Source organism: Physcomitrium patens, chromosome 18, assembly GCF_059467195.1.
Source record: "Physcomitrium patens ecotype Gransden chromosome 18, ASM5946719v1, whole genome shotgun sequence".
NCBI classification, from domain to species: Eukaryota; Viridiplantae; Streptophyta; class Bryopsida; order Funariales; family Funariaceae; genus Physcomitrium; species Physcomitrium patens.
In genome coordinates this window covers 4,054,262-4,198,440 of record NC_143427.1, presented here as the reverse complement: position 1 = coordinate 4,198,440, position 144,179 = coordinate 4,054,262, and the positions used below count along the sequence as shown (strand labels likewise).

General features: G+C 34.0%; 10 protein-coding genes and 1 long non-coding RNA gene across 34 annotated transcripts; 6 read left to right on the top strand and 5 right to left on the bottom strand.

Annotated features, from left to right (window-relative positions):
- Nucleotides 1-47,261: 47,261 nt before the first annotated feature.
- Nucleotides 47,262-51,033, top strand: LOC112295347 (uncharacterized protein At5g02240). The gene is made up of 8 exons (XM_024546796.3): nt 47,262-47,716; nt 48,641-48,753; nt 49,018-49,156; nt 49,373-49,478; nt 49,906-49,992; nt 50,159-50,256; nt 50,457-50,566; nt 50,780-51,033. Exons 1-8 carry the CDS (start codon nt 47,398-47,400, stop codon nt 50,843-50,845), a joined length of 1,038 nt encoding a protein of 345 aa, XP_024402564.1. The 5' UTR covers nt 47,262-47,397; the 3' UTR covers nt 50,846-51,033.
- A 697-nt stretch (nt 51,034-51,730) lies between these two features.
- Nucleotides 51,731-56,818, top strand: LOC112295346 (amino acid transporter AVT1B). Of its 4 annotated transcripts, XM_024546793.3 has the most exons (14): nt 51,825-52,288; nt 52,515-52,631; nt 52,920-53,137; nt 53,319-53,390; nt 53,545-53,685; nt 53,980-54,107; nt 54,219-54,337; nt 54,418-54,546; nt 54,759-54,852; nt 55,030-55,216; nt 55,493-55,574; nt 55,818-55,881; nt 55,995-56,084; nt 56,396-56,818. In XM_024546793.3, the coding sequence occupies exons 3-14, from the start codon at nt 52,922-52,924 to the stop codon at nt 56,529-56,531; spliced, it is 1,458 nt and encodes a 485-aa protein (XP_024402561.1). In that variant the 5' UTR covers nt 51,825-52,288; nt 52,515-52,631; nt 52,920-52,921; the 3' UTR covers nt 56,532-56,818. The 4 variants fall into 4 exon arrangements, with proteins under 4 accessions (XP_024402559.1, XP_024402561.1, XP_024402562.1 ...); XM_024546791.3 differs by lacking the exon at nt 52,515-52,631 and having other exon boundaries at nt 51,731-52,288; XM_024546794.3 differs by lacking the exon at nt 52,515-52,631 and having other exon boundaries at nt 51,966-52,288; nt 52,905-53,137.
- Nucleotides 56,819-66,274: 9,456 nt separating this feature from the next.
- Nucleotides 66,275-69,558, top strand: LOC112295414 (DELLA protein RGL2). The gene has a single exon (XM_024546954.3). It carries the CDS (start codon nt 67,255-67,257, stop codon nt 69,220-69,222), a length of 1,968 nt encoding a protein of 655 aa, XP_024402722.1. The 5' UTR covers nt 66,275-67,254; the 3' UTR covers nt 69,223-69,558.
- Nucleotides 69,559-78,949: 9,391 nt separating this feature from the next.
- Nucleotides 78,950-85,102, bottom strand: LOC112295504 (actin-related protein 2/3 complex subunit 1A). 5 transcript variants are annotated; one of them, XM_090244211.1, is made up of 19 exons: nt 84,960-85,101; nt 84,671-84,832; nt 84,129-84,228; nt 83,849-83,920; nt 83,521-83,615; nt 83,061-83,137; nt 82,701-82,795; nt 82,456-82,525; nt 82,040-82,109; nt 81,850-81,923; nt 81,567-81,609; nt 81,222-81,303; nt 80,825-80,913; nt 80,394-80,479; nt 80,167-80,227; nt 79,914-80,002; nt 79,716-79,786; nt 79,520-79,596; nt 78,950-79,324 (listed from the first exon to the last, which is right to left on the bottom strand). In XM_090244211.1, exons 4-18 carry the CDS (start codon nt 83,916-83,918, stop codon nt 79,526-79,528), a joined length of 1,143 nt encoding a protein of 380 aa, XP_090100337.1. In that variant the 5' UTR covers nt 83,919-83,920; nt 84,129-84,228; nt 84,671-84,832; nt 84,960-85,101; the 3' UTR covers nt 78,950-79,324; nt 79,520-79,525. The 5 variants fall into 5 exon arrangements, with proteins under 5 accessions (XP_090100337.1, XP_073396612.1, XP_090100338.1 ...); XM_073540511.2 differs by lacking the exon at nt 84,671-84,832 and having other exon boundaries at nt 84,960-85,102; XM_090244212.1 differs by lacking the exon at nt 84,129-84,228.
- LOC112295503 (uncharacterized) lies at nt 85,096-87,305 on the top strand. 3 transcript variants are annotated; one of them, XM_024547204.3, is made up of 2 exons: nt 85,096-85,237; nt 85,690-87,305. In XM_024547204.3, exon 2 carries the CDS (start codon nt 85,767-85,769, stop codon nt 87,123-87,125), a length of 1,359 nt encoding a protein of 452 aa, XP_024402972.1. In that variant the 5' UTR covers nt 85,096-85,237; nt 85,690-85,766; the 3' UTR covers nt 87,126-87,305. The 3 variants fall into 3 exon arrangements, with proteins under 3 accessions (XP_024402972.1, XP_024402973.1, XP_024402974.1); XM_024547205.3 differs by having other exon boundaries at nt 85,100-85,237; nt 85,644-87,305; XM_024547206.3 differs by lacking the exon at nt 85,096-85,237 and adding an exon at nt 85,287-85,418.
- A 162-nt stretch (nt 87,306-87,467) lies between these two features.
- Nucleotides 87,468-93,168, bottom strand: LOC112295502 (uncharacterized). 2 transcript variants are annotated; one of them, XM_090244210.1, is made up of 5 exons: nt 92,691-93,168; nt 91,538-91,597; nt 89,154-91,419; nt 88,614-89,046; nt 87,468-88,501 (listed from the first exon to the last, which is right to left on the bottom strand). In XM_090244210.1, the coding sequence occupies exons 3-5, from the start codon at nt 91,211-91,213 to the stop codon at nt 87,611-87,613; spliced, it is 3,384 nt and encodes a 1,127-aa protein (XP_090100336.1). In that variant the 5' UTR covers nt 91,214-91,419; nt 91,538-91,597; nt 92,691-93,168; the 3' UTR covers nt 87,468-87,610. The 2 variants fall into 2 exon arrangements, with proteins under 2 accessions (XP_090100336.1, XP_024402968.1); XM_024547200.3 differs by lacking the exon at nt 92,691-93,168 and adding an exon at nt 92,335-92,612.
- Nucleotides 93,169-97,528: 4,360 nt separating this feature from the next.
- Nucleotides 97,529-102,052, bottom strand: LOC112295490 (cysteine synthase). The gene is made up of 10 exons (XM_024547183.2): nt 101,730-102,052; nt 100,684-100,793; nt 100,133-100,190; nt 99,650-99,913; nt 99,351-99,488; nt 99,118-99,169; nt 98,699-98,778; nt 98,408-98,467; nt 98,088-98,168; nt 97,529-97,924 (listed from the first exon to the last, which is right to left on the bottom strand). Exons 1-10 carry the CDS (start codon nt 101,979-101,981, stop codon nt 97,832-97,834), a joined length of 1,188 nt encoding a protein of 395 aa, XP_024402951.1. The 5' UTR covers nt 101,982-102,052; the 3' UTR covers nt 97,529-97,831.
- An 830-nt stretch (nt 102,053-102,882) lies between these two features.
- On the bottom strand, nt 102,883-104,720 carry LOC112295491 (uncharacterized). Of its 3 annotated transcripts, none has more exons than XM_024547187.3 (3): nt 104,515-104,720; nt 104,099-104,192; nt 102,883-103,557 (listed from the first exon to the last, which is right to left on the bottom strand). In XM_024547187.3, exons 2-3 carry the CDS (start codon nt 104,138-104,140, stop codon nt 103,291-103,293), a joined length of 309 nt encoding a protein of 102 aa, XP_024402955.1. In that variant the 5' UTR covers nt 104,141-104,192; nt 104,515-104,720; the 3' UTR covers nt 102,883-103,290. The 3 variants fall into 3 exon arrangements, with proteins under 3 accessions (XP_024402955.1, XP_024402954.1, XP_024402953.1); XM_024547186.3 differs by having other exon boundaries at nt 104,099-104,276; nt 104,515-104,719; XM_024547185.2 differs by having other exon boundaries at nt 104,099-104,719.
- A 1,556-nt stretch (nt 104,721-106,276) lies between these two features.
- On the top strand, nt 106,277-110,225 carry LOC112295489 (tRNase Z TRZ1). Of its 5 annotated transcripts, none has more exons than XM_090244207.1 (10): nt 106,501-106,754; nt 106,877-106,945; nt 107,182-107,688; nt 107,884-108,042; nt 108,157-108,231; nt 108,389-108,484; nt 108,596-108,709; nt 108,966-109,034; nt 109,333-109,407; nt 109,643-110,225. In XM_090244207.1, exons 3-10 carry the CDS (start codon nt 107,587-107,589, stop codon nt 109,715-109,717), a joined length of 765 nt encoding a protein of 254 aa, XP_090100333.1. In that variant the 5' UTR covers nt 106,501-106,754; nt 106,877-106,945; nt 107,182-107,586; the 3' UTR covers nt 109,718-110,225. The 5 variants fall into 5 exon arrangements, with proteins under 5 accessions (XP_024402946.1, XP_024402948.1, XP_090100334.1 ...); XM_024547181.3 differs by having other exon boundaries at nt 106,617-106,754; nt 107,459-107,688; XM_024547178.3 differs by lacking the exon at nt 106,877-106,945 and having other exon boundaries at nt 106,277-106,754; nt 107,459-107,688.
- Nucleotides 110,226-111,137: 912 nt separating this feature from the next.
- Nucleotides 111,138-118,870, bottom strand: LOC112294985 (uncharacterized). Of its 8 annotated transcripts, none has more exons than XM_073540826.2 (7): nt 115,438-118,870; nt 115,162-115,317; nt 113,964-114,443; nt 112,633-113,037; nt 112,469-112,522; nt 111,906-112,285; nt 111,138-111,705 (listed from the first exon to the last, which is right to left on the bottom strand). In XM_073540826.2, exons 2-7 carry the CDS (start codon nt 115,213-115,215, stop codon nt 111,423-111,425), a joined length of 1,656 nt encoding a protein of 551 aa, XP_073396927.1. In that variant the 5' UTR covers nt 115,216-115,317; nt 115,438-118,870; the 3' UTR covers nt 111,138-111,422. The 8 variants fall into 8 exon arrangements, with proteins under 8 accessions (XP_073396927.1, XP_090100329.1, XP_024401794.1 ...); XM_090244203.1 differs by having other exon boundaries at nt 115,767-118,870; XM_024546026.3 differs by having other exon boundaries at nt 116,133-118,870.
- Nucleotides 118,871-121,891: 3,021 nt separating this feature from the next.
- LOC149987435 (uncharacterized) lies at nt 121,892-122,893 on the top strand. Its single transcript, XR_016498178.1, has 3 exons — nt 121,892-121,995; nt 122,193-122,257; nt 122,350-122,893. It is a non-coding gene; the product is annotated as an uncharacterized LOC149987435 (long non-coding RNA).
- Nucleotides 122,894-144,179: the final 21,286 nt, after the last annotated feature.

The window sequence follows — 144,179 nt, the reverse complement described above, 5'->3', positions numbered from 1 at the left end:
GGTTGTTTTCTATGCAAGTTTTAGCTTTTAAAAGTAAAGAAATTATAGAATAAGTTCCAATGGCCACATGGTATATTTAAAGAAATCTTAAGATCTAATTTATGTAAAGAATTTCTTTTGTTTTGTTTTTGTTTTTGTTTTTTTTTTGTTAGTTGATAAAGATATTATCTATTAAATAGAAATTTAGTTACTTCTAAATAGCCAAGAATATAACCATTATTATTTTCTGGCGGATAATGTTTATCCTCTATAGGATTGCTTTATTCAATCATTCACCAATTTGGTGATGAGAAACAAAAGTACTTTGCAAAAAAACAAAAAGCATGTTGCAAAGATATAAGACAATACTTTAGATTATTGCAAGTTCATTCCAAAATTATTTGCCACTTATATTATCAATAGAATATGGATACCATTATCAACATTATATTTGTATGATGCATCTTTTGCAACATAATTTTGAAGGATAAAAATGACGAGCTAGGCTTTGAAAATATCATTGTAGGGCTAATTGATAAGAATGTGCTATTATATAGGAGTTTATTTTATTTTATTTTATTTTATTTTTAAGAGGTCATGACATATATACTTAAGATAGAACATAAAGATATCTATTAAAGTTTAACATGTGACATCATTGAATACTTGTAAGCTTTAAAAGGCATAAGCACATATGCTTAAACTTTATTATTAATAATAATGCTTATAGAGGCTTAATCCTACATTAACAATTTTTATATATCCATCTAGATCAATTGTTTGTGAATTATGAAGAGCTTCTAAAGCATATTAAGTTTATAAATTCTATTAATTCTTATTTAATATATTTCAAGTTGTTGGCTACTATAAGTCAATATATATTATATTTTCTTATTCTACTCTCTTCTTTACATGCTTCTATTATCCATAATTCACTATAAAGAACTTTTATAAATTTTTTTCATTGTTCCAACTTTCTATATGTTTATATTATCTATTCCAACTCTCTCAACTTTCTAGCCATCTTTTACCATCCATCAAATGCATACCTACAATCCTACCAATGGAATATCCTTTGTCATGACTATGGTCTAGCTCATTATCTTAATCTTGGTCTTTATTTCTAAACTATTGCCTCTCTTACTCCTTTGTTGCAACCAAAGGGCTTTTCTCCCTTTGTTCTTCTACCACAATGGTTTCTTCTTTATTGCACCTTCTAGCTCAATTTGCATTAAGTAGCTTCTTATCCTCTTCTTCAATCTATCATTTTTGAAACTTCTTTAATTTCTTTGATTTTTTCAATTAAAAATATAGTAGTACCTACAGATCTTTTAAGGTAGCATCATCCATAAACATAAAAAAGATAAACTTTTTTTTGATTATAATTATTATCTTCAAAATTTGTACTTTTTTATCTTATATGTGGCATGCACTTCTTTGTAAAACGCCCATTTTTTCTACTTTCATTGTAGTTGGTAGACTTTGGTTGCTTTAGTATTTTTTTAGTCGGCCCTTAAATATCCTCTATATGTTTACAATCTCTATATTATCTTACTTCAATCCCATTTTATTATCATGTGCTAATACAACTATGTGGTGAAAAATAAAATAAAAATAGATGTTATAATAGAAGAGCCTAATAAAAAGATGTAGTAGAAAAAAATAATAAATTATAGAAAGATAATAAAAAATTTAGTCTTAATGGTACTTTTTGTAGAAAAGACTTCTATTTAATTTGTACACACATAAATGAACCAAATCAAAGTAAATCAGATAAGAAATTAATATAGTCATATTTAGAAGATAATTAAAAATAAGTTAAAGTAAAACTTACCTCAAATTATTAAAAATTAATATCTAAAGAGGATTAGTTGTCAACTTGGATCAAAATCAGTTCCTAAGGCACAAAATTGTTCATCTATAATGATTTTAGGATTCTTTTGCAAATTAAAGAAAAGGATTTGAGAGAAGACTTTATAGAATTTCTTTGAGAATTATTTTTGGACAAATTGAGATTATAATAACTTTGTAAGAACTTAGCAAAGTCAAGATTGTTTTTGGTGAATTTGATTTTTTGAAATAAATAAAGGATTTACATTTAAGAGACAATTGTGAGTTTGGTATTAGATCTATGGATGAAAATTTGTGGATTTGTGATTACAATTATTTTTATTGTGTGTTATAAATTTGAGTATGATCAAATGGTTAGATTAAAGAATATTGAAGTTGAAGTAGATTGGAGTCTCAAAAATGGGATTTTGAGGGTTAGTGAAGGTTTCTAAGATCTTTAGCAATTTGCTAATTGGATTGAGATAAAATTTGTGTATGTGGGTAGTAGACTTGATTTCCAATATATATGTGAATTTTGAAAGGTATTCAATAGTGTAATTAAAAGATTTTGGCCTGAAGAGATTGGAATCAAGATTGGAAAAAGAGGCTAGTCAACACCTAAGCAAATTTTAGGATTTATCATCTATTTGGTATATGAGATCTTCTTCAAAAAATTTTTACTTGTTGTCAATTTAGTTTTTATAAAATATGAAAATTTTAGATCAAAATCAATAGTTTAATTATTTATTATTTAATTTTTAAGCTGCTATAGGATTATTAAGAATTTTTTTTAAGATTTAGGATTTGATTAAATTTTGATTAGTATTGATTTAGGATTTAAGATTTTATTAGGATTTTATTAGAATTTAGGAGTTTTTTACGATTTAATTAAGATTTGGGATTTTATTTGGATTTGAATTTAATTAGGATTTGATTAAGATTTGACTAAAAATTATTTAAGATTTCATTGGGATTTATTAGGATTAATCTAAGGTTCAGTATTTTATTTTAGTTTAATTAGAAATTATTTAAATTGATCTAAGATTTAGAATTTTATTATAAATTTATTAGGATTTGATCTAGGATTTGATTAAGATCCATTAAGATTTTAATGAGGATTTGATCTAAGATTATATTATGATTTATTAGGATTTCAATCAAGATTAAATTAGAATTTTATTAGTATATATTTAGGATTTATTTAAGATTTTTATTTTTAATATTTCTTTAAGATATTTTTATTTTTTAAAAGTTTTTATTTTTATTATTTTAAAGATTATTATTATTTCTTTAAAGGTTTATTATTATATTTCTATAAGAGTTCTTTTTATTTTTAAAAAAAATTAATTTAAGATTTCTTTGTATTTCTTTTGTAACTTCTTTTAAATTTATTTTGGATTTGTTAAAGTTTGATTAGAGTTATTAAGATTTATTTAAATTTTATTTAAGATTCTATTAGGCTTGGTAGAATTGTTGTTGTATTTCTATTTACCTTCCACAGCTAGGTATCTAGTACATTCTCAAGCAAGAATACATATAATACAACATTTCTTGTTTAGCTTTCATTTCTCTTCATCTTATCAATGCAATGAAGCTTTGAGGCACATTATATAGGTACATTCACCTTCAAAGTTGAAGGCTTTATTTGTGACCACCTATTAATCTATTTTGGATGCTCCTTCACTAAAATCCATCAATGCTTGTATCCAAAATTTGTCTTCTCTTTTTTGTATACAACTCATATATAAGTCTTAATGTATCAGCTATATTTGTACCACATTTGCATAATTTTTGCACTCATGCATAGATACAAATCTACATACTCCCGTTGTATTTCATGTTGCTCCATTTCTTCTCCAAAGAATATAATAGTCTTATACCTACTCACCTATACTCATCAAAGTGATCTCAAATGTGTTTCCAAAATATCCCAACTATTTGTTGATTGTCAATAATCCTATGCTACATCACATATAATACATTGCAATATAATTGATCTTCTTTTTTATAGAAATATATCACATTCTTCTTGTTGTTATCTACAATACATTGAGTGCTACAAACTAATTATAAAGTATGTAATCTAAACCAAATACAAATACACAACCAACAAACTTTCAAAGAAAGATTAAAAATCTATGCTAAATTACATCAAGGTATCTTTCACACCACAAAGAGAGAATCAAAGAGTGCAAGTGTGGAAATAGAAAAAAATCCTAAGCTTTATCAAAAGGACTAAATCACCATAGCCAAGTAAAATCTTATAATAAATTTTCTCTGTATCAAAAATCACTCACAAGACTTGACTAAAAAAAGATACCAAGTCAAAGATTTTTTTTCCACCTAAGTATTCAAATCTTAGTTGATATTAACAAAGTCAATTAATGAAAAAATATTAATAGATAAAAAACTACTAACCAAACTAAATTACATACATTCAACAAGATTTGGCATCCAATGCTATATTACATGACAACTATTTTGTAAACAAAGATTATTACATACAACACATTGAATACTAAAAATAAATTACAAAATATATAATTTAAACAAAATACAAATATACAACCAACATACTCTCAAGTATTTGTCCTAGTTGATTAGAAACCCCTTTAATTAGCTAGAATCATAAAACACACATTATTGAAGATGAACACTTCAATGATGTTGTTGCCAAAATATACTTATCCAAATTAGTATTGTATTAGTTAGACCACCGAAGTGTATAACAAATACAATAGAAAAAATCTCAGATCCTTATCCATAGATGAAGACTTCTTACAACAAAGACAAATCCAATCTCTTAAAGAGAGAATTGAAAGAGGTGGCATTAAATATGCCACATGCCATCCATGTTGGCATTTATCACACAATAGCATGGTAGCAATTTCTTTCTTCTCACTATATACAAAACAAAGAAGACCAATTGGCAATTGTTAATTTAAGATGTATAGAATTATTCATAGGAAGATGACAAGGAATGCAATTCTTTGAATGCTTCTACTACTCTTGTCCATCCTTGCCTTTCAACAATAAATTATCACTAGAAAATACATCTTTTACACATAGAATTGTGCGCCTTACCTTAACATCAAGTCTTATAGGCACTTCATATTACAAATACATATAATTTTTTGTAGAATATTTTTTCAACTCATGTCAATAAATTCAACTACAAATATAATCATATTGTAAAGTATCACAATATTGAATAATAGATAAGTTTTTTAAAGAATGTTAATTATATTATTTCTTATGATTTATATAAAATAAAAATATATATATTTATAGCTAATCTATAATAAAAAATATTACTTAATATTTTATAAATCTATATTTTTCTTAATTACCTTAACTATCTAAGGCGGCTTAGCCACCTTATCTTATTAATACATAGGCAACTATCTACCTCATTTATTTATACTATTTATTTATATTATTTATTTATAAAAATTTTAAATTTTTTTATACTAAGTCTACTTCTTTTTATTTTAATTTTTTTACACCAAGTTTTTTTTTATTTTAACTTCTTATATACCAATTTTTTTTCTTTATTTTTCATAAGAAATGTAGATTTAATAATTATTTTTTAGAATTTAGATTTAATGATTAAGATTTTTAAAAATTATATTAGATTAATAATAAGCAAGCTATTTTATGTCTCAAGGTCTAATTTATATTCTGATTTACAATCAATGTTGTATTATAATACAACTACATAATAAATAAATAAATATATTGGTTCTATTATAGAGGAGCCTAATTAAAAAAATATAGTAGAAAAATATAGATAAAAGATAAAGACGTAGTAAAAATATTTAATATTAATGGAAAATATTGGTATAAAGGTATTAAAATTTGATTGGATTAGAATCTTTATTATTTTATTTTTAGTATTAGTAAAAGTTTCTATGATCTTAAGCAATTTACCAATTGGATTGAAGAAAAAATACTTGAATATGTAGTGAACTTAGTTTCTAACAATTTTCTTAACTTAAAGAGCAAGTGAACAATTAAACAAGGATTTACTACTATTAGAAGATTAATATTAAGATTAGAAAAAGAGGACAACCAACACCCAAGCAAGTTAAGATATTTTTTTTCAATTGGTAAGTTTAATTTTTTAAAACTTTGTGTGCTTATTTTTTTGTTTAAAGATTAAAATTTGTGAAAAGTTTTAATTAAGATCAAAAATTTAATTAATATTTATTGAGGTTTTAAGACTACTATAGAAATTTGATTAGAATTTACTTAGGATTTTTTAAAGATTTGGTTAGAATTTACTTAAGATTTATTTAAGGTTTTTTTTAGTATTTTTTCTTAATCATTATTTTTTTAGGATTTTTAATATTTTAGTATTTCTTTAAGATTTATATATAATTCTTTAGGATTGCTGTAAAATATCTTCATAATTCTTTATGATTCATTTAAATGTTTTTCAAGAATTATTTAAAATTTGATTAAGATTTAATTAGAATTATTAAGGTCCAATTGAGATTTTATTTAGGACTCTATTAAGATTGTTAAGTTCTCTGTTGTTACAAATTCTAATTTATCTTCTACATCCAAAAGCCTAGAGCACTCTTAAGCAAGAAAATATGTAATACAACACCGATCTACTTTAGATATCAATCTAAGAATTTCTTAGGTAATTTTTGTTGAAAGCTATTCTTCATTTTTTTCTAAAGATGCCAATAATATTATTTTTTTAATTAATAAAATTTTTCTTTGGAAAAAATTATAAAAATAATATCTGTTCTATTTTTATTTTAAAAAAATATCAATTACTCAAATTAAGTATAATATTAATAATATACAACTTAATATTATAGATTTACTTTAAAAATGCCATTTTTACCTAAAAGAAGCTTTAAATTAAGTCTTATTTGGTATTAATAACAAAAAAGTTGAATATTTTAAATTAGAATGTAATTTATATTTATTACTAAGAAAATTTAAGAATATCATTGTTATATTTTTATTTAATATTATACATTATTTTAAAAAATAACAAGGCTTATTAAATTTTTTTTTTTCTAAAATTCCTATCTTATATTTTTAAAAGATACTATATTTAATCAAAAAATGGTAATATTTTTAAAACCTAGGCAATCGTATCTTTCAGTTGTAAAGTTAATGAATCCAATTAACACAATTTTTTTGATAAATTTTATTCAAATATATCAATAGACCTTATTTTAGATATTAGAAATAATCTTTACAGTGACTGTAGTAAATTTTATTTCAAAGACAAGTTTTTTTATTATAAAATATATTTATGTGTTTTTATTAAATCAAGAAAAATTATCAAAAATAACATGACTTTAAAATAGTATGATATATTAGATACAACAAAATTGTGAAACTTATTTAGAGAGATCTTTGATAGCCTCAAATATATAAAGTTGTCAAATTATTTCTTTGGCCTTCTATAACTTATTTCTAAGCAAAGACTTTGAACCATTCATCATATAAAATTCTTCAACCTTTGCTTCTTACAAAATATATATTTTATTTTATATTTTAAAATATTTTATTTTTTAAATTTAAAGAATTTTATTTTCTATTATTAAATCATCTAATTAAAATTTAAATTTTTTTATCTTATAAAAAAACTATAATTGATAAAGAAAAAAATTATTTTTTGATATTTATTGATATGTATCGATGTTTTTAAATTGAAAGTAGCATTATTTTTTAACATACTAAAAATTTATATTAAGTTATCTTCAAATTTTTATTTTCTAATTAATAGAAAAATGGAATATTTCAACTAGGTATTGAAACAATATTTGAAATGTACTACCAATTATCACTATAAAAATCACACAAATTTTGAGCCATTAGTAGAAATTTTATATAATAATATAATACATTCTTCTATTTAATAACTATAATTTTTGCCAATTATAATTAACACCCATAAATTGGTATTTTAAATTTTTAGAAGTAAAAAATCTAATAAAAAAAGATTTTGTAAGTAGAAAAATTAAATCTTATACAAAAATAAAGATATTTCTAAGAAAAATTCAAGAACAATAATATGTTAATGTAAGTATATTTTTTAAAAGAAACATATATTTAAAGTTGGTAATAGGATATGGTTATTTAGTTGTAATATTAAGACTAATTTATCTTGTAATATGTTAGAATATCAATGACTTGGCTGATTTATCATTTATAAAAAAATAAATTAAATTACACATTAATTGCAATTACCATAATTAATAAAGATTCACCACATATTCTATGTGTATTTGATAAAGCCATATACTATAGTTAATGTATTAGGAAAAAAAAATTAATACTATCTCTTATAAAGATAAATAATAATTAAAAAAAAATAAAGTAGAAATAATAGATTTATAGAGTTGCTAAAATCAAATAACGTATCTTGCATAGTAGTACAAATATGATATTTATAAAAGCATATAGGAGTCATTTGAAAATCTAAAAATAAATAAAAAATTATAGTTCATATTATTCAACAACGTCTATTAAAGAAAAGAACCAATCTTTTACTATAAGATAATATAATTAAAATAATAATAAGTTCAAAGATAAATTTTTATAATTAATTTTTTAGATGAAGAACCATTAGATAGCATACTTATTTCAAATATTGTCCTTTATGAAATTTCTAAATAAAACACTTAGATTTTCTTAACCCTCACAATATTATAATTAAGATAAAGATCTTCATAAGAAACATGTCTTTTCTTAAATAGATAGTATAATATAATGTATATAATATTACAACCTTAAAAGAAACTCTTATTAGTTAATGATACTATTAAAGGTGGATACTATACTTGATAATATTTAAAATATATGGTTTGAATGTAGTTATAAAGACCTTAGTAATAATTAAATAATTAGATTTTTTTTTACCTCGATATAAAATATTATGAATAGCTTAAGGACCTATCAACCTCTTTTGTGTAGATCATAGATTAAAATTTGTAACAAACACCTTTATAATAAATCTTGGATTTAATCAACTTATAAATTAAATTAACTACTCTTTGTAAAAATTTATTTTAGCAAGGAGAAGAATGTAACAAATTTTTTTATTACTCAAATAAACCAAAATATTTAGAAGTAACTAAATTTCTATTTAATAGATAATATCTTTATCAACGAACAAAAAACAAAAACAAAAACAAAAACAAACAAACAAACAAAATAAAACAAAAGAAAAGAAATTCTTTACATAAATTAGATCTTAAGATTTCTTTAAATATACCATGTGGCCATTGGAACTTATTCTATATTTTTTTTACTTTTAAAAGCTAAAACTTGCATAGAAAACAACCTACAACTTAGTTGTTTAAACCACAAGCATTATGGTTCTTAAAAGCCTTCTTAGTAAGTAATATATATATATATATATATATATATATATAAATAGAAATTTGATTTTATAACTTCTTATTTAGTTTTGTTCTGTTTTATTTATATTTGCTTAGTTTTGTCATTTGTATTTGATTTTTTTTAATTTTATTAAATTTTATTTTGGTCTAATTTTTTATATTATGTAATGAAGTTTTATATTGATATGAATTAGAAGGATCTTAAATTCTCAAAATAGACTAATTCTCTTTTATTGATATCAAAGCAAATGTTAGATTGTTCTTTGGTAGTGTATTGTTAGTCATCATATAATTTGAGGTTAATTGTTATGGTCACACTAGATATTATATTGAGGCTACTATAAGCTACTCTTTAAAAATCAATTGAAAGATGAAAAGACATTACAATAGTGGAGTCTAATGGAGAAGTACAATATAGAAGATATGGCAGAGCAATCTCAGATGGAGGTTCAAATACAATACTTTTTAGGCTAGATAGCTACTTTGCAAGAGCAAATAGAGGTCTCTAAGACAAGGAAGTCGACATCTGTTAGACTAAAATTAAATAAGCCTAGTACATACTCTAAGACTTCAAGGCCAAAAGATGTATGTCAATGGCTCTTTAACATACAACAAAACTTCTAAGTATTTGGGACAAATACCACTGAAATAATTATATATGCAATTAGCTATTTGAGAGATGGAGCATGTATTTGGTAGCAATATTGAGTTCAAAGCTATAGAGTTCAAGGTGGATTTTATCATTGAAAGGAGTTTGAGACCAAATTTAGGAATCAATTTTGGCCCATCAATGCAAAGAATATAGCATGCAATCAGTTGATAAATCTTACACAATCTAGGTCAATGCAAGATTATGTCTCATAATTCAAATTCTTATATTTTTAAATTGATAATATTTTAAAGATAGATATGATGGATCAATTTTTATAAGGTCTAAAACTTAGAATCCAATAAGAGATAAAACTAAAGAATCCACAAATATTTGAAGAGACAATTAGAATTGTAGAGAAGTTCGATGCTATAGATTTCAAAAATCATAGAGCACGACCTATAGCACAAAGTCCTCTACCGCTATGACTATGGTATAACAACCAACGTTAATGGAGATTGATGCCTTGTAAGGAATATTGACACCACAAAGATGACAAATATTGGTACAAAAAAAATTGTATTTCTATTGTCAAGAGCCATGCCATCAGTTTGGAAGTTGTTTAAAACATCAAAATTTAAGCACCAACAAAACAAGGTGGGTTCATAGTCTTGAGATTCATCAAGTTGATAATGAGATAAAGTATAAAAATGAGGCTCTCCTATAAAGGTGTCAAAGGCTAGTATTGAGAATAGCTATTGTCTCTCAGAGACAAATGGCATGGCCTTAGACAACTATATATATATATATATATATATATATATAGTGGTTCCAAATCTTGTATCAATGGTAGAAAAGATAGCCAAAAGAGTAGAAGGGACAAAACAATTTATACAAAAATATCAAGATATCTTTCTAATTGACCTACTTAATAGCATGCCTCTTAATCAAAGTACCTCATTTCAAATAAAACTATTGCTTGGAGCCAAAGCAACAAGTTGATCAATTTATTACCTAACATTAAATGAACTTAAAGAACTGTAGAAGATCTTGGACAAACTCTTAGAAAAGGGCCTCATTTGAAAAAGCACATCACCAAAAGGAATACTTGTATTCTTTGCCCTCAAAAAAGATGGTGGACTTTAGCTTTGCATCAACTATATAATCTTTAATAAGCAGACTATTAAGAACGTATATCCACTTCCATGTGTGGATGATCTTCTTGATCAACTTTGAAGTGTGACCATCTTTAGAAAATTAGATCTTTGGAGTGATTATTAGAAAACACATATTATAAGAGAGGATATAAAAAAGATAGCATTTCATATGCACTATAGACATTTCGAATGGCTTATTTTACCTTGTAGCCTTAGCAATGCTTAAACCTCTTTCATGAATCATATAAACAGATTGTTTTGAAATCTTTTAGATAAGTATATAGTTGACTTCATAGATGATATCTTTGTATATAATAAAATTCCTAAGAAGCATGAGTAACATCTATAAGAAGTGATGCGTTGATTATAAGATAACCACTTCTATTACAAGCAATCAAAATGTGAACTTTGGAAGTCAAAATTTATCTTTTTGGGACATATGGTATCCATCAAAGGCATGTATGTTAATTTACTGAATATTATTAATATTTTACTAAATATTATTATTATTTTTTTTAGCAATTTGCATACATTGCTGCCTCATTGACAAATCTATTAGAGAAGGGTGCTCGACTTGAATAAAAATTGGAGTAAAAAAGTGCCTTTGATAGGTTGAAGGAAGCACTGATTACTGCTCCAATATTACAACCATATAATCTCAACCTCCTTTGTATACTTGATATTGATACTTCCAACTTTGCTATTGGAATAGTCATTCAACAAGATTTTGGTAGGAGCCTTCAACCTTTGGTATATGAATTATGGAAGCTCAAAAGGGTAAAATATAATTACTCTGCATGTAATCAAGAGTAATTAGCGACTATACATACTACAAAGATATGGTGATACTAACTCTTAGAAAAACGAGTAGTTATTTGAATTGACCATCCACATTTTCTATATGATTTGCATCTAAAAAATATGAAATCATAACATCATTGGTGAGAAGAATAATTGCAATTTTTTGATATTCAGCTTGAGTATAAGCAAAGATGACAACATATTATGCTAAATAGCTTATCACAAAAACTAGACTTGAAGGTAAAATAGGAGACAAGGCAAAAGTCATTACGATTATTAGTGTCATTTCAAATATAACCAAAGAGGTAGAATAAAAAGAAGCTATGCATTAGGATGTTTATTTCAAGAGAGTTAATGATTGGCTAAAGATGAGTAATATTCAATATCAAAATTATAATGTTAGTAATAGCTTGTTCTATTTTAAGAAGTATATTTATGTATTTGACAATGCTATACTCCAGATTCGTATACTTCAAAGACATGGCATCTCAATATCTAGACATTTTGGGCAAGAAAAGACTCTAGAATGAATCTCAAGGATATGATTTTTGGCAAGTTTGGATTATAATGTTAGAACTTTTATACACTCTTGTAAGTCATGTTAACGTAATATAGCATGTAATACAACAATTCTTGCACTATTGTAGCCAATTCCGCTACCTACAATACGTTGAGAGTAGATGACTATGGATTTCATTATGTGTTTGCCGCAGATGCTTTATAATTACACTCTGGTTGCTGTCTTTGTAAATCAGCTCTTAAAGCAACTTCACTTAGTTGATGTGTGCTTAAATATTGATGCGTCAATACTTGTACGGGTCTTCTTTGATACTATCTTTTATCACCATGGATTACTTTGTGTCATCATTTTAGATCAAAATCCACACTTTATGGGAAGTTTTTTGTAAGCCTTATTCATGATATTAGGTACATGATTTAATATATTTAGAGCCTTTTATCTCCAAACAGATGGACAAACAAAGCATGCAAATTAGACCTTGGAAGATATGCTACGAGTATTTGTAGTAGTTCATTATAATAATTGGAATGAATATTTGATATCTTTGGAGTTTGCTTACAATGATAGTATTTGAGCAAGTATTGATCATTTTCCATTTTTTCTTGATATCAGTCAATATTTGATTATATTAATAATTTTTTATCATCTATTGATACCAAGAATTTGACAATGGAAGAGTTTATATAATAGCTTACAATGACCTTACAAGAGATACAATATTACATCTATACTGCATAAAATTGACAGAAGTAGTATGCGGATAACCATCGATAATTCAAGACCTTTCGAGAAGGTAATCAGGTGTTACTTTTTAATGCCAACTTATTACTTGCTACATCAATCCAAATCCATAAATTGATACCTTGGTGGCTTGGATCTTTCTGCAATTCTATAGTAATTTCTGATGTCGTATATTTCCTTGAGCTTCTATTACATATTTAGGTCCATCTAGTCTTCTATGTTTCACAACTGAAGGAATTTCATACTGAGCCAAAGTTCTTTTTGGATCGATACCAACTACCACCACCACCAGTTGTAATTGATGACCAACAAGAATATAAAGTAGATAATATTATGGAGCATTGCTACTTTTGTTATGGTAGTAGATGTCCACAACTTCAATACAAAGTTCTTTAAAAAGCTTATTCCATCCACAATGTAACATGAAAACTTGCACAAAATCTCATCTATTATCAAGAGATAATTTAGAAATATCATTAGGAGCAAAACAAGGATGTTTCGCATTAGTAAAAAGAAAATAACTATAACAAGATATAAATAAGATATTGGTGACATATAGCGATAGATAGTTGAAACCATGTTTGAGAAGTTATGGAAGTTTTTATAATTAAGGCTATGTTAATGGACTATATAGGACCTATCATAGAATATTTTAAAAAAAACTTAGGACCATTATCTTGATGGGATCCACTATGAAACCTTCTAAAAAGGATTTAGACGAATTACTTAGATAAGGCCTAGCATAAAATCTTCTAAAAAGAAATTAAGGTAGTTATTTAAGTGGAGTACATCATCTAGAAACATTCTAGAAATTCTAAGGTGATAGAATAAAGTATAAATAAGATTGGCTAGGGCCTTTTGGAGCATCTAATTACATATGGCTTTGGATCTTTTTTCTTAGTTAAATTTAATTTTGGAACTTCTTATTTAGTTTTGTTTTATTTTATTTCTATTTATTTAGTTTTTTCTTGTGTATCTTATTTTGTTTAGTTGTGTTCAATTTTATTTTGATCCAATTTGTCCTATTTTGTGATGAAGTTTTATATTGATGTGGATTAGAAAGATCTTAGACTCTCAAGATAGACCAGTCCTATTTTAAGACTTCTCTATTTATTGCCCATATTCAAACAACTATGGTTTTTTATTTCTATGGATTTTATTAAGGATCTTCCACTCTTAGATTTATATGATTCTATATCTATCATAATAGATTATTTTATTAAGATAGTATATTTTATACCATATATAAAATCTATCACAGGTAAAAAAATAGGTTAGTTTTTTCTTAAAAATATCTATTGCTATCAAAGGATTCTTTAAAGATATTATATTAAATAAGAAGATTCAATTTATATCAAGATTTTGAAAAATAATTTTTAAGATTTTAAAGATATATATAAAGTTATCTTTGGCCTTTCATCCTCAAATCAATAGATAAATAAATCATATTAATTAACTTTTGGAGTAGTATTTGATGTGTACTATCAACTATCAATAACATGATTGAATGACTCTTTTTCCATTGGCAAAGTTTGTTTATAATAATATAATATACTCTTCTACTTATCAAATATATCTCTTTGCTAATTATGGTTATCATCTATGACTTCATCTTTTTGACTTTTCAAGAATGAATAATCCTATAACAAAAGTTTTGAAAAATTACTTATCAAAGCTATGTATAACAATGAAGACGCAATTAAAAGAAGCTCAAGAATAAGAAAAGATAAACATAGATGCTTATTACAAGAAATAACTACAATTCAACATAAGTGACAAGATACGATTACTTTATTATAATATTAAGATTAATTGCCCGTGTCATAAGTTGGACTATTGTAACTTTGAATCTTTTTATATTTATAAAAAAATCAATCTATTTGCTTATCAATTGTACCTATAAAAATTAATAAAGATCCATCTTATATTCTATATATCTCTTTTTGAATCATATAAGACAATAAATATATTAAGAAAAAAATAAGTGCCACCTTCTTCTATAGAAGTGGACAATAGGAGGAGGTGGCATTTGCAGCACCAAAATAGGTTGAAACATCTTGTTCATTGGCGTAGATATGATATAAGTGAATGCACATGAGAGCCAATAAAGAAAACAAGTGTCACCTCCTCCTATAGTCCACTTCTATAGAAGTGAATAACAATAAAGAATTTGAGGTGGAAGAAGATAATATTTTAACTTTTATCTTTGTTTGTAGCTTCTATATATATTGTGGTGCTGAAAAGATGGACAACCAATAACTAGCGGATTCAACTTAAAAGCTATTATTTACTAACTTGCTAGATTAGACATTGTAATTATCTCAACTTTCAAGATGACGTAACTGAAATAAAGATCATCAAGAATGATATGTTCTTCTTCAAATAAATGGCAAGATATAATGTGTTTGGTATCACAATCTTAAAAGAGACTCTTGATGTTTGATATCATGACCTTCAAAGAAACTCTCAATATTTTATTACTTTATAAGAGATATGAACAACTCTTGATGGTATTTCAAATGTTTTATTTGAAGAAAGTTATAAAGGCCTCAATAATGATTAAATAATAGGATAATCTTTTTACTTTGATATGAGATATTATCAAGGTTAAAAAGACCTATCAACCATCTTTAAAGAAAAAAAATCTTATAGTATGTGGCAAATATTATTTTTTGTATTTTAGATTTTTTCAATATATGATGATTGCACCTTATAGAACTTGTATCTAAAAGGGGAAATAATGTCATGGATATATTATCACAAACATACATACTTACTTTAATAATTACCTATTTGATTAGATAAAAGTATATAAAAATAGATAAAAATAGATTATTTTCATAATATCTTTTATTGAAGTTTTTTAGAAGCTATATATATATATATATATATATATATATATATTTGGCTTTTAGATTAAAAACTTTGTCAATAAGTTAGCCATATGTCATACATATTGATAGCTTGTGAAATAAGCTAATTATGTGGCACATACATAAAAAACTTGTCTTGCAAGTTAAGACATGTGGCTTATAAAGTCAACACATGTTGGAGGTCCTATAGAACATTGCCATGTAGTTCTTATATAGATAGTATATAAAAGCAAGAAAGAAGTCTTCTTCACTCTTGTCATTTCTTTTTTTGCTCTAGTCTAGATTCAAGAGTCTTTAGTTTTTTTGTCTTTTGGAAATAGCCATTCTAGTTTCTTTTTAATATACATGTTTTTTTACTTCTATTTTTTCATACTTCTTAGAGAAAAGTCTCACTTAGTTATTTACTTTCATTGGATGTTTATCCTTGACATAGGCTAGGATTTATACCATCAAAAGTTGTAACCTTCAAAACTCTACAAAAATAGATTTTATTTATATAAATCATTATCTAAATTCTTTAATTATTATTATTATTATTATATATATATATATATATATATATATATATATATATAATTGAGAATTCACAATAACCTTGTCAATCTGAAGTGATTATTTAAATGAAGTACTATCAAAAAAGAAAGATTTTCCAATTTATTTGGCAAGCTTATCAAGCTTAAGCAATCACTCAAATCAAGTATTTTCAAAGAAGAAAGATCTGTCCATTATTTAGCAAGCTTGTAAAGCTTAAGAAATGACCCAAAAGAAATATTTTCAAAGAAAAGAAATTTGTAAATTCATTTGGCAAGCTTGAAAATTTCAAGCAACTAGTTATATTAAGTCTTTTCAAAGAAGAAAGATTTATCAATTCATTTGGCAAGCTTATTAAGGTTAAACAATCTCTCAAATCAAATCTTTTTTAAAAAGAAAGATTTATAAATTTATTTTGTAGGATTATGAAGCTTCAGCATAAATTCAAATTAAATGTTGTCAAAGAAGAAAGTTTTGTCAATTCATTTTATAAGCTTAACAACCTTAAAAAACCATTTCAATCAAGTGTTGTCAAAGAGGAAAGATTTTCCAATTTGTTTGGCAACCTTATTAAGCTTGAGCAAAAACTTAAATCAAATGTTGTTAAAAAAATAAATTTACAAATTTATTTGGCAAGCTTAACAACCTTAATCAACCACTTAAATTAAGTCTTTTTAAAGAAAAAATATTTGCTAATTCATTTAGTAGGATTAACAAGCTTAATCAAGGACTCAAATCAAAAGAATTCAAAGAAGAAAGATTTGCTAATTTATTTAGTAAGCTTATCAAGCTTGAAAATCCTATTAAAATTAATATTATTAATTCTTTGAATACTTTTTAAAACTCTTTGTTCCACATTATAAGAGCTAGTTTTATTTGGTTTTAATTATAAAAAGAAGTATAACCTAAGTTATTTTTTAATAACAAAATTTTTAACTTGTTTACATTTTTTATCAAAAACATAAATATTTTAAAGTAATATTTATTTGGCTTTGCATCAATATTATATATAAGTACATATAGAAAAAAAATTAAAATCTTTTGATAATGAATCTTTTAAAGGTATTTTTTATATTATGATTAAAAATTATACCTTCTAATTAATCAACAACTTGACAAAAGAATAATTAGAAATCAAAATCTATAGCTTTATTAATTATATAGAAATTTCTAATTATTTCATATTGCAACATACAAAAAATATAAAAATATTCTTAAAAGATATAAAATTATCTTATATTTTATTTTTTAAAATATTAATTTTATATCAATAATTTTATTTAAATTATTTTATTACTATCTGAAAGTATTACCTTTGTTATTATTCTATCCATTGGAATCACATTTGCATTCTAAATTCTTGTGTCTTTATATTTTTTTTTCTTTTTCAATAATCTTTCAATTCATATCTTATAATTGATCATGATTTTTATTATTCTATCATTTTCTATTTTAATCATTGATTGATAGACCAATGTATCTAAAACAATACTTGTATCTTATTTTTTGACTCTCTTTTTTGTATTGGTCCATATTTATAATATAGTTTTTTTTTTATTGTATTACCTTATTTTTTTATTATTACTAAAAAAATAATGTATATCTAAAAATACATTCTTTTTTAACTTTTAAGGCATCAAAACTTATCTTCAAAATAATCCATAACTTGTGATTACTATCTTATTCATCTCCATCTAAATCTCTTCTTTTCTTTAACTTTTGTAACACTCTTTTTTAACATCTCAACCTCTTTTGTACTACTAAAAATAATCCCACAACTTTTAAATTTAAATATAGTCCATTACAAGATCTTACAATTTATTTGCCAACCTCAACAAGTTCTTTAAGCAATTCATCATCATCATACAAGAATAAGCCATAAACAACTTTAAACTTGCATCTTTATTAAATTCTTCAATATCAAATTTATGAATCTTTGTAAGATAGTCTTTTACCACCTTCCAATTATGTTTTGTTACAATTAATAATCTACCTATGCTAGAATATAAAACATCTATAAGTACAATATCATTAATATGACTCTTATTTTTTACACCATCCAAGACTAATATGAATTTTTTGTTCATCAATAATTCTTTCATCATAGCTTATATTTCTTCTAAATTCTTTGATTTTGATTGAAAATTTAATTAGTCCAAGATTTGGCAAATTATTGAAAAGATATTTTCTTTATTTTGAATACTTTCAAAAAAACATGATACATTATATATATATATATATATATATATATATATGTTGTATATTATCAAATTTAATCTTTGCTAACATAGTCTTTTTAATTCCATCTATACCAACAAAATAAAATGATTTTATTTCTTCTTTATATAGTTATTTGATGTTTGAAAAATATTTTTTTATACATATTGACTTGTCTTCATAATCATGTTCCTGTTCAAATAATCAAATCATGATATTAACAAAACATAAATTTTTTTCTATAGTTTCAAACAAAATAATCTAACCATATATTTATAATTAACAAAACATCATTAAAGATTGTTTATTTAAATGTATAGATCTTGAAATCAAATAAATCAATTTAATACATATATCACAAAAAATCTCAAATATAAGATTTACCAATGTATCATCAAAATGCACATCTTTCAATTTAATTTTTATATGATCTTCTTTCTTAAATACTAAAAAATAAGGTGTTTTGGCTACATCAATTTCTACCAAGTGTTTTTTTTCCTTCAATGTTGTGGGTCTCTTGCAAATATCTATGAAAATTAGTCTTTGTAAAGAATTCAAAATCCAACATCCTTAGATCAATTTATTAAGATGATTACAATTTGAAGATAACTTTGGTCTTTTGTCATTTTTTATCTTTTTTAATAATTATTTTATATTATTTATACCATTAAATGGATCTTTTTCAAAAAGAATCTTGAATAATTTCATTGCAAAAAAATACAGATTTGTTTCAAAAGCTTACATATTTATTGATTCTATTTTATTTTTTAATATCTCTAGAATTAAATATCTTCAAGTTTCATATATGTATTTATTTTCTTTAATTTTTGGATTCCTTCTTATATTGACTTTTGAACAATCAAAATCAATTAACTTCATAATAACATATTGAAAACCATTATTGGATTCACCATCCTCTATAATATTGAATAGCACATTATTTGGCTATAAATCTTGATGTGTAATTTGCATGTCATATAAATAATATATCCCACTTACATTTGATAAATAACATCAATAAGAAAATAGTATGGCATTGATATTTTTGCCTCCAATATATTATTCAAATTTCTTTGCATCAATTCCATCTTCAAGTATATTTTTTTCTTAAGTTATTCATTATTGAAGATTCACTATTCTTATTTGTATTAATTTTTGTAGTATAGTAATATTTGATGAAGTTTAAATGGCTTGAGCTTGCTAAGATATCCACTTCTTTCATGAATATGTCATTCAAATCAACATCTATTATTTCTTTTGCACTTAAAAGTCTAAACCACATTGATTCAAAGAACTTTCAAAAAGAACTCTTATTTAATTTTTTTACAAGTTTTAAACTTTTGATATTACTTGATACTTCCAAAGAATCCATTTCTCCACCTTCTATGTGCAATAAGTCCTTCATGCTTAATAATGAATAGTTTATCAATCCATGATCTTTAAATTGAATTCCTTTGCTTATATAATCCAATCTTTTGTAAAGTTCTTTACCATCATGTTTAACTTCTTTATAGGTAGAAACATCAAATAATATTGATGTCATATCTTTCATCTTTTCTAGGTACTTATTAAAAAATAGATCAATTTCTACATTAAAACAAGTCTTCAAGTTCTACAATAATTTTCTAAATATTTCTTTATTTTCTATCTAAAAGATATTTGCTTCACACCACTATTTTTGTCCACAATCTTTTATTAATATATATATTGAAGTTCATAAAATAAAATTTTATATTTACTTCTTTCATTACTCTAAGCTCTCAAGCTTTCAAATACTTTAATAGTATATAGCCAAAAGATTTATCAATGTTTGCATATTGATTTCTATTCAATATGACTTTAGTTTTTAGTAATAGTTCCATTTCTTGATTGTAATTATAGCATTGAGTAAATACATCTCTTATATCAAACTTGTTATAAACTTGTTACAAAATTCCATAAAAATTATAAATCATAATATATAACAATCAAATAAAAACTTTTATATTATTAAAACATACTTTGTAAAAATCTTCAAAAGATAAATTATAATAAATATTTGAAAAATATGTATAAATTACCTTCAATGACATAAAATCTTATTATATATTTTATAACATTTTAATAAATTTTAATCACCTAAAAAAGTCTTCAACATAACATAAATATTACTAATAAACTTCATGTAGACTAAATGAATCTCTAATTACATTTGTAATTCTTTCTAATAATTTTTTATCAACTCTCATTATTTTATATATAGTAAATATTCATACATATATATAAGATAATACATAAATTTTTATTTAAAACGTCTCATAATCTATACAAACTTATTATGATTGATATTCATATCTCAAAATAAAATTAACATGTGATTCTTAAATATATCCTTTGATTATTTATATAACTATAGATTCTTTAAATATTATTTGATTGCCACAAAACCTTCACATAAACACAATATAAATGTCAAAAAAAATAATTTACATGTAAATTCTTAAACATGGTTCATACAAACAAAATTGATTTATATCTTTGATAAATATTAAATTAGAATACTTTCTCATTGCGCCATCTATCTTTCAATGATTATCTAGTAAGACCAACTATTGAAAATTTATTATAAATTTGATATGCCATAAAATATCATATATTTTTTAAATCAATCATTATATAAATGATACAAATAAAATACTTAATTTGTGAAAAGTCCACCCTATGCAAAAAATGGCTATATGCTTATTATGAATTAAATTTTTAATAAAAAGAAAGAAACTATGATGCATGCTATCCATGAATTAAATCTCTAATAAATTAAAAGAAATGATGGTGCATACTTGCCATAAATTAAATTTCTAATAAAAAAAGAAATAAACAATAATGCTTCTATATTGCTCATAATTATAATCGTTCTATCAAGTAAACTAAATATGAATATTTCATCTTGTGCTAATCAACCTAAACCAAGTAAATGGCATAAGGAATCCTAATGCCAAGGTAAACTGATATATGAATAGTATAATAGGACTTTCATTTATCTATATGAAGAACACTTTCAATACATACTACATTTTAGTTTATAATATTCTTTAAGCATCTTTGGTGATGAAAAATACATATGACTTAATAAGATTTTAATGAGAGTTTAATTTGCTTTCTACATTGTTGAAATATGTTGTCATATACTATATCAAAATGAATACTAGCCCTTTCAAGATTGATGATAAAGTAAATGTGATCTGCAACTAAAGTTTAGTATTACTTATACTAAAATCACTCCATGTCAAATCTTCTATTGAAAACATAGAGTTTTTTAAGATATATGACACAATGAAAATAGTGTGTCAACTATGAGTCAAAGAAAGTTCAATCTTCAAAACGGACTAAGAATCTTTATAAACAAATAAGTTTGAAGATGTTCTCATCATATTTCTAGGTTGAAGAAGTCTTTTTTTTTTTAAATGATTTAGATTAGCTCCTATTTTGCAATTAGAATGTATACAAGTCAAGTTAGGATACAATTGTGATATTGTGTTCAATATGTTGCCATCTTCTTGTCAATCTTCATTCTTGAAGCAAGAATTTTAAAAATAAAAAATAGACAAATAAATATTAAGTACAAATTAATACAAGAATTTCAAACAACCCGAGTCCATGGAAAAAAAATTAGACTTCAATTAGATTGACATCATAAATTATAGTATCTACAAAATATAATCTTTTTAAAAATCCAAAACCTTTTAGTTGCTAACGTGCATGCATAGGATATAGCAAATACGAGCTTATGATTAAGCCTAGTATTTGGTTACCAAGTATCACCTTATGTACCATATTTGAAATATAGAAATCCATCATAATAATCTTGGTTTTTTATTTTTTATTTTCTTTGAATAACAACTATTTTTTTATTATGGATCGAATAAAAAAAAAAAAAAAGGTATCATTGTTTGCACCTTTCAAAAAATAAATTAGATTACTTTCTACATTAAAATAGGCCAATATGTACATCGATGAAAGTATCAATGTAACTAAATCAAGTGTCTAATGTTTTGTTTATCTAACAATTTTTTTTTGAAGAAGTAAAATTATTATTAAATATTTTTATATTAATTGTGTCAAAATTAAAGAATACATTTCTTTTGTAAAAAGATTTTATTCTAAAGCTTGATAAAACTTACCATCTCTTCTATATTAATGAAGTTTCTCTTATAGGGGTGAAACCTTCTTTTGATGTAAGTACAACAGTTTATATCATTAATAGAAATAAAAAATTAATCATAGATCTATGCAAAGCTTTTTAAAGATGGTGGCATGTCTTCTTCGAGTGCATTTGGTAACTTTCTACTTTTCAATCAAAATCTTTTTGAGTGAATTACAACCAATAGAAATTGTCGCCATGCCAGTTGAGATTAGACATGGACAGTACACTATAGGACATGATACTATAGTTTGGTAATTTGACACCAATTGGTCTAAGCCTATGTCACTAATTTTTTGACATTATAAAATAATGACCTCCTTAAGAAGACAACATTCCATTCCTAAAGCTATAAGGTTTATATGACAAGAGATATGATTTCAAGGGTTGTAATACATTTCTACATGACAAGAAGGCACCATTTCAAGGATTGCAATGCATTTCAAGAAATCATGGAGATGATAATAATGTCAAATACTATTCATGTATATTATATTGTGACAATGAAGTTAAGAATTCAAGGCCGTGATATATTGAAGTTCAGTTTTAGATGTACCTAGTTGTAGACACTGACATCAAGGTGCATGAGAAAAGGGCATCTTTGAGCAACGTTGATTAATCCCACATTATCCACTCGATGGCATCTACTTTCATTTTGTAGTCCCAATTTATTACATTTTTTACTTATTATAATTAACGCATCATTTCTTATTCTGTTAAGTCAATATCTAGTAACATAAATGAGTCAAGTAAATTAGTTGAATATGAATTCTTTGGTGATGGGATGAATCTTTAAAACAAATATATTCATCAAGTAGATTACAATCATGAATGTCTAAAACAGATTGAAAGATATTTGTCATAGAAATAAAAACTAAGATTTTTTAGCTTCTCGTAATGAATTCTAAATACCACTATACCTCGATTACCAATCTGAATATTATAAATGAACAAAAAAATCATACAAGTGCAATACATAAAATAATATCCCACAGATTCTATACTTATGATTTTAAGATGTTGGAAGTAAGAATGACAATATCCACCTTATAATAGCACCAAATATGTAACCATTACAATTGTTCACAATCTAGAGCAATATTATAGATTGCAACATCACCAATCAATGATCAATCAACCAAATGTAAGGCTTGGAGCTGACTACAGTCTTTTCCAACTTCTACAAGTCTTTCATCACTCAGTTTTGACAATACTTCAATATGAGCTTTTGAAGTTCCATATAACAAAGTATATGAAGTTGGAAGAGAAAACCCCTCAAAAAAAAAATAATGAACAAAAGTGTCTACTAAACCACAAAATATAACTAACAAATAAAAAAGATCCTTCATCAATTGTAAAACATCTCGTAGAAGTATCAATGACTAATAATCATGACTTTATTTCAAATTTATGTAAGTTTGAATATCTTTATATGGCATGAGGAATTAAAGAATATTGACATTTCATTGTGATGTAAAAGAAGTTTTTCTTATTAGCAAGAATGGTCTATAACTTAAAGATGTGCAGTTCTAATATTATGACAACAGTTTATTTTAAGTTCTTCAAATTGGAGAGAACTTCTAGCAATGGCAACTAAGTTGTAGCCACTTATGTAATGTGAGTCACTCAATGTGATTTTTTAACTTTTTGCATCCTCTTCCAATAGCCTTTAGACTTCTATGCATGAAAAATATGTGAGTCAATAAAATATATTATGATTATATAAATAGGCCTTGTTCATGAATATAGTAATGAAAAAAAGAAGTCTAAAAGCTACAAATACTTAGTATCAACAAGAATTGTAGTCTAAGAAAAGTGTGGAAAAAGATGATTCTTACTTCCAACACTCTTTACTTATAGATAGTGGTTTGCTGACGAATGAGGCAACTTCCATCCTTTTGATATTACATCCATTTCTACCTCATCTAACTAAATCCTTGATGCCACCATAATAACTTACTTTAACTCTTTATTGCTTTTTTACTATTAGCAACATACTATGCTTAATCTCTATGTGGTTGTAACGAAGCAAGTACTTATTCATCTTCAACACTCCCACTTTGTTAATATTCAAAAGGCTTTTAATCCTAATCTCTAAATTAATTCATGATGTCTATCCTTCACTAATACCTTTATAAGTACATCAGCAAGCATATCATTTGTAGTACAATACCTATTATTCCATCTTCAATCTTCTCTCATATGAAATGATGTTGAATATCAATGTGCTTAGTCCTTGAGTGGTATTTTGGATTCTTGGTAAATGCAAGATATCCTTGATTGTCACACATAATTAAAGTTGCTTTTAATTGCACTAGACCAATGTCTTCTAAGAGTTGCCTTATTTAACACGCCTCCATTGTACAATGACTTGGTGCCATGTACTCTGCCTCCATCATTGATCTTGCAATGGTAGGTTGTCTCTTGTAATTCCATGAAATGGCTCCCATTCCAATGAAGAACACATATCCTGTTGTGGATCTTCTATCATTTGCATCTCCAGTCCAATCCACATCATAATAACCTTGCAAGTCAATGTTCTTACCACCAAGGCATAATTTGAAGTCTTTTGTACCTTTTAAGTATCTAAATATCCTCTTCACCATTTTCCAATGCATTGGTCTAGCCTTAGACATGTGTTGGCTTACAACACTCACCGCATATGCAAGATCCACTCTTATGGCCACCATTGCATACATGAGTGAGCCTACTGCTGCCTTGTATAGAACACTTTGCATCTCACCTTCAACTTGTATAAATTTTAGGATTTGAGGTACATTTGTGTATAAAAATTAGATGATTTGGACTTAGGGTGAAGAAGTTATAGCCGTTTGAAGTTAAGGTATTAATTTAAGACATACTATTATTCTTTTGAGGATACAAGGAGTTTTATAGCAGCTTTTGAAGATTGGAAGAAACGACTGGAACGGCAATTTTAAGACCTATATTTTTTATAAAATAATTATTACTTTTGGAGTTTATATAAAGGAGTTATAAGGAATTGAAGGTGGCACTTCCAAATCAAAGGTAGTAAGTAAGTGGTTTTATTTGTAGTAATGGTTGGAGCCATAACTTGAGTATTTGGATGAATTTTTGGTTCAAAATTTTTGGAAAATATAAATTTTTGTGTTAAAAAGCTATACATAAAAATTTCGTGGTATTTGAGCTTATATTTTGTGAGATATGAAGAAAATTACACGTGGGTATATAAAGACAAGGGTTTGAAGCAATTGTTAGGATTTTTAAGATATCTCAAGATCTGTAACGAATTTACAGTTGAAAATTGTTGTAGAATTTAATAAGAATACATCACTACGTCATGTAAAATTTGAGTTTTTTTGGACGGTCGGATTAGGAGATATGAGGTATTGAAGTTCAAGAAAATCCCTACATAAGAACATAGAAGATTTTAGAGGATTTTATCATATTTTGGATGTTATTGGTTAATTGAGGCTTGTGTATTTGGTATAATTGCTCAAAAAGAGAAAATTTATATATAAACTTAGGGCTTCCCTTATTTTCAAGTTTGATTGAATAATTAGTGACAGCCAGAAACCCAACATTTTCTTGAGGCAAACTCTCTCTACCCCTACAACATACAATGAATGATCAGCTTTATTCCTCACAAATCCTTCATTGACAAAGAAGGTGTCAATTTGTTGGTACCATGCCCTTGGTAATTGTTTCAATCCATATAAGGATTTCTTCAATTTGTACACAAGATGTTCTTTGCTTTGTTGTACAAATCCTTGAGGTTGATCTATGTAGATGTCTTCTTACAATTTTCCATTCAAAAAGGCCGTCTTCACATCCATTTGGTGTATTTTCAAATCCATTGCTATCCCAATTGCTACAATAGTCCTAATGGTGGTGAATTTGGCAACGGATGCATAAGTCTCATTGAAATCAATTCCAAAAACTTGTGAGTATCTTTTTGCAACTAATCTTGCCTTGTGCCTTACCACCACACCCATTACATCTCTTTTAGTCCTAAACACCCACTTACAACCAACACTAAATCGATTTGTTGGAAGATGTGCTAATTCCCATGTATCACTGTCTATAAGAGATTGATACTCTTCTTTCATAGCCTTCTCTCACTTGATTGCATCTTCACACTTCATAGCATCACACAAAGATAATGGATCAGCAAGAAGAGCAACATTTGCATATTCTTTGCTTACTTGAGGAAAGATGTGATCCTTCCACTATTCGCCACGTTGCCTTCTTTCTCTCAAAGGATATCTCCTTTCACTTGTAGAAGAACATTCACCTTCTTGCACTCCTTGTTCTTTTCCAACTCATAAACCTTGTCGTTTTTCACTCAATGGTTGGTACTCTTCATCATTATCATCATCTCAATCTTCAATATCTTCATTTCTTTTGTTATTGGTCCTAGAAATTGTAGAAGCCTTCATCTTTTCAACCTTCTTTGACTTTTCATCTTCATCATCTTCATTGTCTTCATCTTCTTGTTTCTTTGCTGAATTCAAAGATGTATCCACAAACACACCATTACTCCCACTTGGATACATCTCCAAATGTTCACAAGCACTCTTGTGCTCCAAAAATTCAACATCATGAATTTTGATGTTCTTCTTGGTTTCTAAGCACATTAGCCTATATGCCTTAGCACCTTTACAATAACTAAGAAACACACACTTTGTATCTTTTGCATCAAGTTTGGACCTCATACAATCTAGTGTTTTTGCATATGCAATGCAACCAAAAGTCCTCATATGAGAAATGCAAGGTTGTCTCCCACTCCAAGCTTCTTATGGTGTCATTGATGTAAGAGCACTTGTTGGATACCTATTTCTTATATACACTGTATTCTTCACAACTTCTGCCCAAAACTCATAGCCAAGATTTTGAGCATGAAGCATGCTCCTTGCCATGTCTACAATGGTTCGATTTGTCCTTTCAGCAATACCATTTTGTTGTGGAGTGTATGGAGTTGTGGTTTGTCTAGCAATTCCTTCATTCTTCAAATAAATATCAAATTGCTTAGACATGTATTCACCTCCATTGTCCGTATGTGGCACCTTGAACTTGCATTCACTTTATTTCTCAACAAGTGCTTTAAACTCCTTAAACCTCCAAAAGCATTCACTCTTGGCTTTAAGAATGTAGATCCAAATCTTTCTTGAATAATCATCAATGAAAGTAAGAAAATACCTTGATCTTTCAATACTTGTGTTCTTCATAGGTCTACATACATCCAAATAGACAATCTCTAGCAACTTGATAGCACGTGTTACTATACTCTTTAGAAATGAGGCCCTTTGTTGTTTGTCTTGTATGCATCCTTCATATACAAGTTGTGTTGCATTATGGCTTATATTGCCAAGATCTAAGCCAGTTACCATGGTCTTGAATTCTTTCATGTTCTTCACATTCAAATAGCCAAGGTGACAATGCTATATATTCAACTTGTCTTGGTTTGATGTAAACTCAGCAAATGCAGCTACCTCTACTCCATTCACTTTCTTACAAATGAAGTAGTACAAATTTCCCTCTTTTAAGCCTTTGAAGACCTTGTCTCCACTCAATGTTCTTACAAAACATCCATTCATATCAAATTGAACTTTAAAACCTTCCATTACAAGTTTACTCACCGAAAGTAGGTTTTACTTCATCTTAGGTACATGAAGGACGTTTTTTAGTCTGATTGTCTTGGTTTGTCCATTCACAACCACCTCCACCATAATAGAGCCAATTTCAATGGTTTCACATGTACCACTATTTGCCAACACCACGTTTGGTACTGGAATAGCCTCATAAGTGTCAAATGAATACTGATAAGGTGACATATGCTTGGAACAACCTAAATCCACAATCCATCTTGACATGGCAGCCATAGAGGTCCCATTTATTGCCCTGAATGCATAATCTTGTCCTCCAAACTCATCTTGCATATTATTTATATTCTCCTTCTTCATCTTTTTGCCTTTGTAGCAATTTTGAGTAAAATGGCTTACTTTGCTACAAATGAAGCAAGATTTGACATTACCTCGTTGATTTGAATAGTTACCCTTGCCTTGACATAAATAGAGTGCTGAATCTTCACTTTGAGGCTCCTTTTCTTTCTTCTTGGTTACTTCATGGACAAGTCTTGCCGTCACATAATCCATTGTAAGCTCTTTAAGCTTGATCGACTCCAATGCCACAATAAAGTAGTAGGATTTGGAAAGGCTCATTAGCAAGATCATAACAATGTCACTTTCTTCTAAAGGCTTGTCAACAATTGCTAGTTGGTTTGTAAGAGCCTTTACTTTATTGACATGAGCCATGAGGTCTTCACCTTCTTCTATCTTACAAGTGAAGAACTTCCTCCTTGAATAGATGATCTTGGATAAGTTTTTGCTCTCATAGATGTTGCAAAGAGTCTTCCATGCTTTTGCTGGTCCTTTGTAAGAGATAATGTGGGAGAAGTAGGTTTCATCTACATTGGTTGAAATCAATCCAAAAGCCTTCTTTTCACGACATTTGAACTCCTTCTTTTCCTTCATATCAGCATCTTTGCTTGGAGCCTCTTTACTTTCATCTATAATATTCCAAAGATCCGAAGACGCCAACAAAAGTTCCATTTTGACCTTCCAATGGTAGAAATTTTCACCTCTAAACTTCTCAATAACTCTCAATCCTTCACCTTCACTTGAAGCCAGGTCTAAGAAAGAGTTGTATCAAAAAAGATTGTAAGAAGAAGTCCTAATGCTCTCAAAAATCAACAAGAAGGTTTTGTTGTCTTAAAATCACAGAATCCTTCTTTGTGAACAAACTAGTGTTTTAACTCTCAAAAAATCTCTCAACTTCACTTCTAAAACTTGTCACAAGTCTGATGACTTATCTAAGTGTCTCAAATCTGATTTTCCACTCTAATAGCTTTCTTATGCTCACAAATCACCTCTATATATCATAAGAGGCCTTTTAAGTACAATCAATAACTTTAGGACATGAAATCATAAAGTTAAATTATCAAGGATCTATCTCAGCAAAAGCACAATGCAAACTTTGTCTATAGGTGAAAAACAAGACACTAACATCAAAATGCTCTTAACCACAAGTAAAAGCAAACCATGATCTAGATCTAGATCTGAATTTGAAAGTTAGGTTATTCCAAAGCCTAACATCAGCAACAACAACTTGATCTACTCTACACTTACAAAACCACTTCAAAAAACTTCAAAAAAATACTCAAGCAAATATCAGTGGATCCATAATCTATTGAAGAAAAAAAGTCTAAAAGCTACAAACACTTAGCATTAGCATGGATTGTAGTCTAAGAGAAGTGTGGAGAAAGATGATTCTTACTTCCAACACTCTTTACTTATAGGTGGTGGTTTGCTCACCAACGAGGCAACTTCCATCCTTTTGATATTACATACATTTCTACCTCATTCAACTAAACCCTTCATGCCACCATAATAACTTACTTTAACTCTTTGCTGCCTTTCTGCTATTAGCAACATACTATGCTTAATCTCTATGTGGTTGTAACTAATAAAGTACTTGCTCATCTTCAATATATAGATTGCTCTACTCTTCTTTTTAAATTTGGATTCTCATGCAAAAGTGGTACATTCTCAAAAAAATATGCATAATAATACTTTTTATTATAATTTATAATTTTTTTAATTAAGAGATTCAATATTATAGGTGAACAAACTTTAATTAAGAACATTATTGTCTAGAAGAAAATGAGACCTATAAGAAAGAATCAATATGTTGCTCATCAAAAGAATATTACATGAACTATAGAAAAAAATAGTTTATGCATTATGTTAACTGTATAATAAATTATGTGAATAAAAAACTTGCTAGTTTGTAAATTTTTGAAAGCTATATAAAGCTAATGTCTTCAATAAAAAATAATTATGGTCAATAACTTGTAAAGCTTCATTACACACATTCATATATTATAATTAAAGCTTTTTTATTTATGCACAACTCCCTCCTATTGCCAATACACTGTCCATCTCAATACACTTGGAGTCCAAAGTAAATTTCTTGAGAATGTTACAATTGGTACCCATAGCTTGCAACTAGAGGCAAACAACGACGAGGTGATCAATTATCAAAATCTAATAATATGCTTGATGAGATAATTATTTCATGATGTCAATATCTTCCATAGTGTATCCTTGGCTTCATTGCTAGAGTTAGAAGTTACAATTTGAACTATTGTAAAATCAATCTTAGAAAATCAATCACAACTGAGTGTGATCATTGCAATTCACTCCTAGTCTTCTCTCTAGATTATCTTGGATTGTAGGTGATCTTTTAGTATTGTCTAGCAGTTATGCTACTTTGGAGCATGAAAGTGATGTGACCTATGAGAACATTATTATAGGCACACTCTAAACAAGAATAGTCAAGTCAAATTAAAGACAAAAATAAAATCTATGTTCCTTGAAGAACAAAATGCTAGTATTTCTATATCAACAAATAGTAGAGAGAATTAATATCACAAGAAAAACATCACAGTGGGATCAACCAGTGACAATAGTAAATAAAATTTGAGATAGAGATACAAACTCGAACATAATTTTTGGATGACGTCACAACAAATGAGACATCATTACAATTGTAAGGTGGTCAAATAATACAAGCTCTTAAAAATATAAATTAGATTGATTTGACAAGGTTAAGTAGTTGAAGGATATATTACAAAGGTACATTATGGTTGTGTAGCTTGATAGGAAAGATTTTTTAGGTGGCCTAAATCAAAAACCTGATATTAAAGAATTTCTTACAATAAAGGTGAAATTTGAGCAAGGTGGGATGCAACAAAAGAGTCAAGAGGAATTATAGCTAGTTGTATAGATAGAACAAGGATATATGATCTCTTTGCAGAAAATGCTCGATGACTATTATATAGCTTGCGATCAAGCAAAGAAGACATTGGTCTTTTACAAGCTTCAAAAGATCAATTAGAAGAAGATTTTAGGAAGCTTTGATAGAATATGAAATGATAGAGAAAGAGATGGCAGATATCAACAAGCAAATCATTCACTTCAATAAGAAGGTGATTCTTTAAATGCTCAAGCCTATGCAAAGATAATATTTTTGGCATCATTTCTAATTTCTCACAATTATACAAATCTTTGTACATTAATAATATCAATGCTTTAAATAAATCCTTACAAATCCTTATTTATTTATATCTTTCAAAAATCAAATCAATCATTTTAAATATTTGATTCAATCTTAAAGTTGTTTCTTTTAGATTCTCACATTATTTGAGTGATAATAATTTTAAAGCCTTCATTCTATAAATCACTTGCATCTACTTAAATTAATATAAGTAGTAAAAACGAGCTTTCAAAGAAGATGTGGTGATCAAAGTTTTTTGGTATTTCCTTCAATCAAGCATTATTATTTGAAAAACAATCTTTTTTAAAATCATAATATTACATTAAACTTTAAAGTTGTGTCACGGACATACTCATATAAGCTAGTAATTACATATACAAATAGGTGGAAGTAAGTAAAAGTAGATAAAAATAAGTTAATTCTATAGTATTTAATATGGAAGCTTTCTAGAAGCTTTATAGATGCTACTTTGACTTCATAGGTGTCTTTAATTGACTTTTTGGATTAGAAACGTGGCCAACAAATTGGCCATATGCCACACATGTTGTTAGCTTAAAGATCAAGCTAACTATGTGGCCCACACATAGAAAAACTTGCCTTGTAAGTCAAGACATGTATCTTACAAAGTCAACATATATTGGAGGTCCTATAGAATGCCGCCACATAGCCCCTAGTTAAATAATATATATAGAGACAAGAGTGAAGCTTTCTTCACTCTTATCAACTCTTTTCTTGCTTCCAGTCTAATTTTAAGGGTCTCTAGTTTTCTTGTCTTTTAGTAATAGCCATTCCAGTTTCTCTTTCAATATACATACTTGGTTATTTATATTTTGTTAGCTTTCTTTGAGTGAAGGCTCACTTATCTGAATTACTATTTTCATCAAGTTCTTGTCTTTGACAGATTGACAAGAGTACACCTACAATATCAGAGCTTTGTCTAAACTTGATTAAGAGTAGATTACCCCTTTTTCTTGATAAGATACAAGCATATTAGAAGTTACGGATTACCCTCTTCTAAATTGATATTGTCCTTAGTATTTTCTTTGTTTTCAAGTCCTCTCTTCTATTTGTCTTGAGCGATATTAGACATCTTTTCTTTTCTAAGTGTTATTATGGTAGAACTTGTTGAAATGAAGAATGCAATGGCACAAATGCAAGAGCAATTGACAGAGTTAATGCTTATAATGTATCAACTCAATTTACCACCACAAGGAGCAACACGATTGGCAGGAAGTGAAGATATAGAAATGGTTGGAGCTGCTTCAACATCTGCACCAAACCATGTCTTTTTTCTTATGGTGGAACGCCCTTCCAGTGTTAGAAAATTAAGAATTGTCCTACTCAAGAAGTTTGATGGCACCAGATCTAAGTTTCGAGGATTTATCAATTAAGTACAACTTGTGATTGAACTTCAACCCCAAAGCTATCCAACTCCAAGATCGTAAGTTAGATTCATTGGTACGCTTCTTTCAAGTTCAGTACTATCATGGTTTTTATCTTTTCTTGAACAACGAGATCCAATATTAAATAATCTAGAGGCTTTTCTGGCGGAGTTTTGATCCATGTATGGAGAACATGATGCAATTCGTGTTGCAACCAATAAGATGCATATTTTACGACAAGGCAATCGATCAGTAACATTATATGCTTCACAATTTTGACAACTTGCAACTAATATCAAGTAGAATGATGCTACACTTATTAGCCAATTTCTCTACGGATTATAATATGAGGTAAAAAAATTAATGCTCAACTTACTTGATCCTCAAATATTGAGTCAAACAATTGACTTTGTTGTGAAGTGCTACAATCACCTTTTTGAATTTTGATCTGAGAATCATACAAGTGGACCTCAACGTTACTATAATTCAATGGCAACACCAACACCTCTTCAACACATACATTCGAAAGTAGAGGATATGTAAATTGATGTAGTACGTTTCAAACCTCTTACTGAGCAAGAAAAGACTTGTTGTCGTCAAGAAGGATTATGTTTATATTGTAGAGAACTAAAGCACACTGCTCAACATTGTCCAAAGAAATGATGCAATTACAAAATGAAGAGTATGGTTGTGAAAGAAGATAATATGTCAGAAAATGAGTTTGTCCAGCTACAATAGGGACCTTGCGGCTGGAACCTTACACAACATCTAATAAAGGTCCTATTTTCTCCTCAAAGCCCTCTCCTTATTTTACATTAAATGTTATTTTAAGACCTAAATATTACAAAGCCTCTGCCTTCTTAGATTCAGGAGCCTCAGCGTGTTTCTTAGATGAAGAATTTACTAAAATACATAGCATATCTTTAGTAAAGAAAACTAAACCTGTTCATGTAGAAGTCATAGATGGTCGTCTATTGTCTTCTGGAGATATTACTCACGAAATCCTTCCTATAGAAGTAATAATCAATAGTCATAATAGCTTTGTAGTATTTAATATCATTAGATCTCCCTCTAATCCAGTCATTTTAGGTTTATCATGGTTAAAAAAATATAATCCTAAAATAGATTAGATTTCCTGAACTCTTATTTTTTCTAAAAGTATAACTAACAATGTAGTTAATCAAGTAGATAGTCATAAGTTCAGTTCAATTAAAACTGTATTTATAGGTACAAAAGCTTTCTTGCATGCTGCTATGAAAGAATCACCATATATTATTTATGCCACACCTGTTTCTATTGGTGAAAAGACTTCAAGTGACATTCCAAGCCAATATCAAGAATTTCAAGATGTATTCGGAAAAAAAAATGCGGATACACTCCCGAAACATCGTCCCTATGATTGCTCAATTGACCATCAAAAAGGAGCACAACCGCCATTTGGACCAATCTACAGTTTATCACAAAATGAGTTGACTGAACTCAAGGAGTATATTGAAGAAAATCTAGCCAAGAATTTCATACGCCATTCTAAATCTCCAGCAGGAGCTCCAATTCTATTTGTGAAGAAAAAAGATGGATCATTGCGGATGTATATTGATTATCGAGGACTCAACAAGATTACCATCAAGAACAAGTATCCACTACCTTTAAAATCTAGACTTCTTGATCAGCTGAATCAAGCTAAGATCTATACAAAAATAGATCTCCGGAGAGCATACAATCTAGTACGCATCAAAGAAGGAGATGAATAGAAGACTGTGTTTCGAACTAGATATGGACATTTTGAATACAACGTCATGCCTTTTGGACTTACAAATGCACCAGCAGCTTTTCAACATCTAATGAATGATGTTTTTTGAGAGTTTTTGGACGATTTTATGGTTTATTATCTAGATGACATCTTGATCTATTCTAAGAATCTAGAAGAATATGAACTTCATATTCGTCATGTGTTGCAAAAAATAAGAGATGCGGGACTCTATACCAAGATAGAAAAGTGTGTATTCCACACTACTCAAGTCAATTTCTTAGGTTACATCATTTCAAATGATGGACTTATGATGGATCCTAAGAAAGTTCAAACTATTATAGATTAGAAGATTCCGAAAATGGTAAGAGATGTCCAATACTTTTTGGGATTTACTTACTACTATCGGATCTTCATCAAGGACTTCTCTCGAGTTGCAGCTCCACTTACACACTTGACTTGTAAAGACAAACTTCAATGGAATCAAGAGGTGGAAGTTGCTTTTGAATCTTTGAAGACAGCGTTTGTTTCTGCACCAATCTTGTATCGTGTTGATTTTTTCAAAGCATTCTTTATGGAAACAGATGCATCAGACTTTGCTTTGGGTGCGATTTTACCACAAATGGAAATAGATGACAAACTTCATCCAATATCCTTTCATTCAAGAAAATTCTCAGTAGCAAAAATCAATTATGAGATCCACAACAAAGAACTTCTTGCAATTGTGGATTCTTTTCAAGAATGGCGTCATTATAAAGAAGGCGCTTCTAGTCCAGTCACCGTATATACGGATCACAAGAACCTCGAGTATTTTATGTCAGCACGCATATTAAATCATCATCAAGTTTGTTGGAGCATGTCTTTATCAAGATTCGAGTTCATCATCACTTATCGGCCAGGAAAACAACAAGGTTTATCCGATGCCTTGTCTAGATATTCTTATCTTATACCAAAAGAAGGAGATGCAGCTTTTGAGCAACAAAGAACGGTTTTCTTGAAACCAAAGCAATTTCATCTTTGAGCAATAAAATCAACATTGACTGTTGATTTAACTTTTCTTAAGCAAGTCCAGTTAAGTATGTCTTCAGACCCTCTTATTCATGATATCAAGAATAATTATTCTAAATATCATGATCCCTCTAAATTTGAATTCAAGAACAACCTATTCTATTTCGAAGGATGCCTATATGTTCTAGAAGGAGAAGCACGTTTCCGTATTCTTCAAGCTTGTCACGACTTCCTAGCAGCAGGACATTTTGGGTACAATAAAACTTTGGAACTAATATCTAGGGATTTTTGGTGGCCACAAATGTGGAAAGCAGTCAAAGATTTTGTACAATCTTGTGATTTTTGTTCGAGATCAAAAACTCCTTGTCATCGACTTTACAGACTTCTTTAGCCATTACCCATTCCAAAACAACCATGGTCTTCTGTTTCTATGGACTTCATCACGGATCTTCCAATCACAGATTCTTATGACTCTATATTCGTGATAGTAGATCGTTTTACAAAGATAGCATATTTTGTACTATGTATAAAATCTATCACATGTAAAGAAATAGCTAAGCTCTTTCTTGACAATATCTATCGCTATCATAGATTATCCAAGGATATTATATCAAATAGGAGAACTCAATTTGTATCAAGATTTTGGCGGACTCTTTTTAAGATTCTAAAAGTGGATATAAAACTATCTTCGACATTCCATCCTCAAACTGATGCACAAACGGAGCATGTTTATCAAGTTTTGGAGCAATATTTAAGATGTACCATTAACTACCAACAAGATGATTGGACAACTCTTTTGCCATTGGCAGAGTTTGCTTACAATAACACGGTACATTCTTCTACAAAACAAACACATTTTTTTGTTAATTATGGTTATCATCCATGACTTGATATTTTTGACTTTTCAAAAGTTGATAATCCTGCTGTGAAAGATTTGGCGATTCATTTATCAAAGCTACATGCAATGATGAAGGCGCAATTAAAAGAGGCTCAAGAACAACAAAAGGTCAATGCGGATGTCTATCGAAAGGAACAACGACCATTCCTCTTGGGTGATAAGGTATGGCTACTTCATCGTAATATCAAGACCACTCGTCCTTGTGACAAGTTGGACTATCGAAGGCTTGGACCATTTTCTATTTTTGCACAATTCAATCCAGTTGCATATCATTTACATCTATCGGAGTCAATGAAAATCCATCCAGTATTCCACGTGTCTCTTCTTGAACCATACAAGATAGTGGACATACTAAGAAGATGACAAGCCCCACCTCCTCCTATAGAAGTGGACAATAATGAAAAGTTTGAAGTAGAAGAAGTCTTAGATTCAAGGCGACGTCGAAATAAATTAGAATATCTTGAATATTGGCACGGATATGATATTAGTGAACGCACATGAGAGCCAATAAAGAATCTTGCAAATGCAGCAAAGGCGGTGGAGGCTTTTCATCAATGACATCCATCAAAATCAAGATGAAAACCTTCTTTATAAAAGAAACAATATTTAGACAAGATAACATTCTACGTTCAATCCTTGTTTGTAGCTTCTTTGTAGTTGTGACGCTCAGGAGATGGAGAACCAACAACCAACGGATTCAACTCAAGAGCCTTCATTTGCTGACCTATTAGACGAGATATTATGATTGTCACAACCTTCAAGACGATGCAATCGAGATGAAGATCTTCAAGAACAACATGTTCTTCTTTGAATAGATGGCAAGATACAATGTGTTTGGTATCACGATTTGAGAAGGGACTCCCGATGTTTGGTGATTTTGCTAAAGGTAGAAACAACTCCTGATGGTGTTTCAAATGTTCTATTCGAAGGAAGTTATGAAGGCCTTAACAATGATCAAATAACTGGATGGTCTTCCCACCTTGGTATAGGACACTACCGATGGTTGAGAGGCCCTATCAATCATCTTCGAAGAGAACAAAGATCAGAGTATGTGGCGAATATAATTCGTTGCATCATAGATTTCCTAAACATATGATGACCACTCTTCGTGGAACTCGTCTCTAGAAGAGGGGGTAATGTCACGAACATACTCATATAAACTAATAATTATATATATAAATAAGTAGAAGTAAGTAAAAGTAGATAAAAGTAAGTTAATTCTATAGTATTTGATATAGTAGCTTCTTAAAAGCTTCATAGACATTGCTTTGACTTCATAGGTGTCTTTAATTGACTTTTTGGATTAGAAACGTGGTCAACAAGTTGGCCATATACCACACATGTTGTTAACTTGAAGATCGAGCTAACTATGTGGCCCACACGTAGAAAAACTTGCCTTGTAAGTCAAGGCATGTATCCTACAAAGTCAACACATATTGGAGGTCCTATAGAATGCCGCCACGTAGCCCCTAGTTAAATAGTATATATAGAGACAAGAGTGAAGCCTTCTTCACTCTTGTCAACTCCTTTTTTGCTTCCAGTCTAGTTTCAAGGGTCTCTAGTTTTCTTGTCTTTTGGTAATAGCCATTCCAGTTTCTCTTTCAATATACATACTTGGTTATTTATATTTTGTTACCTTTCTTTGAGTGAAGGCTCACTTATCTGAATTGCTTTTTTCATCGAGTTTTTGTCCTTGACAGGTTGGTGGCAACACCACATTGAATTTTTAAGCTAATTTTTAAGATTTTAATACAAAATCTATCTTAAAATATTGAATTTTAAATTATTAACTTATAAATTAGAAACATGAGGATTAAAAAAATTAAACTTGGATTTTATCAAAAAAATTTAATGATAATAATGTTAAAACAATCAATATAAGATATTTAAGTTTTATCATTAAAAATTTTTAAAATCCTAAAAAAAAATACTATAAAAGAATCTACATAATCTTAAAAATATTTGTTTTAATATTATCATAATATATAGAAAAAAACAACATAGATTCCTAAAATCATTAAAAGCTTTCAATTACTTATTAAGTAGTATTTCATAAAAAGTTATCAATTTGATAAATAATTTATTTTTTATTTCTTTTAATTTTAAAAAATTTAAAAGAATAACAGGTGAAATGACAAAATATTGTTGAAATTTAGCAAGATCTTACATACTTGCCACCACATAAAGTTAAACCATAATAAGTTGCTAATAGTCAAAAAATAACAAAGGATTGAAAGATGTTATTATCGTAGATAAGTTAGGAATGGATAGCCTTGGTAGAATGTTGAATGGATGTATTCATCAAAGCATGGAAGTTGTTCATTAGGGCAACAGCCACCTCCTACAAATAACGGGTGTTAGAAGTGAGAAACATCTTACTCCATACTTCTCTTAGTGTGCAAACCTTGCTGATGCTAAGTGTTTGTAGCTTTTAGACTTTTTTTCTTCAATAGGTTATGGGCCCACACATGTTTGCTTGACTATTTTGAAGTTCTTTGAAATAATTGTTGATGTGTGGAGTAGATCAAGTTGTTGTTGCCGATGTTAGGATTTAGAAGTACCTAACTTTCATATTCAAATCTAGATGTAGATCTTAGTTTGTTCTTACTTGTGGTCAAGAGTATTTTCGTGTTGGTCTTTGGTTTTTCACTTTAAGGCAAAGTTATAGAATACTTGCATTGTATTTTTGCTAAGATAGATCTTTTGTGGTCTAACTTTGTAATTTCATGTCTTAAAGATGTTGATTATGCTTAAAATACCTTTTATAGTATATAGAGGTAATTTGTGAGCATAGAGTGATATTTGAGTAGCAAATCAAATTTGAGACATTTAGATAGGTCATTAGATTTATGAGAAGTATTAGAAGTAAAGTTGAGAGTGTTTTTTGAGAGTAAGAATACTAGTTTATTCACAAAGAAGGATTTTGTGATTCTAAGGCAGTAATATTTTCTTGCTGATTTTGAAAGCATTAGGACTTCTTCTTTCAATGCTTTTTGATACATCTCTCCTTTAGACATGGCTTTAAGTGAGGGTGAAGGATTGAGAGTAATTGAGAAGTTTAGAGGTAAAAATTTCTACCATTAGAAAGTTAAAATGGAGCTTTTGTTGGCGTCTTTGGATCTTTGGGATATTGTAGATGAAAGTGAAGAGGCTCCAAGCATAGATGTTGATATAAAGGAGAAGAAGGAATTCAAATGTAGTGAAAAGAAGGCTTTTGGATTGATTGCAAACAATGTAGATGAAGCCAACTACTCCCATATTATTTCTTATAAAAGATCAACAAAAGTATGAAAAACTCTTTGCAACATCTATGAGAGCAAGAACTTATTCAACATCATCTATACAAAGAAGAAGTTCTTGACTTGCAAGATAGAAGAAGATGAAGACCTTTGTGCTACTTCATTTGTAAGAAGGCAAATAGAGTGGATGTAGTCACATTTACTAAGTTTACATCAAACAAAGATAAGTTGAATATATGGCATCATTGCCTTGGCGATTTGAATGTGAAGAGCATGAGAGAGCTCATGTCTATGATAAGTGGCTTAGATCTTAGCAATACACATTTATTTTGTATTTTAGCTTATTTGAAGAATAAAGGATTTTCTACACAAACCACAGACTTATACATTCTACAACAAAATAGTGTTGCTGAAAGGAAAAATCGAACCATTATAGAGATATCAAATAGCATGCTTCATGCTCAAAACCTTAGTTATGAATTTTGGGTAAAAGTTGTGGTGAATGCACTATATACAAAAAATAAGAGTCCAACAAGTTCTCTTGTATCAATGACACCATAAGAAGCTTGGAATGGGAGACAACCTTACATTTTATTCATGAGGATCTTTGGATATATTGCATATGCAAAGACACTAGATTGTATGAAGTCCAAACTTGATACAAAAGATACAAAGTGTATTTTCTTAGGATATTGTGAAGATACCAAGGCATATAGGCTAATGTATTTGGATACCAAAAAGATTATCAAAAGTCATGATGTTGAGTTTTTAAAGCATAAAAGTGCTTGTGAGTACTTGAAGATGTGTCCAAATAAGACACATCTCTAATTCCAGTAAAAAAAGAAGATGAAGAAAATGAAGATGATAAAAGTGTGAATGAAGATGAAGAGGCAAAGAAGATGAAAAAAAAGGCCTTACAAATTCCAAGGACTAGCAATGAAGATGTTGAAGATTATGATGATGATGATGATGATGATGAGTATTAACTTTTAAGTAAGAATAGACAAGCTTTAAGAAAAAAGAAGCTTGAAAGAGAGCTTGGAGTACAAGAAGCTGAATCTTCTTCAAATGAAAGAAGATATTTCTTGAGAGAAAGAAGACCTCATGGCGAATGGTGGAAGAATCACATCTTTCCTCAAAAAAGTGAAGAATATGCAAATGTTGTTCTCTTAAGTGATCCATTATCTTTGTATGATGCTATAAAGTCCCAAGTTACAATGAAGTGGGAGAAGGCTATGGAAAAAGAATATCAATCTCTTATAAACAATGGTACATAGAAATTATCAACTCTTCTAGAAAATTGATCTAGTGTTGGTTGTAAATGGGTATTTAGGACTAAAAGAGATGCAATGGGTATAGTGATAGAGAAATTAGGCTTGAAAGTCTTTTGACAATTAGCAAAGTGGGAGTGTTGAAGTTCAATAAGATCTTATATATTTTCTACCACATAAAATTAAACCATAGTAAGTTGTTAATAGTCAAAAGATAATGAAGGATTAAAGTTGTTACTATGATAGATAAGATAGCAATGGATAGCCTAGATAGAATGTTGGATAGATGTATTCATCAAATGATGTAAGTTATTCATTAGGACAGTAGCTACTTCCTATATATAATGGATATTAGAAGTGAGAAACAACTTATTCCACACTTCTCTTAGTGTGCAAACCTTACTAATGCTAAGTGTTTGTAGCTTTTAGACTTCTTTTCTTCAATAAATATAAGGCATTTGGACCAAATAGAATAAAAAATTAATTCTTTTAGATTTTTTGGTACATCATTAGAGAAGTTTATATAGCAATGGTTACCCAAGCTTTAATAAAAGATCACTTTGTTCAAAGTACTTTTAAAGTTTATATCACTCTCTTTTATAATAATAAAAATAAAATAAATAAAAAATAGATAAAAAAATTAGCATATTTTTCTTGTACTCAATACCTTATAGAAAATATATTTCAAAGCTATGCAAAAAAAACCTTCAATCCATACTAATGGAAGTAGTTTATGTAGACCAAATATATTTTTTCTCCTGTGGCACATTTTGGATAATATTCTAATGACATAAGAAATTATAAATTTGACTAAATTCTGAAATCAATTCTTTTTTAATTCTAAAAATTAATTTTTTAAAATAATAAAATAAAATTTCTTATGATTTCTTATTTCATGTTCTAAAAAAAATTAGATTTAATACTAAGTTCTATCATATGTTTAAAATTATTTTTTGATGTGCAAGTACTTTATTAAATATTTATGTATCCTTCACAAAAAAAAATAAATCAAAAGAAGTATATATCAAGGTTGTTTCTTAAATCTATACCTTTTTATTATTAAAAAATACCTTCATATAATAATTTAAAATATGATCAAAGAATACAAGTTTTATGGCAATAATATTCTTTTGAGCTTTGACTAGAAGGTCATATGCCAATATATAGATGATTCTATTATCTCCATCAAATTGAAAGATAAAAATGTTGAAAAATTAATAAAATTCTTCAATAAATTCAATTTGGCATTGGATTTAGAAACTAATTGGTCCAAATATGCCTTATACTAAGAATTTTAAAAAAACAATTGTTATATTATATTAAAATCGACTTTGAAATACATTAGGCGTCTAATTGTAGATAGATTTGAGCTTATCTTAAAATTGGATTTAAAACCTAAAATATAATGCATAAATTATTTAAAAATATCTTTTTGGTAATCTTAAAAAATCTAAAAAATATTATTAAATTCTATTTAATTTCAAATAAATCTTAAATAATCTTTAAAAAAATCCTAATTAAATCTAAAAAAATCACAAGAACTTCTAAAAAAAAACATAAAGAAATTCTAAAAAAAAATTAATTAATTTTAATTGAAACTTAATTATATTCTGAAAGAATCCTAAAAAAATCTTAACAAAATCCTAAAAAATCTAAATCAAACTTTTAATTAAATCCCTTACAGATTCTAATAGAATCCTAATCAATTCTTAAATAAATTCTGAAAATATTTATAGAAAATTTTAAATATTAATTATTTTTAATTTAATTTTTTTATTGATACAAAATTCTTATGTTTTTTAATTTAATAATCAAAAAAAATCATACAAAATTCTACATGAATTAAACTTATTAATTAGGAGAAAATACCCCTAATTTGATTAGATATTGGCCATCCTCTTCAATTGTAATATCAACCTTCCAATATCAATAGCTTCCTTTTGAACCATCCTCTTACTTACAAAGTTAGCATAAATATTATTAATTAAACTAGCTATCAACACACACATAGAAACAAAAAAAAATAATTCAAAATTGTAAAAATCCTTACTAATATTCAAAATCCAATATCTAAGATCCTTTCTCATTTGAATCTCAATTACTTGGCACCATCCCATAGTCTGAATGATTAGACTAGATTTCTCTAAGTTGAAGATGTTCCATTGGTACTAAGCAAATATATAAGGCTTATACAGATATTTGAAATGGAAAATGCTTCTTCACCGCGATTGATGTTATATATTATTTTGTTAAATTAAGTTCATTTTCATAATACATATCCAACACAGCTACATTTTCATTTTCACAAAATTTCATTTCCTGTAGTATTCACACAATTTATCAAAATATAAGCTCTTTTTTATTCTACAAAAAAAAAAAAAAAAAAAAAAAAAAAATCACTCAAAAGAATTAGAACTTTATAAAGCTCTTACATAGTCATTGCAAATTCAAATCCCTAAAAACCAATGTTTATAAAAATACTATGAAGTTTTCTTTTTGACCTCATTCTCCAATCAACAAAAGAACCTCTTATTTGCTATTCATGTATAGTTTTGTATCTTAGGTTTTGAATTTGACATTGGTTCACAATTGATCCTTTTTAAATGTCAATCTAAGGTTTTTTTAGATAATTTTTGCTAAAAATTACTCTTTATTTTTACCCTAAAATGCTTATAATTTTTTTTAATCTACTTTATTTTTTATTATTTATATTTCTACAAATTAAACAAAATATATTTTTATTAAAAAAAACAATATCAGAATTAAATTATTTTTACTACCTCTTTAATTTTTATCTATGTTTTTAAAGTAATTTTCTACTATTTACTAAAATAAGATCTTTTATAATATAACTATTTTATTTTTATCACACCTAATATCTATATTAGATCAACTTGAATTAATAATTTTGGATAGATGTAAGTCTCTTCTAATAATATTTTTAAGTCACTAGCCACATTTTTTGGCTTTTACTTACATATATAAGATATTAATAAATTTCTTTTATTAATAGAATGATACATGAGTTAGGATATTATTATTCTATTAAAATTAATATGATTAGTAGGATTATTATAGTCAATAGCATCTTGCTATCATCATTGTATTTCTTTGTAGATTTTGGAGTAATTTTTTAAAAACAATTTGCAAAATAAATTCCATAGTTACAAACTTTTTATAAGAAAGTACTTCCTTCTTGATTTGTTCTCAGATAGTCCAATCAATTTATTGTAAGGCTTGAGTTGTATGTGGCCTTAATATAATTGATCCAAAAGTTACTATCAAAGTATTCTTAACTAAATGGATTGTAAGGCCCTACAACCTTTACACACCAACATTCAACAATTCTTCAAATAAAAAATGATGAATGCCAAACCAAGTACTTAAAAACAATGGTTACCAGACTATGCTTGAACTTTAATTCCAAACTGCAAATAAAGTCTTAGCTCAAAAATCTAAAACAAAATTAAAAAATTTTGGACAAAAATGCTCATTTCTAAGGCTTAATCTTCCAAGCTTGTTTTTTTGAAGTCTTTAATAGATTTTTATGATAAAATCTTAATTTCCTACTTATTAACTTCTACTTAAACTTTAAACAAGCAACAACTCTACATACCAATGGCCTTTAAAGAATAAGAATCTTTTCAAAGACAAAAAATAATCTCTTTTTATTAAAAAAAATAGATCTAAATACCAACTTGCTAATGTCATTGATTAAATTTAGATTTTTTATACTATTTTTTTTCTTTAATATAAAATATCATGCTTCAAGAAAGTAAAGCTCTACTTAAATTTCATAATTAGATTGATTTATATATTATAGAGGAGAACCAATTGCATGAAGTAATCTTCTAACTTCTTACTCAGTACAAAAGAGTTAAAAAAGACAAATATTTTTTCTATTGCAATTCACTAAAATAAAATAAAAAAAATTATTTCAACATCCAAATCAAAATCCTCTGCTACAACAAAAATCTTTCTTTAAATAAAGAGAACTTATATCTCTATAAAAATGTGAATCTTGTAGCTGGTTTTTTAAGATTATTAGAATGGCATCAAATACAACTTTAATAAGAGGGAAAAAAATGCATTAATCCATTCTATGGTTTGATTTGTGAGTTGACATTTGTTCCTAAAACTTACTCTTAAATAACAAGAAAAGTATTCATGTCATATGTAGCCAAACTTGGGAAGAAGTTACTTCAATGAAATACTCATACTACAAATTTAGTAATAAACAAATAAAGTATCCTATTAGAACATGACTTCTCTTTTAAGTAGAATGATATTTGGTCCAAATCTTACTTCCAAAAAGAAGCATTATTTATCTACCTTGTATACTACAAAGGTATAGTTGTTAATACGTGGAGAGAATAAGATATTCTACTTTTCAACATTTATTTGGAAAAAGCTTCATACATAAATTTTGGTATGTCATCAAGATTGTAAAATCTGAAATTTGACCACCTCACTTTCATATAAATTCATATTCAATCCTTAGAAATAGAGACCTTAGAAAGCATTTACATGGAATCATGCCATTTTTGAATAAAATATTCTTTCATGATTTAAATGTCTCTGTAAGATCTTATCATTGTTAAGAGGACTTTGCTTGTAGACCATATATATTCAAAGAAACAAATGTCTTTGAAAAGGAGATATAGATTGACCTCTATACAAGAAGTATCATATGAAGGAGTCTAATAAAATATGGACAAATTTGTTGGAAAGCCATGAAGAAGAAATTTAAAAAAAAAAAAAAAAACAAACAAACAAACAAACAAACAAACAAACAAACATTCCAAACATGAGACTATTCTTCTTAAGAAATGGGACAAATCATAGATAGAAAAACACCTAATTGGCACTAGATTTTATAAGACAATGAAATAGAACTTTAAAATGCCACAATGTGGCTCAATTATACACAAAAGTATAAAGTAGAAAATAATACCAATTACTTCACCAAATACTCTTAACTCCACCTTAATAGGTATTAGGAACTAAACTTAGTATTTTGTATTATGTTTCATTCTATCAATGCAATAGATAAATGTTTTTTTTGTATCAAAAAAAATAATAAAATAAATCCTAATGTTTTTTTATTGTTAAAACTAAATTAAAATAAATTTTTATTAACGATTTCAATAGTTTAGGCAAGAATAGCCAAGATGCTAATACAACCATACTTTACAAATGACTGCACAATGATACAACTAATAGCAAAAAAATCATGACAAGAAAAACAAGTAATCATGCCATACATGAACAAAACCAAGAATGATCTATGAAACAACCAAAATTAGTAAAAAACACAAACAAAATAAGCAAAAAATAGTAAGCAATTTACAACTGTGTCAGAAAAAACCAAATTGAAATTGAACAAAGCTATAATAAAAAATAATAATAATAATAATAATAATAGTACTGATAATAATGAAATAAAATAAAATAGAACAAGTAAAATGACAATATTGACAGCCACAAACAAAAACAAAAACTACCACCTAATAGCTACTAACTAGCAAAAACAAGGAGCAACAACAACACACAACAGTAGTCAAGCTCAGAATTGAGAGAAAGACCAAAACCAATGGGAAAAATTGCTGATAAAATTGAAGACTGGGTATCTCAAAGCTTGAAAACAAGAACACACACAAACACACACACTTACAATTACAGGAGAAATGCGTTTGCGGCGAAAAAGCTCGAATAATCTCATCCTCATCCTCACAATCACACCTGGAGCCTGGAAAAGCAATCGTGCACTCCGCCATCGCTCCCGCAATTATCCGAATGGCGCTCTTCCTCAGTCCACACATCCCCATTCTTGCTTTCTTCTCACACCACACTTCCTCGCTTTGTAAATTCGCGGTGCTCGGAGCTGCGTAGCGAGAAGCCTCCAAGTTACGTTGCTGCACAAAGATCCAACTGCTCAAACAAGCGGGACTGAATTGGGTGAAAAATGGAAGTGGGTGCATATGCCTCGCCTGTGGCGAATTGTCGCACGTTTTCGTTGGCGTCTACTCGAGGCAGCGCACAGACGGGCAATACCCATCATAGTAAAGTGGCTGTAGGACGAGCATTGCAATTTTCTAGTGTTAAGTTGCTTCAATCCGAGCTGCAGGTGTGTGGCAGGAGTGGGATTCGTGGCGTGAAGCATGTGAGAGGGAGCAGGGGAGTGTGTGCCCAGCTTGCGGATCCCAACCAGCTTGTGGATGGAGATCAATCTAAAGCCGCCGCGTCGAAGTGTATCCTCGTTGTTGGCGCAACCGGAGGTGTAGGTGAGTTCTTTCACGCGACCCTTGGGATTGGTTGGCCATGGCTGTGGCTGTAGGCTCTGAATTTCCCCTCGTCTCATTACCCTCACCTCGCGCACCTTGCTGTGTTCTTGTGCGTCGTGGCTTTCCTCAGTCGATTTTTTGGTTGGGTTCCCACGAATTTGATTACGAAGCTGCCAGCAGCTGGACATGAATTCTGCAGAAACAACTCACTGTTCGCGCCTCGGGAGCTCCTAGAAAGTGCCCAACCTCATAATTTTTGGTCGAGTCTACCATTGAAAGAGCACATTGACAACGTTCTGCGAGGCTGGATTTTATGGATTAGGATTTCACGAAGATGTAATTCCGTGCTGTGCAGTGCGATCCCCTAGCTGGAAGTGGAGGTAACGAGAGTGCCGGGATTGTTGTATTTCTCAGTATTGTCTCGCTGTGTGCACTTATGGACAGCTGTAGAAACGAGAGATAATTAAAAGAACACAAAAAAAAACAAAACAAAACAGAGAATTGTGACAGTCGAGAGTCACGTAATGTGCGAGAATTAGCACGATCAGCAGCTTTGCTCCATACCCAAGTTGGCGACTTACTTTGCTAGCCATTTGATGACCAGATTGTATTGATTTTTTGAGGTCTGCGAATGGTATGACATTCATAGCATTGCAATTCAAACCAGGGTGCCATAACCAGTTTCCTCATCACAACTGCATAACAGTATTGATAATTCATCTGTCTTGGTTCCCTTCCACCTCTTGTGCATGTCTCCACGTCGCTCATAAATTCACTGTTAGCGTGTGGTGAAAGTCTGCAGATGTCTACGATTCAGTCTGTCATGCATACTTTGTGTTTTTGTGGCTCGATCAGATGAATACAAGATATTGGCAGCTGCTACTTATTGCGCTGACAATGTCGTTTCTTGACGTTTAATTCCAGGGCAGCTGGTAGTGGCAGCTTTACTGGATAGAGGCATACCTGTTAAAGCAGTTCTTCGTGACGCAAAAAAAGCTCAAACTCTCTTCGGTCAGCATGATCCAGAGGCTTTTCAGGTATGTCTCAGTAGAGTCTTATATCTCACCTAAGTCATCTCTTCGATATATTTTCTTCCCTACTTTCAAAACACGTACTGAAATCTCTGTGCCATGTGGTTGGAACTGACACACTTTCGCATGCTGCATATGTGTTCTCCGTAGCTAGAATTATTCCTGCTCGCTTTGGCCCGTTTTAGAACTTACCCTTATTTGTGTGCATGGCAGATCATTATCCGTGCCTTCAATTGTTTTAATGACTTACAGCGCTTTCCGTTTTTGCAGGTGCTTGTTGGAGACACACGGCGACCTGAAACCATGCCCTCGTCTATGTTTGAGGGTGTAACTCATGTGATATGCTGCACTGGTACTACGGCGTTTCCTTCTAAGCGTTGGGATGGTGACAATGGACCAGAAAAGACAGGTCCTCATATTTCTCGCTATCATCTTTTACCTGTCTTAATTGCTAATGATGTCCGATTCTGATGAGTAAATGATGAATCTTGTCTAATTGATATTGCACTGACTAGCTGTTATTGAGGTGAGCGTTGCAAATAAAATATGAAACAACCTTCTATTTGCTTGCCATTCAATTGATCAAACATATTGGACAAAGTTTCACTGTAAAGCTTATCTGCAGACTGGGAAGGAGTGCGCAACCTGGTGGCAGCTGTGCCAAAGAGCGTCCAACATGTCGTGTTGGTGTCATCGATAGGAGTTACGAAATCCAACGAGCTTCCATGGAAGTGAGTTAACATCAACCCCTTTCTTCCTGTCACCTTTGTGCATGTACATGTGAGGGACACTCTTTTAAAGCAAGCAATATTCTCTCTTCACATTTTAGGTCCACCTGAACATGTTCGTATTCAAGTTTTGTTGGTTGGTACACGCGAGTTGTTCCTCTCTATTTTTTCTTGTATCACAGAGCGGAATTCTCTTTGTTTTGAAGAAGAAGCTATCTTGAATTAATCCCTTCGAAAGGAACCAAACCGTTTTGCTCTAGGAGTTGATACTTCATCGGTATTGCATAGTAACTTAATTTTGTACAGTATACATGATATTTGCGCATACCATGCTGTGTTATCTGTAGTGAATTCAATAGATGTACATTCAACAGTTTTCCCGAACTTAATTGTATTGTTTTTTGGTGGAATGGGATGATTTTTGCTCTAGCATCATGAATCTTTTCGGAGTTTTAAAATACAAAAAGATGGGAGAGGAATTCTTACGCGACTCAGGGCTTCCTTACACTATCATCAGGTTTGTATAACCTGCCCTCACATATATTAAGCCAATGCTATTTTTCCCTAAAAAATGGGTTATATGCCTTCTTTGACTAGCACTTCTCGAGATTTTGTATTTTGAACTGCAGATTCTATAGCAAAATTTAGTTGCAAAATTTATGTGTTGAACATTCTATGTGCAGGCCAGGTCGGTTAACGGACGGACCTTACACGTCTTATGATCTAAACACATTGCTAAAAGCCACTTCCGGTACTCGTCGTGATGTGATTATAGGCCAAGGTAGCGTGCATAACCTACTCAAACTGGTATTTATTTTTCTTTGTAATGGACTCTCTGCGAATTGTTAGCAACAGAAAAGGGCTGTTGTTTGTGCATAACACACCCAAACTGTACGCTCACAGATCAAACACAGCAGACATGTATGTTTCTATCCTTCTCTTATTAATCTAAATGTCTTTCACTCTGCTTGATTCCTGCAGGTGATAATTTAGTTGGGGAAGCAAGTAGGGTAGTGGTAGCGGAAGCTTGCATTCAAGCACTAGATATCCCATGTACAATTGGACAAACCTATGAGATCAGCTCTGTCGAGGTCAGTAAATATTTCTTACTCAAATTTGCCATAAATCTTGTTATTGTTCATACTTATTCTGAACATCTTAGTACACCAAAATTATATATCCCACCGTTGGTTTTATAGAAGCGTGTAGTTCTGTTTCTTCTTAAAATATCTAGAATACACGGCATTAAATTTACCGTAACCAAGTTCGAGACTGAAGAAGACTTGATGTTTGGGGAACTACAGGGAGAAGGTCCAGGAAAGGATACCGCCCGGTGGGAAGCTCTCTTCAGAAACCCACAAAAGCCTTGAAGTGCAAGCGTAGCAGCACCCATCTTGTTTGGGCATCTTTCTCCTCGAGCCAGCCTTAATTTAGTCGCTGTATGAGCCGAGAATCCAAATAAGATTTACTCGGCAACTTGACTGGGTTACATGTTCCCCAATTTGTACCATGTTTCTTCTTCGCAATGAAATTGCGATATTGCCTTCGGGCACGGTAATGCTTCGCCTGCTAAAACGAATGATACTCTGACCGTCAGGATCCTGGAAGGTGGCTCTCATTGTTGACACTCATGATGAACGCACAGCTAGAGGGTGTCAGATGTCTGAGGTTCAGAGCCAGCGTGATTTGGTTGTCTCGTTGTTTTCACTCAATGGGAGAATGTTGAAAAGTACTGACGTTCACCGCTTAGAATAATTATTTGCGAAAACATTCGAATCTCTTAACCACAAATTTAATTTTTCACTTCAAGGCAGTTTTACAAGTCAGTAAAAACTCTGCATTCTACCGTCGTTTTTGAATTGAAGCAATGGCGGAAGTGTTAAAAGCCTGCAATGTAATTCTATGTTTCGAAGTAATGCCCAACATTAACCACCACCAGGATGATGAAAAAAACCTTCATAGAAAAAGTCGTATTTCTTCTACACATGGCTGCCTGAAGAAGGCAAAAAACTACGAATTTCACCAAGTTTCATATTGTCAGCATGGGAAGATGCCCACTGGAACTTGTGAAAGCATCATTAACATCAAATGATAAGCTACAGAAAAGCACACGTCCCGTGCAGAACCGATCAAACTTACCTCCATCGTGCAGGACTGTGCACTCATCGTCACCACAAGCGGAAGTGGACTCAAACGGATCTCGCGGAGCAGCTTGAAACAAGAGAAGCTGTAGCATCGCAGCTTCACTCGATGGTCAAACCGAAAAGTAATAGATCCTCACTACCCAGTAGGCATCATATTCCTTGCACGACGTTGTCGGCAGCAGATTCAGAGGATTAAACCCGACGTGGTGTTGGATGTGGACTTCCGTTGCCTGTACACCTCCTGCGTATCAATCAGTGCTTGTCGTGCATGATATAAATCGTCGAGGACGTATTGTATAGACTGCAACGTTGCAAAGCGGCAGTGAACACGCATCCATCACCTTTCTGGACGATGGAGTACTTTGCGTGATTGAGCTCTACAGCTAGACAAGATGCAGGAAGGTTAAGCTTTCGTCCGTAAGCGGGCGATAGTGGAGATGGTGGAGATGGGGAGAGAAAAAGTGTAGAGGAGGAGGAGGTGGGGTGGTTCGCAATTCAGTGCGTGTTGAGAGAGATTGGGTGGAGAGAAGGAAATTGCGGGCCTCTGAAAAGGAGAGACGAGAGCTGGCTGCGAGGAGGTTTGCAGTGCAAGAGGTATGTGTGATTTTGGAGGTTTTAAGGAGCGAGTTTAATTGGAAGAAGAGCGAGGAGGAGGAGGAGCCTAACGCGGTGAGTGCATTTGTAAAGGTGAATGAGTGAGTGAAGTGGTGAATGTCATGCACGATTCTCTCTTTGGCCGTAGTGCTTGAATCTGTTGGTTTGTTGGATTGCTGGCGAAGGTTGCATCTACATCGTTGATTCGACGACGCAGTGAGGCTGTCCCCTTTTCGCATAGTGAGTGCAATTGAGTCGTGGTCAAATGTGAGGGTGGGCCTGTCGTATGATGGAATTGCAGGACAGTGGCGCATCCTGTCTGCAACAGGCGAAAGTTCACACCTGAAGGAGCTGTAGCCAATCATTATTAATTGTTGCGGCGTGAATAGCTTGTGTTCTTGTGCTCTTTTTCTCAGGGGTAAGCTAGTTTAGTTGGAGTAATGAAAGAATTAGAGAGGAAATTTGCTGGGAAGATGTGCTGTTCTATCGAGGCAGTGAAGGAAAATTTGCCCTAATGAGGCGGGTTAGGATTAGATCGTGTCTAGATGAAGTTGTCCCTGACTCTAAGCAGATGACTTTTGAGAATTTATTCTATGGAGTGGCTCTGACTAATCTAGCGATTCATTCCGGGTTGATTCAGCAGATGAAGTACGAGTTAGGTTTATGAGTGGCTTCACCCATTTTCATACAGTTTTTTCGGGTGCAGATATGACGACAATTCCAGGGGAAAACGCCACAAAACCACTGCTGCAAGACCACGAAGGAACTTCTAATGACGTGGAGCATGGAGACTGGATTGGAGATAAGGAGAAATTCAGTCGAACATCATGCTCTCCTTCTACTACAAAACTGGAATTGCTCGAGTCTTTCGACGATGGTCCAGTCGGTGTACTACAATCTGATGCTCAGACCGTCTTAAATATCGTAAGTTCTTAGCCCTCAAATAATTCATGCTTGGCTACATAATTAAGGCTGTCCTTGAGTCTATTTCAGGCCTCAGCATTATAGCTCTTCACAGATTATGCAATTCTTGTCAGAATTCATCCTCTCTTTTGAAATACTAGTGCACTAAAGACAGCACTGAAGTTTTTTGAGTTGGATACAGGTGAACCTATACGTTGGCGTAGGGTTACTGAGCTTGGGCTATGCCTTTCGTCTCGGTGGTTGGATCAGCTTGGTACAATCCAAAACCTAATCTTCTATCTTGACCTGTCTACACTTCAATCTTACTCAACTGTTTTCAGCATCATTGAGCGCTAAAAATACTCTGCATTGGTTAACCTCGGCCTTCGCAAGCCTGTCTTCTTGATGGTTTAAATTGCAATGTGTAGGTGGTGTTGACAGCGGTGAGCTATATCTTTGCGCACTCGGCAAAGCTAATATGTTGGTCATTCGATAAGGTCCCCAGATCCATGGTGCAATCATACCCTAATTTGGGTACCACAGCAATGGGAAAGCTGGGTCACTGGATGGTACATGTCAACTGCATGACTCTACTTAGGCTGCAAGTTAAATTTAGGGCCAGATTATCATGTGGGACATAGTGTGCTAGCTATTCTACTGTTATATTACTGCGAGTCTTTGATGATGTGTAACGATATCTACATGATTGTAGTAATTGCTCTCATGTACCGTTCTTTCTGTGTGAATTTCTTTTACACATGGAACAATAAATTTGTAAGTTTGTGCAGCATTATTTTAGCTTTAGTCCCGTAAAGCTGTAAGCTGATAGCTGATCACGGACAAGAAATGGTGGGAAACGATAGGTGATGGTGATGGCGCTGGCAGAGTTCTTTGGAGCATCCTGCATGTGCTTGATTATTGTCTGGCAGTCTATTGAGATGCTTCTGCGTTCGGAAATCCTGTGCCTGGGTTCTATGTGCTTGTCGTCAAGGTAGCTTTCTCACGGCAGAATCGCTTATCTCTGAAGGACTTTATGTAGGAAAGCTTAGCCTGCATGTCAACATCTCCCCGTGTAACGTTTGATATCTATCTGCTGTTGCAGGCATGCAGTGATAATAGGAAGCACTGTGATCATGCTACCAGCTATTTGGATTCGAACTTTTTCACGGCTGACATCCATAAGCTTCTCTGGGGTTATGTCCTCTTTGCTTCTGACTGCAGGTATGCTTTTGTGCCTCCTCATCATAGTTTGAACTTTTCCAGCAGCCTACACGAGATGCTGATTGTCTGCACGGAGACAGTGGTTGTGATTTCATGTGCAGCGGATCCAAACCGTGAAGCAATACATGATACTTCTAGCTTATTTCATGAAAGTGTCAACTGGGAACATTTACCCATTGGAGCTGGCATACTGGTTGTCTCCCTCTCCGGTACATTCAATGCCATTTTTAAACTGCATTGAGTATCTATTGCTAAGAGAAGTTTGTTTGCATGGTAACCCTCCGTGGATCCTGATATAACTTTCTCTATATTTCTGGATTTTAATCGGAGTGTTAAACTACGCTACCCATGTCTTCTAAAGTTTAGAAATTAGAGGGTTCCTCACAAAGTTTGTACTTTACCTTATCACTTCCTAATTCAGGTCATGCGGGCCTACCTTCAATGCGACGAAGCATGAAGAATCCACAAAACTTTGAGCATTGCTTAAACGTGGCATTCACTTTGATGTTCCTCTTGTACGTCTTCCTCCCTCATTTTACATGCCATCCTTCGCTTGATTGGAATATACCTATAACTGGCTCGACATGTGTGGCAAATGTTTGAATCCCAAGGTCCTATTGTGAATGGCAGCTCCTTAAACGGTTTCCGTTTTGAACATATTATTATGTTGCTCACGAGCAGCTGGGTGCCAGATATGCCACGATGGGGTCCATTTCGTATTTCTACTTTGGAGGTGCTCTGAAGGTCTTGGTGACCGCAAACTTGAACGAAGCCTCTGGGGTGACGGGGTTTGTTCTGCTAAGTCTTGGCAAATTAAGGATTACTATCAATGAGGCGGTCACTGTACTGGTGGCTATGAGCGCATACTCAACAATTCCTGTACGTTATGCAAGCATGAATTCCTTCCTCTGATAGTTGAAGAGCTGGAAGATCCTCACTTATCTTGGTTTGTAGCTTTAGCCAAACGCAGTGCGGTTGAGTGTAAACAACTTCTTGCACATATTTTTTTTTACTGCTGCTCGTATAGCAAGCCACACGCATGCTTACCTAGTAACACGGCTGCCATGATTACCTGCGTCCGGGCTGGTCCCAATACATACTGTGGACGTCAATTCGTCGCTTTCTAAACGCTTATCTAAATGGGTGTGGTCGCAGGCACTCATATATGTTATAGCAGAATTGATAATGGACATGATTTATGGAACTACCTCTTCCCATCAGCAGAACCGTTCTCCAGGTATCTAAATTGACTTGTTTCTGCTGAGGTACGTCACGGAAAGGGTGTAAACCATCTCTGTGACCTTCGAAGTTCAGGATTCGCCACAAGGAATCTCTTTTGTAATGCATTTCTCAGTTCTTGCCATCTCAAGTAAGGAAGTTAAAGTTGTTCCCTCGGTTGTGCATATGTTTGGATTGAATACTCAGATTCTTCGTTAAAACTAACTTGTAATAAAAACTAATCACTGGTCCTGTCTTGCAGGTGCAGCCGATCTAATCGCCAGAACGATAGTGATGGGCCTAGCCTACATGGTGGCCATCCTCGCGTAAGTTAAATGACTTGTGGTTTTTGCTGGATACAGTCTCTGAATCACACCAAGCAGTATCCTAGCATGGTCTAGTTTCATCCTAAGATAGGGTACTTTGGTAACATGCACAGGTACAATGTGCTGGGAAGCGTGGAATCCACTGTTGGGGGAGTGTGCTCAGTTTCAGTGTCTCTCCTACTTCCATCCCTTTTCTACTACAAGTAATCAACCCATCCAACTCTCATCCAACTCCCTTGTGACATGCACTTCCTGGGAAATCAATGTTTCCAATTGTTTTTGCGGGGTTTTTCTATAACTCTATATCTGAAGGTTGTTAAGGGGTATTCGTCTAGCTGATGAGGTTAAAGTTTTGCAGTTTCTTTGAAGTGTAGTTGTGGGACTGCTCAAATATGTATTAGTTGCCTTGTGCGTCCGGACTCGTTCGCCATGTGCTGCGCACTATGTACAGTCATCAGAATATATTGCACACCTACATCAATTGACATGTTTTGGATTTTCATTTATGGGGCAGGTTGTACAAGGAGGAGCTGAGTGCCTCCAAGAAGGCCGCAGTACTTGGGATGTGCTTGTTTGGTGTTGTGTGTCTTGTCGGCATTGCAACCATCAATGTCCTGGAGCTCGCTAATATCATCTTGGTGTGCGAGTAGACGAAGTAAAACAAATTAGATTGATTTCGCTATCAGCCTCCCACCAAACCTTTTTTCTGTCTGCCATTCTCTGCAAAAGCAAGCAAAATCTGACCCTGAGAAGCATTGCTGATTTACATTCTGAAATAGCCCCGTCAGGCCAGACAGAATTAGCTCCCCTTCTGGCTCAAAAAAATGTTCACCTACCTCATGGAACAACCTTTATACCAATTCTGGATCAGAGAACGGTGATGTGCTTTTTTCATTATGCACCTTTAAGTATGAGGTACAAGTACCTATTGAGTGTATTTGGAGTACAATCACATTCAAGTTTGTTGCAAGATACCAGAATTTCTGAATGAAGGTCCAACCTCCGGTCAGTTCAAGAGAAACAATTGTACTGTTAATTTGACTGCATAGGTGATTGGTTCGACTGCAAGGCAATGATACAACAGGGCAGATTATGTTTGGAATCGACTACGGCAATCCTGCTGGTGGAGGATCATAAAACACGTAACCCGCTCAGGAAAGTAAATAAATAACGGATATTTTGGGATTTAAGGCAGTTATGTTCTGAAGCCAGTGAAGGTGTCCATTGATGAAGCTATCTAGCAAGTGGGTTGCACAGGCCAGAAATGTAGGCCAAGTGAGGGTGCAATTGTAAAGAGCACTAAAGAAAAAAGACGGGGAAAAAATCTCAAAAAGTGATCATGTCTCCATTAGACGAGAGGGGAAAAAGTAGAGAAAGAAAGGGAGAGAAGCAAGGGAAAGCCCCACCCCCTTAAGAGATAAAACAGGGAAAACAGAGGTGTTATCACAATTCAAACCTCCTCCACAGCTTTTCACTGTCTCGACCTTCCACATTATCACTCCCCATTTTGTTGGCTACATACACAATCTATCCCCTTTTTGGCCCCCCAGCAATTAATCCTCGTCATTCTTTCCAACCTTTTCTCAATACTCTTCTGCAAATGACACCCCGTGTTTAGAACACTTATGTTAAGACCTAATCACAAGGTCTCTCACGAGCTCAGAAGACAAAATCAGTAATTCTCATTCTCCCTTAACAACTTCAAAGACCATAGTTGAATATAGTAGTATGAGAACGTTTTCTTCATTTAGCTCCGCATTTGGTCTTCTCAATTCCGAGTACTAATCCCCCATCAATTCTTCACCACCAATCTTCCACTAATAGCCATTTCTGATGTTGCTTTAAATAAACTTAAGTTTATTGGGAATTGTCCAAAGATGGGTGCTATGTTCCAATGAGGTTGAAACCGAAATCAAATTGAACCCAGCACTGGTGCGAGACTCTCCAGCTTGTGCCACAGGGGCTTGACTTCAACCCGAAACCTGGGCCCCTAAGTGTACTTCGAATCTCACGAATCTAATCCATAAAACATGGATGTTTGTATGAGTGTGTTCGTGTTTGTGTATATGTGTGTATTTCAGTGTTTGCGTTATGGATAACAGGATCACGCCATATCTCGCTTGAAGAATGAAAGCGAGTCTACACACGTCGCAACCTCGGTACCCAAAAACCCCTAGATCGCTCTCTTCCGGTTCTTCTCCGCTTCTCCGGAGTAGATTTCCTGAAACCGCAACTAGCACTAGTCTCCTTTAAGCAACCATGGCCAGGCAGACTCCGGGAAACTCTCATAGAAATACGAGACGCAGTGTGAACAGAACCCAAGTTCAGGACGTAATTGGGATCCTAGGGGGACAATGCTACTCCTAAACCCGACCCCACCAATAAAAGACCCCGTGGTCGTGCCCCCCCCCCCCCACAACCCCTCCCTTGCCATCATGAGCTCTACTGCACCCTACGGGCCGGTATAGCCCCCTCGGTTTCTGAACAACGTGGTGATAGGTGGGCTAAGTCTGTCCATGGGTGCACCGCCCCCTTCACCCGTCCTAGGGTAAAACAAACCCAAACTTACCCCATCCATTGCCAGCCTGGCATGCCCGCTACGTCGGATTGGATGCAACCAACTGAATTCTGCCAACTGGAGGGAGATCACGTGCAAAGGGCGAGGGGGAAAGGATGTGGGTCCCATCCAAGCGTGCGCGGGCTAAAGATTGGGGGCAGGGCCAAGTGGGCGGGTCCTGCACGACGGGTCGTCATACACTGTATGGTAGTGGCAAGGGGGTGTGGGCTCCACGCCCGTCCCCTCCCCTCCCCCTTCGCCGTATGCGAAAGGGTCAAGTTCTCGTATCCGATATTACCTCCGTTTTTAATACGCTGGCGTATTCGTGTACGAGGCTATTTGTGGAGTTATCTTGGTAGTGCCCATAGTAGCGAGATTTTTAGCGCCACGTAGACTCATTAAAAAATGGAGTAAGTTGATACTGATTTCCCAATAGTGCTCAATATTCTGGTGATATTGGCTTCATGATAACGTCATATCTTTAAATATATATGTATATTTTTTTTATTAATATTACTTAATTTTTTGTCATTTTTTATTAACAAGGAATCAAAATAATTCGAATATGTATTCTAAATCATTGTTGACAAGTTACATATGTTGCTAAATCAATCCTTTTTCCTTCGAAATATTGACTTGGTCCTTTATTAAAAACAAAACATAACTTGATAGGGATCTCGATTTCATACCACCCCCAATGTTGTCTGATGTCTGTGAATGTACACATGTTCGTAAGTATACTCAAAATTTCTTTAAGCTCATAATAAATAAATAATGATAATAACAAAACAACGTTGTAATACTCAATAACTGCAACTCAATTGCTAGTTCCATTTGATTGTCATATTTAAAATAACGAGCTCTTGTGCTACTTTTCTGCAAGGTAAAGTCAGAAATTCACAACTGTGCTTCAAACCACCAACTCATCTCTAAAACTACTTGCCATCTTCTGATATAATCTGGCATAGTTGAAGGTTGTTCGGACTATTCAGTTAGAACATATCGAAATTAGCCCTACTCTTGCTGAGTGCTGTGAATTTAATCCCCCTTTCTTTGGTTTCCCAATCAGAACAAAAAGGGACTTCTAAAATATGTTTTACATATGCTCGAAAGTCCAGAAATAAGGCCAAGGAATATGCTGGTTCAAATTCGGCATTCTCCCAAAATCGGCGAATCCTACAGTGCCGTTGCTATGGAGGTAGCTTATCCCGGAACCACAACTGCTACTATTTACGCCCATGTCTATCTGCTCTGGCTGCTGCGTCTGTTTTTGTGTTGAAGTGTTTATCAGGGTTTTGGTTCTAATTTTGCGCATGGAGCAAGGGAATGGAACACAAAGAGAGACTATAAGTGTGCTTTTAGTTCGGGGTTGGCAATGAGGCAGTGAGGCTTCTTCGATTGCCCCGTCGCGGTTCTTTTGCGTCGACCAGAACCCTCTGGCGCAGGTTGGTTGTCGGAGCAGTGCCTGTAGCAGTCTGCCCCCTCCCCCCACCTTTTCTCATCGAATCCATCTTCATCTTCGTCATTTTCTTCGCCTTCTTCTTCTGCTCCGCCCCCTCCTCCTTGACTTCCTCCCCTCCGTTCTTATGTCCATCTATTACGCACCAATCCAACCTGCCAAACGGACGTCGTTGCTACTTCGGCATCTCTTCTCCGCGGCGATTGCGTTTCCATGCCCAAGCTCGTTCGCTCTATTCGGGGCCGATTGGCCATTTCGTGCCTATAATAAAATCACCGGGGTCTTTCCTCGCAAGCCTCCCAACCCTTGATAAATAATATGCAGATCATTATCTTCTTTTAAAGTTAACGTGGAATGCCATTTATAAGTATTATGATAAGAGAATATTCCTTTTATAATGTTAATGATAGCATTATTACCCTGCAACATTGGCTATATATGTCTCTTTGTACCCGATCTCATTCGTTTGCAATTATTAAAACATCATAATATGTTCTTGCACATTCAACTTGAAGCGGCGTTGCAATAATAAAACAGAGCATTATAAATAGTGCCCCACAAAATATAGATATACATATATCAACTTCCCAATGTTACTGCTTGAAGCTCGTTCTTTTAATGAAAATTTGATACATCGGTCAATTTTAATGTCAATTACAAATGAAATCGTACTGTAAATTATGAAGGGGACAAAAATATAACAAACAAACAAAAAGTTCTTCAGAGAGAGTGAGACTTGCAATTTGTCGGTCAAACCCCAGAAACCAATGGTCCTGAAAAAGGCGGGGGGAGTCATGAACAAGATAAAAGTGAACGGATCGACCAGGACAAAAGCGAAAGGTTCAGGTTCAAATAAAGTGAAAGTTCAGAGGCGATCGAGCGAGCGAGCAGTAGTGCAGTGTGAGGCAGAGCTCAGTGGGGCCAGGGCTGGGCCAGACCACCGGCACAGCTCCCAGGGAGGATTTGCCACAATCTTGCAGGTAAGTCCCCTCCATCCATTCATTCATCTCTGCTCATCTACACATACACCCGCTCATCCATCCACATGAACACTTTTCCGTTCTTCCTTTTTCTTGAACCCTGGCTCCAAACACGATGCGTCCTTTCGACGCTTGCCACAGCTTCCCGCCTTTACACATTGGAAGTGTGCCATGTACCCGGACAGTAGTAATTCCATGAGGAGGAGAGAACATTAAACCCGTACATATAAATATATTCACCACTTTCTACAGAAGGTAAACAAAGAAGTGTGGGAAATGAGAGACATCGGGATATATTGCACGGAGGAGGAGGAGCCAAATCCTGAGTATAGACATTCCACAGCCTAGCTCTTGGCTCACCAACAGGGAGCACCCTGAAGGGACAGTTTCCACGTCAGCCGATGTAGGCACGCACTCGTTCACCCCCTCTAAGAACACAGGGGACTCGATCGAGTCAATGGTGGGGGAAAAAGTAACCCGGAAAGAAGGTCGAAGCCCCAAACCCTAATTCTCGATAATGTCTCGGTGGAATGATCTCCACCTTCCGTTGTCATCCGATCCGACTGTGTTGGGACAGACGACGAAGTGGTCGCTCTCTCGTTCCCTTCCCGTTCCCCTCGTCCGGATAAGTTTCAGAAAATAGGGGATAAAGACGGCAGCAGCAGGGCTAAACTTAGGGCTCCCCCATGTGCAGGATCACCGGATGTGCCGGTGCCTCCGAGGCGCCGTGCACCGGTTGCTCAACGAGCTGGATTGCCGTTGCATCGGGTCGGGTGGGATCGGGTCAGGTCGGGTCGGGCCCTACCCGAGCCCGTGCCTTCCTCTCAACCCTGCGCGTCACTGGTGGCCAAGCCTCTGTTTCGGTATTCGTGCTGCATTGGAATCCGCGACCAATCATGGCGCGTCGTAGAAGCGTCCCGGAAGCTTCCTCTGTCATTGCGGAGGGTCACGCACGTCCTGGAGGAGCCGCATAATTGAGCCCGGGCCGGGTTGAATGCTTCCGTCTCTCGCTCTTGTCTTCCTCTATATCGCAGGTGGATGGATTTCACCGCTGTTGGATGGATTGTGGTAGATGAACTACTGATCTGGGCGTGGACAGCAATCGAAAACGTAAAAGACAAGTGGATCCATTTCCTAGTAGGAAATTTTGAGGAATGGAGAGTTTGAGGAATTGGCAAATTGCACCTGAAGTAGGAAGGTATTTAGTGGTAAGATGTTTATACATGATGTTTGTACAAAACATTATTGTCTGATATTGGTTTTACTTTATTTTGTAATCCCTCACATCCAATATTAATCTTTTTCAGAAAGTAAATAATGAGCTTGTTTGAAAGCTAGATGTGATGGCGATTGTATTTTTCTTCTATTTGTTATTTATTTATTTATTTATTTATTTATTTATTTTTCCCCACTAAAAAGATCGCAGAAAAGATCGATAATCCATTGCCACTTGTGTAACAATTCATGCCCAAGATTTTATTCATCGCCATACCACTTGCACCAAAGAGTGTCACCCGGCCGAGTAAAAACATAAATAAAAAATAAAAAATAAAACCCTGAACCCAATCCAACCCAACCCATTGGGCCAGGTCAGTCGAATATGAAAAGGAGTTTCCCAAACGAGAGGAGGAGATCCTTTGGCAACGTGGGAACAGAACCCAAGTCCATTCATTTAATTAAAACTTTGTCTGATCTGCACCCCCCAGCTCAGATATTTTCCCCCAACAGAAAGCTGATCTGGCATTTCTTGCAAGCCAACCCAATTCCGCCACGTGAGCCCATCTCACTGGACACAACCCAGATACTATCCAAATAAAAAATCAAGAGTTAAAATCAATGGAGAAGAGGAGCGCGAAATAATAAACTTATAAATAACTACAGAAGGGGGACAAATGGGATTCTGAAATGGGGGGCGTGAGTCTTGTCTAATATCACAACTTGGATCCAATGAGGGGGGGGGGGAGGGGGTCGGAATGAAGCGAAGGCTAGTGTTAGGGTTCAGACTTGTCCACGAGGGATGAACCTACATGGGTGAATGTAGGAAGAATGGGTTAATGGATGAATGATGCCAGGATTCCCCATCCATAAGAGTCTTATGGGTTCCTTTCATGGATGGATGAATGGATAGATGGGTAGGTGTAAGAATGGTTAACGGATGAATGAGGCCAGGACTTTGTTTATTTGCCAAGATGGATGGATGTATATTGGATGGATGAAACTTCCCGAATCCATCCCCATTTTCATCTATATCCATGACGTTTTTAGAATCAGCTGATGACGTCATAATTGTAGAATAGAATCCATACAAAGACTATCTAGGCATTGAGAATTATGACGCCATCAGCTGGTTCTAAAAGAAACCACTGGTGGAATTTTGTAACCCACTTTCCAAAAAGTGGTCAATGACTTTTTTTGAAATTTTCGTTATATGTTTTTACTAGTATGTAAAAGTTAAATTGAATAATATCAAGATTTTTTAAAAAAAAATTCAATGGTATTTTTAACACGGCACACTGTTCTATTTCACTTTTGTTTTAATTCTCCATTGTTTGAGAGACCAAAAATAATAAAAGAAAAGGAAAAGAAAAAGGAAAAAAGGAAAAAGTCTGGGAAGATGTATGCAAAATACCAAAAGTTTATGAAGTAGGTAATTTGAAATGGTCTGGTGTTGAAAGTGGTGGAAGATCATGTTTTAAAAATAATGAAATCATTCTGATTGTAATACAACATTTTCTGAAGTATCATTACTTGAAAAAATATATCTTAATCATAAATTGGTACCAGTATCAAGCCTTGTGTTTTAGTTTCATTTATCTCTTCTTCTGTGTTCCTGATTGATTTTAAAAAGGTCTATTCAAAGAATGAACAAGGATTTTATGTTACTATATATATATATATATATATATAGTGGTGCTTGTTCTTTGAAAATTCTTTGAAAAATAGAGGTACACTGTACCTGATTACATTGATAACTTGTCTGTTTGTGCATGATTTGTATGTGTTTGTATATCCATTTCTTTTAATATTTCTTAACATGTAGTGACACAAAAAATGTCACGTATATATAGAGCAAAGAATTCATTGTTGATGTGTGCCATTTTGATGGAAACAACTATTGAAGATTTAAGACTGAAATTTACGGCTTGATAATATGTTCTAGTATATTATTACCATATTATGTATATTAAAAAATCCACCATTTAATTATAGTTGAAAAATAAATGAATCATTAATTGAATGAACCCCTGTATCATGATGTTGATTGTTAATAAGATATTCCAACACCCAATTATTTTGATGTTTTTAAATGATTTCTTTTTGGGTATCTTCGTATAGATAAATTCATATTTAAATCATCCCAGAGGTACAGCTAATTCATGTATAGTTTTTTTCATTTATTTTTTATTTGTCAGAATAATCACTGCTGAAATGAATGATTTCATATTTCAACTATTAAGGCATCACAGAATATGACATTAGAATCAAATAATTCAAAAGTAGTACAAACTGAATATTAGTCCCCATTCAAAGTTAGAAATGCTTATTAATTGAATCATTGTGTTTGTTCTAAAACAGAGCTGCTTAGTTGCAACATACCAATCATGCATTAAGTTTCACTATGACATAGTTGAACAGTTTTTTCATTCAGAACGGTATGAACCCAATACTCTGAAAATCATCAGTGAAATCATGACCAAAAGCTCATTCTATATTTCATAGTTTGTGCAAAGAACTTTTAAGAAATAAAAATAAAAAAAAATCTTTTGATATGCATACATGTATGTTCTTACATGTACATACACCAGAAAAGCTTAAAACAAATCATGTGTTAGTTTGAATGTAATGTGAGAATATATCTTTAGGGTGCCAATATGCTAAACAGGTTTAATGTTTTCACACAAGTTGTCAGTTAATATGAAGGATCAACCATTAATAAAGAACAAATATCATTATATTTGGTTCACAGCATGGTGTTGCTTGCATTGAAACGTAGAGATAAAAAGAGATATAATTTAATTGAAATAAGTTAAGTTGTTGTTTACTTTTTATGGAATATTTATTATTATTATTATTATTATATATAAAGTTGACGATATCAGTGTTGCTATGAAGAACTCAAGAATTAACAATTCTGTTTCAAAAATTTATTACTTATATTTTCATAAAATAAATATCACAATAAAACTTACAGTGGAAAGACCATTAATGCACAAAAAAACATCATGTTTTTGACATCTCTTATACCAAGAATGACACATGTTATATGTTATTGACAGTAGGATAGAATGTTGGTTGTTTTAATGAAACCTATGAGGTAGAAGGAATATGAGTCACTGTTATAAATGTATATATATATATATATATATATATAAACTCACACTTATTTTTTTTTTAACATTGTAGCATCAGATTCATGATCTTTCAAGCTCTTACTGAATCTTGTTCACTGACAAGCATGTACGCCACATGTGGTTACATGTATTGTAAGCCAACACAACTTTTCAGACCCATTGATTTTTTACCTAAGCTCTCTTCACAACATTGTACCTCCACGAAACTCCATTTGAAACATCCCGTGTACTACAGCACGGGTTGAATTCCACCTAAAAACCTCCCCTCTTTTTGTTTGTTCGTATGAATATGTAAACACAAAACACACACACTCACATACATACACAATCTAGCAGTTTTTTACAAAAGAAACAAGAATCAGAGCACAAACAATCAACGGAGTTCAGCGACGCTGTATCAGAATACCGGTAAGATTGAAGAGGCGTATCAGCAGCTTGTGCATTGGCGTCGATACGCCGTAGAGTTGCAGTGTTTCTAACCAGCGCAGACAGGGAAGTGAGTCCACAAGTCACGTCTAGATTTGGGTTCACAGTCGACTGCTGAACTGGACTGGCTGGACCGTGACTGATTGCGACGGTCACAAATTTGTGATGCGATGCTAATTCTTCGGCGTGTAAGGCTTAGATTGCGAAAGGGGTTCCACAGTTTTAGACCTGTGGACCTGCAGTAGGAGAAAGTACAACTGGGAGCTGACCCGGGCGGGCTGGATGGCTGACTGGCCCTCGTGGTCACAGCGATGAAGAAGACTAGATCAAAGTGGTTCCCGGTAAAATTCAAGTTGCGGAGGCTGGAGACCGCTTCTTTCCCGGGAGGTACTGCTCCGAAGTTTCTGAATTTCACGCGAGCAGATTCCCCGTCGACGACGGGAGCCCCGTAGAATACCTGGACACCTAGCCTCGAACGAAGCGATGCCGCACAGAATAAGGCGGCATCGTGCCTAGGATGACCGGATGAATGGACCGGGTGCCGCTGATCCTGCACACACCAGCTGAAAGGGCCACTGGCTCTGGCCCGATGGTTATGATCCTCCAGAGTCGGTCTTCCTGATTTACTCGCGATTGTCAATTGTCGAGAATCTCGAGTTGGTAAACAGGGCAACAACAACCCCCCCTCGCAGGACGGATCTCTTCTCGTCAGTGGGGAGCCATCATCGGGGAAGTACACCAGCAGGGAGGGTTAAAGATCGAAAAGAAAAGCAAAGAGGCATCTGGCAACTCGTCATCATAGTTTTCCATCACAGACGTAATCATTCCGGGGCTTTCTGGTCGAGGCACGTGATTCGCTGCGGGAGCCCAAATTTCTAGACTCGGATGCTTATTCTCTGCACCCCCTTTTTTAGCACGGTTCATTCCAGTTGATGAGAGCGGTCCTTTTAGCCGGTGATTGCTGGTTGTGTTGCTTATTCCAACTGGACTGTCTGTCTTCGGTGTTGGTGGAGTGCAAGTGCTTGATCTTTCCGTGTTTCAGCTCAGGTCTGTTGTGGCACCCTCACTACCGATCGCCACCTCGAGCTGGTGAAGAGCATACAGCCTGTGCATCGTCTTCGGTGTAATCTTCTCTGTTCTGAACCGCCATTCCATCAGTAAAGTCTTAAGGACAGTAGTTTGCATTGCGGAGCCTGTACTTGAGCATTGAGCCTCTTGATCACTTTGCAGTGGATTCCTTCTCCTTCACCTATGCTCCAAATTTCAGGCTGTGTGTAGTTTCATTTCCTCGCTTTCTAAGGTTCAGATTCAAGAGAGCTTCCTCTGACACCTCGCGAATTTGATGTAGTTACAACACTTTACTCTCAGGTTCATAACTTCTGCTTCATTGGAGGTGTATTGTGTAGATTTTAGATGATTGTGAGTTTCAAGTGGTTCTCATTAGTAGCGTCTCTCTGGGTAAGCTTAGGTGGTAAACCTTCAGACAATGTGCCAGGAAGTTGTTAGTCCATCATCTCTCATGTCTGGATTTGTGAAATTGTTCATCTGGGAGGCACGCAACTTCTCCATTTAACAATTTTTACTAGACACTTCCAAACAATGACTCTCCAAATTTTGTCCAAGCGGTCGTGCCCTGTTGAAGTAGGTCCATCGGCAAAGCGATGGAAATCTCAATCCAGCTGGGCAATCGAGGGCGTGGCCCCGGTTGCAGCGACCTCTGCAGCAGCAGAAGCAGCGGAAGGGTCAGCTTGTGTGAAGCAGGAAGACCCGATAACACTGCAGGAGCCCACTTCAGTCCTGGATTTACAAACCAGTCCGGGGCGGTCGTCCTCCTCGGGCTCTTTGTCATCCCATTCCAGTCTTTCCGGTGACGAAACCAGCTTCCCTTCTCTCGCTGGAACTGACATATGCAGCGAGGACCAAACCTCCAGTGAACTGCTCCCCGTCTCGACTGTTGAGAGCGTGCACAATGACCATGATATTGCCAGCTGGATGGAATGTATGGAGGATCCTAATGGACCCCTGGCGCTCACAGACTTCTCCAAATGTGAGGAGGGTGGGGAGGTTCGTCAGGCAGAGGTGAAATTAGATGGAGGCATCGAGACTGGAATTGACCATTTTGTGAACGCAGACATCGATTTTGGCTTCGAGCTGAGCTTGGACGATAACGACCATGAGGCCTTTGCGAATTACATGCTCTCTGATCCCGGGCTCTGTCTTATGGACGAGCCGAAATTTCTCAACTTCCCCGAAGGATTTCAAGATGCCCACAGGCTGCTGGAATTAGGTGACTCCCTATCATCAATGATAGATTCCGCCCCAGGAATTGGAGTAGGGGAGGTTCAATCTAGCGATGCATCGTCTACTCCAGGAAGCGATGTCTCTTACGAGCCTGGGTACAGTGGATCACAGAACTGGGAGTCCAATCCCCTTGAGGTGCAACAGCCCCTCGACAGTGGGCTTCAACTGGTACACCTTCTGTTGGCTTGTGCTGAAGCCATCGAAGAGTCCAATTTCGACACTGCTCGGCCTATGCTGAGTCGTCTGAAAGCCATTTCGAACCCATACGGAGACCCCATGCAAAGAATTTCGCTCTACTTCGCCGATGCTTTGAGTGATCGACTAACCAAGGAATCAGAGACTCCAGTTTCAGCTGCTCCGATCTCATCGCCTGTGGAGCTGGACACTGACCTTGCCTATCAGTCGTTCTATGAGGTTCTCCCTTTCGCCAAATTCACCCATTTCACTGCTAATCAAGCAATATTTGAGGCTGTTGGTTACCACAACAAGATTCATGTGGTGGACCTGGATATCCAACAAGGTTTGCAATGGCCGTCTTTCCTCCAGACGCTGGCTCTTCGACCTGGAGGTCCGCCGAGTTTGAAGATAACCGCCGTAGGAACGAATGCTGCATCGTTGCAATTAACCAAGCGGCGGCTGTCCGAATTTGCCCAAGCACTTGAAGTGCCCTTTGAGTTGATTGTATTAGTCGAAGACTTGGACAACCTTGATAAGGAAAAGTTCCAGATAGAGCCTGACGAAGCTCTCGCCGTCAATTGCTCCCAAGTTCTGCATCGTCTCTCTGGCAGTGAAGCTGTTCTTCAGAAGCTCTTGCTGCTACTACGCAGCCTTAATCCTGAGGTGGTCACTCTTCTCGAAGTCGAAGCAAACCACAATGGCGCCAACCTCATATCTAGGTTCGTGGAGGCTCTCCATTACTACTGCGCCCTCTTCGATGCCCTGGAAGCTTCTGTAAGCAGCGACAGCCCTGACAGGTTCCGCATCGAAAACATCACCTTAGCTTCAGAGATACGGGGCATTGTTGCTTTGGAGGGCAGCGGCCGCGGTGCCCGCCACGTCAAATCCGAAACTTGGCAGAGTCATTTCACGAAATGTGGATTCCGCAACCGGCCTTTGAGTTCATATGCCGTGCAACAGGCGCAACTTCTGCTCGGGTATTTCGTCACAGGGGAAACCCCGACGTATAAGCTTTCAGAAGAGTTCGGTGTGCTGATCATGGGGTGGCAAGATACCCCCGTCATGGCTGTCTCGTCGTGGAGTTGCTAACCCTTGTGGGCCTGGCGACTTCGATGCGCAACGAGTTGAATCAATCTAGCGCGAGGAGCCGCCGAAAATGACAGTAGAAGTAGGATAACTCATGTACAAAAGTGTATCAGTAGGTGTCTCTGAGTGGGTGCCGATGGGTCTAATACCAACGATTGGCCCTGTAGATGCTTGGCCCTATTAGCGTAGTTTATTTGCGGATTAGTGCCTGCTTAGAACGTTAGTAGATTTACTGATCTATTGTTTGGTGTGCGCAATGCACACTGGCAACATTGTACATATGCAGCCTAACTGAACCAGAGAATCTGGTGAAATGGACCGCAACCCTAGCTTTCGTTCTCCCGCGTATTCTTCCCTTGGATTAGTACTGCTCAGTGTTCAATGTGTCTCATGTTCGTCATATGTGTAGGCCGCACTGTTGCTTTTCACTCATTTATGTGGTGATAGTCAAGGTCCCGGAAATCCGACGTCTACAAAAAAGAACACCGTCGCCGTGCCCACTTGACCACACATTCTCTCAACATTGGCGGAGGGATGTGAACCATCTCTCTGGTGGTAAACTTACACTGTGCTCTTCAAGATCTGATGAGATGTGCCTCCATCTGTTCACTAATACCTCCTCGTTCTGTTCCCGAATCGGAACGAATGTCTATCTCTTTCGTACGAAGCCACCTCAATACAACCATGGGAAGGTATATGTCAAGTGATCATGATTCCATGCAAACCATTGACCCAGTGCAGTGCGAATGTTGTCCAGTAACACTTCAAAGGCCCATTTATGCAAGTCAACTTCTCAACATGTCGCGTGAAATCAGTTTGAAGAATCTTCTGCGTCAAAGTGTGTGCTAGTTTTCAGATTTTGTTCCCTATGTGTGGTATAGATGGATCATTGTGCACGATCATTACTCTACTTGTTTCGATCTAAGAACCCATATTACGTGCTAATTGAGGCACATCTCGATGACGGCTGATGCAACTGCTTGCTGCAAGGCGTTTCTTCTGCGAGGTTCACCACAAATTCTTTGAACCATTACTGTGATGAAGACGCTACAGATGAAACAGCACAAGAAAAGATAGGAAAACGAGTACAGGAAGTGTGAAGGCCTACAGAAGCTGGTTTAACTACCCTAGAACGCGTTAACGGAGTATTGGATTGGGAAGAAAGATGATGGTTCAAACGTCCACCACACTACCACGGTGTTGTCCGTTGATGCGCCACGGCGGATTCTCTCACCGACTAACAACAGACCGAATCGACAGTTTCCTGACCACTCCCGAAAGTTGCATATACTCTAAAACTAAGGTCGGGAAAGACACCAAGCACACGACAAGTAGATTTCAGGAATACGATGCCCAGAACGATATGAAGTGGTGAGAGTTAGCATAGATTTCAAAGCACAGTTTCATGTTTGCATCTAGTCTTCCAGGCCTGAAGAACTGCTGGCTCAACTGTTGAAACTCAGCCATCATTGAAAACCTCACATCCTTGTTTCAATACTCCAACTCATAGGATGTCAGAAAGGGCACCTTCGCTGCACATGTCGTTTCAACTTGAGGCGGTTTTTCACTACGTTTCTGGCATCTCACACCGACAAGAAGTTGTGCCGAGGATTCATATTGAAGCGAAACCTTGACAACACCTGCTCTCTCTCAAATAGTCCTTAGTGGGTGCCCAGGATATGAGGGAAAACACATGGGTTTCGAAGTCGCAACACAAGGCAATCCAGCACAAGACTCAGCATCGAGGGAGAGGTTTGAATATAACCCATCTGCCTCGTGCGATCCGCCCGCTTTACAAATAGAAGCATTAAATATCATAGTTGAATTGCATCTTCACAAAAAAAATACAAAATTTTAAATTTGGAAAACAAAGTATAATATGGATTATAGACAATCATAAAAAATAAAAAATTTATTTAAAAATTATCTAAATGTGGTACATCTTTATTAAAATCTATTTTTAGTAAAAGCTACTGTGATTAATTTATCAATTATAAATGTAAATTCATTAGATTAAAATTTTAAATTATTTTACTATGGATGAAATAGCAAAGAATTTGATTTAAGAGAAGGTTTTAATGCCCCAATCTTTAAAGAATAAAAATATGTATTAAAATCTAATAATTATAAATTTTGATTATTCTTTTTTAACACAAAAGATATATATATATATATATATATATATATATATATATATATATATATATATATATATATATTTTTTATTTTATTTTAATTTTTTGCATAGATTAGTTTTAGTTAAAAGCTACTAAAAAATTTGAGCTTCCAAGAGTATGATGTGGAACTTAAAGCATAGTTAAAACATCCCTATCAACTTTTAATTAGTTTTTATTTTCTTTATTGAAGACTATCAATTCTCTTGATGGAATTCTAAAATCTTATGTAATTATCTTATCTATTTTTTTCCCAAAGAAATTACTTGCAATCAAAGATCTATCATATCTTCTTAATAAAGTCTTACTATTATTTTGTTAATATTTTATTTATTTAATTAGCAAGTTTTAAAGCATGCTCCTATATTCTATTAGATTAATCCAAATATGCATCTTTATTAATATTATATTTTTGAATTGCATCTAAATTTTACATTGCATTTGAAAAAGATTTGTAATGTTCAAATTAGATTGGATTTTCTACAATAAATTATCTATAATAGATAATCAAACTGAGCATGGTTTCTTTGCTTGATATATTTCAAACTAAGCAACTTTTTAATTAATATTGTGGTTACTATCCAATTTATCTTTTTAGTTGAAAGAAATAAGGCTTTAAATAGGATGTTATTTTTGTAAGAGTTTGTAGCTTTGTTGAGCTGTGTATGTCATAATAATGCATTTGTTGTTCTAATAATAAAATTCAAGATTAAGACTTTGACATTCAATTGTCTCAAAGAATAATATAATATATTTATCTTTTTTATATTTAGCTAATTTGTTTTATACTATTCCAAGTATTTTAATAAAATCTTGAATTGTATTTATGTTATTTGTATTATTTAGATTCATTGCAAGAGATTTAATTACCATATTATTAAGATACAAGAACATAGATAATACTTTAATTTTATGATTTTTTATATTAATAGGTTTAGATATTACAAATTATGATTTCATATTCATCAATAATATGAAAGCTCTTATTTTAAAGACAATTTAAGAGAACATGGCCTAATAGAAGCTCTCCAGTCTAATCTTTTTTTTTTTTAAATTGTGGAGATAGTAGACTCTCTTCTAACAAAATCTATTTTTGTCTTGAATAATTTTTTAATAAATCAAATTAAATTATAATTTAATTTTAATTTTATTAAATATAAATCTTGATTTTAAATTTATTTTTATCTATAAAATATTTTAATTATAGACTATATTTTTCTTTAATCTAATGGATTCTATTTTTATGTGATTTAGTCGACTTGGAAGAATTGATATAAATATCTAAAAGAAACAATTATACATTCTAATATAAAAATTATTCCATACTATTGAAAAAAATAATTTTTTTTGGTCTTTGAATATCTTACAATTTAAAACTAAACATGGCCTATCTAAAGCCATATCTTAGAACTTAATCTTTATTTATAAATTTGAATCAATACCAATTCAAAATTTAGATTCTATTTTTAAATTTTTATTTTTTGGCTCATATTGTACTCTTGGACTATTGGTGTTCTAACTTTATGATCCCATTTTGCTTAATAATTCTAATCTAATACTATTTTTTGCAACAAAGTTAGCTCTAATACTTATTGATGGCAAATAAATCCTTATGAAATTAATTTCTTCATGCATTGAGCACTACTATCAATTTCTTTAGTTGTATGTTGGAAGTAATCTATGTTTATACTATGTTGTTTCTTTTCTATGTAGACATTTATATCTATTGCTTAATAAATTTTATAATATTTTATTATTAGATATTTCTATCTTTAAAATTTTACAAATTGTGTCTACATCCATATCATATGAAAACACTTTTAAGGTGTGTATTAAGTATTTTTTGTGCTTAAATTCACTATATGTCTATATTTATAATAAACATTTCTTCTATGTGTGTGTATAATCTACTAGGTATATTGCAATTAAATCCCCTTTGTTTTAGATTATGCATCATGGATAAATATTACTATTCATATAGCATTTACTTTCATATTTCTTTGATACTATTTATTGCTTTATGTCCTTTTATTGATTCATATATATATATATATATATATATATATATAATTTCCTTAATTTAATTAAGTTTTTTGTATTTATTGTATTGACTTGATCTTTGTTAAAATTTAATTTTCTTTGAGATTTGAGAGAGATAAATAGATCTTCTTTTTTATCTTTAGGCATATTACATCTTAATTATTATATGTATAGTTTATTCTTTATTTATTTATTTTTTGTAAAATTTGTTGATGTTTTTTCTTCTTTTTTTTATCACCATTATAAATTCTTCTTTATTAACTTTTTATCATTTTTTTCTAGTTACTAATTCTATATATCATTAATTATTATCTCTTTTTGCTTTGTCACTATTATTTTTATAGTTTGATTGTCTCAAAATCCAATCATGTGCATTAAACTTTGACTTGCTATCTTTAATGGCATTAAGTGTTGGGCACCCTTTAATTCTATTTTATATTATAAAATAGAACTGATATCAAATTGGTATATGGTTCTTATTGATTATTGATTATTATTATTATCATTAATATTATTTTAAAATTAATTAATTTTCATATAATTAGTGATAGTAATTTCTACTTCTTAATCTTTTCTTACTTGAATAAACATTGAAAATCTTAGCTCAAAAGTTTTGTTATTGTTTGAACCAATTCCAAGGACCTCTTCTAAATTGATGTTATTTTGTAACACAACTATTGGATGAAATAGAAAAAAAATAATTATAATAGGAAAGAATTCAATTGAAATATAGTAGCAAATTAATTTAGAAACATAAGTAAAAATTAGAAAGGTAATAAAATAATTAAATGCTATTATTTCTTTTTTATAAAGATGACTTTTACTTACTTTGTAGGACCATAAACAAGACAAAATAAAGTAGGTTAGCAAAAATAAAATTATAAGCATATTTAGGTAAATTTAAAAAATTGCTTCCAACATATATTGATATCCAAAGGGAACCTATTGTGAATCAAGGTTGAAATTAGACCTAGAAGCACAAAACCATAGACCTACAAGAAATGTGGGATTTTTTTGCTAATAAGAGAGATGGAATGGAGAGAAAACTTAATAAGATTTTTTTAGACATTGGTTTTGCAGGATTTAAGTAGATAATGACTTTCTAAATACTTTGTGAAAGCTTTGCTAAGTTAAGATTATTTTAGGTGTTTTTTATTTTATTTTATTTTATTTTTAAAAATAAGAAGGATTAAATTTTGCTAAATGTTGAAGTTTCATAGCAAATACATAAGTAAATTTTTTAAAATTTTTTAATATAATTTTATTGGATGTGTGTTGCAAAATTGAGCTTGATAAGACAATTAGATCAATGGTTGTTAAAATTCAAAAGAATTAGAGTCTCAAAAATTAAATTTTGAAGATTAGTAAGGAGTTTTATGATTTTGAGTAATTTGCTACTTAGATTGAAATGATTTTTTTTGTGAGTTAATAGTTGACTTTATTTCTAATATTTATAAATTTTTTTATAGCAAGTGAATAGTGCAAAATATAGTTATTGATGTTGATAGATTGACATCAAGAATGGAAGAGAAGAATGACCAAGATATAAGCAGATTAAAAGCATTTAGTCCCAATCTATAAGTTTCCTTCTCTTCAAATTTTGTATGCTTATTTTCAACTAATAAATCAAAAAATGTAGAAATTTTAAATTAACATGAATAATTAATTTATTAATTATTAATTTTTTAATCTACTAAAGAATTTATTAGAGATTTAACTAGATATTTTAAGGTATTTTTAAGATTTTCTTAATGATTTATTTAGGATTGATTAGGGTTTCTTTAGTATTAAATGAGGATTTTAAAGGATTATTTAAGATTTAATTGGAGTTGATTAGAGTGTGATAAGATATTTTTAGGGTTTTTAAAAAACTCATAAGAAATATTTAGCATAATTGGAATCTACCTTAAGTTATTAAAGATTTCCAAAAATGTATTTCTAAACTTCTTATGCATTGTTTTTGGGTTGTAAATCCAACTTCAAGATAAGATGAGATCCTACTACACCTATGTACTTAGTGTATTTCCAAGTTGATGTAAACATATCTCTAGTATTTGTTTTTAATAAGAAAACTAGACTAGTGATAAGTTTAGTCTAGAAGAAGATTCTTGGTAAAGATTGTCTTTTGCCTCTATTCTCTTGCTACTACCATCATTCCAAAATGTATTTCTAAACTCAATGTGTTTCTTGTCATTGTTTGCATTATGTGTGGTTTGTCCCTCAACTCAACATCTCAAATGCATATAACATATGAAGTCTTTATCTTGAATCTATTTTAACCTAATTTCTAAATTATAATTTTTTTATAGACAAGAAATATATATATATATATATATATATATATATGTATTTTTTTAGTTTAAAATCCAAGCTGATACTAGAATTGTTGTTGTTTGTATATGTACTTCTATTTATACATTTGATAGTGGCACAACCACATTCTTAGTTAATCTTAAAAACTTCTAAAAATATTGTTTTTAAAAAACTATGGTGTTGTACCATTGAGCCACCTATCACTCAAGTTGGTTAAAAATTATGATAAATTGCATCTTGAAATTAAAGAAAAAAAATACTCAATAGCAATAAGGACAAATAAAATGAATATAAAAACAAAGCATAAGCATATTCTAGAGATTTTATCAATAAGAAGTCTAATAGCTAAAATAAAGAATAGATGTAAAAGTATAAATGGCCTAACCTATTATACTAATAAAGGTCTTATACTTAAAGAAATTTCTTTAAAATAAAAATAGGAGAAGATAAATAAAATATATATTTTTAAAAATAAAACACATGAAGATTTTTTTCATACACAAGAGATTTAGAAATAATCAATAATAAGATGGAACCATTGGATAGCATATAAGACCAAAAACCTTAATTAATTTTAATCTTTTTGAATCTAGCAAACTGATATTAGAATTAAATGGTTGACTTTAGTCTTAATGCTGAACTCTTAACCATACTTATTGATAAGCATTTGTTGTATTAATTTGTAATATGTAACTTACTATTATTTATATTTAATAAAAAAGAAAATCTTGAATTCTACTTTGGTATTTTAATTTTTATTTATTATTAAGTTAATATTTTTTAAAATACTAGTTTTATATTTTTTATTTAAAAAAAAGTTGTATATTGTGTCTTTTATCATCACATGTAAAATCAGATAATTATTTTAAAAATTATTCTATACTATATATTTATATAAATTTATTATAATTTATAATATGTTCTTTAATATTATAAAAAAACAAAGTTCAATAAAGACATGAGAAAAAAAAAATCAATACTTTTTATTATATAGTTTAATGTTGGTAATATATAGTTGAAGAAAACATTGTATTGTATTCTTGTACAATGGAATTTAAGATTGTAAAGGTTTGTAACTTCAAAAAACTTGATCTTTTGATGGTTTTGTATTTTTCAATGGTTTATTATTACATTTAAGCTATGGTTGAGAAAAAGCAAGCTTTACTACTTTATAATCTAAACACACTGAAATGTTTTACTACAAAGTCCTTGATTTTTTTATATTAATACCTTCAAATTTTCTATCTAAAAAATAATAATAAAGCAAAGGAATAAATAACTACTTTGTGAATACAATGTATATAATTTTAAACTTTTTTTTGGCTTTATTTGTCCTATGTGATTAATTGTGAGTGTATAATTGAAGAGATTTTTATGCATAAATATGAGTATGAACTACATTTTTTATTAAATAATATTAACTCATAATTGCAGTGGGTACCATGTAATTTTCAACAGATACTTTTAAACATGGATTCACTCCAAAATTTTAAAAAAATAGATTTCTACTATGTTCATGATTCACTTCAAAATCTTTGATTGTTAAGCAGAATAGAATGTGTTTAATTTACTTGTTTTACTTAATATAATAATAGTTCAAAACACAATATTCAATTGTAATAAGAAGAAAATCACATCTTGGTGTTGCACAAAACCCTCAAATACCATAATGTACCATTTTAAAGTTTCACAAGTTATTATTGGTAATGTGTACATTAACTAAATTTTTATTTATAGGAGATGTCAACAACAGGTTGCTTTGTAATCTTCTGATTGCACAAGAAAGTTTGTAAGATTAATTGAATTTTGATTTTAATTCTACCTAAATTATTTAAAAGCATTAAAATCAAGCACAAAAATAGTAAAGAAAGAATGAGTAATTGTGGTATTGTAATCATAGTAGAAATCTATTTTTTTTTAAATGAAAATATTTATTTTATTATCTTGTTGAAAAAGAAACAATTTAAAATTAGATTATAAATGAAGGCTTCTTACATTATTAATCCTCTTTAACATTATCCAATAATTCCAACAATCTCTTGAAATTTGAGTAAAGTAAAAAGTAGAAAAATCTTCTTACGATCATAATTAGAATAAGAGCATCCCTGAAGACACAACATCTATACTTTTTTGTCTATACAAATGTCCGACAATTCTGCAGGAGTTGTGTTTTATTCCATTCTCTCACTCCCTGCCTCCTGTTAGCTCTCGTTTTTTTTACCACCAACCTCCAATTGTTTGACAATAGGCTCTCATTCAACGATTTCAGACCCTTGCTTCAACTACACACTCCAGAGAGCAAGAGTGTCACAAGTTGTAACCCCAAAGACTTACAAATGCAAGTGCTTCAGGAATTTTTGAAGCGAGGTTCCTGTTGGCTGACTAGCAGACAGATCAAGAACCATCAAATCTGGAGGTCAACATGAGGTAGTTAATAAACGTTAGCAGACTTTTTTTTCGATTTTTTAAAGCATAACCAAAGCTAACCATTGCTTACCCTGATCCAACGAGCTTCTCAAGGAATTCCAGTATCTCGCCTGACATTCAAACCTAGAATTGTGGAGATAAAAATATGTACCACTCGTATGTCCAGTGGGACAATCGCTTCCGACGTTGACTACGGTCATTAGTCTCACGATGATGGCTTGCTCGTGGCATATGGTGTCGTAGAAGCATCAGTTAGAATTTCCTGTCAGCTTCGGTATTCAAGACATACTTAGATGGAGACCCTGCAATGGAGATCGTTACAATCCCCACTCGTGGACTTGCTGTGGAAGATGTGGTAGCACTGGTGGCCTTCAATGCTGTCTTGAATTGCCCATGAAATCTGAACAAACTAGAAGACACCAAGGTTTAAGTACGACAACTGTGCCCCACAAAGGTAGTAGACTTCCTGCAACTCTGATCAAAGTGGTGCATTTTGATATGCACAACTCGGAGCTGGAAGGCAACCCACGCAAATGCTTAGAAAGTCTAGGTGCACTATGCAGGAAGAGTCATTTAAATGATTCCCACCATCTCTTGCTGCCTGATCGGCTATGATGACAGAGAACTGGACACTTCTACGAACCCGCCGAGCAATAGAAAAACGTGAATCACCTTCATTCTCAGAAAAGCATGTCAGAAATCATGCTTTTTCACACTTGAAAAAGAATACCGTGGCAAGGACGCCACTCACCTTGCGTCAGCTCCACAAACGAGAATGAGAAGGTACTGGACTTTATTACTCAGTTTATATTAATTGACATAAGCCAATCTGACGTTGCTATTACAGCATTCCATGATCAGTCTAGACAGTGATGTTCCAAAAGCTGGGAATAAGAACAGCAGGGGAATGAAACAAGTCATGGGACTAAGCCTAGTCATAAGTCCGAGCACTGGGACACTGGCTAAACGTACTCAACCACACTAAACTTCCATCTCACAGATGTCTTTGCTTCCTCGTGAAACCATATTCGACTTCAGTCCCTCAACAGCATTCCTTTGGTTGGGGCTTGACATTGGGCATTAATTCCTCCAAAACATGCTTGACTTTTTCCTACTGAAGGAAATCATCGCTTGCTCCATACTTTGCTTACCTACACTCTCAAGTTAAGACAAAATCTTGGGTTTAATAATAAAATTATGGTGTTTAACTTTAATCGTAACTTCACGATAAAGGAAGATTGAAAGAAGTCAAATAAGAAGATGCAGCATGCAACGCATTTTTTAATGAAATTATGGAGAAGCATACTTGGAACAATTTTCGAGACATACTGTGCAATGAATAATACCTTGTGTCATATTCGAAGTCTAGCTAAAACATCATCCACGTTTGTCAAGTCCCAGATAACTACCCTGCCATCAAGACCTGCACAACAATCTCATCATATGTATGTCACAGTGTTGCCGTAGGTTTAAAAGTAATAAGAGAAATGAAGCACGTTCCGCGGTAACTCTCTATAAATGCAAGCAATCATATAGAAGTACCTGATGTGCTGAACCGTTCAATAGACTTTTCTGGGTTTCTTTCTGAAAGAGGAGCGAGGGAACGAATCATCCTGCATCGCCCAGTAACAAGGTCACTTACATAACACTCGCACTTCATGAGTTCATATTGAAGTCTCAGATAATCGAATTTGATGCCTTGAGTACAAGCTGAATCTGGAGCGTTCAAACAAGACTTACGTGATGCAATTTTCATGAGTGGTGGTGGGGGCATTTTCTTCAAAGGGCTCACTGCCCAACCACTTGAACTTACCTTTCGCTGCAGCAAACTGAACCTCGCATAGAGTAACCCACAAAGCTATTTAGCTAGACACGCAGAGGATAATTGTCAATGCATACAATCATGTGGCAGATATTCAACATCTATAAAATTCCATTAGGAGATCCTTAATTAATCAAACGAATTCCTCTATTCCTGATATTGAACTCGTACCACGGTATCAGTCTTGGTCTCCGCAGGACGTTTCACCTCGTCCAAAAAAGAAATGAATTCCCTAGAATTCAAAAAAAACAGGGGCAAATAAGAAAGATAATTAAGCATGCCCGTATCAAATACAAAAAGAAATCTTACTCAGTAGTCTCTCGCAAAACATGCAGGAGCAATTGTGGACGATACATCATTTCAACACCAAAATCTTGAGAATATGGTAGTCAATGTACCAAATACGACTTTTATCAGATCCAAATAGCATGGGATTGCAATCAAATCCTCCAGCTACTAATCTTGTCTCTGATAAGAACAGAACCTACAAACCGCGAGGTACAATAAGCAACATAATCACGATTTCCAGATCCAATTCACATTCTCACCAGTTTCACGTACCAACAGCCGCCTGGCTAAGAATTCGCTCAAGATAAAATTGTTACAAGACGTAGTCTTCGATATTAGTGACACTACTTCCAAACAAAGCATAGCGAAAGATAAGTTGTGCCCAGTCTCAATTCAGGACAATCTTTTCGAACCATGATGACCTTTAAGTTGAGAACCCCCATAATTTACCCAAAAATCCTACAGGAAGTTTCTGTTGAATTATCTAGATTCATAAACCACAATTTTAATAAAGGATGCTAGTCGGGCATAGCTGACCTACATCACGCAGGGGTAAATGGCGAAGGCTTATTGAACGAGCACGTGGGTTTGGCCCAACATCCGTAACAAAATGAATGGTCGAATCATGTCCTTCACAAATACCAAGCACATGAGCACAAGTTGAATACTGGAACAAGTAACATCACATTAACCTGTTGCAAAAAATCAAATACTGAACTGCCAGGCAAGGAGATCATAGATAATGAAAACTGATCCAATCCGATCAAGAATATAAATGCTGGTAGTTCGATTCCGTTTCTGTAAAAGAAACTAGGCGGAGAGTTTCATTAAAACAAGATACATAACTTCCAGAACACAACAATATCCTGTTGTTTACTTGTTAGAAAAATTTATGAAGGTTAAAGTGTGAGGGGATATAAAAGCTTTATTCGACTCACCAACATAGGCCAGGCTGTTTCCACTTGGTGACCAATGCACGCCAAATGACCAACCACAAGCAAGGTCCAATTGAATCAACTCCTAGTAACCATGAAGACCATTACTAGTTAGAAGTGCTTTGGATGAAATATAACAGTATGAATAAATGACTTTAGTTACACCTAAAACAAACAAATAAATAAATAAAAAGCCGACCCCGCGATTCTGTTGACCTTCGTCGAAACAACAAACAAAGGAAACCCGATTTTAAGTGTCACAATAGTGGACACCTTAGATTGAAACTCCACACACTAAACCTCTGACAAACAGACCACTTTAAAGGCAAAGAGTAAACATCTGCACACCTCCCCGAACTTGACGTCACCAAATGCTGTCGTTGCATCTTTTCTGACAGGTCCGAACGGATCATTACAACATCATAATTTAGCATATTTTCAAACATTACAAATGACGTGACAAATCTTATATCCCTATCTTTCTAGTTAGGCAACATATCTGTAGCTTTTCTGCTTGTTGTTCAGCAATAATAACTTCAAGTTGTAGAACCTTTAGATAGCAATACTATGGAGTTACTGTAGAAAAATCTATAACTTGGAAACACATTGGAGGGACAGAGCATCAGCTGACCGTGCATCGACTCCTTTGATAAATGCAGAAAATATTCGACATTTGCTATCTGTTGACGTTGTGGCCAACAGGACCTACATATAATGTACAAACGAGGACTCAATAAGACTTGGAAGAATCTGAGAATTAAGGATAGTGCAAATATACAACAGAATGTAGAAACAGCACACGTGATGATAAGTAGGTGTACGTTATTCGGATGCCAGGCAACGCTCGTAATCGTGGAATGATGCTTTTTTCTAATTAGTTTGCTCACCCACCTGCAGAGAAACAAAATAAATTCCAACACTTGAAGCCAGTCTTCGCATATAATGTTCTGGAGTGCTCCAACTAAACTCGAAGGACTGTTTCATTCATCACGAAGGACAAAAAGGTCCGAAACTTATGGGCAAGCGAAAATGGAATACATTTCAAGATGAAGCATGTTTGGTACACTAAAAGTGATCAAATCATTTAAAACCTTCCAGCTTCTCATTGGCATGACTATTCAGTCAAATGAAGGTCTCATGCTTAGAAGCTTCCACTGACCATTCATCACAAAAAAAGCAGGTATTAAGTGTCTCGTAAAGAATAAACGTTCTTATAAAAGGGAAGTAATTTGCATACCAATTATTATCCTCTTCATAGTAGCATACGCAGACAGTCTTAGCACCACTTCCTACAACAAACTTATTTTCTGCATACAGAGAATGTAACCATGAATAAGTCAATACTGCTTGATAAACTCGGCACGTTCAAACGATCTTAAAAGCAAAAATTACATCATATTTTTGCACAAACAAGAATTTGAAAATTCGTAACACGTTTCTTTTCAGAGAAACTGACATAGAAAGAAAAATAGAATAGTGTACCCTGAGGACTCCACTCGACGGAGGTGGCGGCTCGATTTAAACGCAAGATGACCAGAGTCGCTTGCCATTGATCACCCTCTAAAGACCACACATACCTGTCACAGCCACAGTCAAGGTCATAAAGAACTGGAGACAATAATTTCTTTTAGAAAACGTAATGTCAGAAATCCGCATGTTCGAATTACCAATAATATCAAGTAGGTAGTAGTAATAACCATCTCTAGAATATGAAATATTAAACATTAAATATGTTCTTCAACTTGTAGAACTTGCAAATTGAAACTACTGAAGTTTCCAAACATCCTTGAGATAACAGCATCATGCGACTGACATCAAATTACAATGTCCGGGTTTGCTTACGAGTTCCGATCATGGGAGCAGGTAACAATCTTATTACTCTTCGGCGCCCAATCAATGCCCGAAACCAATTGTTCATGCTGCACCCAAGAAACATGACAGCTAAGAAAACAAGAAAAAATGAAGAACTTAATATTTCTAGGGTTTATAAGCAATTACAGCGCTACGAAACCATCACATACTGAATCAAATGAGTGCTTTAGCGAAGGACTTCAACACACATTAGGCTTGTCATTCTGAAGTTACCTACACCTACAACTCCAAACTATTTGAAGGAACTGTCAACAACTTTCGGAGAGCCTCTAAACACATCTATGATAAAAAGCCAGAAGTAACTGGCCGAAAAATCTTAGGGCACTAGTCACCTACAGTGTTTTGTTACTCCTCTCTAGCTCTGATGGCTTGCAGACTCACAGCTCAGAACTGACATTATGAACCCATAGCAGAAAAGAAAACCAAGTACCTTCTCAAGAACATAGACTCGCTCCCAAACTGAGTTTGAATCCATGGAGGCTTTGTAAATGTGAACCTCGTTGTTGTTTGGACAAAGAGCGACCACTGCATACCCGATGCGAATCGAGGTTAGTACACCAGTATCGTTTTGCTCCAAAAGAAAGAATTCATAGCGGAATACTTGAGTAGACTTGCTTAAAAAACTAAAAGAACACTATGAATCCAAGCTGTTCAGCCAAGTCCATATAACCTGCATAGTGCACCTCCACTCCTGTAAACACAAATCCTAGTAAAGAATGGAACGTGAATTGAGAAAATGGTGGAAGAAGTAGTCATACTGGACATATCCGAATTCCACGCATGGCATGTGATGCATTGCGCCAGATGCTGCACTCCAACAGCAGCCATGCCTACAAAATCACACACGGCAGCCAACATACTAAATGACGTAGTTCTGAAATTGTGCAGATTCTAAGACAGCAGATACACAACGGAATAACAATTATCGTCGAGATTGGAGTGCCCCCAAAAGATATTGTACTTCTCGAGATCCATATTACTCGTTTGTGAAAGGATAGACGAACTTAAAAGAAAGGTGGAACTAGTCATCATCTGTACTTTATTGTCTCAACTTTGCTGAGATGTTGGCACAGCGCTGCAGTGTGCACTGGAATTTTTCTGGATGAAGAGATGCTTCCTATAGCTGGTATCGAAACTTCTGCAAAAGAGCAAGATTTAAAACTGCTACTACTTCATAGCTCTGTACAAACCCACCGGACCTGGCCTCGTTTTTCAGCGATGTATAGCTTGGTCGAATGCGAATCAGAGGATTTCCAGTAAGAATCGAAACGAAAGTTATACCGTCCCTCGTGCAACACTCGTCCTATCTGGAGTCTACCACATGAATCTATGTGCGACAACCAGAATTGCGAGCTAAAGATACAATTCCTCGGAAGTAGCTTTCAAGAATAACATTTCTGCCCATACATATACATCCTACATAAGAAAAGTAATCTTGAAACAAATCGCACACTAAGACGCTCGGACGCAACATATCTTGCAGTGAAGGCAGAGAAATTAGGGCTGCAGAAATCGGTAAATGATAAACTGAACCTCAAGCAAACACAGCTGAACGATTCAAGTTGAGCGAAAAAGATCACCTGCGCACAGGCAACGATGCAATGTCGGTGAAAGAAATGGTTAAAAGGCGGATCCAACCAACCATAATCGATGTCCCTGCTAATCAGGAATGCCCCACCTCAGAGCTTGGGACTCTCCTGATTCCGTCACCAACAAAACCGGAATATGACGGAACCCAACTCCTGGATCGAGCATGCCACGACTCAGCGTCCACAAACAGAGTCGACTCGCAAGGCAATTGCTGAAAAAGGATATAATCTACTAAAAAAGGAAACGCGTCGTTCAGACCCCCCACGAAGAACGACCCACCTGCGTTCGGCCCATTCCCGTCCACCTCGGGACCAAAACCCTCCCCCTTCAACTCTGCACCATTAGAACTTGTAGCGACATCCGTTACAGGTTGCTCGTGTACAACCTCACGCTTACAATCGCTCGCCCTCGCAGGAGCTCATCAATTCCGAGTAGATTTTTTCTTGAGATCATCACCGAGGAACTATTCATGAAATTGCGAGGATTTGATGCTGACCCGGCGTCTCATGCTTTGCAATGATTGATTGCAACCCCATTAGTGAGCTCCTCATCACAAGGTAGTAGTCTTTCAATCCTTACTAACCTATTCCAACGTATGCTTAATCTTGATATTTCATTGTGTACCTATCTGCACGTCTAACTGTAAGCCGTTATAGGGTGTGTTATTTTGAGTTTGTGGTTGGTATTGTGACGATGGATTGCTGCATGCCACTCCTGCTTGGTCGCGGAGGAAGCTAGGTAACTAAGAGCTTCATAATGGGTTCTGGAATCCCATTTGAACCTATCTTCAAAAGCTGAGGTTCAGTTTCATGGTTATTGGATTTTCTGTTTAGGGTTCAAGGTCTTCCCCCGGATTGAGCAAGGTTTTTCAGTAGTCGGAAGCTTGCTGCTTGCGGGAAATTTTCTAGGGTTTTAGAATGATAGCGCAGTTTGGAGGGATGATTTTGTTGGTTTTGTTGTCAGGGCACTTTGTGAAGGCTCGCTATGTTCTGGAATTTTGTTTTCACAGAGTTCGAAACGAAGAAGTTGGACGAGTTTGAGGATTGGGAAATAAAGCGGTCGAAGCAGATGTTAAGTTAGCATGGGATGAAGCGTACCGAGGGCAGGTTACAGGAGTCGAGGTGTGTGGACGTCCAGGTGGAAACCCCTTCAGGTATGGCGCATTCGCCGGATTGTTCCTACGCGAAAATGCAATGTAGGAAGGCGGGGCTCAAGAGGCGGCGAAGAATTAGTGACAGGAATGTGAGTAGTCCTGTAAAAGTGGAGCGTCTGAGGTCAGCCTCGCGCAAGGTTTCACCGAGCAAGCGGCTTCAAACGACGGCAGAGGAAACGCAGGAGGAGAATCGGGTCCCTCTGACGCCGGGTGTGAGCTACACGCAGAACGTACGGGACAGTGACGTGGTAGATAATGGCTCCCATGAATCAGATTTCCTGTGTCGCCAATCATTGCTAGCGGAACTACGTCGAAGGAATGAGGTAATGCTCGCTGTGCAGAGACAGCGGAATGCCGCCATTGCAGAGGGGCAAATGCTGCCAGATCACGAGTGCGACCAGTCAATGGAAACGGAGCTCTTAGAGGAGCTGCGGCGGACAAATGAATTGATAGAGTCAGCTCGGAAGCAACGGGATGATGCAATTGCTCCGAAGCAGCTGCAGTTGGAGGAACAGCGAAGGGTTACACACAAGGCCAGTCGAGATCTCACTGCTGTTCAGAAACCACGTGATGATGCGTGTAAGGAATCGGGGACGCAATCGAGATTTCAACTAGAGGACGAACACCAAATTCAAACTGAGCTTCCGGAACAGCTCCTTCAGGCACAGGAAGAGCTCAAGGTTGCCAAAAAAGAGCGTGACGGTGCAGTTGCAGAGAAACATTCGCAGCTGGAACGACAATGTGACCATGTGTTTGAAATTGAGATGGGGCTGCGAATGGAGTTGCAGCGGGTTGCCAACGAGCTCGAGACCACGCGTCAAGAGCGTGAGAAGGCAATTTTGGAAGTGCATTTGGATCAGGAACATCTGCGTGAGCAGATTCGCCAGATAGAGTTAGAGCTACGTGGAGCAATTCAGCAGAAGGTTGAAGAGCTCAAGGTCGTTAAGAAAGAGCGTGATGCGGCCATTAGGGAGAAATACTCACAGCTAGAACTCCAATGTGATCAGATAACAGAGGTGGAGATGGAGTTGCAAAGAGATCTGCAGGAAGTGCTTGAAGAGCTTCAGAGCATACAAGAAGAGCGTGATACTCAACCAAACCAGAACTGCTCGCAGAATGGAGCAAGCCTGCAGGAACACTTCGACAAAGTTCGAGAGATAGAGCAAGAGCTGGCACAATCGAGGGAGAAGCTTAATTGTCTCAGAAAGCAGTATAGCGTCACTTTCGAATCCAAGCTTCCCAGTTCAGAGTCGTGGATTAGCAACGAAGAGAGGTTTGGGATTTTGTTGTAAATGCAAAGTAGCCCCCGGATGCGTAAGGTTCAAATTCTGGAACTTGGTTTCATATTAACAGGATCAGGATTTTAGTTTATACCTTCCAAGTGGTATCACTCCACTTTCACAGGAGGTGCAACGGCCCAAGTGTGTGTATCATTTTCTCTTCTGTAAACAGCAGTATTATTTTGATTGTTATCATTATTTGCCTTTTTATACGCCCAGATTAAGTATTCAATGAAGCAAAAAAAAAAACATTAAATGCGATTGCAAGTCTGAAATTTCCTTTCAAAATCATGCTGCACGTACAAGTTAAACTCAAAAGATCCATTCACATTCGAGAAAGTAGCATGGTAAAGATTTATGCTTCGAAGCAGCTGCACCCGTCAGAAACATAGGAAGAATGAATTAGCATTTGCAGATGGTACAAGAAGGTTGCCAAATTAGGCCCCAGTAACGTATCTACAGTACAAGCCGTGTCGGAGATTTGAAGCTGCTTCACTTCAATTCGTTTTATTCGGCAGGGAGAGACTGGGGCGCCTGGATGGCGACACGGTCAGTGAAGCATTCGTCTTCATCACGTCTTTACAAGCTTGCTCCAACATGGCAAGGAACTCTCGCATGACCATAAACACTTTCAAAGGCTGTTTGCTCTTCGCCGTGTCTGCCTCTCCGTAAAAATATATACTAATATCCTTTACACTCGCTAACACTGCTTCTAGGTCCCTTTGGACCATCCTCACCTCTGCCTCGGCATCCACCACAAAGTCCATCATCTTCTCCTTAAAAACATCGTCACCGAGGTCATAACCAGCGGTTTCAACTGCGTCGCTGGTAAACACTCGCAGCTCCTCCAGCGTCGTCTTTGTGTTCTGCAATCCTATCTGGAGCCTGCTCACCGCAAGCTTCAAAGCTACGAGTTCTAGACTACCAGCCTTCCTGACGTGCACTAACTCGTTCGGAATCCCTCTCACTACGTCCATTCCTATCCTTTTGAAATCGTCCCTACCGTCACTATTGCTAAACTCACCCTGGCACCGCTCCAACTCAGCTTCCATGCTTCTGGCAAAATGAGAAAGGGGTGAAGAAGGAGTTGTGGCGCAGGGAGTGGTGCACGCCGAGCTCATCTGGCTTGTTGGTGTCGAGCCGTCGTCAAACCCGGCGAGCCTCGCAGCTCGTGCTCCTTCCGCCTTGATGATCTCAGTGATCACGAAGTGCAAGAGTGTCGTCTTCCCATCAACTCCTTTCACGTCGGCAAGTTTTAGCAGCGTGTCCAGCTTGAAAGCTTTCGCATCTCCTCGGAACGTCCCCATGTTGAGCCGGTTGCCAGTTTTCAACACTGCTTCCAGCAGCTTTGTAAATGTGCGGCTGCTCTTCAGCTCCTTGCAGGCCATCTTCACCATGATCCAACATCATGCACAAGAAATTAGGCACAAGTCACTATAGCGAATTGGACTAGCATCGAAACTAACTGATCGAAATTGTTGGGAGGGGACCTTCCATTACCTGGAGTGTAGTGATTGTATCCTGAATATGGCGAAGCTCTTCCTCGAACGATGCCCTATAAAGCATGGCTTGAAGACGCTCAAACGCATTTGGGATCTGAAGAAGACCCAGGATGAAGCGATCTGCTGGACCCAGTATCGTTGTATCTCCCTGAAATTGCTTGAACTTGGTGATCTCTTCGTCCGTGGGAGTCATCTTCACGAGAATCTCTAGAATCTCCTGGTCCAGGCCCTCGCCCTCTACCAGCGCATCACAGACTTCCATCTTTGATAAGCCCCGAGCGCGTAGCTGGATGGCAATGTTGTGAGCTTTCCTTGGATCGAGAATCTCACTCTTCGCGGATACAGAAAGTTTAGAGGACTGCCTCGTGATGCTGCCTGCAGAGGTGCTTGGAGCCACACCGAATAAATTCTCGATCATTTCTTCGTCCAGTCTATATAGGACAACAACCAGGAGATTAATCACATTGATAAGTCTCAGATTACGGTACGAAAATGTCAATATCCTCGCAAAGGTGAGCAAGGCGATCCGCGGACTTACTCCATGGAGTTGCTCATGTTGTCCCACACCATCCGAGTGCGTGACTCAGGCTTGAGCTTGTCCCAGTGGAGAGGTCGCATCTTCTGATTCGATTTGATGGAGCGTTGCTCGGCTCTGAAGATCTCTTTGTTCTCTCCCAGATCAGGTCTTGCAGGTAATATCAATGGAGCCAGCTTCGGAATCGACCGACTGCGTGATTCACTGCTACTAAGCATAGGAGGGGGTGGAGGGGAGGGAGGCGGAGTGAGCTCTTTGCATGGGAGAGTTGCGGGTGGTTGAGATGGTGGCGGAGTGAGCTTTCGTCCTTCATCTGCTGATGGTGGAGGGGATGGAGGTGGGGTGAACTTCCTACTCGACAGAGACGGCGGAGGTGGAGGTGGAGGTGAAGGCGGCGGTGCAGGCTTTTTCGAAGGGAGATTAGTTGAGAATGGCGGCGGAGGAGGGGCTGGAGGAGGGGGAGGGGGTGAAGGTGGAGGAGGAGGTGAAGGTGGAGAAGTATTATCTTCGCTACCTTTCCCGAGCGGTGATCTGGGAGGAGGCGACGTAGCTACATTAGACAGAGTGGCTGGTCGACGTGCGGAAGGAGAGGAAGGGGATGGCGAAGCAGCAATGGTCAGTGCAGATTTACACAAGGCACGAAATGAAGGGCTCTCGACATCAAGCTGGGAGCCTAAACGGGACGGAGCGCGGAGAGGGTAGGGTGGAGAGGGAAGGGGCTGAAACGGGACAGGTAGAGGAGGCGGGGGAGGAGAGGGACAGTAGTGGGCAATTGTCCACTTCGACTCCGCTTGCTTCATATCCCGACGAAGCTCCTTCAATGTCTTCTCCCTGGGCGAGTCTCGCCCCTCCCCCTCCTCAAGCGCCATGGGAAGCGGTACAGGTGGAGGAGGAGTGGAAGGGGGCGCAACAAAAGTAGGGTTGTGCAAAGCTGCATTGGCGTGCAAAGCTCCGTTGGTGTGCCCAGCTGCATTAGTTTGCACAGACAGCCGAGATGGTACATGATCCCACGAAGCGGGAGTGAGATTGTTGCCGAACGGGGGAGGAAAATAATTGTGAGCAGTTGGGGAAGCTGGCAAGGAACTCGGATGCGGCGTCAGAGGGCTGAGTGATTTCAGTGCTTCCAGTCTGTTGTCCGCTTTAATCCCCGAGCTTGTCACGAGCGATCCTGGTGGTGATGATGATGTGTGGTGGTAAGTAGGCAGTGAAAAGGATCGAACTGACCATCCACCGGGTTTGTTGTGCTCCTCTCTCGCTGGCGACGAAGCTATGGTGTGTGATCTGCTCAAGGTTCCCAGCAAACTTGCCGACTCACTCTCAGACTTCCATTTCTTCGGCGTCTTCGGAGTCTTCGGGTTTGGCGGTATTTTGGTTAAAATCTCTATGTCGCCCAATTCTGCTCTGCTGTACCGCACTCCCATTTGTTCCGAGCCTTCTACGCCCGTGTAGAATACTTCGCCCACCAGATCATCGCACTGGCTCGAACCGAAACTCCCGGTCATGTGCTTATCGCTGAAACTTCCGGACAAAACCCAGTCCTTCGAACCTCTCGACGATGGCTTGGCTCTGGTACAGATAGGAATGTCCTGCTCCACAATCCTCTCCCCAGACGGACTGTCACCGAATGCCGCATTGTTCCCCCAATTGAATCGTTTAGACCTCGTCTGCGCTACAAGCGCATGCTCAAAATCTGCCAAGGTCGTTTGTCCCCTCTTGCTACGATTCACGTCATCGTCAGACCATTCTTCACGAATTTGACTAACGGCATTTGCAACGTAGAAATTTCTTTGATCCTGCAAAGCCTTCTTGTACGCATTCTTTTTGTACCAGAAAAAGATGAGAGCAATCACTGCGAGCACGAGAAAAGCTGCGAGAATGCCTACTATGCCAACCCATGAGATACCGATTGCCGATTGGGGAGGTAAATTCCCTACTGGAAGGGGTGCAGGAGGCCCAAAATGACCTGGAGTTTGGACAGGGACTGGAGCTGGAACTAGAGCTGGGGCACGCGCTGGAGCCTTCACTGGACCGTCGGCATAAACCTCCACCGTCGAATTTGACATCGTAGAAACCGTCCAACACTACTGAAATCTTCGGGAATAAATGTAGTCGCTCGAAATTGAGAGCTGCACGCTGCATCGCTGCGGGGAAGAATGCCCTGCTCGTATACTACCAATTGGTTCATGGTTTTACTCTGACAAGCTTTCGCATCTTCCCAAAACGCTGGTACATATGTGGAATGTCTTCTTGTCATAATATGCTACCCCAGCTGCACGCCGTAGGAATAACAAGCTTGTCAATACGAGTTTCCGGCATGGAAAATGCCGTCCAACAGCTTTAGCTTGCGAAACTTGCAAGATGAGGCAAGTAGGTACTGCGTTTCTCACCTTGCCGGGCATCGTGCAAAGCAAAACGCGCCACCTGACATACTCCACTCGTTATCATACCTACGATCACCAGAAAGATATGTGTCAAGCCAGGTCGTTCGGGAGATTTGACAGGAAGACAAGAAGGGATCGAAGACTTGGAGTTGAAGGCGGAGGATCCGATAAGATTTGGGTTGGCGAATTCTACCACGGAATAATTACCCACAGACTTAGAGGATGCTGAAAAGTACTTTGATACATATATCTTCACAGGGACGAAAAGCTTGTGGAATCCCTTCAGAGATGAATTACGAGGATTTTAATACAGCCAAAGACAAGAAGACCAGAAGCTTTCCCTGCAGAGGAAGATACTAAGTGAAGCACGATTCCGGTTTTCAAGCACTAAAACTATACCGTTCAAAAATGCAACGATTGCACTTAGGTCCTACAGAAACAGCCGCTTCTCACGGCTCTCTGCGAACCAGCATTGGAGTTCAACGAGAACCTGGCCAGTAGCAGAACCTGACGGTAAACATCCGGGCAAGATCACATTCCAATTCCACATGTGGGATCTTCGAGTTACATCACTCGCACAACTGGATCTGGATAGTTCACTCTTTGTAGCTACTACTTCGAGTCTGTATAACTAGATCCATAATTATATCCGAATTACACCAGCACTGTCAACTTAAAAATCCACAACCCTGCTCCCCGCACTCACTCACGTCGAAAAAAGCGAAAGAAGACACAATGCGATCTCCGTGGTTGATTTTTCGTAATCCCCACATTGTCGGGAAGAAAAATGATGGCAAAATCACCTGCAGACCTCCAGAGACATAGCGATCCGGTGTCCCAGCGATAACTCGACATCTACCGGGAGTTGGGCATCAACATCCTCTCGCTTGAATCCATTTCCGGAACTCTTCGCCTGGTGAACTACTACCATGCTATCCGACTACCGCCCTTCGTGCAAACTCCTGCAACATCAGCGAGACCGGCCCACATTTCCCGATACCAACCCTCCCCCCCCCTCTCTACCTCTCCCCCTCGCTCGAAAGTCGGTCTGCGCCTCGACCAAGCGATAAAGTCGCTCCAATCTCGGTCCCCAAACCTCTAGATTGTTTTTGTTACCCTTTTTCTACGCGAGGGTGGGAAGAAGAGACGAGGTCATTACCCCGAAAGTTTTTATATACGAGCACTGCTACGCCCATGGTCGCCTCCTTCTCGTCATGAATCAACAGTGGAACTGGATTCGCTGGGCATGAGCTGCCTTCCAGTCCATTCCAGGTTCCTCCTGAGGATGAGATGGAAAGTCACTCGCAGTCTATTTATAAGCTCGCCGGTCTCATTCCCGATCGATTCCCATCGATGTTTCACCAGTCACGCAGCTCAACCCCCTTTGCTCGATGGATGCAACTCGCCCTCATTCATCGCAACTCATCAACCTCCCTCAAATCTCGAAATACTTGGTTTAATCCAAATTTGGAGAACTCTCTAAACTCTACAAAGCTCTCGTCATTCCGGACACCGTCAAACCGAGATAGGGACTATCAACACGAAACCCGGCGAAGCGGTTTGAAACTGGGAACTGTTAGGGATTGTAACTGTTGTTGATGATTCACCGCTTCAAGGCGCTTGTGGATTTGAATGGGAAATGAAGAGCTGGGTATCGTTGAACTCAGTCAGCAGATTTTGAAGTCACTTGATCTCTGCGAAGTCTAGAGAAAATTCACTGTTACACGCAAGATCTACAAACACAGACACTCCGTGTGTACGATCCCAGCGGCGCTCTCCCCTCAGCTAGACCAAGTCAATTGAGTCTACGTTCATCCATTTTCGCAACGTAAATCCATCCGTTTCTACTCATTCGTTCATCGGTCATGCAAGCCCGCGCGGTAATGAGCTTCGGTGCTCTGATTCCGTGGCTCTACACGTGCGCGCGGTTTCAGATCCACGCGCCTATAGGATAAGGCGCTCCATCACCCCGGGTGCAGGACCTCCAACCGCCTATAATTGGAGTTCGTTTATAGGGGTGGGAGTGCGCGGTCATGGGTTGGGAGGGTTCTGAGTGAGAAGTTTCCTGGCCGGTTGCTGTCTCTTCCTCTTCATTCCCGCCACTCTCCCGACGTGGCGGATGAACAGTTGGTTTCAATTCGTTCATCCAATCGCGTATTTTTCATTCGTTGGTATTATGTGGATGAAGAGAAACATTAGGATTGATAGTGGTCTTTTAAAATCAATGTTTTGTTGTACATCGGAAAATAACACCAATATTAATTAATTAATTAATAATAACAATAATACAAAACCTAGAGTCAAAAGATTGGTTAATTGTTTGCATCTCTTCTTTCATATATATATATATATATATATACATACATATATACACATATGTGTTGTTGCAAAGTATGATTGATTCAACAAATCATTTTATATTGTTTTCTTCATTCTTTTATGAAATAAAATAATAAATTAAAAAAAACATTAAAAAAAAGAAAAAGAAAAAGAAAAGAACTAACAAGCATGCGAATTGTACATGTTACACTTTCAAAACATTATTTAAATTGGAAATCCGCATTAATTACTCCACATTGTTGTGTTTTATTACCAGTATTGCTGCACTTTCAAGAAATAATTTCCTCTGTTAATTTAAATTTTTAATGGTAATCCATTGAAAAAATTTATATTTTTAGAATGTTTTTCAAATGTAATTTAATTTGGTTAAGTTTAGCAAATTAAATTCAAGGAAAATAAGAAATTTTTTATTTTTTATTTTTCATTTTTTATTTTTTTATTAAGACTAGTTTTTTAGTAACCTATGTAAGAAGCTAACAAATGACTTGCAATTAGTAGATACTGATCCGGCCATTTGTAATCTTATAGAATTTTTTCTTCGAAATATGTATTTTATTAATTTGTACTAGCAGATTTTTCCATACTTCAATGTTGCTTAATTATTTGGCTTGTTATATTATAATGTGGAAATTAATTGTAATCTTTGTAAAAACATATACTTCTGATCTTTGGTATTATTCTTTGTTTTTAAAGTGTTGATCAAACTTTTATATTTAATAACTCTACAAACATATGTACGTTTGTGTTAATACAAATTTATTCTTCAGAAACATACATACAAGCTTTTATTAACCTATTATATAGGCTACTAAAAAACTAGTTCTAATGAATAATTACACGACAAAAGAATAATTACAACATTTTAATAAAAAAACATATATGGTTTTATCTTCAGCTACCCAAATTAACAAACATTGGTCTACTATTAGTAGTTATAGATGAGTAAAAATATAATATCCACACAATTGTTTATTGACATATTTTTTTCCAATAATATAAATTTGCTTAATTTTTATATCTAAAATGTATTGAATCACAATAAACTTCTTTGTTTAAATTGTTTATTAGCCATCTGAGGTTGTCATAAGAAGTATAATTAATTGATTGGTATAAAATTCAAGTGAATCTTTTACAAAAAGGATATTACTAAGACATCCATTAAAATTAATTGATAAAGCTACAAACACTTTTTTTTATTCCTACAGTTGTGATAACGATAAACTATTAATCTTTTTTCTTACTACATCCTTTTAAATTTTTTTTAAGCATATAAAAAGGTTCAATTAACTTTTATAAGACAAATATGTTTTTTGGCATTTAAATTTATTAAATAATGCCTTTTTAACACATGTTTTCTGAATTTTTGGATTTACTTTATTTTATTTTATTTCAATTATTCATAAAAAATTAAGAATTATTTAGAGTAATTTTTTGAACCAATAAACTTATTGTGTCTACATACTTTAAATATAAAATGAATAAGTTTTTAAATTATATTTTTGCAGAATCCTCCACAGATTTTCCTAGTCATGAAATAGCAGCATTAGGAGTTCCATTTAACAACAAAGCCCACTATTATGGGTGATTTTAACTTGTTAAATTCTTAGACATTTTGAATTCAGTTTAAACTAAAAGATACTCTACAACAGATTTGGTACATAGATTATTATAAATAAGTAACTAACCTTATGTGTGTCTTTATTCTTTCATTTGGGACTGATAAGTAAAAGCTTATAGATGTAAAGAGCATCACTCTTATAAAATATTATAAAATACTAAATTATTGGGAATTCCCCTTTATCACTAATAGTTACTGATTTATCTATTTATTTATAAATCATTTATTCTTATATGTAATGAGTTAATAACCCAACAATGCAAATATTAAAATGCAAACAAATCAAGAGCTCATGTTTTGATCAAGGGTTGTTTGACTTTGAAAGTGTTTTTTTTTAGAGACAATGGTACAACTTATTAGATTAAAATATCCATATAATAAAATTACCAACATTTTTTTTCTTTCTCTTTTTTATTTTAATGAACATTTCAATGAGATCATTTTTCTCTCATTCTATTTAGCCCACAATTTTCTATAGTGGTTATATGTACTTATTATTTAGTTTGCTTATTACTTATTATTTAGTTTGCTTAATGTTCTTAGTGTTGTGCTATATTATTTGAATTAAAAAACCTTGTAAGTTAATATTGTTAAGATATTTTTGACAAAATTAATTTAATTCACTTAATTAATAGACATGGTTTGTATTAATTACCAAACGAAGTCACAACAAATTGCTTTGGTTTAGGATATGAAGCATACTTATTTACAATCTTTGAGAAAATTAAACTAATATTCTGATATTTGTAAGATAATAAATTTCCAGCATCCTTTTTATATACATATACTACATAAAAGAAACTTTAAAACTTGTATTTGTAATTACAAACCAACCTAAATATATTTTACTCTTTATTATAAATTCATAAATGCTTTTGAATGTATATTCATGAATATACATTTTTTGCCACTTTGTAGTTTTGTGATTGGATAAACATGTTGTTAGCTATGCTCATTTACTTTATTGAAATGTTGCAAACAAAAGACCTCTATTTGCTAATGTACTTGATTCAGAACAACTTTCATTGTATATTGTCAATAAACTCAAGCTGTCAAAAACAAAACTATGCATATAAATAACTTGAATTTTCAAGTAAAACACATTTTTACTTCTTACAAGACCATAAAAAAATTGTTCAGAGAGATATGGTATGGCAATAAGTATAATATTCTTCATTGATCACACCAATTCATGAATATTGCTTAACATAACTCATCACTTTCACACAATCAAACCATTCACCCTCCTCAACAGGTTGAAGTTACAGTAAAAAATATATATATATATATATATATACACACACACACAAACACACTCTCTCAAAATGTGTGTTATTTCTATAGAACACATGGACAATTGTATGATTGACATAATGTCACGTTGCTATCTTGTGGTGAGAAGTGAAAGTCACCCTACCATCAAACACACTTTAGCAGGCTATTTCCATGAATTCCGACTGCAAGACTCAGACTAAAAGCAGCATTTGCGCAGATATTGCGGCACAGCATGTGGGCTGCTTTTGGAGTGAACCAAACTAGCCTCATTTGGGCAGTTCAGTTTCTATATAATGTTAATACGAGTGTGCATCAGTGGGCGATATTCCAGCTTTTTTAAGTGCGAAAGGTCTAAATCTGAATAGAACCGAGCTCTGAAATGACCATGATATTTTAAGACAGCGTGATGGGTACAGTTCAAGTGTGTTAGCAGTGCTTGGCACTGTGTCAGATTTCCTTGTGGAAAACACTGCTCCACTTAAAAACATAAATTAAGATGTGAAACTATGTGGGGCAGGTGTAAAGGATTTGCTGTGGAAGGACTGTGAAGGAACCGGTGGTGGATTTTAGTGGTGGAGTCATTTTGCGTCTTAACTTCAGAACTGTATTTCACGTAAGACGCGTGAGGTGGGTAATACAACAGCTGCGTTGACCAGCAAAGAAAATGGAAAGTGATGCGATCAAAAAGGAGAAAATGCATTTGGTCCATGGCTCGGAGAGACATTAACTGCCGATACAAACTATACACAAGGAACACATCCATGGAACACTGAAAATTTCCTGCGTCTTTATTTTCACATTTCATGGATCTCAGGTAGCTGTGTTGGTGCAAAATACAAGAGAATATCTGACTGTAAAAAAAGATTTGCTTCAGCTCGAACGCGTTACGCATACTGTAGAGATTATGACTAGTAATAGCTTTCTCTAGTTATTGCATTATACACCGGCCACCCAAAAACTCACGGTTTAGGAGACAAACGATACATGCTCACATATAACATTCAGGACCTTTGTTTCCAAATTATCATCTCGGTGACTGAAAGGATTCCAAAACAAGAGATATTAGACTACATCTCTGGCTGCATGGCCTCAGCCTCTTCCCGGATGGATTGGAACAGCACAGACGACAAATACCGTTCTCCGAAGCTGGGAAGAATCACCTGCACCAATTGAAAGAAACAATTGCACTACCTTATGAGCTTCCAATGATAGTCGGAAAGCCTTCATCACTACAAAAGAACACGCATTGAGTGATAATATACTGTGCAACAGATAGGCCTCATCAAGGGCAAAGAATGAGTTAAGTTGAAAGTCATTTCGTACCGCAATCAATTTTCCGGCATTTTCTGGCCTCTTGGCCACCTCGACAGCTGCGGCTGTAGCAGCTCCTGAGGAAATTCCAACCTGCCATCAAAAAGAGTTCGGAAGTCATGGATCTACTAACGAACATTCATTGCTTGCCAGCACAACTGGTCCCAATAAGCCAGATGAAGCACACATTATAAACTCCTGACGATGGTCATGTAATGTCTCAACGTAAAGATTAGTGGTCAAGGTATTTTGCATCGCAACGCATGAAACAATTCCAGGTTCCCAATCAGAATTGTAGAGAGCACATGCATAGCGCAAAACAATGCTCTCACCAGCAAACCTTCCTTCAGGGCAAGCTGCTTAGCCATCTCCACAGCATCGTTACTAGATACCTGTTTTATTTTATTTCAAAAAGAAAACGAAAAAGACAAAAAGAGGAGTCAGAATAAGGAGTCTTGAACAATTCAGATAGATAAATTTATGCTCTTAAGTTACCTCGTGGTTCTTGATGTACTCTAAAATTTACATAGAAAAGGTTTCCAACACAGAACCCAAAAAACTAGAAACATAAACGTAAAACCAACCTCAGCACTATAGAACCACAAAAACAAAAAGGAACCAACCTGGATGATTTCATCTAGAATCTCCACATCAAGAATACCCGGAATAAACCCTGCTCCAATCCCCTGAATCTTGTGAGGTCCTGCCATACCGTATTCGACAATTCTTAATTTCAAGAATTCAATTAGCTCAAAAATGCTCGTTGGTCAACGCACAACAAACTCATATACACAACCATCAATGAGCAGAACTCTGATCTGATCTGCAAATGTTTCTCAACATTTCAACAAGACTTTCCTGAGCATGAGAAGATGATAGCAAAGAGTTACTGACACGGGAAAACTATTAATAAAGACAAGGCATTTTAAAATAAAGCAATCCAGCCTGTATTACATTAGACACTGATTAGAAGGATTTAGAAATTTACACTGTGACACAACCTACTGTTCGTAAGCTCTGAAATTTTAACAAAGATTTATACCTGGCTTCCCCCCTGAAAGGACACTACTTTCGCTTGGCTCAACTCCAATAATCTGTGGACCAAAGCAGCAACGTTCACACCAACAGCCACATTAACATTAGTAAGCATTGCCAAACTAACTTGAAAGTCTTCAGGCCCATACAAATATTTCAGAGTCATGTGATACAACCAAGAAATGTTTTTAATATAAATGAATAGAAGATGTAATTCTGATATGATATAGCTAAACTCACCTTAACGTTGGGATTCTTGCTTTTCAAGTAACGACCAGCTCCAGTTACAGTTCCACCGGTACCAATGCCAGCAACAAGAATGTCAATTTTTCCGGCTGTATCTTCCCAAATCTCTGGTCCAGTAGTCTCAAAATGAACCTACACGACATACACATGGATCAGCTAACTCTTCCTTCTACCGAAACAAGATTAAGATTCGCAGTTGCAAAGAAAGTAAGATTAAAAAATTATCAGTTGTAAGGAAAGTTCTGAAAAGATCAGTGGTAATACTGAATTCAGCTATGTGTGCGATGTGATACCTTAGGATTTGCTGGGTTCTCGAATTGTTGGAGCATGTATGAGTTGGGAGTTTTCTTCACAATTTCTTCTGCTTTTTGGACAGCGCCTTTCATTCCCTTAGCTGGGTCGGTAAGGACAAGCTCCGCTCCAAAAGCTTTCAACAGAATGCGCCGCTCCAAACTCATGGATGCAGGCATGGTAAGGATAAGCTTGTAACCTTTGGCAGCCGCAATGAAAGCCAAACCAATACCGGTGTTCCCACTGGTTGGCTCAACAAGAATGCTCTGTTCACAATGGGCACCAAGAAGTCGTTCATATAGATTTCTATGTCTTGCAATCGTAAAAAGAAATGAGCTAATGAAGAACTCTACGAATTCTGTAATTAAAGCATCAGCTAGTCGACTGACAAGCTAAGCAGCAGATAGCACTACAATAAACAAGTATCGAACCAAAAATTATACGCAAGAATCATGACTTGAAACAAAGTTGCCTTGGGTGCAAACCTTTCCGGGAGTAATTGCACCCTTATTCTCCGCATCAGTAATCATGCTAAAACCAATCCTGCACGTTAGGACAAAATCCATCAGACGACCGATTTGCTCCCAGCGATTCCAATAAACCCCACGATCCTCCTAAGATTGCCAACTGTAGAGTCTACATACAGATTGCAAACAAAACTATAACAGTGTTCCCTGAAAACTTCAGCAAACATGTCAACTTGAGGACTCGTCTAAAATAGATGGGTTTAAAATAAACTCTTTTTTATCTATTTTCTCATCGTTATCTTCAACATTGGGATCAGAACTTACAACCCAGTAGACGGAGGACCGTACACTACAACGACAAACACTCAGGTTTCACAATTAAGAACAGTCGTAATCAGGAAATCCCGCTCAAGCGAACGACTCTTTCCAAAACAGTTTCATTGCTACAATCAAGGTTTTGTAAGATCTCGAGAGTCCTAGAACCCTGACAGCGTGACATCAAGCTACGGACACATTTCCGATGCAAACAAGGGACTAAATAGGGACTTTATAAGATCGTATGCACTAACCTATCCTTAACACTGCAACAGGGCTCCATTATCTCCAACTTGGCCGCAATATTGGCGGTGCATCCTTCCACCACTGTATTGAGGTATACCATAGGCGTTTTACCAATCAACTGCAATGAACCACAAGCATAATAGCACGGTTGAAAAGACAATGATCACACCACTGTGCAACATTATACATCACTCAATAAATATTCAAATCAGGATACTCATCACACATCTGTTGATCTTACAAAGGGACTTTATTTCCAAAAATATTTCCGGGATAAAATTATCAAAAGAATAAACCAAAAAGACCAAACAAACACATTGCATCATACATATTAGATGAATATCCTGGCTGAAATAGAAAGTGGATAAAGCTAACTGCAGCCCTAAGAAAGGAAGGAAAACAGAATGTCTCTGACATTTCTGATCCAAAAACAAGCAAATTAGATGCACTAAGATAACCACTGAGAAGCATAAGCCCAGAACTGGCTTATTGTGTTTGCAGCACAATAAAAAGTGATCTTTCATGAAATCCTGATTCTCTGCAGTGTACAAAGCATGAGTCCACTCACAAGCCACCTCGTGTTTTCACTACAAACTCAACATAAACAAATGATCTAGTCACAACCCGTTGTGCTCAATTCTAGGCTAAAGAGACAGAGGCGCAGGCATCCTTCATAAAAGAATCTTGAAACTTATCCAAGAGTTGAAGAAAAGAGAGGCGCTAACAGGGACATGCAGGCTTGTCAATGGTACGATCCTATAGTTCGGAAAACTAAAAGGAATGAAAATGGAAACATAAGCTTGAAATCCTACGAAATATTGGAACTTCTTTACAATCCTCGAACAAGACCCTACCTAGCCCCAAAAATCATATCCGTGCGAAAGGCCAAATCAACAGCTGAAATACTAACAAGATAAAAACACTGCTTTACACTTCCAAGTACTTGACACGGCGACATTTAACAGTAAAACAGACATAGTGCCAAAGACTCCCCGAGCTCTGCAAAGCATAACCATACACACACACGCTAGAACTTGGGGGCGCAATCGAGTACCTGGGTAACATCATCGGCGATGTTCAACTCCAGCTCCTTCTCGGTGGAGACGGCCTGGCTGACCACACTCGTCCTCTTGGCTCTCTCCACCACGTTGGGTCCGGTCCTCATTCCCTTCAACTGCAGACCCGCCATCGCTGACTCCAAAGACGCCATGTTCACCCTTCTCACCGTTGAGTCACCCGCCTTCACAACTTGGGGTGCAGCAGCACAACCCAGTGTCGCATTACTCACTTGCCGAAGAGCCGCCATGTCGAGTGCAGATATTAGAAATCGAGCACTGCTGCGCGAAAGTGCCGGTCTAGCTTCCGAAGAAACAGCCCCCCGATGGAAACACGATCGCAATACCTAGCCAATGTTTTTAAGAGTTCGAGGAGGGTTTAACCCAAGCTTTCAAGGACAAAGATGAGTGGACCCGACGGATGTGTACCGTTGAAGAGGAAAGAGGGACATTCTCAATCTGAATCTCCTCTTCTAAGTACAACACCCCAGAAATATACATGTGGTTTTTTGCTGGTCGTTCAACTCTGTACATTTTTTGTGTTGGTACATTTTTAGTCTCAGTTTCTTGTTATCCCCGGAAAAACCAGAAAATCTCCGATCTCGCTGATACTGGTGAGGTCACTGACAGCCACATCCACTTTTTCTAAATGTTTGATCATTAATGTGTAGGCAGCTCTGGTTGTTAATTTAGCTACCGTAGATGCAAATTCTTGCTTTTTCCCTCACATGCCATCAACTGCTGGGAGTGAAGCCTCTCGGATAACCTTGACTGGATTCAATAAAAAAAACGTGCTTGTTGCCTCTTGTCTTCCAGTCAATGAGAGTAAGATGCCGTGTACAGATCAATGGATACATTGGACGTGGTCATGTATAAAATTAACAGTAGACCTAAATCCTCGTTTGGTGCAGTGGACTTGGATTCTACTGTGTACACTACTCTTCACACTTTCCATGAGTCAGAATATTTTTAGGATGTTTGAAGATTTCCAAGGCAATGTACATGCATCAAGTTCGAAGACTGCTCTGACACAGCAGCGTTTCTGACAGAGCCACATCCATAAAAATACCATTTGTTTAATGATCCAGTTGAAAACGCAGTTTGATTATACTTTGTGAGAAGGATGATGAGATACTCAGCCACAAAGTAATCTCGAAGAAATTCTGGTGCAGTTCTGCAACGCTGCGGTGATCCGATTATATTACATATGAACTGCATTTTCCTTCAGTCAATGACTATAAATTCATGTGTACGCCCTACATAAACTTACATGGCATTTTAGTTATGGTTAAAATGGACAGCTAATTTCATTACTACCTAGGATTACGATAATTCAAAAAAGAAGCAGAAGTAATTAAAATGGGCAGCATTTGACAGAGCCTCGAATTTTACCAATGCGGGATTGTAAGTGGCACCTCCAGAAGAGTGCACAAACGGAACAAATGACCGATAGATGCATGTTCATAATATTGAGTCCCTTGCGCATGACTAATAACGAGAGCCTCTTCGATCCAATACAAAGCAATTGTGACAAATTTCCGTTTTTTTGTTGTAAATCAATCACCATGTCGGCTTTTTCTCAAAGCCTTGTGGGACTTCATTATCCCATTGAGACACGTCAACAGACGAAACTCTGGCAGATGAAGGCCCCGAATGGCATTGCTGAATCATAGAGTCCACAGCACTAGGTGGCCCTGCAAAGACAGCCTCTACAGAACCATCTCGGCAGTTGCGCACCCATCCATTCAAGCCGAGCTTTCGAGCAGCATCGACCGTCCACTTCCGGTAGAAAACACCCTGTACAGTGCCTTTGATGACAACATTTACCTGCATCGTCAGACCGGTGCAAACGCACCGCCATGAGAATTGCATCAATTGGAAAAAAAACAAGTCAACTAAAATTGTTGTTCAACCAGCACGATGGAAGACCAAACAAATACACTATCAAACCAGGCATGAGAAGGTGGCCACTGCTAGTATACAAGTCGATAACAAGAACTTCAAAACTGTGCAACCAGATACATCACAAACCATATTATCTGAAAACAAAAGCTTAAGCTTCTTAAGAGGATCAACAATGTTCAAACATGACAGTCTCCAGGCTGTTGTGTGTAAGCTGATTGTGGTTTTCTAAATTGATCACACGAAATTCATTCAAGGCGACTGACAGTAACATTCCACTTTGCATGAAACGTAGAGCATGCTTTGATCTTTATTTTGCAGACATTCTCCAAGCATGCAGAAACAACGACCGAACTCTTAAAATTACACCCGGAGAGAATTCTAGAATTGGAAAAAGTGTATCAACTTCCTAAAGGCCTAAAAGAGCTCAGAACAGTAAAGCAATCCGAAAGGAAGGTGAACATACTGCTTTTATCTGAGATGCAGTGCTCTGTGAAGCATCCGACATGCTGGCGATAAGAACCGTTCTCCCTAACTTGCCTCGATCAACGTTTTGTGTCCTACCGTTGGAAACAACAAACCTTGAAAGCTGAGACACACGGGTCACCTCTCGAACCTGATCTCCACTCCAGAAAACCAGTGACCTGCTTGCGACCCCGGCAGCGCTAATCATCCCACCAAAAAAAAAAAAAAAAAAAAAAAAAAAAAAAACCCTAAAAACTCCCCAGGCTGCCAACACACACCCCTACGACCCGAATTTTTTCAACTCCGGCGAAATACACTGCATGCAGGCTTTCTCAAATCCCCAATTCCAACACAAGCGCATCAACACAAACCCTCAAAATTCTCGGCCTCATATATATAACCCACAAAACAACAAACCTCCAATTGAGAAAGCAAAATACGTCGAAAACAGCGTTTAGAAGCTCTGTAGAAGCGATTTCTTCACAGCAGTCAGTGGAAGGGCCAATTCAAGACCACATAAGTGCAGCGCAGTCTGCTTCGAAGGATCATGTAAAGTGGAAAAATGGTCGCTAGTGGATCGCACCGACGCTCCACCCACCACTTGGCAACGGCGTGGCGAGCTTCGTATGAGTTAGGGGGTGGCTTCGGAGGATGCGGTTTTAGGGCACGTGAAGCTATTACCGTGAGATCTGGGCACTCGTTCTTTCTCGCATTTGGGCGCGCTATGCTCCACCTTTGGGATCACCTAAGACCGCTCATTCACACTTGGATATTTACTTGATGTTTGTTCAAGTTTTAAACCAAGAAGTGTAAGTTCCTTAACTGCAAGCGATGGCATACACCACAATGGTTTTTTTTTTACACACCCTAATGATGCATTGATTTTGGTTTTTGTAGAAAGTTTGCTGAAACTCTCACTTTTTTGCATTTGTTTATTTATTTATTTGTGTATTGATGGAATTGAATGAATGTTCTTATGTTTGTTTAGCAAGATTATATCTTACATATTTTGTATTTTATATAACAATTAGATCTGATTGGTGATAGTAGTAGAAGAGATTTTTGAGATTGTTGCACATAATAACAATTTGCAATGAGATTAAAATATTAAAAACTATTGTAGTGACAAACAATAAACTTGTGTTAATGTGTTCAATATGTTTTTTATAACTTGATTAAAAGTTTTTCTATGCCAAGTGAAGTTTCTCTTTTTTAACATGCATTATTATGTGAGACAAATTTTACCCAATGTATTAATTTTAAAATCTTAAAAAAATAAACCAGAATAAAATTAAAATTTAAAGTTTTCTAAAAAATAGATTCGATTTTGTTGAAGACAAATAAATACATACTCTAATTAGCTCATTTATTGACATTTATTGAAAAATGGTATGCTGATTCAATAATAATATCTTAAAAGTGTTTTCTTACAATACAAAATTCACACCAGCTTAAGGATTCAAATATTTTCATTACACTAGTCTTAAATTACATCATACAAATGATGTTTTCATGTGTAGATAGCTTGTCTTGCATTATAGATCAAGTAAAACTGTTTTTACTGTAGTGTGTTCAAAATACAACTATTTTTTTTGATATCATATTTTATTTATTTTTATTAAAAGGCGTAAAATACTGTGGATTATTTTACCATTTTGATTTAAAAAAAATATATAAGAAAGCTTGCTGTTCATCAATTTTATTTAAAACAAAAAACACCAAATTCAACTTTCAGAAATGTCATAGTAAAAAGTACCAATCTTTTCTATTTTCTAAATTTTTCACCCAAAAAATGTGTATATGAACAAGATTAAAATTGTACATTCCTCAAGCAGACCACAACTTCAACAAGACCATGACTCATCAAAACTAAATACACACAACTCAAACATTTGCTTAACTATGTCTAATCAATAACGCATTAAAGAAAGCGATGGGTTAACCGCAAAGCATTCCCATTAATACCATCTGCATCTAATTAAAGGGGGGCGTTCCACACTAAATAATGTATATTATCAATAAACACCCGAATCCCGCGGGATAATGACGTCACCACTGGACCCGGTATGACCCACCACCCGGGCCCAGCCCGCGATGACCCACCCTACGACCGAGACACGGAGGCAAGATCACATAGAAGCAGGGCCTAAGACCACGCCCCATCTATCAGTGTCGTCGTCGTCGGAGTCTGGGTTCGTTGGGGGCCCTGGAGCTGGCTTGCCATTGTCGCGCCGCACCATTCTTACAGCGAGTTAGCTGCTCTCGTGTCCGACACTAGCCATTCGAAATGCACTCACTCCCGCAATGGCGCACCGCCACTGTAGTCTGCGCAGCTCTCAGCTCGCACATGACGTCGCACGTTAGGGTGTGCTCTCTCGCGCGGATCGCAGCGCGAGAATTCGTCCCGAATTGCGCCAGCGTGTGTTGCTTCGGCCGACGGTTGCAGTTCCAGGGAAGAGGAGGAGGAGGAGGGGGAGGGGTGACTGGTTGCGGGGCGGTGGATCGTTTCGCTCCCCGCGCGAGCACGGAGGGAGTGGCGGCGATGGCCTCCATTGCCACTGTGCAGGTTGAGACTGAGCCTGACAGCGACGTGACATTCGCTGTGGGGTGTCGTGTCTCTTCGTCTTCGTTCCTTTTAGCTCCCCAGGACAAGCCCGGTTAGTTGTTACTTGGCCTTGCGCTACTTTGCGATGTTTTTTCATTCCTGGGCTTGCGCTTTTCTCACTCTGCAGGGCGGGTTGTGATTGTGGTAGTTTTTGTTTGGAGCGCTGTGTTACAGAGTCGTAAATTCTTTGTTCCATGAGCTTTTCCTTGGAGGTTTACATGAGTTCAATTCTCAATTCTCAAGGTATTCATTCGTTTTATTTTTTTTAGTTTTAGTTTTCTTGCATATGCTTGCGACAGGCTGGGTTGTTTGCTCAGAGAGCGTTTTACTGGGAATTCACGAATTCTTATGACTTTCAGCGTGGTTTGGTTACTTCGAACTTTCTATCAGAGCCATGGTTTCGTTGTGATAGTGAATTCTGGGTAGATTCTCTGCAAAAGTTGTTCAGTGTTTAGATCTCAGTGCTGGTTGTGATCCAGAGCCTTGCGTTGCGTCGGATTGCGGATAAAGAACGTCAACCAATGATATTCGATACGGATCTCAGTGGCAACGCTTTTTTCTTTTTCTACCTTTTTTTTAAAGTTGTATTTGGAAACGTCCACTGTTGCTACAGCGTGTCGAGAAATCCCAACTCTTTCTGGGTAGTTATTTAAGCTACAACAGTCTAAGCGGGTTTTCCAGCTTCCTAAGCTCTTCATGGCTTTTCTTACTCAAGGGTTGAAGGTGTTTTCTTTTTATGATTTGCGAATGTCTCAGTTCGCAAAAAAGTAGCACCTGGACCTGGCTATGGGCAAACAAAGCTCGGGAGGCCCACGACCGGAGAGCTGGAGGTGGGTGGCTTCTCCATCGAAGGAGTGTCTGTGGGAGGCCAAGAGACCTGCGTGATGCTTCCAGCGTTGAAAGTTGCATTCGATAGCGGTCGATGCCCTGGACGTATCATCGATATGGACTATGTCTTTATTACTCACGCGCACATGGATCACATTGTACGTACTTTTTTCTGTACAATGGCGCCTTGCTGTTCAATATAACTGCAAAACGAAGTTACTCAATGCTCTATTTTCGGTTAGATTTTGTGACTCCTATATTCCAACTTGTGCTGGGGAATTAGCTTAATTTCAGCAATGCCATAAGGTATCCTTGACTAAAAACATGCTGACATGGTGGGGTGTGCTTGGTAGGGGGGACTTACCATGTACATTGCATCTCGAGGGCTGAAGAAGAAGAAGGTGCCGACAGTGATTGTGCCCAAGTGTATCAAGGCCACCGTTGAGAAACTCTTAGCAGTTCAGAGGGAGCTCGATGAATCTCCATTGCCTGTTAATCTTATTGGGATGGACGTAAGTGTACCTGACTTTGACGCTCATGAATCAGAAAGATGTCTTTCGTACAAGGTGTTGCGATTGCGGAGAATTGACATAAGGGCATGATGGGTTTCCTGTGACAACTTGTAGATTGGGGAGGAGTTCGATCTGGGTAAGGGCTTGATTGTTAAGGCTTTCAAGACTTACCATGTGGTCCCTAGCCAGGTGCATGATCCTTAAAGACACTAGATTTTCATGAAGTAATGCCTGTTCCCAAAGTGAAATAATGTCAGTTCCAGTTTTGAGAGTAATTCCTTGTTTAATCTGTTTTAAAAGGTCGTGCATTGCGATGCCAACCTGACAAGTTCCTGTGGTTTGGCAGGGTTATGTTATCTACACAGTCAAGCAAAAGCTAAAGGCTGAACATGTTGGGCTTCCTGGGAAGGAGATCAAAGCTTTAAGAGAATCAGGCGTTGAGGTGCATTATTCTTCCACTTCCTTTCATTACACAATCCATTATTTCGTCTCAAATTACTGAATTTTAATTCTGTTCTCATCACTGATCACTAAATAGCACCTCCTTGGATAGGTTTCTGAAACCGTTCGAATTTCTGAGGTTGCATTTACGGGCGATACGACATCGGGTTTTTTTCTGGACGAAGCTAACGAAGATGTACTTCATGCGAAACTCCTAATCATGGAGGTAGGTTCCTCTCCCGGTAAACCTGCCCATGTCAGGGAAGAGAACTATTAGAGGTCTGGCTTTACCATTGCTTACTTCCATTCCTTGAACTGTTTATATTCCTTATAGAGCAAACGTTTATGTTTTTCTCCGAAAAAGGAACTAAAAATTGCTCTCGAGATTTAAAGAAGTGTACACCAATGCCTTGCAGAGGATTGCACTGATTATTTGGCTAATTTTGACCGTCCTATGTTTTGTATCGATTGTGTGGTTATAGTCTACATTCTTGGATGATTCTACTTCCGTTGAGGATGCCAACAAGTACGGTCATATGCACTTGTTCGAGGTATTTTGCCTGTTGCCCTTGGTTTCTAAATATTTGAAATTTCCATGAGTATTTTTTTTCTAATGTTACAGATTGTGAGTAGCACATTCGTAATATGGTTTTCAGCTTTCATCTTGGATTGCAAGCAGGTTGGGCGTACGTCGTTGATTGAGTGCAACAAAATTTAAACGAAAAAAATAATATAAAAGAATAAGAAGAAGATTCCCTTCAGAGGATAAATTTTGTATAGAAAGGATGACGTCGATAGTTTTCTTCAGTCATTCCCATTTATTTATGAACGTGGTGTTCATGTGTGAAGGTTCTGGCCCACGCGGATAAATTCAAGAACAAGGACATTCTTTTCATTCACTTCTCTGCTCGCTATCAACAAGAGGTATTCATATCCCTTTATAAATCAGACAAATGGCCTAAAAATAGCATAAGTCAGTCAGTTTGCTTGGATACATGCTATGGCTGTAATGAATTTTACGTATACTTTATGGATGTGTACATGAAGATTTACAGCATATAGTCTTATCATACGTCATAAATTTTGGGACTATCAAGGACTACAGAGCTTAATTATCCTGACTCATGACATTCTGCTTCTTGTGTTTTTTCTGTTGCAGGACATCTGCAAGGCAATCGAGAACATTCCTGCGCCACTTCAAGGCAGAGTACATGCACTAACCGAAGGTTTTTGAGGCGTTACGAGAGGGCTGAATGAGGGGAATTTCGTCTCTTGAAATCTACAATCATATTGTGACCTTACATGAAGCTGGACTCTGTGACACACTGAGAAACTTTTAAGGTCACCAACAGAAAACAGACCCCTGTAATTCAGAGACTCTCGAATTTTGCGAAACGCTCCTGTATTATACTAACGTAGAATGTAGAACTGCGCACGGTTTTTCAATTGTACACGCATGAGTTTGTCACAATAGTGGTTAGTTCATGGTTGTCTTCGAATGAGGAAGAGCGAACCATCGTGATTCACTGCATATCACAGAGATTTTATCACACCTCTGTATGATGTTTTCTGAAAAACTCTGTAGAGACTTTCGAGGATGTAGATGACGTAGTATATTGTTACGTGTAACGCCTGGTATCGGTTGAGACAGATAAAGTTATTTCGATCATGTAAGTTGCAGTTATTTACAAATCGCAACATTCTGACCTTTGCGACCGTAATTTTTCACTAAATATTGCTAATTTGTTTTGGGTCTGTTGTTTCATTCGTGTGATTGAATGAAAACATTTTATGTGCAGCAGCACAATTTTTATTCACACAATTGATAATGTGAAAACATTTCTTCGTCTTTGCGACAACTTTTGTAGTTAAGTTTGTATCACTTTTCAATTTAGCTTTTGTCGAATGGAGATCTTTAACTTTGAGAAAAGTATCTTCTTCGAACGCTAGACATTGCCATATTTAGATTGGGATGAAGATGATTGGTATTGTGATTATTTTCACTGCTAATTGATATTTTTCAGTTTATAAGCTAATTTCTGTCCAATGATAAAGGGAAAGTCTCTTTTGTGAACAAAAAATATTACACATTAGCAGTATCGTTCTGTCACAACTTATTAGTTTGGACTATTCCACGCTTTTTACGGCATGTTTTACTCTCTGTTGCATGTTCTAGTTGATTTTCTGCCTGACCATTCATGCTCTGGTTTATGTGAAATTGTAAATTTTGTTCAGAGCAGAGAGGTTTTCATTCTTCTTTTCCTCATTTTGAATGTACCAGTTGCTTCAAAAATTCTAGCACGCCAACGTTAATAATGTGCCTGATGTACACGCTCCTGACTTGCTTGGGTCACTGTGCGCTAGATATGAGAGGCTGTGGAGGTTGGTACAGATGTTGAAATTTACGAAATAGACGGGGTTTACAGAAGTTCTGGTTCACGGAAGAACCGATTCAGTGCAAATTGTCTTTTATGGAACATTAATTTTCAAATGGCTAGACTGTATCTGACGACATTGTGGACGGTTTAATTGCCAATACCGCGTTCATTATTCTAGTTGGTTCTATTTTTACACGAGCTTTCAGCTGGTATTTTCACTGTTATGTAATACTTGAACGTTACTTTCACATCACTGTTCAACTGGAAAATTATGAATCAGGGTCGAAGTAGATATTTTGCACTTTGTGACAAAAATTGTTTTACCAGGTAATAAATACCTGATGGTAAGTACAAAATTCTGGGATATTATCTTACTTCTGAAGTAGATACTGACTCAGACTAGCATTATCCAGAGAATTCTCATAGACGAGCACCGAGTCCTCAACAAGCTTTTCTGTGGAGCCGCACTTGCTTCAGACTACATATAAGTGTTTCTCAGAATTTGTAAGAACGAAGCCATCCACAAATTAATGGCATTCGCCACTATTGGGGTGGTACTACTTAGAGCTCCGCAAGAAGGGAGTAGATATTAATGGCATAAGAAAAATCAATATTAGTTGGGTGACCGCCCAAGATCTCACCAGTCACCAACCCTGCCAGCAATCCATCCGCTCGAACAACCAGCCCGCCTCGAAACCCTGCTGCAATATTGATGGAACCACCCAATCGACCGGTTTCGAAGTCAATTTCAACAATTGCATGCCTCCCAGCATCTATTACTCTTCCCGATCGGACTCTCACATCTGCGAGGAGTCCGGTCTCAGATCCCAAAGGCTCCTCATATCTGCAGTAACTTGAATTGTCATTCTCACGAGTTTTTTGAAAGGGCGTGCCTAATCATGTGCAGCAGCTTTAGCAAATGTGCATATCTATATATTCGGCAGGTCTGAACTTTAAGAGACACGGTTCAGTTAATGATAACAACCTGATATTAATGACAACGGTAAACCATGAAGAAACTTCGAAGTGCAGCGGAATAGTTACCCGATGACATAAACTCGGTCATTACGCGCTACATCCACAAACAGTCGGTGTGGAAGACTTGCTGGCCCAGTCACTCTGCTGAGGAAGGCTAGTGCAAATGTTCCCTGCCAAACATGAACGCTGAAAAGGGCTAATCCCAGGGTTGTGCTGGTAAGCATGAGCTGCGCCACATGGATACCTCCCTTGCTAGTCTTGATAAGAACCTCTGTGCGACCTTCCACCACTTTCACGCAAGTAACCCACGCAGACTTGAAAAATGTGGAACATCCTGACATTGAAGGATCAGGAGGTACAAAAAGCACGGCAGTGCCGAGAAGAGTTCTGGTTTCTCTGTCTAGTACTATTCCGCAGTAATGCTTTACACTTCCCCATATCAAATCCTTCGCACAATTACAAAAACGAGGGAAACCACACCAGATAATCATAGTTAGTTTGCTCACCGAACCAATCAGCTGCACTAGCACTTTGCCTAGAACACAACGTTAAACAATGCACATAGACCTCCAGGACTGAACCGACTTGATACATTAGAAATAGGTTGTAGTGGATGCCGCGGTACCAACCTCCGGTGATGTGACATACCCGCGCATTCGGTTCTCTTCATATGCTTCATTGATCTGATGGCAGCGGCATTCTCGGTTAGCACTCAAATTGATAGGCATTGACTCACAACATAAAATTTGAACACGTTGCTAGTTATCTGTCAAGGTTGAAGGCCTCGTTCTACCTGTTTTCTTTCTCTTTCTTCCATATACTGAAGTAAGGACGCTTCCAGACTTGCAGAAGCAAATTTGTACTCTATTCTCCGGGGATACTGGTCAGTCGACTCTCGAGAATGCCTTGCATCGCCCGAGCTTCCGGGAACCATGAGCGGAAACCTTGGGAGAACCTCCAGCGAAATTTGTTCGTTCGGCAGTGACGAATGAGATGAGCCCTGTACCAGTAAAGTTCTTTCAAAACTGTAACCCACAGTTGGAGTACGCGTCGGTGTTACAATGATGGGAGCTTGGGAGCACCTGGAGTGAGCTGTAGGTAATGATCTATCTTCAGCAACTGGCTGGGACACATTATGATCTGCTACGACGAGATCTTTTCTAGAGAATCCTTGCTGTTTGAGCGTTTCACCCACAACCTATGGTGGACCAGAATTGAAAATCACAATTAAATCAGTTGGTTTCCGACGCAACAAAAATGTGAATGTCAGCTAGTTGTTCTACAAGAGTGGTCCATGTTCCCGAAGGAACAAAGGTGGAGTATTTCACTATCATTTGAACAGTGACGCAGCTAAATTTTGGTACCCTCCAGTGACAGTCAAAACCTTTCTGCTGCACCAGCCCGATTGCTACATCTCCAGCGTAATAATCAGCTATAAACAATCCCGAGTAAAAACCTTGGAGAAAGCTGCTGCAGTCAGAACTGCTACATTACAAGCCCAAATCATTCATATTGGTCACGATTACAAAGTTCGAAGATATCAAGGAGATACGCAAAACAAATACCAGTCTGCATGAGTTACAAATCATATGTATAAATCTTCTAATTCAGCCAAAGCAACCGCCTTCATTCTTCTCGATTTGTAATGCTACACAAGAATGCAGGCCGAGCCTTTTGCGAAATCACTACATTTAAGTTAAGAAACCAAGTTTGGGCCCTAATGAAAACTTGAGAATATGAAACTACATAAACTTGGAGCTATATTCGGAAACCGGGATGCTCACACTGGATGATTCATCCATAACGTCGTTTGAAACTCATATCTTTCAATAACTGAAGCTCGGCGACTTGGTTCTCTAACGACTGGTGTTGTGACATTTATCAGCTTCTCGCGATAAAACTGGACGGCCACGCCGGCGGTTTTACCAGGGCTTGCATAGCAATGCTCTACCATGTCCCTTGAGACATCCAACTACCATAAGTTGTTTTTTAACACCAGGTTCTCTAATTTAATTGTTTTACATTCTCCCACAGTCTGTGCTTGCATACATTCTTTTGAGCAATTTGTACACGGTATCCGGAATTCTGACCCTCTGTTAGGCGTAAAGTTTTGAAAACACTCACATATTCAGTTGGTGAGCAGAAACGTCGCACTCGTGGTCCACCACCACTTCTTGTTGATGTCCTCTCGTGAAGAGTGGAAAAGATAGGAGTTGAAGACTGCAATCCAGGGTTTTGAGCACCAGTTTCCTTACTGCTGAGAACGCCTGTTCCTTTGTCTTCAAAGACTTCCATGTACTTGGTCCATGTAGAATCATTTGTAGAACCCGTCGCTTCAGGACACGCTTGAGAATACTTGCTACCTCGAGCGTAATGTTCAAATGGATTGGAAGATCTGGTACTGGACTCTACTTTGTTTTGAACATCAAAGCAGGCATTTGGCCTTTCACCTTCCGGCTCTCGTAGTGCACCAAACTTGTCCGGGGTGAGAACATTTACCGCGCCGAAGCTGTCAACGGTGACTAGAAGCTTCGAGCTACTACTACCTGTAATCGCCAACTCCGGTTCAACCTCACCAATTTTTTGCTTACCAGATCCCTTTCCCTATCAGACAGATTGGAAGATGTCAACTGTGTGTAGAATGATTATCAACTGGTAGGGTCTGTATCAGCAATACATGCTAAAATATAGCTATCTGAAGGCTCAGCAAGAAAAACATAAGTTCAACGGAACCTTGGTGTCCTTCACAAATAAACCATAAAAAAACTGACATATCGCCACTACTGCTCGTTCACTTAGGCAGATAGAGAGGAATTAGTGCATAATTTCATGAAGGGAAACTTGGACGTCCAGTACTGTGTAGTTCATCTTCGCTAAGGCCTACGACTCTAATTTACTGCTTCTTGCATCTCAAATGATGACTTACCAGCTGAGCCGGTTACAACGATTCAAACTAATTGCATTAAACATCTATCCGCTGTGGTACCTTCAGCCTTCCGGATTTCCGATGTTGTCACGTTCTACCTCAATCTACTATAAAACCTGCAAAAATCCTTCATATCTCTAGCACAAACTGTAAAAAGTACATCTACTCTCGAAAACCTAGAGTGTTAAAGGGAATCGGTGAGTTTTGTATTCAATGAGGGAATTTCACATAAGGTTCCCGTATATTCTAATCGGTGTGAATTTCTACAGGATCCAACTAAACCCTAGCTCACTTGGGCCACTTGTGGTCGTCCCAAAAATTGCTTGTAGAAAACAAGCTAACGCTCTTTCTCGAATGACTGCAACTTTCCATGACAAACTCCTACAAGAACATTACCAAGGCAAGACAAGGGTTGGGTCGACAGTGGTACCAACGCATGAGCTTCATCATCGCTAAAGCTCATTTGAGGAGCGCCTCGGTGGCTACGACTGTGGTCACTGCCTCCACAAGCTGGCTACATTATCCTGTCTCCAAGATACTACCTGGAGGACACTAGACATCAACACAAGCTCAGAGTATCAAACACTCCATTCATCAGACTCTAGAATCTACGATCAATGACACAACAGTAATCCGACACCTCACAAAAGTTCGTACTACTTGATCATGAACCTGGAAGAGCACGATGCAATCGCTGCCACTGGTTGAAGCTTAAGAAGCCGAGTACAACATGATGTGCGCTATTAATTTATCTGCACCTTGGACTGCGGGCCTACTCTATCGCTCAACTGACTCCAGACCAATTGCGTCACCACCGACATTAAAATCCCCCATTCTCCAAAGTCTACTGGCACTAGTCTCCTCAGAAGCGACAACCAATGTAAGGTCAGCAATTGATTGCCTTCAAACTTTTGCTCCTACAGGACCATTAAACTAACCACCTATTGGAGCTTAGATTTTGCTCATGATCATTCAAGGATCTGGTATAATGGAACACTCACTGCGTAAAGAATTCCTGAACCCTAAGTCTCGATTGAAAGCTCAAATCATTAAATCATCATGTGCTCGATCATTACATCAGAATGAATATCGGAACGAACTGAAGATGCACTTTAGTCTAGATCAACAGGTGAAGTTCTGCAATGGTTACTTTTGAGATAACAAGGTGCTAGTTCATACACACCATTCCTCCATGGCAACAATTATATTAAATGATAGCCATTTCTGGTCAGGCAAAGATACTATTGTCAGGTGCAATGCTCAATCAACAGCCATGCACAACGGATCCTGGACAACGACGGAAAGGGAGATAAAACGTCAACTTTGCAATCTCTAGGGCTTAGTGTTGTTCCATCTAGAAATTAGACCTGTTGATGAAGTTAAGCTCATTATGGACGACGATATCGAGGAAGGAAAAAGAGACAAACAAATTCAACGTCATAACCCAACACCAGCATGTTGACAGCATTGAATGATTTCCGCCTTAGATACAGAAATATGTTTGTTCCACAGAATCTGACTAAAGGGAAATTTTGGACGGAGGCCTGATGCGTAAGTTTGTGTTATTGTCGCAAACAGATCTATTGATAACGAGTCGCTTATACGGCACGTAGTTACTAGCGGATCCTTCAATGCGAGGTGCCCTCCGGATTCTACGATCCTGTGCCCACGTGGATCCCACGTGATTCCCCAGGACTTCTTCCAAATTTCACTCGGAAGCCGCCCACCCTGCTACACCGATTGCTTTCTTTTATGGATACCCAAGTTGGTTTTCATATTTTAAGACGAGGTGATTTCCTCTCAGATGTATTTCCAGACTCGTGTTGCGAATCTAGCAGCGTGGCACCCGGGCCAAATCTTCCAATTCAAAATCTGCACCTGAGATCCCGGTTTGCACATCTCCTGACGCTGCCGCGCAGTTTATTCATGGACCCTTGGAGCTCACGTCCCTCTAGCGACAAAAACCAGTCGCTTCAGTAGCCTCAACAGTTTCAAAGACGATCTGTAGCAACACAAAAACTCACAGAAACTGCAGGATCGACGCAAAAGCTGTCACACTAGAACCTGCAGCTGCCCCTGTGACTACAACAACAACAACAACAAAAACCACATCATTGGGTCCTCATCCTCGATATCAATTGATTCCGTTTTCCATTGCAGGCATGGCGTCGAGGACCACCGCGGTAAGCGTGCGACTCCGCTGGATGCCCGTCGCGCCGTCCTTGATTCACATTCTAGTGGGGATCACGGATCGGACGCTGCGGATGCGGAGGGCCACCGCCTCTCATTCACCGCCTAACGCCTGCTTCTTTTGCATAATAAAGTATTATATATATATATATATATATATATATACATACATACGCACGTAATATGTTTTAAATGTTTCAATGACAATAATAATAATAAAAACAAAACATGCTTGACATGCTACACACTCATGGTTGTCTTATAAAATATCTTTTTACTTGTCCATTCTCTGATAAAATATCTTCGACTTATAAACTATCTTTACACTCTTGCTCGTCTAATAAAATATCTTTGTACTCATCCATTCTATCTCTCATTTTCATGCAAAGAGTAACAAGCATGCTATGCTATTTTTTGTGCTTTAGTATTTATTGTTTAGATTCATATTTTTTTGGTGAGTCATGCAAATTAATACCCAACTGATTGCAAGAATTTCATTAACTATTGTTTGTTATATTATTTCAATCAAACTAGGTGTAATTTTATTTAAAAGTTTGAAATAACATTGTAACATTTCTAATTTTAATGCACTTAGTAACATTGATTTTCCACTGATTAATTTTTTATAACAGTTTTAAAAATTATGTTATGATTTCCAAATTTTTATTGATATAATATAAACTATGCAAAAGTGTCCACAAAACTTGTTATCAATGTATATAGTAATCTTTCATATACTTATTAAATAATTAAATTATTTTTAAAAATAAAATATTAACTACTAGTAAAAGATTATGTACTTCTAAAAATTTGGTTTTTTCAAAGTTATTATATAATCTTGATATCTCAAATAATTGCTAATTTTTAAGAATACATCCATATAGAGTCATATAGGCATATATCAATACAAATCATTTAGTTTTTTTTTTTTTTTTTTTTTTTTTAATTTTTTGGTATCATTATTTAACACAATTATTATTAACATTAATTTCATCAAATTATTTTAAAAACTAGGTGTAGTTCTTAGATTTTACTTATATTTATGGTTCCGTGGAAACATTAGAATTAAATGGACAATAGTTAAAACCCTTTAAATATAATATGATAATACAAATCTTTATTTAAATGATATTTTTTAATATGGAAAAAAACTAAAAAAGACTAAAGATTATAATTTGTTAAAAATTGAATGTTAACATCTGATTCATACACTTGAAGCTTGCTATGTATCATACATATTATTTTGTAGGCACTTGCAAATATCTTTTGTAATATACATAATCATTTCATAATACATTTGTATTATGTAATGTAATATGATGAATTTTGTTTATAACTTGTTAATATCTTTCAATCTAGCTCTAAAAACCCCTCAATGTGCTATTTTTTTTTTTTTTATTATTATTTGATAAGATAATATTCTCAATTTGCATTCTATATTATGATTTTTTTGGTTCTATAAAAAAAAAAATTATATATATATATATATATATTTTGTAACAATATAATGATATGACACATTGTGATTACTCGTTTTACTTATTCCGGAAGAAACCTCCCAGAATAAACCCGTATAGGGGGATTCGAACACAGAGAATGACCATGTATATGAGCTCCAATTGTTAGGATCACACAATTAACTGCTACTGCTGAATGCTTATCATACCGAAAAACACTTAACTTTTCCTCCTACTGTCCACTCTCTCATATCAATACAATAACATCCACGATAACAATTTCAATACCCTGTGTAATTCACAAACACACAAGCATATCCCAAACCCTGGAACGAACAACTTCCAATCCATAGAATCTAATCAAGACAATTCCTTCAATTACAATTCCTCTCCACTAAACTTACAACCTTGCGATAAACAGTGACTGAAAACTTCCATACGTCCTCAATCTTTCACAACAATTGATAAATAGTGATCCATAAACAACTTCGTAAATCAAACATTAATTCATTAAATCGATTCTCTTCACTAGAATCAACACTAACACAAAAGAAACAAGAAAACTAAGAAGAAGAGATAGCACCAAGCTTATCCTCGACTCAGTATTATCGCAGTTTGGCATTTTCTTCCCCTCTCCCATCCTCCTTATACTACCCCGAGATACCAACTCCTATACTACAGATGATAACTACTTTTTCTGACTATTCATCCATTCTACCTGCTGAACCACCTTTTCAGCAGTTATCTATCCCTGTTTACACTATACACTAGGTATCTATATTTTGAAAATAACTACTTATTCTACACACATCCTAGTAGAATACAAATCTTTGTGTTGCCATTATATATATACATAAATCCAACCATATTTTGGACTTATTTTCACACTACACATATATTAATTAGTTGTTTGAGACTCATATTAAAAAAAACTGATACAGTTGCAACTCACTAAGCAATGTTCCACCAACACTTCCACTATCAATTAACACATAAATACATTGCAATATATGCCTTCACTTGAGGAATAGATAACATTGCCCTCATGTATGGAACATGCATCACGAAGTGCAACTAAGAGGTGAGTTTTCTTAAGTCAAACTTTTCCAGGGTTTTCAGAGTATAGATGTAGTTCTGTGAGTGAACACAATGCATTGTCCATATGGTTGTAGGACCATATCAGTGGAAACATGGTTTGTAGGCATCCAAAAGCAAGTTTGGGTGCACAATGGCAGCTGAAACTGAGGACGATCTGCTTTGTTCGGGATCAGACAAGCTAAGCCTCCACGAGTTGTGTCATGGCTCTTACGATCTGGCTGCCCCACGCCGTGCAAATCGTGCGCTGTGCCAGTTAAACTCAGAGACCAGGGAACTGATTTCTCTGCTGGTTGGTGGTGTTAGTGGTGGTGGTGGTGGTGCTAGTTCGTCTCCTACTTCCTCTTCAACAGGCGTAATGGGTGGTGCTGTAGACCCGGACATAAAAGTTGGGAGTTGATTTAATCGGTCTTGTCACTGCAGGTTGCCTTGAGTGGGTTTCGAAGCGTTATCCCCACGGAACTGACGTTATGGTGCATGATATGTGGACTAGACAACGGGAAATCCTAGAAGAGATAATAGTGTCAAGCATATAGGAAAATTCTTTTGAGTGCGGTTAGGATGTGAAGTTCAGTGCTATGCGTATGAGATGGTGAATTCTGCAAATCTTGCCCACCGAGGGTTGCATACAGATAACTGAAATGGCTCCAGTTCCTAGGACGTGGGTAATCGGAGTTTCCAGTGGAGCGAAGTCGAGCGCAAACGGTTCGAGGTGTGATCTTTTCGGAAGCTGGAAGTAAGGCGACCCACAGAGTGGTGTGTTGTACAAGATTTGGCAATCAAGTGACACAGCAAGTGTCGTTCAGATAATGATATGGCTGTCAGAAGACAATAAAACCCAACTTTGGCAGAAAAGCCACTAACCCTGAGCTCATATAAGGCCCTCGTGGTAGAGTTGTGGAGAAGCAGGTCCTAGCTTAGGAATGGATGTACATCACCATGGCTCCCCATCTTCATTGCCTTGCCCAAGTATCTGTGCTGTGTTGGCTCAGGGTTACGGCTATTGCTGGAAGATCGAAAGAGAGATTGTGACAACAGTGGCCACATCACTAGGTCTTTGCCCTTGATCACGTGATTCCATGCCAGTACTCACAAGAGATGAGATATGGTTACACGAGTGTGGTAGGTTCCTTGGTCGCGCGCCTATGCTGTGCTCCACAGCTTACTCATAACCGCTGCCCAAAGCGTACTTGCTTTGCAGTGCAGTAGATTTAGCTGGCTTTGATCACGATACAGGTCATCAGACATGCCTCCTTATAGTGCCGAGAGATGGCTCAAAACTCCCACAATGCGTTGTCAATACAATGGGAGACGCAAAGACCTCCATGAATGGTGGGTGGAAATCCCAATTGATTTTGCTGACGGAAATTCCTTACAAGATGGAGCTGCTCAGTGGTGCACAGTTGCCCTCAACTTCCGCGCATGCAACTCAGAAACACTAGTGATCTCACACGTGGAAGCAGCAGGAGTGTGCCATCACCAGGACGCGAGACGTGCACCCAATAACTGTCGAATCTCTGTATGATTGCGCTGAATGTTGGATTTGTCGAACATGAAGCGATGAACAGTGTACACTAAACTCACATTCTTAACTTTGTGGTGAACTTTTGAAGCCTAAATGGCACACCACGCGTGGAGTGCAGTTGTCCTAACCAGCATGATTCGGTTTCTATTTGCATCTGAGAAGAATATGGTGGATATTATCAACAAATCAAGACCAGTAGAACCTATTGGTGGAGTTAGTGGCAAGCCAAACCGCGGGATTGTAGGAATCTTCTTTTCTCCCACCTGCGGTAACAATTTCAGATAAAGTTGGCTGACGTCTATCTTTCCAAATGTTCACATTGGCCAAGCGAAAGTTACGATAATGCTGTCTTAAAAAGAAATGGGACAGTAATTTACCTTATGATACCTCTACATGTTCAAAGATCCCTTTTTCAGGTTGTGTCTCGAACTGCTTCAGTGATCAGGTCGGGATACTTTCAGAGAGCTCAACTTGCACGAGTCCAGCAAGATAATGATTGTGCAGCCTTTCGTTCACTGCACTCTCAACACGTGCACAATCGACTGAAGAGGACCAATTTCACCTGTCAAAAAGATGAAAAAAAAAAAAGGGCTGGTGTGAACCACCAGTCCCGCATGAGTGATAATCAAAGGAGCTCGATAGTTGCTGTTTTGACATCACAACGGACCGCATCAATCACCTTCAGACCCCAGAGGGACTCTTAGCTATCCTATTCAAAACAGAAGGTAGAGGTGAAACTACTTCACAACAAGCCCTCCTTCCTACCACTGAGCGAGAACAAATGTGTATCTCCGTTGCACATATACCATGATGATTCCACTGACAGAAATCATGCTTTGCATCAGACAAGTCTGGCGATGCTGAGATTTGTTCATCAAGACCTGCGGCAGCAGAAGCTGCAGCAGATTGAACCTCTCCGTACCTGACTGGCTCTCATGTCTCTGATTCTTACTCTTATGTTACGTAAGTCACCCATGTCTTTGAACGGATCTATTCATGTCGCTCATTGTCTCCATTTCAAAAGTCAGATCCTTCATGTGGACGTAGGAAAGGATGGGCACTGAGTTCAATGAATCCTTCACCTAGAATTCAGATGTTAATCATCATGTATAGTTTGGACAAAGGACATTCAGTGTTCTATGTGTCTGACCTGTCGCCAGCATGGATCGCCCGTCAGACCCTGAGCAGCCCTTGAATTACAAGCCACCAAACTGTGAAGGAACAGGTCAGGGTCTTCATCGCGCATCTTCATTGTTGCATGTGCTTGCGATTGGGTTAACTGGAGAAATACATAATTAAATGCATGCAAATTGATAGGAAAAACATCAGACAAGAAGTACATTAGCGGGTGGGTGAGAAACGGAGGATGCTCGCTCTCCAATTGTGAAAATGAAGCGACTGCATTGACAATCCCGCAAGGAGTGAAGTACCTTTTCACTTGAGGCACTGGCATGCCCATAAACTGCTGACTCTTGAATAACTTATGTTCAAGAAGTTCCACTGCAGCAAGACGTTGAATCATAATAACCCGTAACTTTTTCCTGTAATGTGACGATCAAAAAATTATATAGACATTCAAGCTCTCTGAAATAGCAAACCCCAGTGGTGACAGAGAAATGTTGATCCTTGGGATGGACAAGATTCTTTTACAACAAGTAGAATAATATCAGTCAGTAACTCGCTAACGTCGATCACAAGCCTCTTGTACAATTTCGAGAGAGCTACCAGGAATTCTCCATAGGAATTTACAACGGCAAGTTGATTCAAAACAATCTGTCCAAAGAGCAACAACAACAAATTTAACAACTAAATGTATAGATGCTCAAATCTCTCAAAGAATTTTTTGCAATAAACATAAACTGTAGACAATAAAAAGAACCAGAGAAATCCGCAAGCGCTAACCAGCTGATTGTTCTGCAATTCCACATTTTTCCCTGCAAAATTGAGTGAGAAGACACTAAAGCTGATGCCTGCAGGCGACTATCTAGTGCAGTGATCCTCAACCGGTACACAAAATTCTGTTGCCCTCACGCCTTGACAGATTATTTCTCTTGCAATTCTTAAACAGTTCTTGGAAGAAATCAGGAATTATCGAACGAGAGGAAAGACTAATCAAGGCCAATTCAGACAAGCGTTTCTATTCCTTATCCTCAGCACATGACTACACATAGAACTTGGTGGAAACCAGCATGACACTGGCTTCCAACTCAGCCAAGTCGACATTAACATCCAGGAACATAGTGGGGCAGCAGCCGTTCCAACCTCAACAAACTCAGTCTCCTTGCATGGAAACAAAACAGCAGCACGCCCAGTGATGGCACCTACTCTCCAACAAACGAATCACGTATCCTTGCAGGAAAACTCATGCATGTTGAGAATTTAATCGCCATCTAGTTTATCATCAAAAGCGCATCTCGATTGTAATGAAGAAGTTCTATGCTTGTTGGATGAGACATCCATGATATTCTACATCCATCCATCCAGGGATCCTCGGAGAGCCTATATCTTGAGTTCCAGCATATCATTGTAGTTTAGTTCGTAGAAAGATCAATTAGAGAGTGATCATCTTTCAGTCACTAGAGAATTGTTTCTGGACTCGGTTTCTTGAATAAAGATACATCTCATAAAAATTTGCAATTATGGAAATAAGATCATGTTTTATTCTTTAGATCTAATATATTATTTACACACCTTTTCAATAAAAGAGAACAACAGCAAAAGGATATTAATTACATCAAAGATCTTAAGTCACTAAACCAAATGCTATAACTGCCTTATAGTTGGACATTGGTCAATTGATTGTACAAAACTGAAAAAGAAAAGAGCCTCTAGCAAAGACTTAAGAAGATTTCATAGTGGCATGAGCGATGCTAAAAGCCTCAATACATCTCATGAAGGAGGTTGTCTCAAGCCTTATTAGGAGTTAAGGTTATTCTTTCAATGCCATTTAAACATCAAAGATTAGGGTCATCAAATTTAAAATTTTGGATATGATTTTGGTAAAACATTTGTGGGATTTGGGGTTTTTATGAAGAAGATATAGACACTCAAAGGTTAAGGTGTTGATTTTGTACCTATTGTCACTCTTTGAGGAATAGCGCATGCATGTAACGAGTTTTTAAAGATTAGATTGTTTAGTTGAAAAGTTGGTTTAAAGAATTATATTTTTCATACAAAAAATAAAAGTTTTAGGATTGATTTAGAAGAGCAATGACTGCTTGAAGATAGTGCTTTCAAATTGAGATTTGTTTGTAAATCAATTTCATGAGGGATTTGATTCTTACTATATCTTAGGCATTTGGATAAATCTTTGGCTAATTTTTTCATAAATGTGTATTACTATGTTTTAAAGCTATACATTAAATTTTGTGGCATTCAAAATTTGGATTTTTGAGATATAAAGAAAATAGTATTCAAGTGCTTGTAAATTAGGATTTAGAGAACTTGCTAGGATTTCTAAGATGTCAAACAATCTGTAGTAGATTTATAATTCATTTTTTTTGTGATAAAGTTTAAGGATAACCTCTATATTTTTTAAAAATTTGAGAAAAATTGAATGGTTGGATGAAGTAATATGATATTCTAAAGTTCAGAGAGAAAAAATCCTTCGCGAGAGAAAAATATTTAAAAAGGATTTTGCTATAATTTAGGTATTTTATGCAAAAGTAAGAAGCTTTTGGGAGTCAAGACTTTAACTACATCCATTAAAAATGGAGATATAGAGCTATGGCAAAATCATAGTAAAAAGATGAATTTTTAAAAGGAGATTATGGATTTTCTTTGAACTTTTGAAAAATCTAACTTACCACCAAATAGTTAGTTATGATTTGGTATAGTAAAGGATGTTAGAACATTTTAAGATGTATTAGAAAGCCATATATACAAACCTTCTTAAATATAAAAGGTTTTTATTATTAGAATATCTTTTTATATTGCTACGTTTATTTATCTTTTATAATAAGAATAAATTACTTATTGGAGCTTGGCCAATAAGTTAAAGCTAAATTTTCTATGGCTAGGAATTTAGTTTATTTTTAGATAGAAAATCACAATAAATGATAGTAGCAAAGGTAATATTAAAATATTATGCATCATTGATGGACAAAAATACCATGGCATCTTCCAAAATATTTTATACATTCTAAAATTGAAGAAGAACCTCTTTTCTATCAGCCATATTTTAAAAAGATATATATATTTTTTTATAATGTTTCTAATCTAATCTAAAATCTAAACAAAGATAAGCAAGAAAGTTCTTAAAAGAATTTGATCTAAAAAACTTTATCAACTTTCTAAACAAGACATACCTTTGTACCATTTAAATCAAGATTTGAGATTCTCACCACCCATTGACAATGTACTCCTAGTATTAACAAATGTTTTATTTGTAAATTCACTTATTCTCTCTATATCAAGTTTATACTCTAACATGCAACTTTGGCATGAAAAAATAGGCCATGTTAATGTAACTACCATTCATTGTATGAATCAGCATGACAATCTTTAAGATTTCAAACTTAAATTTCAAACTTAAATTTTATCAACCATTATTACATCCTTGTAAGAGATACATAAAAGACAAACAATAAAAAACCATCTATAAACATGATCTACATAAAATCTACAATAAATATCCTAGACAACTTATTCACAACAATGTATTAGGCAAGAAAGCTACTACATCCTTATTATATGGAACTTTTTATTATGTATAGTACAAAAACAATGCAACCACATATTGCTTTATTTATTTTGCTAAAAAAAATCAAAAGCTTTCATTTCTTTAAAGAAGTTGTTCAACTTGTTATATCTGACATTGGTTATGCTATACAAGTTTTATGTATAAACAAAAGGTACAAGTTCTATAATATCTTTTTTGATAATTTTTTAAATAATAATCATACTATTTAACAAACTAACATTACATATATACTATAGTAAAACAACTATATTAAAAGAAATAATTGAATTAGTTTTAAAATGGCACAATGTTTATTATATGTAAAAGAACTTCTAATAAAACTATAGACAAAAGTAGTACATACTTTAGTTTATTTATTTAATTACACAATTAATAAGCAACTCAGTGATTAAATATCTTATAAAGCATGGTTTGGTAGTAAACCTTCTCTACAATACTATAAGATTTTTGGATCTTTATCCTAGATTTTTATTAATAAAAAAAATTGCATGAAGATGGATTCTAAAAGTACCTTAGCCATCTTTGTAGGATATTCCACAACAAGCTATGTATACAAATTTTGAAATCCTTTTATTAATAAGATTATAAAAATCTTTGATTATAAGACTAATGAAGCCTTAAAAAAATACACCAAATACTTCCTTCATGAACTCACTTACAATAATTATGTTTACATTCCAATCAACAATCATATAGAACAAGGAATTTATTGCCATCTTAATCTTCTAAAGACCATACCAACATCTACTTTAGACATACAACACTCTATTTTGATAGTGAGAGCCATGCCACAACAAACTAGTTTTGTATTAAATCCAACAATAAGAGTAACTCTTTAAACTAAACAATGGGAGCCTAATCATAGTGAGACAACTCATACTTTACTTCTTTATGAGTGATCTCTTCTCCACCAATATATCCACCTGTCCAATCTTCTCCAAATTTAACGCAATCAACTATAGATCATAATATTGAAGTCTATTTTGTAAACATTGATAACAAGTTCTATCCAAAACCAAATCTATACATCATCTATTACTTATTACGCCTCTTATTTCTACTATCTCTACTTCATTAATATCTTTTGAAATGACCAATTCACCTTCCACGATATTATTAGCAATCTATATGACTTTCATACAAGAACCACAAACTATTGAAGAAGCAACAATATCTTCAAATTATACTTTATGGAAGTCACCCACAAATTGAGAATATAATTTCTTCTTCAAAAACCAAACTTAGAAATTGCTACTAAAACCTACTAACAAAAAATTTATTTACAATAAATAGATTTATAAAGTCAAATATTCACCAATTGATAATATTGACAAATATAAGATGTGATTAGTTGCAAAAGGCTTCATAAAAAAATTAGGCATTGATTTTAATGAAATATATTCTCCTGTCATTTAGTATGACTCCATTTGAGCTATATTTGCGATTGTTGTTGCTAAAAGAATGCATCTTTAGCAGTTTGATATTAGTACAATCTTTTTCAATGGTGACTTAATCAAGAAAATCTACATATTTTAACCACAAGGTTATGAGCATCCTCATTATCCTTTGCATTTTTAACAACTTAAAAAGACCATATATGATTTGAAATAATTTGCCCGACAATGAAACATCTATATTTCTACTTTCTTAAAATAATTCCAAATAATTACCAATGAAGTACATTCTTGTATCTATTGTAATCATTAAGAAATTTATAAAATAATTGATATTTATATTGACAATGGAATAATTATCTCCTTCTAACAAAATTACATTGACAATATTTTGAAGTATTTGAAATCAAGTTTCAAAGTGACCATTAGTCCTATCAACTACTTTATTGGATTCAAAATTTAGTGCGGTTCCTTTATAGGTTCAATCTTCCTCCACTAAGCACGTTGCATCAAAAATGTTCTCATTCATTTTGGCTTATAAGATGTCCATAAATTATCTACTCCAACAAATACATATGCCAAGTTATAGGAAAATAATGATCCTACTAATTCCAAAGTACACATTATCATGATGTAAATAACTAATAAGTGAAAGGATGAAGAAAATATTATATTTTTGAATATCTTATTTTAAATATATTTTAACAAATTATCTTGGAAAAATAGATAATAGTCAAGGGATAGAAAAATTAAAGGTGCTATTATTGCCTTTTTACAAAATAGGCTTCTACTCACTTTGTAGGACTACAAATAGAGCAAAATAAGGTAGATTAGAAAAATAAACAATATAGGCACCTTTAAAAAGAAGTTAAGAGTAGTTTGTAGCAAAAATTACCTTAGAAATCCAAGAGTTGATACCCGGAGAGGATTGGTTATCAACTAGGATTGAAATCAGACCCAGAGGCACAAAACCAAGCCTCGATGATGATTTTGGAGTTCTTTTGTAGATCAAAGAATAGGATCTAGGAGTTGAATTGATGATATTTCTTTGAGCATTAATTTGAAGTGATTTGAGTGTGCATTGACTTTGTAAGAGCTTTGCAAAATTGAGGTTTGTTTTGGGTGAGTCTCGATTTGTGAAATAAAATGGGTGATACTTTTTGGAGAATTTTGTAAGTTTGGCAGTAGATCTATAAGTAAAAATTTCTTGATTTGTAGGTGTCATTGTGCTTGATGTATATTTTAAATTTAGATTTGATTGAATGGTTAGATTGAAAGGCATAAAGGTTTTTGTAGGTTATGGTCTCAAAATTTAGGATTTTGAGGACCAGTGAAGTTTTCTTAGATATCTATCAATTTGCCAATTAGATTGAAGCAATTTTTTTTAAAAAAGGTAGTTAGCTTTATTTCTAATAAATATGTAAATTTTGAAAGCAAAATAACAATTCAATCAAAAGTAATTGGCTCTGGGAGATTCGCATCAAGGTCAAAGAAGGAGGCTAGCCGACACTCAAGCACAATTTTGAAGTTATCGTCTATTTGGTAATTCCGATTCTTTTCATTTATTTTTTTTATTTTTTGTCAACTTAATTTTTAAGAGATATGAAATATTTGAATTAAAATCAGTTGTTCATTCATTAATTATTGAGGTTTAAATCTACTATAGGAATTACTTGGAATTGATTAGAGTTCAGTTTAGGGATAGGATTAGGATTTTGGGTTGATTTAAGGTTTGGCTAAGGTTAGGATTTAGTTTAGGTTAGGATTTGATTATAATTTATCTAGGATTTCACTAAGATTTGTTTAGAGTTTGGTTAGGATTTGTTTAGGATTTGATTAGGATTTGACTAGAGTTTGATTAGAATTTGTCCAAGGTTTGATTAGGACTTATTTAGAATTTGTTTAGAATTTGACTAGGATTTTATTAGGATTTAATTAGGATTTGATTAGGATTTGATTAGAGTTTGAATAGGATTTGTCTAGGGTTTGGTTAGGGCTTATATAAGATTTAACTAGGTTTTTAATAGGATTTGTTTAAGTTTTGATAAAATTTGATTAGAATTTGACTAGGATTTGTATAAGATTTGGTTAGGGCTATATTTAGGATTTTTCTAGAATTTTAATAGGATTTATTTAAAGTTTGATTAGGATTTGACTAGAATTTGACTAAGATTTGTCCAAGATTTGGTTAAGACTTATTTAGGATTTGTCTAAGATTTGATTAGGATTTTATTAGGATTTATTCAAGATTTGATTAGGATTTGAATAGGATTTGATTAGAGTTTGATTAGAGCTTATTTAAGATTTGTCTAGGATTCGAGTAGGATTTATTTAGGATTTGACTAGGATTTATTTAGAGTTTGATAAGGATTTGATTAGAGTTTGATTAGGACTTATTTAGAAGTTGATTAGGATTTGACAAGGATTTGACAAAGTTTTGACTACGGTTTGATTAAGATTTGACTAAATTTTGATTGGAATTTAATTAAGATTTCTATTTTAATATATATTTTTTGAATTTCTATGTTATTTTTTACGATTTCTTTAAAAAGTCTCTAGGAATTTTTTGTGTTTCTTATATAATTCCTTTGAAATTTTAGTTGAATTTGATTGATGTTTGATTATATTTGCTAATCTTTAACTATAATTTATTTAAAATTCTATTAGATTTGTTAGGACTTGTTGTTGTAATTTTCTTTTTATCTTCCACAACTTGGTGCCCGGTGCATTTTCAAGCCAAACGCCATGTAATACGACAACGTGCCATATTACCAAATTATTGAATCTCTTATGTATGTAACTATCAATACCAGGCCCAATATTACATACGTTGTTAACGAAAGACACTGTGAATAAGTCCTTTATTTCCTTTAATGCTCTCCACAGTAGCCATCGATTCCACCATCAACCGCTGCTACAAAACTCAAATGCAGTTGGAATGCCGAAAGTTGGCATTCACATTAACTGATTTTGTGGCAGGCTCCAAATTGTGAATCATAACAAGTCAGACCTCTTGTAGCCAAGGATCTGAGAAATTGAGACAAGACCTGTTTGGAGACGAAAGATGGTAGGGATCATGTACCTGGAAATCTTACTAGTTTCATCGAAGATCTGATCCCATCTAGATTTAATCAGATCGAAGAATCCACTGTCACTCAGCTCGGACACTACCACCATTCTCAACATGTAACCAGCTACAAAACATTTTTCTTCGTATAGATGCGGCTAAGTTGGGGATCTTCAGGCGCTGAAGGAAAGGACCCAATACTTAAGTTTGAAGCTTTAGATTACACTAAATGGAAACTTTGCATTCGCCAAAGAGTGAACGATCGAGGAGAGTGTTGATCAGAACTTCGATGACTGTAGTGTTTTATAATCCAACAATAACATTCAATATAATTGTAATTTTCTGTGAATGAGTGTTTTACAGATTATATATATATATATATATATATATATATGTATATTATAAAATATTGATATTTTCAAATGGGTTGTTATAAATACGAGCTTTTACCAAAGTGGAAATTGTAAAAAATGCATTTTAGAAAATATTGATAAATATTTGATATTCTGAAGGATAATTTTCAAATGAAATTTCGATGTTCAAATAATTCTTTTGAGTGTTTTGATGAAACATATATACATACATACATGGGGCAGTAGAAATTTTTAATAGTGTTATGGGATAAATATAATCTTTTGTAGAATGTTGATACCAAGCATGTTTTATTCTTTAAAGTAGAATAGTATATATATATATATATATATATATAAGAAAACCAATGTTTGAAAGTCTGACAGAAAGATTTTTTAAAATTGTGATTCTTTTTGAAGGATGGATTGATACATCTGTCATCATTATGCTGATGCAAATAAGTGCTGGTATTTGATTGGAATAAAAATCATCCACAAAATCAGAAATCATTTAACATGCACTTTTTTTGATTACTTCATGATTTTTTAAAATTTTCATTAAGTCTTTAGAAATAATAAATACTAAATCTATATTAAGAAAAATTACTATTGATATAATATCTTTAAAATTAATGAAGCTTGACTTCACAAATATATCTATCTATCTATCTATATATATATAATAGTTAAACTTAGTCTAAATAATTAATTAAAAAATACATTTTAGTAACAAAAAATCCTTAAATCAAGCAATTCTAATGCTTTTTGCTGTATAACTATTTAATATATATAGTTATAATTAGAATAAAATTATGCTTATATACATCTTAAAATCATATTTAAACAGTGATTGTTTTAGATATTTCTATTGGAATATTTTATAATCATATTTGTAAATATACCACATAATAAATTTAAGTTATAAAACATAAAACAAGAAGAAAAAATCAAAGAAATTTTTGTTATAAGATTATTCTTATATGCAAATATTTTATCACTATAATAATACTATATTGAATAGATATCTTATAAATCAAAAGTAATATGAAGATTTTATATAGTTTTATTAAAATTATAATTAGATATATTTACATATAAAATATAATAAAAGATCAAAGAATTTGAGATTAAAATAAAGTATTTTTTTAAAATTTTAATAAATAAAATTTTAAATTAAATAAAATTAATTGATATCAATTTTGTAGTGGAAGTTATAAGCCAAATTGAGTTCAAAATCAAAATTTGTTGTAACAAAAAAAATTATCTTTTATTATTTAGTAAGATAAATAATCTTTTATTTCTTCTTATATATATAAAAAGACATGTCTTTTTATATATTTTTTATATATTTTTTATATATTAAAAATATATAAAAAAATATAATATTTTTATTTTTACATAAAATTTTAAGTTAAAAGGATTACAATGAGATTTTAAGAAATAAAATTTCTAAAAGTTTTATTGACAATATGTAAAATTTTTAATTAAAATTTATTATAAATTATTAAAAATAAAATAATATATATATATATATATATATATTTTTTTTTTTGAAGATTTTGAAACTTTTATAATAGATTTCTTAAAATATTTTTAAACTATAAGCCAAGACTTCACATTCACTTTTCTACCTATCTTTTGACTTATAAAAGAGATTAAATATATTAATTCTAGTATTAGAATTTAATGTCATTAATTGGCAAAAAAATGCAAGCCATTAAAAATTAATTCTAATAATTTTAATAAAATTTCTATTTTTATAAAGAAAAAATTACTAGCCTTATTGTAATGCAATATTTTTGAAATTTATTCAATGTTTTATAAATTGTTGGTAGAATTATTTCTTTCAAAAACCGACACTATTGTACTGATTTATAAATTTGGTATTTATCTTGTTGAGAGGATTTAAATGTTGCAAAATCGTATTTGTAGTTTGTAGAAGTATTTTATTTACAATAAGTTCTATTCAAAATTTTATTTGGATTTTTTGTATTGTTACATAATTTGCACCAAATTGAGAAATCTACGTATGTACATCAATTTCCTACTTTACGTGATAGATTTATTTGGCCTTTGCATTATTGTTTTAATGTAAATAATTTATTAAGTTTTTTGGTATTTGAAGTCCTATCAAGATTTTTATTGGCTTATTTTATTATTTATTAGACTAATATATATATATATATATATATATATATATATATATGTATAGATATGAGAAGAAAAATCAATTCTAATTTATGTATTTGGTATTTATGAAAAATAATTATTAAATATAGATTTGTATGTCCTTTAAAACTACTTTTAATATTACATATCTTTTCAATAGGATAATGTTTTGATGATAGAAAAATTAAAACTATTTAGATGATATGAAACAAATATAGAAATTCTTGATGATAGAATTTTTGTTATATATAATATAAGTTAAAATTAGATATTAATATTATTAGATATCTTTAATTTTATAATAGCATGTTTATTTCTTAATTAAACAAATCAAACATTGCCTTATATTAGAATAGTAGTATTGAAATATAAAATTTGGTAATTAAATAGAAAAACTATCCATTTTTTGAAATATTTTTTTATTATATTTTTTGTGTTTTAAATTTTAATAAGTGTAATAATTTTTTTTTAAAAATAAAATAAAATAGTTTTGTAAATTTTTAGATATATATCTTTACATATTTCTTTCAACTATTCTAATATATTTTATTAGATAATTAAATTATAATAAATCTCATTAAATAATTAAAAAAGAAACAATTTTAAATAAATAAATAAATAAAAATAAAAGAGAGATCAGTTAGAATAAAGATTAAGATGTTTTTGAAGCTCTAATAGTTGTATTTACTATTTAAGTCCGTCAAAAATTTAAATTATATTTCTATGATTTTTTTTAAACTTATAAATTTTATTTTTTCATTTAAAGAAATTATTATTTTTGATATTTATTATCCATAAAAAAATATAATTTTAATTGATTTTATAAATTATTTATATTAGATCCAATTGAATTTAATGATAATGAATTTATTATAAAATCTTTAAAAAAAATAAATTCTTATTCTTAATATTATCTTAAAAGTTATTTCTAAATTTTCTTTCATAAATTAAATATTTTTATTATGATATTTATTTTAGAAATTTTAAATTTTTTTAAAAAGTTAATTTTTAAAACTTATTTTTTAGATTTTTTAGGGTAATAAAAAATCTATTTCTTAAGTATTAATTTTTATCTTTATTTATAATATATCATATTATATCTTATATTAAGCAAATTCAATAATAAGATTTAAATATCACCAAATTTTTATTTTTTCAAAAATATATAGTCAAATTAAATTTAAAGATAAAGTTGAAAAAGTTAAAAAATGTGACTATTAAGAAAAATAAAAATAAATCTATGAAGATATAATTTCTGTATTTATTCACAAATTTTGAAAATTAAAAAGATAAATAAGAGCAAAACCAATGAATTATTTTAAAAAATATGCATTACTGCTTATATTTTTAGATATAGCAGATTTTTTAAAATAGTGTTTTTATCTTGGTAATTTTTGTATTTTTGAGTATTTTTGTTTTTTACTTAATCAAAAAATCTATTTCTTATGCATTAATTTTTATTTAGATGATAGTCTGATTATCCTAGAAGTAAAAAAAACAAGTATCTTGATAGTATTAGCAATTTCAGGAGAAAAAATTATTGAAATTTAAAAAATTTACAATAAATAAATTATAATGTATAATAATTTTGATTCTTAATTTTTAGATATTTCATTAATAGTGAAAATAAATAGCTAATAAGATCTAGTTGTCTTGGTTTTTTTTTATCTATAATTCTAGTAATAGTAAATAATTAAATTTTATAATAGTAAATAATTCAATTTTATAATAATAAATAATTCTATAAATTTAATATTTAAATAAAATAAAAATACATCCTATGCTTATTTAAAATAAAAATTATTTAATTAAATTTTGTTAGAATACGGTTTTATAAAATAAAAATAATTAAATAGAAATATAAAATATAGATGTTTTATTTAAAATATTCTTTAAAAATTAATGTAGAATAACTTATTTTTTCTTATAAAATTTTTTTATAATCAATTTTTGCAAATAATTCATATAAAAGATTTTTAGTACTAAAGGAAGTATTATCATAGACGTATATATTTATCTAGATAAAAAATAATATATAAAAGATAATTATAGGTAGATTTATTATTATCTTATGGCATAGCTTCTTACAAGCTTCATAGTTGCATATTTGACTTAATACATATTAATAGCTGATTTATAGATTAGAAACTTAGCCAACAAATTAGCCATGTGTCGCACATGTAGATAGCTTGTGATACAAGCTAACAATGTGGCGTGCATATAAGAAACTTTTTTTTGCAAGTTAAGACATTTGGATTGCAAATTAAACATGTATTAAAAGTCCTATAGAATGTTGCTAAGTAGCTCCTAGTTGATAGTATATATAGAAGCAAGTGTAAAGCCTTCTTCACTCTTATCAATGCCTTTCTAGTCCTTAGTCTTGTTTCAAGACTTTCTAATCTTCTTGTCTTTGGCAATAGAAATTCTAGTTTAATATTATACCATCTTTGAGTGATTTTTTAGTCTTTTTGAATGACACAAGACTGTATTGATTTTTTAGCTCTCTAAGATTCATCTCCTTGATAGTTTGACAAGTGTGCTAATTCATTGTTCTTGTTTTGTGTTAAAAATGAGTGAATTATCCCACTTGTATTGTTCTATTTTGAAGGTTGCAGACTATCCACCTTCAAATTTACTTTTAATTTTTTACACTAATTCTTTTCTTTAAAAAGAGTAGATTATTTTTTTTGTAGAAACTTTTATTTGATATTAGAGATTGTAGCTTACCCTCTTGTAATTTGACTTTTAATTTTGTTTGAGTTGTCTACAAAAAGAAAAATTATGGATGCTATTCTTGGTGGAAGTAAGAAAAGATTTACAACTATAATAAATCTTCACAAGCTTGTCAACACTTTGAGAATAAAAATCTCACTTATCTCTAATGTCAACCATGAAGGTAGTATTTTGATACTTATGGAAGACGTCAATAATAAAGTTCAAAGTCTTTACCAAGAAGTTGTGCAATTAAGAGAAGAAAATAAATCAAGTCCACAAGTAAATTTAAGAAGACTTACTATTTTAAGTATAAAAGAGATAAAAATAAGTATGTCTAAGAAATTCAATGGAATAAGATTAAAATTTTGAAGATTTCTACAATAAATAAAGCTCTATTTAAGATTGCATCTTTCTCAATATCTTGATAGATTTACTTAAATTAGATTTATAATTACAATTTTTTATGAAAGTATTTTTTTTTTAATTTGCACCTTTGATAGAAAAAAGATTTACATCTTTTTTATAAGTTGAATTCATTCTTAAAAGTGTTTATGATTACTTTTGAAGAAAATATTCAACAAAGAGTAGAAAAGATCAAACTTATACCTTTACAACAAAAATCACATTCAACTACAATATATATATATTGTATAATTCCAAAATCTTACTTATAATATAGATTTGAATGATAAAATCTTTATTAATCAATTTTAATATGGATTAAAAAATAACTTCAAAGATTTATTATTGATGATACTAATAGCAAGCTCATTAGAAGAATTTATTATTCAAGCCATTGCATGTGACAATCATTTTTTTGAAAGAGATAAGAACAAAGATTTGGTTGAAGAGGTATAAATTAAGCCATGGCAATAGTTTCTAAGTTCATAGAAGCTTATTCGTGAAAATTAGAACCTATATAAATAGATAGGATATGTTTTAAGCTTTCCATTGAATAAAAAAAAAAAAAACTTAATGCCATCAAGAAGGTTTATACTTATATTATGAAAAATCTAAGTAAATTATTCAATATTATCTAAAGAAGCAATGCAACTACAAAATGAAGAACATGGTTGCCAAAGAGGATGATGTATTGAAAAACAAGTTTTTTTTAGCTACAATAGAAACTATGCAACTGAAATCTTATATAATATCTAATAAATGTCCTATTTTCTTCTTAAATCCATTACCTTGTTTTACAATAGAAGTTTGTTTGGAACTAAAAAATCACAAAGTCCATACTTTGTTAGATTCAAGAATCTTTGCTTATTTTATAGATGAAGTCTTTTTAAAAAACAAAAATATCTTTAGTCAAAAAAATAAACTTATGTATATAATAGTCATAGATGGTTATTTGTTATCTTTAAGAAATATTATGAATGAAATAATTCTTTTAGATGTAGCAACTAAATATTATAATAGCTTGATGATATTCAACTTCATTAGATCTCTATTCAACTTAGTTGTTTTAGGATTATTGTAGCTAAAGAAGTATAACCCTCAAATAGACTAGACTTCTTATAACCTTGATTTTTTCCATAGTTTAATCCAAGATCTTATTAATTAAGTAGAAATATATAAGTCCAATACAACCAAATCCTTATTTGTAGGTACAAGAGCTTTCATGCATTCAACAAAAGAAGGATCAACTTTTATTATGTATGCCATACCTATTTTTGATGGAGAATAGACTTCAAATGGCATTTAAAGCTAATATCAAGATTATTAAGATATTTTTGACAAAAAAATGTAGATATTCTTCTAATGCATTGTTTATATGATTTTTTAATTGATCTTTAAGATAAAACTCAATCACCATTTGGACCAATTTATAATTTAATGCAAAACAAATTGATTATATTGAAGGAGTACATTGACAAGAGCTTGGCTAAAAACTTCATACACCATTCTAAATCTCCAACAAGAGCTTCTATCTTATTTGTGACAAAAAGACAAATCTTTGCAAATGTATGTGGATTATTGAAGACTCAACAAAATCACCATAAAAAATAGGCATCTTCTATCTTTGATTTCAAGACTTTTTGATTAACTCAATCAAACAAAGATCTATATTAAAATAGATCTATAAAGAGTATACAACTTGGTATGTATCAAAAAAAGAGATGGATGTAAGATTGTATATTGAACGAAGTATGAGTATTTTGAATATAATATCATACTTTTTAGACTCACAAATGCAAGAGTTACATTTCAACATTTAATAAATGATGTCTTTTGTGAGTTTTTTTTGATGATTTTGTCATTTGTTATTAAGAAAATATTTTAACCTACTCTAAAAATATAGAATAGTATGAATTTTATGTTTCATACTCATAGAAATATGTTTTTTTATCAAGATTTGATTTCAAGATCATTTATTGATCTAAAAAATAATAAGATTTGTCATATGATCTTTATAGATATTTTTATTTTACATCCAAAGAAAGAGATGTAATTTATGATCAACAAAGAATAATTTCTTTGAAGTCAAAGTATTTAATTTATATCAAAGAGTAATTATATATTCCAAAAATCAAAGCGCAATTATGTATTCTTCAAGCTTGTCATGATTTTTTAGCAATCAGATATTTTAGATATAATAAGAATTTGGAATTAAAATCTAGAGATTTTTTTTTGACCTCAAATTTAGAAGGTACTCAAAGGATTAAGAGAATCATGTAACATTCTTTCAAAATCAAAAATTTCTCGTCATCAATTTTATAGACTTCTTCAACCATTACCTATTTCAAAACAACTATGGTCTTCTATTTCTATAGATTTTATCACAAGTTTTTTAATCTTAAGTTTGTATAATTCTATATTTGTGATAATAGGTCGTTTTATCAAAGTAGCATATTTTGTACTATGTATAAAAACTATCACTAATGGAGAAACAACTAAGCTTTTTCTTAAAAATATTCATTGCTATCATAGATTCTCTAAGAATATTATATCAGATAGGTGGATTCAATTTGTATTAAGATTTTAAAAAGTTATTTTTTAAATTCTAAAAATAAATATAAAACTATCTTTAGCTTTTATTTTCAAATTGATAAATAAATGAGACATGTAAATTAAGTTTTGGAGCAAAATTTGAAGTATACCATCAACTACTACTAAGATAATTAGACAAATTTTTTAATATTGGCAAAATTTTCTTAGAATAACATAATATATTCTTCTATATAAAAAATAATTTTTTTTGTTAATTATGGTTATTATCTATAATTTAATATTTTTGACTTGTCAAAAGTTGATAATCCTATGACAAAAGATTTGAAGAATTATTTATTTAAGCTATATATAATAATGAAGGCACAATTAAAAGAAATTCAAGAACAACAAAAAATCAATATGTATGCTTATTACAAAGAGTAACATCAATTCCACGTTGGCAACAAGGTGTCATTACTTTGTTGTAATATCAAGACTAATTGACTTTGTAACAAATTAGATTACTATGAAGTTAGACCATTTCTTATTTGTGAAGGAATCAATTGAATTACTTATTAATTACATCTACTAGAGTCTATAAAGATCCATATTATATTCCATGTATCTATCTTAAATCCTAAATTCTAAATCTTAAATCAATCAAGGATATGAATGTCAAAGAAAGAAATCCTTAATATACCCTTGTGACATTGAAAAGAATTAGAAAGTCACTCAAAGATGATATATTATTGAACTAAAATGGCTATTACCAAAAACAAGGAAACTAAAAAGTCTTGAAACAAGACTAAGGACTAAAAAGGCATTAACAAGAGCAAAGAAGGCTTCACTCTTACCTCCATATATACTCTTAATTAAGAGCTATCTAGCAATGTCCTATAGGACCTCTAAAATGTGTTGATTTTTCAAGACACATATCTTAACTTGCAAGGTAAGTTTTTTATATGTGTGCTACATAGTTACCTTGTTCCACAAACTATCAATACATGGTTAGTTTGTTGATCAAGTTTCTAACTTATCAAATAATTATAAATATATGTAAATTCAAAGAAATGTCTATAAAGCCTCTAGAAAGCTTTTAGAGAGCTTTTTTAGAAGATATTATGAAATTAACTTATTTTTATCTACTTTTACTTACTTCTACTTAATTATATAGAAATTTACTAAAATACCCATGTATATTTGTGACTTTATCCTCCTTCTAAGGACGAGTTTCACAAGGACCGATCTCCATATGTTCAAAAAATTCAAAATATTATAAATTATACTTGTCACATATTCAGAGCTTTGTTCTCTTTGAAGATGGTTGATAGGTCTTCTCAGCCATCGATATTATCTTATACCAGAATAAAAAGACTACCCTATTATTTGATTGTTGGTGAGGCCTTTGCAACTTCCTTCAAATAAAACATTTGAAATATCGTCAAGAGTTGTTCCTACCTCTTATAAAATCACCAAACATTGAGACTCTCTTCGAAGGTTATAATACCAAATACATTGTATCTCACCATCTATTCAAGAAAGGATATGTCATTCTTAAAGATCTTCATTTTAATTACGTTGTCTTAAAGATTATCACAATCACAATATCTCATCTAATAAGTCAGCAAATAAAAGTTCTTGAGTTGAATTTACTATTTGTTGATTTTTCATCTCCTCAACGTCACAAATATACTAAAGCTACAAAAAAAGATAGAAGATTGAGTGTTATTCTTCTTTGATCTTATTTCTTTTATAGCAAAGATTTGCTAATCTTCATCTTACTTTTGATAGATGTTATTGATGAAAAGTTTCAACTTTTTTTGCTGCATTTACAAGATTCTTTGCTTGCTGCTATATATATTTATTAATAGCATATCCATGCCAATGAATAAGATATTCTAACTTAGATCTTCAACAAATATCACATGATTGTACAAAGTCTTTGACTACCTTCCACATTTGAGGCCATTAAAAATCTCTTGATATTAATTCCAAAATCTTATTATATCCAAAATATCTAGCTACTAGAAAGTCATGACAAGTTTGAAGAATATATAATCAAGTTTGAATACATATTCAAGTTTGAATACAAGAATACATATTCAAGTTTGAATACAAGAATACATATTCAAGTTTGAAGAATATCCCACCTTCTAGAATATATAATTGTCCGTGAAAATAGAATAGGTTGTTCTTGAACTCAAACTTAGAAGTATCATGAGACTTAGAAGAATTATTCTTAATATCATAGATAAGAGGATCAAATGACATATTTGATTGAATTTGCTTAACAAAGGTTGAATCAACAATTAATGTTGATTTTCTTGCTTAAAGGTGAAAATTTTCCAACTTCAAGAAAATTATTCTTTGTTGATCAAAAGATGCATCTTTTTTTTTTTTTAGTACAAGATAAAAATGTTTATAAAAAGCATCTAATAAACCTTGTTGTTTTTTTGAATCAATAAATAATCTTAAAATCAAATCTTGATAAAGACATATTCCAATGAACTTAACAACGATTCAAAATACATGCAAACATAAAATATTTGAGGTTCTTGTGATAGGTATATATTACAATTAGATTCAAGGCGCCTTCTAAATAATAATGTCATTCTTGAAATGAATCTACAATTGCAAGGAGCTCTTTGTCATAGATCTCATAATTTATCTTGGTTGCTAAAAAAAATTTGGAATAAAAAGCTACTAGATGGAGTTTGTTATTTCTTTCTATTTGACTTTTTTTGAATCCATCATTAGCCTTTTGTTGAAAATGATATATCTTAGGAAGTCAACTTGAGTAGTGTAGAATATACACTTTTTTTAATTTGGCATATAATCCTACAACTTTAAGTTTTTGTAACATAAAAAAAACATGAATTTCATGCTCTTTCATATTTTTAGAGTAGATTAAGATGTTGTCTAAATAAACAAATGATAGAATCGTCAAGAAATTCATAAAAGGTAATATTTATTAAATGTTAAAAAGTAATTGATGTATTTGTGAATCCAAAAGGTATGACATTATATTCAAAATATCCATACCTAGTTCGAAACATAATTTTCCATTTATTTATTTTTTTAATGTATACTAGATTATTTATTCTTTGTAGATCTATTTTTGTATAGATCATTGTTTGATTCAATTAATCAAGAAGTTTTGAAATCAAAAGTAGAGGATATTTATACTTATTGGTAATCATGTTGAGTCCTTGATAGTCCACACACATCCGCAAAGTTCCATCTTTTTTCTTTACAAATAAGATAGGAGCCTTCGCTTGGGATTTAGAATGATATATGAAATATTTAGCCAAGTTTTCATCAATGTACTCCTTAAGTACAGCCAACTTGTATTGTAATAGGCTATAGATTGGTCCAAATAGTGATTGAACTCCTTTGTGAAGATCAATGGAATAATCATAAAGATGATGTTTTGGGAGAATATCTGCATTTTTCCTTTTTAAAAATATCCCGAAAATCTTGATATTAACTAGGAATACCACTTGATGTCTTTTTCACTATCAAAAATGGATGTGGCATATAAAGCAAAAGATAAGCCTTTTTTTGTAGTATGCATAAAAGCTCTTGTACCTACTAGTAAGAATTTGGATGTACTAAGACTTATGTATTTCTACTTAACTAATAAAATTTTGGATTAAATTATCAAAAAAATTAAGGTTACAAAAAATCCAATCTATTTGAGGATTATATTTTTCTAACCAAGATAATCCTAAAATAATTAGATTCCACAAAAATCTTATTACATTAAATATTACTATGTTATTATGATCTTTAATTGCTACATCTAAAAAAACAGTCTCATACATGACATCTCTAAAAGATAGCAAATGACCATCTATGACTTCTATATTTATAGATTTAGTTTTTTTAAATTAATGATATCTTTTATTTTTTGATAAAATCTTCATCTATAAAATAGACTAAGGATCTTGAATCTAATAAAGTTACAACTTTGTGAATTTTTGGTCCAAAATAAACTTCTATTATAAAATAAGGTGATGGATCTAAAGAGAGAATAAGATCTTTACTAGGAATTATATAAGATTCCAATTCTATGGTCTCTATTGTAGCTGGAGAAACTTGTTTTTTGACACATCATCTTCTTTGGCAACCATGCTTTTTATTTTGTGGTTGAGTTGCTTTTTTAGACAATGTTAAACAATGTATTTAGCTTCTCCATAACATAAGCATAAGTCCTCTTCATGTTGTCAAATCTTTTCATATTCTATGAAGAATTTAAAATGTATTATATCAGTTTGTATTGGTTCTAGCCTTGATGAATGTATTTTTGAAAACTTGGGAGCTACCATCATTATTTAATTTGTTCCTCTTTAGCCAAGTCTTTGTTCTTGATATCTTTTAAATAATGAATTATTACATACAATGGCTTAAGCAATAAATTATTTCAAAGATTTTATTTTTAACATTGTCAATAATAAATCATTGACATTATCTTTCAATCCATATCAAAATTCATTGATAAGGGCTTTGTCATTCTAGTCCACATTACAAGCTAGGTTTTGGAATTCAACAATATATATGGTGGATGACCGTGATCCTTATTGCAAAGATAAGAGCTTCATCTCTGCTACTCTTTCTTGATCACTTTTTCTAAATGTGGCTGTAAATACTTCTAAGAATGAATTCAAATTATAAAGGAGTTATGAATTCTTTTCTATCAAAAATGTAAACTAAAAGAGAGTACTTTCTGATAGAACTGCACCTATGAATCTGACTTGAGTAAATCCATCGGAGTAATGGAAGGGATGCAATTTTAGATAGAGCTTAACTTGTTGCAAAAATCTTCAAAATTTTGATTTTGTTCCATCAAACTTCTTAAGCATACTAATCCTTATTTTTGTCATACTTGTAGAAGCAAAATTCTTTGAATTTGGTTGTGAGGTCAATCTACTCGCTTCCTTAAATTGCACAACTTATTGTCGTACACTCTAAACTTCTTCCATATGCATAGGAATAGTACCTCTATAATTTACGTTGGAAATATGCAAAATTTCTATTCTTAAAGTGTTGACAAATTCATGAAGATGTGCAATAGTTGCAAATCTATTCTCACTTCCCTTGAGAATAACATCGATAATCTTTTCTTCTATAGATAATTCAAAGAAGTTCAAAAAATTAAATTAGAGGAGAATAATCTGTAAACTTTAATATTAAATAAAAATTTCCATAAACAGGGAGAATCTACTCTCTTTAAAGAAAATATTAGTATCAAAATACAAGATTGTTTGTTTAAAGATGGATAATCTACAACCTTCAAAATAAAACAATAGAAGTAGAGTAATCCACTCACTTCTAAAATAAGATAAAAACAATAAGTTGGTACTCTTTTCAAATTGTCAATGCCTTTCTAGTCATTAGTCCCATAGGACCTCTAAAATGTGTTGATTTTTCAAGACACATATCTTAACTTGCAAGGCAAGTTTTCTATATGTGCGCCACATAGTTACCTTGTTCTACAAGCTATCAACACATGATTAGCTTGTTGATCAAGTTTCTAACCTATCAATCAACTACAAAGACATGTAAAGTCAAAATAACATCTATAAAGCTTCTAAGAAGCTATTTTAGAAGGTATTATGAAATTAACATATTTTTATCTACTTTTACTTACTTCTACCTAATTATATAAATATTTATTAGAGTACCTATGTATATCCATGACAAAAACTTATATAAAAATAAAAAATAAATTCTAGAAATATATAGATATATAAGAAATTGTTAAATTAATCCAAGAAATTACTAAATCAACCCATCCATTGGTTGAGGATACAACA

Bases quoted from the DNA above. Each gene is read 5' to 3' on its own strand.
- LOC112295491 (XM_024547185.2), bottom strand. From the start codon at position 104,305: ATGATTAGCGCTGCCGGGGTCGCAAGCAGGTCACTGGTTTTCTGGAGT. The intron at 103,558-104,098 runs GTATGTTCACCT...CTGACGATGCAG, and splicing joins CTGCATCTCAGATAAAAGCA to GTAAATGTTGTCATCAAAGG.
- LOC112295490 (XM_024547183.2), bottom strand. From the start codon at position 101,981: ATGGCGGCTCTTCGGCAAGTGAGTAATGCGACACTGGGTTGTGCTGCT. The intron at 100,191-100,683 runs GTTAGTGCATAC...CCTAACGTGCAG, and splicing joins TGTTGCAGTGTTAAGGATAG to GATTGGTTTTAGCATGATTA. The intron at 98,468-98,698 runs GTTGGTTCCTTT...AAAATAAAACAG, and splicing joins TTCTAGATGAAATCATCCAG to GTATCTAGTAACGATGCTGT.
- LOC112295489 (XM_024547178.3), top strand. From the start codon at position 106,385: ATGCACTCACTCCCGCAATGGCGCACCGCCACTGTAGTCTGCGCAGCT. The intron at 108,710-108,965 runs GTAGGTTCCTCT...GTGTGGTTATAG, and splicing joins CGAAACTCCTAATCATGGAG to TCTACATTCTTGGATGATTC. The intron at 109,408-109,642 runs GTATTCATATCC...TTTCTGTTGCAG, and splicing joins CTGCTCGCTATCAACAAGAG to GACATCTGCAAGGCAATCGA.
- LOC112295504 (XM_073540511.2), bottom strand. From the start codon at position 83,918: ATGGCTGCTGTTGGAGTGCAGCATCTGGCGCAATGCATCACATGCCAT. The intron at 80,228-80,393 runs GTACATTGACTA...TTTGAATTCTAG, and splicing joins TCTGATAAAAGTCGTATTTG to GGAATTCATTTCTTTTTTGG. The intron at 79,597-79,715 runs GTACTTCTATAT...ATTGTTGTGCAG, and splicing joins TGAACGGTTCAGCACATCAG to GTCTTGATGGCAGGGTAGTT.
- LOC112294985 (XM_073540826.2), bottom strand. From the start codon at position 115,215: ATGATGAAGCTCATGCGTTGGTACCACTGTCGACCCAACCCTTGTCTT. The intron at 113,038-113,963 runs GTGAGTGTTTTC...GGTCCACCATAG, and splicing joins TCTGCTCACCAACTGAATAT to GTTGTGGGTGAAACGCTCAA. The intron at 112,523-112,632 runs GTAGAACGAGGC...CGCTGCCATCAG, and splicing joins AAGAAAGAGAAAGAAAACAG to ATCAATGAAGCATATGAAGA.
- LOC112295347 (XM_024546796.3), top strand. From the start codon at position 47,398: ATGGAAGTGGGTGCATATGCCTCGCCTGTGGCGAATTGTCGCACGTTT. The intron at 47,717-48,640 runs GTGAGTTCTTTC...GTTTAATTCCAG, and splicing joins TGGCGCAACCGGAGGTGTAG to GGCAGCTGGTAGTGGCAGCT. The intron at 49,479-49,905 runs GTGAGTTAACAT...TTTTTGCTCTAG, and splicing joins TCCAACGAGCTTCCATGGAA to CATCATGAATCTTTTCGGAG.
- LOC112295346 (XM_024546791.3), top strand. From the start codon at position 52,922: ATGACGACAATTCCAGGGGAAAACGCCACAAAACCACTGCTGCAAGAC. The intron at 54,853-55,029 runs GTACGTCTTCCT...GCTGGGTGCCAG, and splicing joins TTCACTTTGATGTTCCTCTT to ATATGCCACGATGGGGTCCA. The intron at 55,575-55,817 runs GTATCTAAATTG...CCTGTCTTGCAG, and splicing joins TCAGCAGAACCGTTCTCCAG to GTGCAGCCGATCTAATCGCC.
- LOC112295502 (XM_090244210.1), bottom strand. From the start codon at position 91,213: ATGTCAAATTCGACGGTGGAGGTTTATGCCGACGGTCCAGTGAAGGCT. The intron at 89,047-89,153 runs GTAAGTCCGCGG...TGTCCTATATAG, and splicing joins AACATGAGCAACTCCATGGA to ACTGGACGAAGAAATGATCG. The intron at 88,502-88,613 runs GTAATGGAAGGT...ATCATGGTGAAG, and splicing joins ATACAATCACTACACTCCAG to ATGGCCTGCAAGGAGCTGAA.
- LOC112295503 (XM_024547204.3), top strand. From the start codon at position 85,767: ATGAAGCGTACCGAGGGCAGGTTACAGGAGTCGAGGTGTGTGGACGTC.
- LOC112295414 (XM_024546954.3), top strand. From the start codon at position 67,255: ATGACTCTCCAAATTTTGTCCAAGCGGTCGTGCCCTGTTGAAGTAGGT.